This window comes from Rhinopithecus roxellana, chromosome 10, assembly GCF_007565055.1.
Source record: "Rhinopithecus roxellana isolate Shanxi Qingling chromosome 10, ASM756505v1, whole genome shotgun sequence".
Taxonomy (NCBI): Eukaryota; Metazoa; Chordata; class Mammalia; order Primates; family Cercopithecidae; genus Rhinopithecus; species Rhinopithecus roxellana.
This window is the reverse complement of record NC_044558.1, coordinates 43,454,585-43,598,763: the sequence shown is the minus strand read 5'-3', so window position 1 is coordinate 43,598,763 and position 144,179 is coordinate 43,454,585. Positions and strand designations below refer to the sequence as shown.

The window sequence follows — 144,179 nt, the reverse complement described above, 5'->3', positions numbered from 1 at the left end:
ATACACATGAGGGTGGGGGTAGTATTTGAGGAATAAATATGCTTTCTTGGACTACTGAGATTATAGCACAAAGACTGTACTTTTTCTTGTAAGGTCATCCTTTTTCATTTTTAAGCCACTTAAAACGGACTTTTCTTTATGATTTATGAGTATCTGAGTAAACTTGCCAGTGTGATAGTAGTGATGGTGATGAAAATAATAATAGTTATTCTAATTGCTTAGAGTGTCATCAGGTAAAGGACTCCGAAGTTCATTTTCTTTCAGAGAAGTATTGTACGCAAAGATTTGGAATCTACACATATAGGATGTCGTTTGAACGAACACATATTATCAGAAACCTATTAACAAGAAATGATAGGAATATCACTAGTATTTTAGTGACAATTTTCCAAATATGAAGAATGACAGAGAAGAGGCATCATAGTAACTTGTGTTAGGAAGAGTTGGGCTTCATTATGATCTTATGCAAGTTACTTATCTCTATAAAGCTCACCCTCTTCACTTGTAAAATGGGAATAATAAAGCCTACTCTACAAAGATGTAGTGGGACTAAGACCCCAGCTCAGTAAATCTTACTTTCCAATTCTTCCCATGTGGAAAAAACAACACAAAACAAAAAACCTTAAGCCTAAATGCAATACACAAAATGAAACCAACAGTGACCATAGTGAGAAAACTCTTGCATACTACATGTCAGTGAATACAAAATGTCACAGATATGATATATTGCTACTATAAAATAGCCACAGTTTTGAAACTTACCTTGAACACATGAAATACGAGAGGAGAATTCAGAGCAACCCCACAAAACTTTATAGAAACAGGATCAATTTTCCGTTTCTCCTGTGGGTGTTTCTCCTACTCAGGCAAATTTTTCCTCTGATAAAACTTTGTGGGATGTGGTGGAGGGCATCCGTAATCCTAGCTGTGCTGGGAGGCCAAGGCTCGCTTGAGCCCAGGAGTTCAGGGCCAGCCTGGGCAACATAGTGAGACCCTGTCTCAAAACAATCAAACAAAAAACCCTGCAAAAAAAATTATTTCTAAGCCTTTCTATAATAATTATACAGAATATGACTCAGATTATTTTAAATTTTATTATTTATTTATTTTTTTTTTTGAGACAGAGTCTCGTTCTGTCACCCAGGGTGGAGTGCAATGGTGCAATCTCAGCTCACTGCAACCTCCGCCTCCTGGGTTCAAGTGATTTTCCTGCCTCAGCCTCCTGAGTAGCTGGCATTACAGGTGCCTGCCACTGTGCCCAGCTAATTTTTGTATTTTGTGTAGAGACGGAGTTTCACCGTGTTGGCCAGGCTGGTCTCGAACTCCTGACTCAGGTGATCCATCCGCCTCAACTTCCCAAAGTGCTGGGATTACAGGCATGAGCCACCATGCCTGGCCAGATTATTTTAATTCTTATGTGTACACATGCTTACAGCAAAATTTACATGTTCATATGCTTCTGTTAAGTCTTCCCATGTATTTGTTATGCCAGGCTCCCAGACATTTCTATGTGAATTGTAAGAAACTTGAGGGTCAGGCCATTGCTGCCTTTTAATGTTCACTAAATACAATGTGCCCATTTTAGCTTTTATCTTGCTTGACTTCTTGGGGCTGTCTGTCACTGGTTCCCACTTCTTGCAATAGTGTCCTTGGTTTCTGGGATTCTGTACTCAGCCAGAGCTAGCTTTCCTGTCTCAAGCTGTATTTCCCAAATTGCATTTTTCTTCTGATAACCTCTTAGAAGTTGATGTTCCTTGGGGATCTACTCCATTGTTTCTTCTCTCTTCATTCTACAAATGCTCCGTATACTGCTTCATCTGCACCAGTGGCTCCAACTAACATCCATATATCCAATTACTATCCAGATCTGGAGTTCCAGTGCTTCAGAACCTCCAGGTGTGTATTTTTACCAGACATCTCCACTTACATATCCCATACCTCAAATCAGCATTTCTAAAACCCAGTACATCTTTATACCCCTCCCCAAACGGGCCCTCCCTTCTTATATTCTCCTCTCTTGAATGCATCTCCACCTGCATCATTGCCCAAGACAGACACCAGGGAGTCATACTTAATTCCGTGTCTCCCATACCCGATAGTCAAACTGAGCTCTACCTCTTAAATATCTCTAGATTCTCTCCACTTCTTTTTATCACCACTGCTACTACTTGGTCAACATTTGCCAAATTTTTGCTGAATTACTGGAACAGCTTCCTGTTCTCTCCTGGTCTCTTTACTATGACGCTTGCTTGCTCAGTACTGCCCCCATTCTCCATATTGTAGTGAAAGGCACACCTGATTTAAGTTGTCCACCTGTTTAAAACATACAAATGGCTTTCACAGCCCTCAGAATGTGTAAATTCATTTTTCTTAGCAAGGCCAACAAGCTCTTCATAGACTGCCCCTTTGCCACCCAGCTTCATCGCTTGCCACTTACTTTCTCATTACTCCTAATCTGAATGATTTGAAGTTCTCCAAATGTCATGTTTTCTCTTGCCTGTTTGGCCTCTGTGACCATCCCACACCTTTACTCTGCCTTAAGAAATTTCCCTCTTCCTGCCCTTAACTAAGTTACACAGAGTATCATTTAAGAATTATGTAGTTGCAAGCAACTTCTCCTTCCCTTCCAAAGTTTAACAGTTCACCTTGGAAAAGGTCAGCTTTAATAGAAAAGAGCCTATAAATTAGGTTTCCTTCTGATGTATTCATATTAACGCTGCTAGAATGTAACTCTATAGAAAGCTACAAACTGCATTTTTTAAGATCACTGGTTCTGGATGTGGATACCACCTATTTATATTTATGTGACAAATACTTAAGTAGTATTTACTATGCACCATGTACTTTACCATTATTCCTTTTTTTTTTTTTTTTTTTTTTTTTTAGTTTTTAGGGATGGGGTCTTACTATGGTTGCTCAGGCTGGAGTGCAGTAGCCATTCACAGGCACAGTCATAGTGCAATGCAGCCTCGAATGCCTAATCTGAAGCAATCCTTCTGCCTCAGCCTACCTAATAGCTTGGACTATGGGCGCACTGCACCATGCTCACCTCACATTAACTCTTTAGTCTTCAAAACAGCCCTAAGAAGTAGATAGGGTTGTCATTTATCATGACTATTTCACAGACAAGGAAACTGAGACATCAAGGGTCACTCTCCATAGAGTTAACTAGTAACAGAGGCAGGCTTCGACGCAAGCAAATTAGGTGCCAAAGTCTAGCTCTTTAATCTTTACACTAAATTGCCTTAGAACAATTGCCTTAGCTTTAGGAAGAAAATCTTCAGCAGGCTGAACTGAGGAGTTAGGGGATTTCTTTTACTACTGCTTCACTACTACTAGTGAACAAGCTTGTCCGTCCTTCTAAATCTACTCAAAAGATGGTACAAACCTAAATCTGGATGCTGTCAAGTCACCTCAACTAATCCTGTTTTCTTCCTAGAGGACCTGGATTTTACAAAGCAGGCAGTATGCACACGTGAAGCAAAGAGCTCTCAACAGCCGCCAGGGGACACCCCATCCTCTCTCTCCCAAGCCAAAACATTCAGGTCTAGAAATGTCATAGAACTTAGTGTCTTTTACTTGAACAGCGTAGTGGTTTTGACAAACACTTGAGCATAAATTATTTAACGCAGTACATACACAGTCAAGATTGCCCACACATACCAAAAGAAATCAGCCTTCCAGTCAATAGACTGTGACATATCTCTTTGTTAGTCCCATTTGGTTTGCATCATAATAAGCAAATGAATATTGCTTATTTTGTGTCCATGTGATCTGAAGACATGTCTGAAGGCCTAGGCAAAATACTAAAGATTAACTTCGCTTCACCAAAATCTTAGTGTTGTTTGAAGAAGGCACGCAATTGCAAGGCAATTGTTCAGCTGTAATTTTGAATTGGATCTTCATGGCCTACTCTTCTGCCACTAGATTCTCCTTTACATGTTATTCAACACTTTTTCCATGAGCATTTAGTACTACTAGTTGTTAGGAGATGGGTTGAGGCACACCTTATGAAAATTAAGTGTAGCATAGAAGGGACCAAGAACACCAGTCAGAAATATTAATTACATGAGAATTTGACCCTCAGGACTACATATGATATCTAGATATTATATAATTACTGCAGGGAGGAATCAAACCTCTTCCACCCATATCTTGGGCATCATGCATTCTAATCACACAGCCCAAGTTTGCAACACCACACCTTTAATTGACACCAAATTTTCAGTCATTAAAATCCTACACCTTGTCTTCCATGAATGGTAGTTAATTCAGTTCTCCTGTGCCTGCACTTTCACTATTGATTTTTTTAAACCTATGCTTTAACTTTCTAGTTTTTCCCAAATACATTTTTGTCTTAACAGTTTTAAGCACTTTTTCTGGCCCGCTTGTCTTCGATGGCTTCACTAAGAAGAATTGCCACTCATTGATTCAGCCCTCCTTCAGAATATTTTACTTCAGGACGTTTACATCAGGCTAAATTAGGACATTCTGAAATGATGTGATTCCAAATGCCTTTAAATGCTTTGCAATCAATTCCTAGGGATGAAGTAGGGATGGGGGAAAGAAAAGAGATGGAGGATAGGAGATAAGAATAAAGCTCCAGAAGATGAGTGAATGTTTTAAACATTGGAATCAAGAAATTCATTATACGTATGAAAAACACAGCTGTAACTGGAATAGGGAGTGATTCAGCCTTCCATCCTGGCAGCCATTTAACTCTGGCAGCATGAATTGGACCTGAAAGACTTCTACTGCTTTGAGTTCTGATTTTCATTTAGTCCTACCAGCAAGAAAAATCACCCTGGAGCAATGAGCATGCTGATTTTGTTAATTCCCTCAAACATGTCCCTTGTTTAAATCACTGCTGATTAAACATTCGTGACATCTTTCCTTTCTCAATGTGCCATGACTCATCAGGTGATCACAGTGGAATGAAAAACACAAATTGTTTTGTTTTATAATGTTTACTGAAAGTGAGCAATGGAAAAAAAATAGCTGCTAAAATGATGAATAGCTGGTGAGCTGTCTTTCACCTTTCGGTGGTCTTTAGGAAACAAAATATTATCTGTAAGAGGAGATCACCAGGACCAGAGTCAGACCATAGATTTCAACTACATAAACTTCAAGCCTGGGCTTCTGCTGCCAAACAAGCCATTTCCAAGTAGGGTTGATTATTCTGTTGCTATTCAAGGTCATTTAGACAGAGGTGATCATTTGGTTTTGATCATGGATTTTCACTTCACCTTATCACAAAGAATGTTTAAATTCACTCCAATATTTGATTCTCTATTTATTCAACAATCTGAATTTTAAGATAGTGAAATCACTTGCCACAAAGGAACCAGGCCCATGTAAAATGTTGCTAACTGAAAGTTCAATTTTACAAGCTACTTTTAGCATAGCAGAAGTTATACTTTCTGTTTCACATATGACAATAACAAGAAGAGGATGACTACCACTGTAAATTACTCACTCCCACCTATCTAATAATCTGTCAAGCTCTGGCAATTGTATTAGAGGGAGAAATGATCATATTGAGTGTGATACAACTGAACGAGCACTGCGCTGGGAGTTAGGAGAACAGATTTTCTATTCTTGGCAGTGCTCACAAATTGTATGACCTTGAATAAGTCATTTACAATCTCTAATCTTCAATTTCTCGTCTAGGTAGACATCAGACTAAAATAAGATCTTGAATTTTAGATTCCATGCTAAGGCTTCCCTCATCTGAACAAGAATTGTTTTCGTGGAATATGTTGGTAGGATTTTCAATGTGTAGCTACTAATTCAGTGCACTCTAGGACATTACTTAGTTATCGCTTAAATAATCTGAACAAAAGATCAGGTGACAAATCATATGTTTTTCTTCTGCCAAGAAAGACCCTATTTTAGAAGTTTGATTTTGCTGATTTCAGGGGTCATTTTAAAACATGAATTTAACTAGAATGACACATTCATGTTACGTGCGGAACTGCTGAGGTTGGGAATGGAGAAGGTCTAAATGCTATCAGCCTCGTTCTGGGATCTGCCACTAACTCCCTCTGGTATTCAGACCAGTCACCCAACTTTTTTGTATCTAAATATTTTTATTTCTATCTTAGAGTTAATTTAATTATTTAAGCTTGACTCAGTAAACTGTGACAGATAGAAATAAAAATCATTTGGGAGCAGGATGCCAATGGGACAATATCAGAAAAACATAACAAATTTTAAAATAATTAAAAGACTAAAAGTTACTTCCTTCAAGCTTTGTTATTGACAATATAAGGGCCTCATGATTTGGAGAACTCTAATATTAATCTGTCGGTGGTCATGGCAACAACTACTGCTATTACCAGCCTACCTGGAAGGATCCAAAAATAAGGAAATAATTCAAAAGTCTTTCACCTGGCTATGGCTTATGAAGTGGTAAATATTTTCTTTCCCTAGTCTGTGTACTCTTCCTATTTCCCCTTTCTGCTGCATCAAAGATCTTTTTTTTTACTCTGTATTTGTCTTGTTCAGAGCCACTGGTTCCGCTGGCCAATGGTAAGGGAAAATTTTCTTTTTCTTCTTTGGGAGATCTAAGATGGGTTCTAAACTCAGGGGAAATGGGGGTTGAGTCATGGAAAGTATTTTGCTTGGGGAGAATTAGAAGGAGGTTCTCTTTTCCTCCAATTAGGGCTAGGAAATGGAAGCGTATGAAATCACCTTCACGTAACACAAAGGTAACTAATAGAGTAGCTTAACTCAAATTTGGCTTCTCATTTTCAGGCAAAAGAGAAAGAAAGTGGATTGGGGTTAAATGTTTACAAGAGTTTAGTATATTGTATTTTCATGTATCTACTTAGGCTGTTGCTTTTTCTCTTTCCTGTTTCAGTAAGTGCTGATGACTTCCAGGTCAAGATAGTAAACTGAGCCAATGTTAAACTCTTATCTTCTATTCAAATACACCCATAAATCAGAGGTAAAATATGTGCTCTAAGTTGAAAAGCACATGGTCATATTCAAAAACAAGAAGGGGAATACATGGTCCAAAAACCAAGATATCATCCCAAAAATGGCAAAACAAAGCAAAACCTGACAGAAACATATCTGCAAGCAGCTGAAGCCATGGGCCTGGCATAATTTAATAGGAGCTCCAAAATGAGAAATAGGGAAAATGGGTGCAAAGCAAAAGCACGATAAGTAATACCTGGAATTTCTCAATATTAAGGAAAGGAGTTTTCAGATTGATAAATGCTACTATATGTCACATGGAATAAATATACTTAAAAAATTGATATCTAGTCATATTGCAGTAAAAATGCAGAACATTACGACAAGGAGAAAATTCTACAAAACAAAAACAGAAATCAGATTAATTGTAGATTTTTATCAGCAAAAATAATGCCTTAGGAGATGGATCAATATCTTTACATTTTAAAAGAATAAATAACTGTACTATAACTCCGTAGACAAGTTATAATTTATGAAGATGTTTGTAGGCATACACATACATCTAAAATAAAGAACAGAATTAGAAACTGGAAGAATTTTAAAAATCTATTTTTCAGTCAAATAAATAAATAGATTTATATACTTAGAAAGAAGTAGTGATGTGCAAGAATCAAAGTGAGCAAGGAATCAGGAAACCATATGGGAAAATGCAAATGGATGTTGTTTGTAAACAAAAACAAAATAATATTTTTATATTTAGTACAAGATGTATCTATAATTGTAGGCAAAAGTTATATGGGAGTTGGGGGAAAGTTTGAAAGATATTAAAGTGTGCAAAGACGATTGTCTTCTTCAGAAAGAGAGAGACTGATTAATCCAGAACTTTGTTTTTAAAATGCAAATATATGCATAAATATTAAAATATAAAGGGTCAAGAGTGAAAAAGTAATGCCCGGTGCAGTGGCGCGTGCCTGTAATCCCAGCACTTTGGGAGGCCAATGCAGGAGGACTGCTTGAGCCCAGGAGTTCAAGACCAGCCTGGGCAACATGGCAAAACCCAGTCTCTACCAAAAATGCAAAAATCAGCTGAGAGTGATGGCTTGCACCTGTGGTCCCAGCTACTCAGGAGGATGAGGTGGGAAACTAGCTTAAGCAGGCTGCAGAGAGCTGTGATCATAGCACTACACTGCAGCCTAGGCAACAGAGCGAGACCCTGTCTCCCAAAAAAAGAAGAGTAAAAAAGTAGAAATACAATACACAATTTATATTGAACAAGTAGAGCAGAGGAGGAAACAAAATCTTGACCAGTTGAAGAGAAAACAAGAAAAGAAAACAAGAAAAAATAAGCAAAGAAGAAGTATGACAGATAAAAAACACAAAATAATTTGGCAAACACAAGAACAAATATGCCAGTAATCATAAAAATCATCAAAGTTATTTCTAAAAGAGTTGCTCAGCGTTGATAAAAATAAATCCATCTATGTGCTGTTCCCAAAATTACCCAGAAATGGATAAAATGAATGAAAACGAATAATGTATGTTTTGATGAATGGAAACATAAAAAGCCTTATATAGCAATATTCAAATCATAAAAATAGAATAACTTGTTATTAAAAAGACAAAAAATAACAGATGCTGGTGAGGATGTGGAGAAAAGGGAACTGTGATACACTGTTGGTGAGAATGTAAATTAGTACATCCATTATGCAAAATAGTATGAAGGCATTTCAAAAAACTAAAAATAGAGCTACCATACTACCCAGCAATTTCACTACTGGGTATTTATCCAAAGGAAAGGAAACCAATATATCAAAAAGATACCTGCACCCCTGTGCTTATTGCAGATCTATTCACAGTACCAAAGATTATAATCGACCTCAGTGTCCATCAGCAGATGAATGCATAAAGAAATGTGATATATATACAGAATGGAATATTATTTAGCCATAAAAAGAATAAAATCTTGTCATTTGCAGCAACATAGATGGAACTAGAAGTCATTATGTTAAGTGAAATAAGACAGACATAGAAGGACAAATATCACGTTTTTGCTCATATGTGGGAGCTTAAAAAGTTGATCTCATGCAGGCAGAGAGGAGAATAATAGTTACGTGAGGCTGGGAAGAACGTGTGTGAGTGTGATGTGGGATTAAGAGAGATTGGCTAATGGATACAAACATATGGTTAGAAGGAATAAATTCTAATATTTGATAGCAGAGTAGGGTCATTATAGCTAACAGAAATGTATTGAATATTTCAAAATACCTTAAAAAGAGGACTTGAAATGTTCCCAACATGCAGAAATCACAAATATTGAGGTGATAAGATATTCTAAATACCCTAACTTAATCATTATACATTCTGTGCATGCTACAGAATATCACATGTACCCTATAAATATGTATAAATATTATTTGTCAATACATTTTTTAAAACAGAATAGTTTGGTGAACATTTAATGGGTCAAAAATGTGATACTAGTCAAAATAAAAATTCACAAAAAGATGAACAATATGTTCCAAAATGTATTCTTCCACATATACACTCTGTGATCTCAAATTTAATTATGCAATTTAATTTGTTAGATCACTGGTATTAAACTTTTAAGTAGAATTTTAGGAATGATAACACTTTTAAATGATAATAATTAATATATAAACTTGCTCCTTAACATAATGCCTATACATTTTTTTTTTTTTTTTTTTTTTGAGACGGAGTCTCGCTCTGCCGCCCAGGCTGGAGTGCAGTGGCCGGATCTCAGCTCACTGCAAGCTCCGCCTCCTGGGTTTACGCTATTCTCCTGCCTCAGCCTCCCGAGTAGCTGGGACTACAGGCGCCCGCCACATCGCCCGGCTAGTTTTTTGTATTTTTTAGTACAGACGGGGTTTCACCGTGTTAGCCAGGATGGTCTCTATCTCCTGACCTCATGATCCGCCCGTCTCGGCCTCCCAAAGTGCTGGGATTACAGGCTTGAGCCACCGCGTCCGGCCTAATGCCTATACATTTTAATAAAATTAAGCAGAAAATGTATTACCTGAGAAACACTTCAACTTGATCACATTATCTTCAGAATACACATTCATGATACTCTATTATCCCACTGAGTTATGTATATTATAAATACATAATAGGAATGTTTTTCTCACCTGCATAATTCTAACGTACAGGTAATTAAAAAATTTCAGTGAATTTGCCCAAAAGTAGCTTTATTTTAATTTGTAAACACCATCAGCTTTATTTTAATTTGCTCATTCTTTTACCCAGTGGGGAGACCTTAGAGTCACTATTAATAAGGATTTTGTTAAATATTAAATTGTCTTTATTAATGCTTATATGTAATTAACAATTATTTCTCAATTCTTATGTTTAGAAATATGAATAAAATATTCACAATAGTTTACCCAGTTATCCTCTTTTCCCCTGTAATTAGAATACAGAAAAAAAATCAAGGTGATATATAATTAGAAAGTAGAAGAAAATCAGAAGTCAGGGCAAATTAAAAAGTTTACATCATTGGAATAATTTAAAAGCACACCTGATATAAAAGGCATTATTCACTGAAATGTCTTATTAATAAACTTCTGCATTAATTGTTTTCCTTGATTGAGATTAAATAGGAATACTAACTGGGAATGGAAAGAAATATGGAAATCTCTGTTGAGGAATATACCTATAGTGGGAAGTTCGTGATTGTTTGGTGTCAGTATATGGTTTTGGATCAAGTATTGCTTTATGACTATTATGGCTCCAGGTTGGAACTGGGCCTGGAGAACAGTTTTTCTTTTGATCTTACACCCTCCTCTATTAATCAAGGCGTCTTGTCTCCTGAGATTGATGTTGAAGAGCAAAAATTTACTCTATGGCTTAACACAAAGCAGGAGAATGCTAATTTAATGTCATTCCCTTAACACCTCATGAAAAGAAAACATGCCTTTAACATCCAATATGCTTCCCCAATGCCTATTTCTTGTCAACAGACACGGTCTAATCTTTGAGAGCCAGATGCACACAACTTTTGGCTGAAAGTACAGAGAGCAATTTTATACCAAGCACATCAAGGGGGAAATTGGGAACAGTTGCAACACTCTGTATCGCTCAATTTTGGAAACGCTTTTATAGTAACGGACAAATACTGGCCTCATGCCGGCTCCCCAGATTCCTCCTATGGAGCATAATCTCTTGAGAGATTTTTCATTATTGTCTTTACTGCTTAGATCAACACCAGGAAGACTGAGTGAAAATGGCCCCGCAAATCCATTTTTAATCTTTTGAACAGGCAAATTAGTTGCGAATTATTTATCAAGAACATCCAGGTGGTGCTAATACAGTGGAATCAGCTTTCTGCTTTCTTATTACCTAGAGGTTTTGAGCCTTGAAAATACTGCTGTCATTCCATTTCTTTTCTCTTGCCAATTTTCAATTTGCTTTCTAAAAATAATTTGACATGCTCTCACAGAACTGAAAGATGTTTGTTTCTTTATCCTGTAGTGACACAGTCAAATCACTGAGAAAAACTTAGCAGTACCTGGACCAACAAATGTTTACATTGTAAAGAAAAATGCAAAAAGGGAGTTGACGTAGAAAAGTTACAGGAAGAAATAAATGTTTTTAAATGAAGATTAAGATGATAATAACACTTTTTGGGATAGGAATGCAAAGTGTGCACTATACTAATCCTACTACACTGGTCAATGGACTTTTTTTAAGGAAAGAAAGAGTCAATTAAATTGTCTTGATTTGCAACTTTGTGAAGTCAACAAGGATTCTCTCTTTCCATTGCTGAACTAAATTTTTTGGCAACCCAAATGGTGTCAGCTTGTTTTATAGTGCAGACGTGTGTAAACAATAACAAGATTTATATTTCTTTTGTTTCTAATATGTAGGCAAATTTTCTGTTTCACAGCGTGAAGATTATAAAGTCTTAGACAAAACTGTAGAATTAACTCAAGCAAAACTGAGGCATGCTTGGGGAAAAAAAACAAGGAGGTAATGCTCTATTAACAGAGTAATATTATTTGTCTACTTGGAAATATTATGATGCTATTAAGTAATAAGACAACTTTTAAAAGATGGACCTAAATTGCAAAAGCTAACTGTTACTGAGAACTTACATATGACAATTAATCCTCATAAAAATATAAATAGTTAAAAGCCAGTAATGTCTCCAGTTATTGAAAAGGAAACCAAAATAGAGCCAGACTGAACAGAACAGCTTGTCCAAATTTCCATAGTTAGCAAATGTGACATCAGAAGGACTTGAACACAGACATTCTGCCTCCACAGCCCACCACTTTAATTGCTTGACATTTGGTCTCTCTTCCATTCACTATATCTAATATTACTAAAAATATTCTTGAAAAGCATCGGAGTGATCCTTTACCAAAATAATAAAAGTGCCTTGAAAGTGCCCTGCACAAAATTTGCACACAACACTTACACTATTTGCAACTCTCATGAACATAACAAAACTGATGACTGTGCCCTTCTCACAGTGTTCCTTTCTGCTGTGTGTGCTTTCTGTTCAAATTGGTGTTAAGTAATATTATTTGGGGGAGAGGAAGAGGCCAAAAGTAGAAGACAGAATAAGGCAGTGGTGGTCAGGGATTTGCAAAAACATGGATCAGGAAACTTGTGTGTTTTTAAATTCTACCAGAGAAAAGCAACATTAAGTTTAAAATAGACAAAATAGAGAAAAAAAAATCTTAGCATCTATGATGTACAGCATACTTTTTTAAGTGAAATTCACTTTGTTTTCCTAATATCCCTGTGATAGAAATCATATTACCTTTTTAAAAGGAGAGGGTCCTAAACCAAACTAATGCAGAGATGGAAATCAAAGCCAAGTATTCATCCACGTCCATTCTATCTTCTGCTCTGTTACCCTGTGACTATGAAATACAGTGGTAGACATCAGGTGTAGGGTCAGTTCAGAATCCTTAATTTCCAAATTATGATACTTCTGCTTACTGGCTGTGTAACCTTGAGCAAATTAGTTAACCTCTCTGCAGCCTGATTTCTTTATTTGTGAAATGGGAATGATAATGACACATAAAGAGTTGTTGTGAGGATTAATGAGCTGATACATATAGAGGTGCATAAAAGAATGTCTACTGGGCACAATGTAAAGCCTCAATAAAATTTTGAAAATATAATCATTGTTGTTCTTGTTTTTATTATTATGAGCCATTGCTGTAGTAGTACCCTTGGGAACAAAGCAAGAATGTTCACTTTCACCTCTTCTATTCAACATTGTACTGGAGGTCTCAGCCAGTGCCACAAAGCAAAAAAAAGAAAAAAGAAAAAAGAAAAAAAAGAAAGAAAGAGAAACAAAGAAGAAAGAAAGAAAGAAAGAAAGAAAGAAAGAGAAAAAAACAAGCTATACAGATTGAAAAGGAAAGAACATAATTGTCTTTATTCACAGATGAAATGACTGTGAATGTTGAAAATTCTATGGAATTGACAGAAAAGCTACTAGAAGTAATAAGTGAATATAGCATAATCATAGATTCAAGGTCAGTGTGCAAGAATCAACTGTATTTTTACACTAGCAACACAAATTAAAATGAAAAAATATCAGTTATAGTATCCTCAAAAAAGCAAAATAGTTGGGAATAAATGTAACAAAGTGTGTGAGAAACGTGTACACTAAAAACTACAAAACTTTGCAAGGAAGACTTAAATAGAACAAAACAACTGGAGAGATATACTACAGGTTGAACATACCTAATCCAAAAATTCAAAATCTAAAATGCTCCGAAATCCAAAACTTTTTGAGCACTGAGATGATGCCGCAAGTGGAAAAGTCTACACCTGACCTCATGTGATAGGATTATCGTCCAAACGCAGGCACACAATGCACAGTTTATTTTAGTTTGCCTGGACAGCATGCTACCAGCAGTGAAGAGAAGCAAAAGTATGGAAGGTTTGCAAAGGAGTTTGGCATGAAGAATGCTGCATATATTGCTGCCAACACTTGGAACACAATGACTAAAGACACAGTTTGTGCATGCTAGGCACAACCCGTGGCCTGCAACTGTGTTAAACAATGATGACCAAAACAATGATGACTTTGAAAGATTCTGTATGTCAAGTGAGAAAAAGTGATGTCTGACCTTCTTCACTATGCCAAAAAAAAAAAAAAAAAAAAAAAAAAAAAAAAACCCTGCAGGGCCAAGCAGTAAGATGGGAGAAGTAGAGAGGGAAGAAGTCTTTAACGTCTGTAATGAGGCTTCAGTTGTTCATCCATTGATTGATGGTGAAACAGCCAAAATTGTTCTGAGTCAAGGTGATTGTGATGATTGTGACATTAGAGAGAAAGAAGATGACACTTTAACACTGCAGAAAAAAAGTGCCTATAGGTGGCATGGTGAAAATGTGTGATGGGTTTATTGAAAGACTAGAGCAGTGTGTATTCATAACAGAACAATAAATCATGTCAGTTTATAAAATCAAAGGGAGACTTCTAAATCAAAACCTGTTGTTAATGAGGCAGAGGAACTCTGGAGGAAACATCTTAAAAGGTCATTTAGCAAAATGCCTCCTGATACGTACAGGACCCACTTTCTGGTCCCTCAACAGCTTCTGCTATTTCTCCTCACTCCGTAAAATAAAATAAAGTGTACAGTAACCTTTTAATCAAAACACAGCATTATAGGTGGAAATGAAAAGGCTGCCGTTGTTTGCTGCTGTTGCTTACCAGCTAACACAGGTATTCAGGGGATGTTCTGTGCTGCTTAGTAATCCTAAACACATTAGTTTTTCACTGTAAGGATGGTATGGCATATTTTTTATTGTAAGTACCTATGTAGAAATAAGTGTAAGAAAATGATTGCTTATCGGTAGCATATACATTCAGAGTAAGGACTGACGGTGATGTCAAACAACCATGGATTTTTTACATGGGTGGCTGAGATAGTGAAACTTTTGCCTTCTGTCATCCAATGTAAACAAATGTTGTTTCATGCACACAATTATTTAAAATATTAAATAAAATTACCATCAGGGTACATGTATAAGGCATATATGAAATATAAACAAATTTCTTGTTTAAACTTGGTTCTCATTCCCTAAATATCTCATTATGTGTATGCAAATATTCCAAAATCTGAAAATATCTGAAATCCAGAACACTGTTGGTCACGCGCATTTTAGGTAGGGTTACTCCTCTATCTACTTGAATCAGAAGATTCGATGTTGTTGACAGTTTTTCCCTAATTGATCAATGCAGACTCAATCAAAATCCATGCAGACTTTTACATAGAAATCGACAAGATCATGTTAAAATTTATATGAAAATCCAAAGAACCTGGAAGAACCAAAACAATTTTGAAAAAAAATTAAGAAGGGCTTACATGTTCTCAAGACTTACTGTAAAACCATATTAATCAGGACAGTGTGTTATAAGCATAAGAACAAACATATATATCTATGGAAATGAATTGAGAATCCAGAAATTGGCCCACATGTATCGTCAATTGATTTTCAACTAATATGTCGGATAATTCAATGAGAAAAGGGTAGGGTTTTTCCCCAAGCAGTAGCGTTAGAATAGTTAGATATCTATACAGAAAAAATAAATTAAGTGTAGCCCGTACTTCATCACATCATAGTAAAAAGTAAACTCAAAATGAATCACAGGAGAAAATAAGAGAAAACTTGTTTGATATTATGGCAGAAAAATACTTCTTAGAAAAAGTAAACTGATAAATTGGACTTCATCAAAATTAAAACTTTCTGGTGTTGAAGAGACATCATTAAGAAAACAAAAAGGTAACTATACACTGGGACAAAATATTCACAATACATGAATCTGATAAAGAGCTTGTAAACAGAGCATATAAATAACTCACACATTATAATAATGAGAAGACAAAGGACCTAGTGAAAGCAAGGTAAACAATTTTGACATTTCACCACAGATATTAAACCACATGAAAATTTATTCAACATCATTAGTCTTAAAAGGACTGCCAATTAAAATAGCAATGAGATACTCCTACAAATTAAAATGACAATACAGTAAGTATAATTAAAAAGATTGACTATGTCAAGAGTTTGCAAGGATGAAAAGAAGCTGGAACTCTCACATCTTTGTGGTAGGAATAGAAAATGGTACAACCATTGGAAAAATACTTTGCAGTTTCTTCCAAAGTTAAAGATACAGTTAACCATATGACCCAGCAATTCCACTTTTAGATATTTTTCCAAAATAAACATACATGTTCATAAAATGTGCTCATGATTGTGCATCGATCATAGTTTCATGCTGGAAAAAACCCAGATGTTCTTTGATTGGTGAATGTATAAACATTCACCATGTATTCATACAATGTGTTATATATCAACACAATATAGAACTTTTCAACAATTACCAGGAATTCATTACTGATACTCACAATAAAATGGAAGAATCTCTTGAATTGAGGTGCATGCAAGCATACACATAATGTATTATTTCATTTACTTGGAATTCTAGAAATAGCAAATCTAATCTAAAGTGATAAAAAGCAAATCAGTAATTGCCTAGGATTAGGAGTGCAGGCTGGGGATTGACTGGAAGGAGCACAAGGGAATCTTTTAGGATGACAGAAATGTTGTATATTTTGATTGTGGTATTGGTTTCATGATGTATACATTTGTCAACTGTTTAAATCTGTACATTTAAATGAGTGCATTGTATTGCATGTAAATTATACCACAGCCAAGTTATATATATTACAAAGTTCCATTAATTCTCTCATTATACTGTTACTAGTTTGTAAAAGCAGTTACAAGTATGCATGCAAACATATTATACAACAAGCAACACAAATTAGTAGGGGAGGCAAAGATTATTCAAGAAAAATATCATGAACAATTAGCTGGCCATTTGGAAGAAAATCAAGGTTTAGCTGGATATTACTCCACTACATACCAAAGTAAATTCCAGGAATATCAGAATAAAGTGTGTATTTATAATGTAATGTTTTAAAAGAAAAGAAGATATAAATAAATATTTATTGGCTCCTTTGAATGCAGAGGACTTTTAAGCCTGAAATCATTGGAAGATATCATAAACAAGAAGACCAAAACATTTAAGTATTTTAAAATTAAAAAATGTATTTAAAAAATACCATTCTGTTGGTCTGTCTTGCGTTGCCATAAAGGAATACTAGCTATACAAAAAACTTGAAGAGGAGTACGCTAGGGAGAAAGAAAAGTAAGTGCAAAGGTCTTGAAAACTTTGATGAATGAATGTTTTACAAATGAATGAATGAATAATACACATTGTGAACAATATTTGAATGACTATTTACATTGCAATCTACACTACAACTTTTTTGATATTCCCCTTTAAGGTGCTTTTCTCCATTTACCAAGCAAGAATACAAAATTCTTTGTGCATTTTCCTCCTTTAAGAAATTGTGTTATGTATCTGTCATTTGTACACATAAATTCATAACCAGGCAAACACTCCTTGGCAGTCCTATTAAATTGTGTACATGTGAGTTATGAATGACTTTGTTTACTAGGTCTAAGAATTACACATATCTTCAGGGCTAAGAAATTCTCACAGAGTCTGCCAACTGCACAAAATTATCGTCTTATATGAATCCCCCAAGGAGGGGGAAGGGATTATTTTATCATCCCTGTACTTTATCTCTACTGTATAGTAAGCAATTGCTGCTAGAGCTGCAAATACTAGAGAAGAAGAAAATTGATAAAAATAGCATCCACACTCCATAGATTTTTTTTTTGCTCAGATGCTCAGAGAACTATGTTTAAAATGAAATGTAGAGGTGACATTGAGAAGTTGGATAAATGAAGGAATTGAAGAGCTTGTGAGTGAGAGACATGTTAGATAATCCATGTGTCTCTACCTTGACTGGTTACATGGAAGTGAATCAATTGGACATGGAGTTCTGGTCAGCCAAATCTATTCACTGCAACATTATCAGCTTCCCAAACAGATGAAAGAGAGAGAGAGAGAGAGAGAGAGAGAGAGAGAGAGAGAGAGAGAGAGAGAGAGAGAGAGAGAGATAACAGTTTTAGAGAAGAGCTTGAAGGAAAATTACAGGTAAACATTAGGATCTCCTCTAGATATTACTCCATGGTTCTAAACTGAAGATGGAGGCAAGTTGATGAGCCATATATTTGCATATTATCTATCTAAAAACAAGTCTGCTCAATTAGTTGAATCCATCTTTCCCACTTGAATGCAGGTTGGCTCCTATTCAGATAGAATTTTAGCAGGGCCCTAAAAAACCCAGATTTTTAAAAAATGTTTGAAACCACTACTGGAACTTTATTTCTTCAGATGAAAGCACTCATCCTTGTTAACATGAAAATTACCCTAGTTAATGAGTTTTGGATCCCTTCTTGAAAGCAATTTTTAATAACAAGGAGATAAAATGTGTGAAGGCACTGAGCAAATGAAATGGTGGGAAAGGGAGGATACCAAATGGCAAGACCGTAATCACCACAAGCAAATTTCCCCTACCTTAACATTTTCTCTCTGGCAAGTTTTGTTCCTAGGTTTTGATTTAGGTTTCTGACAATTTCACAAACTAGATATATGAGTACAATTATTCAGAGCATATACAGAAAACTTCCAAGACTGAACACAAATGAGGTGGCTCTAGGATTGCCTCCAACTTCCAGCCCTGAGAGAGTTTCTATGTTATAACACCAGGAGGAAAACTAAGGCACATGCTGGCAGATACTGTGAGTTGAAGAGATGAAGCTGTCTGAGTAGACCGAGACCTCTAGGGTTTGCAGACCAGAGTACTAGAGATGAGAGAGTTGCACAAAGACAGAACTCAGGACACCTGCAAAATCCCCTTCAAGCATTTGGCAGAGTACTCATCAGTGCATCGAAGTGAAGAATTATCCAAGGTTAGCATAAAAACCAAGTAAAAGCGTTAGAACAGTGCCTGGCACTCACAGAGGGCTGGCAGTAGTGCTTGTTTGCACCAGGCAGACTGGAATAAAACATAATTCACAGAGCAATGGGCAATAACTTCAGGAAAGCCTTGCCTCAGTAGTTGAGAATAATACAATTAAGCACTACTCTGGATCTGTGAAACAAATCATAAAAGAATCAAATTGCTTTCAAGTAAGTTAATTGGATCTCAGAATAAATCTCTAAAATATTCATAGCAATACAAAAATATATACCTAACAAGGGGTAAAATTCTAATATCTGACCTCCGATCAGCTAAAAAAGTGAATTTAGCAAGATTGCAGAGTATCATATAATATGTAAAAATAAATTGTATTTCTGTATATCTGTTGTGTACAACTAGAAATTGAAATTAAAATAACATTCAAAATAACGTAAAAATTTGAAATATTTAAGGTAAGTCTGTCAAAGGATGTAAAAGACTTGTATAGTGAAAACTGTAAATGACTAAATCATATGGCCTGAGTGGCAAAGAAGCTTGCATCTTAGCCTGGACCTGTTACACAGTCCTCTGTTGCTGTGAGTCTCTTCGAAAATGGAAGCCTTCTGAGTGACTAAATAGATGAGTTAAAGCAGTATTCTGTATTGCAGTACGTATTTCCTCTGAAGCCCAAAGAGGTCTCCTAAGCATACGGCTTCTTTTCTTGTGGCAGGAGGTGTCAAGTGCAACAATATATTCTTCATCTTAGAGGAGGGTAACCCAGTATTGTCTACTCCAGTGACTCCAGAAAATAACATGGCAGGCCTCTGAATCTTCATGAGGCTTATCTCCTATCATTTAGTACTAGGGAATCATCTAGGGTACTTACCACTTCTTGCTCACAAGATCCAAATAAGATGATGTTATCAATATAGTAAGCCAGTGATGTTCCACGAAATAACAAGAAAATCAATAGTATGCGGACACATTATGACAGAGAGCAAGAAATGTAACATAGCTCTGGGTCAAGACAATAACTTTGTTACTCTATAAAAGCAAATTGCTTTTGATTCTTTCTACTGATTGAGATTGAGCAAAACACATTTACCCAATTAATAGTTGGCTATGTTGATCTGTTCCAATAAAGATACCACATTTGACATGGCAGCTGCAATTGGGGCTACTACCTGTTCATATTTATGGTATTCCAACATTACCCCTCATTATCTATATGGTTTTTGCAGGAGCAAGAATTAAACCTTGATGTGATGGAGACCACAATCCCTACATACTTTAAATCTTTTACACTGGCACTAATCTCTGCAATTCTTCTCAATTGGTATTGCTTCTGATTTATTATCTTGGCCAAGAATGGGTAGCAGTTTCAGGGACTTACACTTGGTACTCCTAACATTTTGGACTTGACTTTATAAGGTCAAATGTTAAAGTTCTGTTTGTGTCAAGAATTTTTATTTCAGCTATATATTGAAGATCAGGAAAATAACCACAAGATGAATCGGTGGACCCACTGGATCCACGGTAAGATGGGTTTGGGCCAGGACTCCATTTATCAACTACTTGCATAAATTTTACTTTTTCTCTGGCCCTCCAAAAGCCTGTATATTTTCCTTTCTCCAGTTGGCAGTTATACTGGAAAAAAAATCACAGATTCCTTTGGGAAATGAATGAACAAATATATACCTACGATGACATTACAAGGTACTTCCTCAGGGGTACACAGCCTGTGCTTCAATCAGTTGGCTCTCAGACTGTAACCTGGCTTAGATCTGAAAAGCGAATGAGATATTGCAATTTTCTATTATAATGGTTGACATTAGCCCAGTACTCACTAGCTTTCATTTTTTAAAAGTATTGTTGTTGTCACTGTTATACAAATCAGGTAACACTTTACTCCATTGTCCTTCTGTTTTGAGCCTAGAAACACCATGATCTAATGGCCATCACTCTAAATCCCTATGAATCAAGGCACCTTAATTGCCATTCCATTTTTTCTGTTTATAAGTAGGATAACCAAAGATTGATTGTCAAAACCAGGACACTTTTGAGAGTGAAAGCTGGCACTAGTAATAATATGCTGGGACAATAGGCAAAAACAGTCCCGTGCAAACTATAACATATGTTGACCTTACTCGTTATGGTAATTAGATTCAGCTTGCCTCTGATGATTCAGTGCTGCCACCTGGCTTCTGCCACTTCTTAATCCCTTCGTACTCATGAATTCCCAAAATCACAACTCCATGGCAGCATCACACACCATCAGCTCCAGCCTCTACAAGACAGCCAATATGAAACTTCTTGAAGATGTTGATGACACCTTCACAGGTACATTATTTGTTGCCTTTAGAAAGGGAGTATCCTTTGGGACCAGTTGGGTGGCGGGTCCTCAGGTATTATACAGTAAATCCTTTCTAACATTTCCATATCCTTGAGCCTTCTGAACTCTTTCCCAATCTTATGCCAAAAAAATTCTGGCGTCTTCACTTCGTTTACTATAAGCTACTGCTGTATCCAAATTTCAAAAGGCCATCCCAGCAGACTATGAAGACTGGTTCCAGGTGTCTTTGCCAAAATACTGAATCCTGAGTCATAGATGAGTGTCCCTATCAGTAAGTTCTCTCCTATCTAGCCTTATATTTCACACTTCTCCCCAGTTCAGTGTTCTGCAGATGTGGTCCCTCTCATGTTCCTCTGGCTCATGACTGTGCATATGTTCCACATAATTGAATTCCCTTGACATGTAAGCTATTTCTTTTTGGAGCAGGGTATTTCCTTATTCAACTTTGGCTAAAATCTGACCATAGTTATAGGGGTCATACTCCAGGTGAGCCTGGGTTAATGAAGGGTAGAATCAGTATGTTAATAAAAGGCATCATTTTATGAGACACTTGCTACAGCTGAGATCATTACGTAGTCTCCAATCACAGGAAGGCCTCTCTCCCCAGCAAGTGGAAGGGTCTGCTTTTGCTTGCCAGAGGATTTAGAAGAATTTAGGCATTAAAGATTCTCGGGCTCATCTATCTAAATGCCCTAGTTCCAGATCTCAGGGCTCTATTTTGTTTTATATCAAGGTCCTATCTTTACATAGGAAATCTGTCAAGTTTGCACAGTCATTTTCCTTTGATGCACTGCCACCCTTAAAATCAGATCCAGGACCTGGTTTTCAGCACAGTCTGCCATGTGGCTGCAGGAGTAGAGCAACAAGCTGTATCAGCCAAGGTCTGAGTATTTTCTTTCTATTTAGCACAGTCATTATAGTAAGTGAAAGCAAAGTCTCTTTAAGTAAAAACTTGGAAGAAGATTTATAGTATATTCTTGTGGCTTAATTGCAAGGTCTTTTCTCAAGGGGCCTACCCTCCTCTTCAATCCAAGGGATTTAGTTTGTGAACTGGTTTAGATATTCAAGCTAGACAAGAGGCTTTGACTCTCCATTGTGGTGACTCAAGTCCACTTTCTGGCCATGAGACCTAGATTTCTTTTAAATCCTGTTATAAGGATCAAGTAACATTTTACTATAATGTTTATCTAGTTCATTTTCCTAGCTGATGGTCAAACATTCTGATTACCCCTTTATCCCTCATACTCTTTACTATAAATGTGTCTTCATTGTCTTTGGCAGGTAAGTGCTACCACTTGGCTCTGGTATACCAGGATCTTAGCTTCTCCATTGAAATCAGGGGACTGATTGCAGTGCCAGCATCTTGCATCAACCTTCCTGGCCTATAGAGTATAATAAGGATTCTGATGCCCTCTTATTAATGTATTTCTTAACGCCCTAGTGAAGGAAGTGTTTTCCGAGGTACCTAGGATGATGTAGTAAGAATGGGCCATGGGGTTAGTGTATAAGTCACTTATGATAAATCAATTCCAACATCCCATTCTAAACCTTTAAATTTCTTCCTCTGCCTTACACGGGGAAAGATCCATCTCCATCTCAGTGAATGTGGGCCATGATGGAACCCAAGTTCTGTCAACCAACCAAGTAAACTTGGAACCACTTGCAGATGTGCAAGATAACACATTACATCTGTAATCTCTGGAATGGATGTCCATTTCAATATATTAGACTCAATTCAGTCATATAACAGAAACAATGTATTAAAGGAATTGGCTAAACAGATATTAAAAGACTAAAAAGGCAAAAGGAATACATTAAGATAACATAGAAAGAATAGGACAGAAAGAAGCTACCATTCCAAGGGCTGGGAAACAAAGAGAAGAGGTTGAATTCGTTGAAACCTAGACTCTTGGAGAGCCTCCATGTAGCAGGAACTCAGGCTCCTATGGAGGAGCACTGGCTGGTATCTCTGAAGGGGTGATGTTGGCAGTTGCAGAACATACATCAGGAAGGAGCTGGTTGTTTCTCCTTCAGGCTTTCAGTCTCCCTCTAGTGTTTCCTTTTGGGAAAACATAACAGGGAGCCAGCTGCCAAAACAGGCTTGCAGAACATCACATAGCAAAGCGTAGAAAAATGAGTTTCGCATAGAGAAACAACAGCTGAATAACCAGCATGGTGCCTCTCAGATGATCATAGAGGCAATTGGCTCAATATGACCTTATTTGAGTTTTCCAATGCCATTAACAGTTCAGTCTCCATCATCCTATGCTTATAATTATCACCATATCCTCTGAGGCATGAGATGTGCTATAGCCACAGTACATGCCAGTGCCTCCGTTTCCCCCTGCATCTCATATCAATTAACCCATGATGAAATCCTTAGTGTTTCTGATACTATTTCCAGCAGGAGTTATCACCACCCCCACTTATCGCTAGTAACAGGGTCCTTATTAGTGTCAGGCTGGAGAGAAACGCAACTCCAAAATCTTATCCTGAGGCATCTGTTTTCAAGGGTTTTCCCTAATTCTAACTGTCTTGGCCTGAGTTCTCCAGAGTACAGAGCCTAAGGCAAACACATTTATATCTTGCTACTTTAGCTGAGAGTTCAAGCCCAGGAAAGCAGGAGTGAAGGAATGAGGGGAAAGAGGCGGGAAAATAGGGAGAGCCAACACAAGGTATATTACTGAGGTGGCTACAACCTGCTACCAAGTACAATTCATGGCTTGATTTGGCAGGATTCTAAAAGCCTATGAACAACTGCATTTCAGGACAGTCTGTGGGATGGAGGGAGAAAGAAAGGGTGAATCATTTTTCTGCCGGCTCCCATCATTCTAAGATTTGCTGTTTCTCTAAGATGCACTTTCCTGCAATTCTGGTTGAATGTGTGGGCATCAAGCATGAGAATTCTCAAGCCTCAGTAGCAACAGAGGCACCCTAAGGCAGGAAATGAATGTCACATGTCTTGGGCAAGAACAAGTACTCTCTGGTTGAAGTGAACCTTAGCCCTTACCCTGCTAGACTGGTCATCACAGCTGCAGGTGGTGGTGGTAGAATGGGGGCAGGGCAATAAAAAAGGGCCCTGGTAAGGCTGAAAAGATTTAAGTGACGTCTGTTACAAGCATCATTTATATTGACAAAAGATAAAAAGAAACCAAAGGACTACCAAAAGGACAATGATTGAATAAAATACATATAATTATATGCAATTGTAAAAAAAAGTTACAGAGCATTTTAGGTGCTGTTATGGAAAATCCATAAAATAGTGAACAAGAAAGGTACAGATGAGCATTTATGATATGCAACCTTCCGCAAGAAAAGTAGGAAAATTAAACCACATTTGAATCCATTAGTATATACATAAAAAGTTCTGGAATGATGCATATGAAAGCATAAACAGTACTCACCTATGGGTAGGAACTGAACATATGGGAAATAATATGAGAGGACAAGTTTCCACTGCAAAACGTTTTATGCTTTTGGGCTTTTGAGCCATGTGAATATATTAGCTAAGTATCCAATATAGAACTATGGGGGAGTGGAGAAGTGTTAGAGAACACCCAGAAAAATAAAAATTAGGAAAATACTACTCATGCCACATGCAGAAAACTATGAAATAAACAAAAAATGACAATGACAATAAAATTAGTGAAGATTTTTTAAACCCCAGAACTTGTTCTTCAAAAACTTTAATGAAAGATAGTCATGTAAGACTTAGCAAACAAAAAAGAAAATGAAAATAAATAAAATGCAGAATGAGAAAAGGAATAGTAATGCAGGCATAATATTAAAAACAAGTATATACTGACTAATTTGAAAACTTAGATGAGATGAAAAATTTCAAGGAGAAATAAGATGCTGAAATTAAAATTTGAGAATTTGAAGAAAACACTAAGAATTTAAAAAATTGAAATGGTAGCAAAAAACCTCCCTTTTGCCCCCAACCCTCAACCCTTGTCAAACTCTCTCAGACCTGAATAGCTCTACAGTGAATTCCACTAACACATCAGGGAAGATCAGCACCTATATGATACAAATGGTCCCAAGGGTGGAACAAAAGCTGCCTAGATCATTTTATGCATCCAATGAAATCTTGATTCCAAAAACATAAGGACAGTACAGGGAAAGAAAACTACAGATCATTTATTTTATATATAAATGCTACCTTCAAAAAATACAAGCAGGATCTGACTACTTCTCACCTCCTCCTTAAATTCCAAGCCACCATTGTCTTTTGTCTAAACCTTTTGCAACAGATCTCCCTGTTTCTGCTCTTGGCCCAGTGCTGTCTCTTCTTCATAGAGGCAAGAGTGTTTCTGTTTGTTTGTTTGTTTTGTTTTTTTAAAGTAAGATATCATTCTCTCACTCCTTTCACATACCTGCCTAAAGATCTCTGGCAAAAGAAGTCTTCATTTTCTTCCATACCCCATCACCCTTTATCCTCTACTATACATTATTTTGTTTTACTTATTATCATCTTATATATTCTGTTTATGCTTTGTTGTCTGTCTTCTCACTCAGGAGCTAAATTTCATGAGAGTAGAGGTTTTGTTTTGTCACTGCTGTTTTCTCTGCACTTAAAAGAGTGCTTGGCACATAGTATTATAGATTAATAGAAACTTAAATATTTGCTGAGGAATGTCATTTATATAAGTACAACAACACGGAAAACAATCTTGTATTTTCTTTAGAAACATACGGATATTCCTAATGTTGTGCCTAGGCATGATAACTACCAAATGCAGGAGAATGGTGACCTCTGGGGAGAGGAAGGGGATGGAGGAGAATGTGATCTGTACGTAGTCATGTTTTGTTTCTTATTTTGAGTGGTAGGTTTATAGGTATCTGTTATAGTATTTTCTTACCTTTTTAAATGATGTAAACAGTCAGTATGACAATGGTCAAGTATACAGACTCAAGAACCTGACCAATGAGGTTTGAATTCTGTCTCTGCCACTCAGAAGCTGCATGACCTGAGAAATTGTACTTAACCTCTCTGGGTTTCAATGTCTTTCTCTGTAACATGATCCTAACAATGTGCATCCTATGAAGATGAGCATAGTGAATATATGCAAAGTGGTTGGCACGTAGTCATGTGATGTAAGACTCTTCCTTATTTCATACTATTGAAATCAAGTTCAAAAGAGGATTCTACTCTGAACAACAAAATAACAGTCCCCCTTAGCGTGACCCATTCTGTAATGAGTTCGGCATAGAGGAAAGAGACATATCTATGTTTAGATTTTGGTCATGATACTTACTAGTACTCAACACTATGGAATCAAGATACCAAATGCATGGATCCGACGCTTAAGAAACTTGTCCTAGTAGTGGAGACAGTAAGATACCTAGCTAAATTATAATGCAATGTGAAAAATTCAGCACTAGAAATAGCATAGAGAAAGGTGTGTTTAAAATATGACAGAGCCTAGGGACAGTAGTGCAAAACCTGTATTGTGCCAAACTTAGAGTAAACAATAAATCTTAGCTGCCTCTACTCTCTGTTCAGTGGTCTGTGGACATTAAATGTGAAAAAGAGACAATGGGAAGCAATTAGTGATTGTGATGTATTTAAGAATGAATTTTTAATTAGAAAGAATATTAATGTAAGCTACCATAAGGAGGGATTGATATTTATTTTTCAACATTTAAAACACAGAAGGGAAAATTCTGATACCAAATGAAAGCTATTACTGTGTACATATACTATTAAGTGTCATAAATTGAAATTAGTCCTAGGAACTAACAATGTACAAAAAGCATGTCCTGCCAACTCTGTGGTTATATTTAGCTCCTCAGTATAAACCAAGGAATTATTTTTCCACTGTTTTCAATTCAATGTTTCTTACAAATAACTCTCTAAAAATACACATTTCAAAGTATCCTGACTTCTAAATATGCCACTGGACTCAAATGACCTTTCATTGAAATTTTAAGTCTCCTACTGATACTAATTTAGTCTAAAAAAACAAAGCTGTACTGTTGAGAAATAGAGAAGGCATTGAAACTTTCTGAGAGTTTATCAGCTAAGACATTCATGGTATTTGTAAAATTTCTATCTTTCTAAGCCTAAAATAGGACACACCCAAGCAAAATTGCAAATCAAGTGAAGTCTGTCTTCACAGCTCCTCTTTCTAGTAATTAAAGTCTCGTATGCTGAAGAATTCTGCTTGTTGTACCAGCAAACTGAGCAGCGTTGGAGAATGGGATGGGATACTCTAGGGCTGAGGTTGTGTCTAAAAGAAGTGACAGAGTTCTGTACTTAAAGATACTTTGCATCTATACCTTTTTGAGAAGCTGACCATAGACTCAAGTAACTCTTGGGGAATAAGATCTGTACCGATAATGGATTTCTGGAGAAGAAGCCAAACACAGTGGTTAGGAGTGTGGGCTCTAGAGAGAGATTGCCTCACTTAGAATCTTAGTGTTACAACTTGTTTGCTGTGGACCTTGGGGGAACTCATTTAAACTCTCTGAGCCTTGTTTCTTCATTTGTAAACTTTAATGATAATAATACTTGTCTTTTAGGGTTGTTATCAGAATTCAGTGAGTTAGTATTTGCAAAGAGTAAGAGTGCCTGAAACAAAGTATGTTATGCAGGTCATTTAAAAATAAATAAGTAAGTAAATCAACCATCTAACTAGCCTAATTCTACTTCTGGTAATGACAGATGAAGTTATTACTGAACATAGCTAAAGTAAGCCAGAGGACATTTTTGAAAAATTCTTCTTGGAAGCACTGAATGAAGATTTAATCAGATAATGATGAACTAGTAAGCTGACATCTAGGTAGTGGAAGAAATTCAGAACTATGAGCCTGGGATTTGATGCCAATTTTTCAGAGTCCAGAGCTCAGTAGATGTGGAGACTGTTACCACCCCTTCCTTATTTTGGGATTCTTCTTTGTGTAAGAACATAACCAAAATAAACAGGCCCTCGCATGGAAGAATGCCTGGTTTTAGGTCATCTAGGTGTTCTCCCAAATCCTGAGGCTTAAAAAAGATAAAGGGCTGCAATAAACATACGTGTGCATGTGTCTTTGTAGTAGAATAATTTATAATCCTTTGGGTATATACCCAGTAGTGGGATGGCTGGGTCATATGGTACATCTAGTTCTAGATCCTTGAGGAATTGCCATACTGTTTTCCATAATGGTTGAACTAGTTTACAATCCCACCAACAGTGTAAAAGTGTTCCTATTTCTCCACATCCTCTCCAACAACTGTTGTTTCCTGATAACTCATAGGTGGGAACTGAACAATGAGATCACTTGGACTCGGGAAGGGGAACATCACACACCAGGGCCTATCATGGGGAGGGGGGAGGGGGGAGGGATTGCATTGGGGAGTTATACATGATATAAATGATGAATTGATGGGTGCTGACGAGTTGATGGGTGCAGCACACCAACATGGCACAAATATACATATGTAACAAACCTGCACGTTATGCACATGTACCCTAGAACCTAAAGTACAATTAAAAAAATAAAATAAAATAAAATAAAATAAAGAAAAAAAAAAGATAAAGGGTATTATTGATAGTGAGTGACTTCAGACACCTGACAGAAAGAATAAAAACTGTCTGAAGGAAGATAGAATCATGCAAGTCTTCAAAATTTTATTTTAAACACATTTTCAAATAGAATGACTAGTACATCATTAAAGACAATAAGCCACGTAATGTTACAAGTCATATAAGTGAAAGAGACAGCAGAAAGAAAACCAAGAGGACTCCAAATGCTAGAATTGTCAGATAAAGACTGAAAAACCATGATCTCTACAGTGCTTGTTTTGTGTTTATTTCAAATATAAAAGACCACGTTTGAAGATTTCAGCGGAAAACTAGAAACTAGGGAACATCACACACTGGGGTCTATCATGGGGAGGGGGGAGGGGGGAGGAGGGAGGGATTGCATTGGGGAGTTATACATGATATAAATGATGAATTGATGGGTGCTGACGAGTTGATGGGTGCAGCACACCAACATGGCATAAGTATACATATGTAACAAACCTGCACGTTATGCACATGTACCCTAGAACTTAAAGTATAATAAAAAAAAAAAAAAAAAAAGAAGTTATATCAAAGATTTAAGAAAGAATTAAATAAAAAATTATAGAATTTAAACATGCAATAATAAAAATTAAGAACTTGAAAGAATTAGAAAGCAGATTAGATATAACAAAAAATAAAATTAGTGAACTAGAAAATAGAGCAGAAAAATATAAAAATGAAGCACAGGGGAACAAAATCATGGAAAATAGAGGAAGTAATGACAACACACATAAAGGAGAGAGATTGTCTAACATATAATCATGAACTGCATAACAACATTTGGTCAAGGATGGACCTCCTATACAATGGTGGTCTCATAAGATTATAATGTGTATTTTCACTATACCCTTTCTATGATTAGATATGCTTATATACACAAATATCATTGTGTTAAAATTGCCTACAGTATTCAGTAAAGTAACATGCTTTGCAGTTTTATAGCTTAGAAGCAATAAGCTATACCATATAGCCTAGGTGGGTAGTAGGTTTACATAAACTAGGTTTGTGTAAGTACACTCTATAATATTTGTAGAGTGATGAAATAGCCTAATGGGGAATTTCTCAGAATGTGTTCTAGTTGTTAAGCCATATATGATACTTAGTTAAATTCCCAGAAGAAAAGAAAAAAAAAAAACATAATTGGATAGAAGCAACTTTGAAGAGATAATGGCACAGAATTTTCAAAATTGGTGGTGAAAAATAGAGATTTATAGATTTAGCAAGTCTAAAGCACCATGAGCAGCATAATTTTTTTAGACCCACATGTAGAGATACAATAATGAAGGTACATATAGTGGCAAAGACAAAGAAAAATCTTACAGCAGTCAGAGAAGAAATACTGCTTTCAATGAAAACAATTATATGGGTTGTTTCTAATACTTTTCACAACTATAAGAAAAACCAGAAGACAATAAAATAATATTCTTTCAATGAATAGAAAGAACAAAACTTCTGAGTAAGAATTCTATACCCAGCAATAACAACTCAAGAATGAAAGCAAAGTATATGGTCAGAACTAGGGTGAGGCAAGCAAGACACTCAGCATGCAAAGCTGAAGAAGGAAATCACTGTCAGAAGCCAGTCCTGCAAGTGCACAAGCCTGAGAGTGCGTGCCTGTTTATATTTTACACACTAGGCAACTTGCTTGCCTTACCCTAGTGCTTTCACTGGCAAACTAAAGACATTTTTCTTTTTTTTTTGTCTTAACTTTTTAGGTTAGGGGGTACATGTGCAGATTTGTTATATGGGTAAACTCATGTCATAGGGGTTTGTTGTGCAGATTATTTTGTCACCCAGGTACTAAGCCTAGTACCCAACAGTTATTTTTTCTGCTCCGCTCCCTCCTTTCACCCTTTACCGTTAAGTAGACCCCAGTGTCTGTTGTTTCCTTCTTTGTGTTCATAAGTTCTCATCATTTAACTCTCACTTACACATGAGAATATACAGTATTTGGTTTTCTGTTCCTGGAGTAGTTGCTAAGGATAATGGCCTCCAGCTCCAACTGTGTTCCCACAAAAGACATGATCTTGCTCTTTTTTATGGCTGCATAGTATTCCATGGTGTGTAAGTACCACAGTTTCTTTATCCTATGAAACTTCAGGTTCAACCTCACAGGGATAGTTTATAGAAATAAGGTTCAAGTTAAAATTATCCAAATTTTTGAAATTGGACTAAGGTGATACCATATTCCTAGTGTCTTTAGCTGCCTACAGAAGCAAATCTCCATTCTGGGGGAAGATATTATTTTTCTAGATGCCACATTTTTTTTTTACAGTTTTTTTGTATACAATGTTCTGCACACAAGCAAAAATAGCCAAACACACAAAGAGACAAGAAAATAGAAATAAAAACAAGACAAACAATATAAAATAGAAACATAACCACAGGGGAAGAAGGTAATAGCATTATCCAACATAAGCTTCAAAATAACTATCCTTAACATATTCAAGAAGATAAAAGACAAGACTGAGAATTTTGTTAGAGAAGTGAAAAATTATAACAGAAAGTAAAAAAAAAAAAATAACTAAAATTAAGGACTCATTAGATGGGTTTAACTACAGACAAGATGAATCTGAAGAAAAAAGTAGTAAACTGGATGATCAGTCAGGAGCAAATATTTAGAATGAAACACAAATAAGTGCATGGATGGAAATTACAAAAGAGAAGGTAAGAAAAACAGGGAACATAGTAAGAATATCTAATATACATGTAATTGGAGTCCTAGAAAAAATAAAGACAGAAAATAGAACAAGAGCAATATCTGGAGAGAAATTAGCTGTGAATATTTCCAAATCTTACAAAAGACATCAAGCCAAATATTTACAAAGTTTAATGACTCTGAAGTCAAATAAATTAAAATAAATTCATATTTTGCCACATTGAGGTGAAACCCCATAGAACCAAAGAAGAAAAATGTTAAAATGGTCATAGGGCAAAAAAATATAGTCAACTCAAAAGCCTTACAGCTGGCTACTCAAGAGAAACAATGAAAACCAAAGGACTATGAAATAGTATCATCAAAGAGATTAAAAAAAAAAAAAAAAGACTAACAATCTAAAATTCTCTACCAGAAGAAAATACTTTTCAGCAATGTAGATAAAATCAAATCACATTAAGACAAATGAAGGATGAGTCATCTGTCACCAACAGATCCACACTCATAGAAATGCAAAGAATGTTCTTCAGGCCAGAGTAAAATAACCACAGATGCTCTAAAGTGTAGGAAGAAATAAGAACAATGTAAAGGAAAATGTCTAGGTATATCTAAATGAACATTGAGAGTATAAAATAGTAATAATGACTTTTTTTTTTTTTTTTGAGATGAAGTCTCACTCTGTCTCCCAGACTGGAGTACAGTGGCATGATCTTGGCTCACTGCAACCTCTGCCTCCTGAGTTCAAGTGATTCTCCTGCCTTAGCCTCCCAAGTAGCTGGGATTACAGGCAAGTGCCACCACACCTGGCTAATTTTTGTGTTTTTTGTAGAGATAGGATTTCACCATATTGGCCAGGCTGGTCTCAAACTCCTGACCTCAGGTGATCCACCCACCTCGGCCTCCCAAAGTGCTGGGATTGTAGAAGTGAGCCACTGTGCCTGGCCATAATAATGAAATCCTATGATGATTAAAAATTATATAGAATTAAAATACATAATAATCAATATGAAAGTTTGGAGAAAAATAAATGGAATTAAATTTTTCTAAAGACCTTATATTTTCCAGGAAAAGGAAAAAAGTATCAAGTTTTATAAGTCAAGGAAGCATGTTATAATAATTAGGGTCACCATTAAGAGGAACAAAAATATGTATAACTACCAAACTAATAAAGTTGCTGAAATGGCGTCCAAAAAATTTGATGTAACAAGATAGGCAAATAGAAAACAAATAGAAGATTAAATCCTGTATTCAATTAGGAGAAAGGAACCACGCCGTATTTCGAACAGGGTAGGTTTACTATAAAGAATATTTAACTACTGAATAGGGAATACCTACTGACGGGTAAAGGGAACCGTAAAGAAAGTTGGAAGAGTAGATGAAGGGAATATCCTTTACCTCTAGGACTAGAGGCTGGTCATTCAAAATACAAAAATATCTGGACACTCTCCCTTTTCCCTAGTGCTTAAATCCAGTCTCATTGGAAAGGTTGTGGGCATGGCCCACAGGATGGCAGACCAGTTTGGTAAGGTGCCCCAGTGACAGGTCTTACTGGGAAGCCTCCCCTTAAGTCCTAGAGAAAGCTATTCATGGAGAGCTGTTACATGTTTTTGACCTCTTCATCCTCCTGTGTCTTTCCAGTGGCCTTTACTGATAAAGCTTAGCACTCTGTCTGCCAGTTGTCAGAGAAAAAATGTTCTAATGTCACAAGCATGGCAGTGAAGGGTGGCTTTAGGGCAGAGAGGCTGCTATGCTTTGGATACTTGTCCCCGCAAATCTCACGTTAAAATTTGATCACCAGTGTAGTAGTGTTGAGACACAGGGCCTATGGGTGGTGTTTGGGCCATGGGAGCAGATCCCTCATAAATAGATTAGTGACTTCCCTGGGAGTGGGGGATGAGTTCTCACTCCATTAGTTGCTGTAAGAGCTGCTTGTTAAGAAGAGCCTGGCACCTCCCATACTCCTCTTGCTTTCTCTCCCGCTGTGTGATCTCTGCACATACAGGCTCCCTTTTGCCTTCCACCATGAGTAGAAATAGCCTGAGGCCCTCACCAGATGCCCAATATTGAACCTTCCAGCCAGCAGAATCATATGCAAAATAAACCTCTTTTCTTTATAAGCTACCTAGCCTTAGGTATTCCTCTATAGCAACACTAAATGCACTAAAACTGAGGTGACATAACTGGTGTAAACTAATGAATCAGTAATTGCATTAAGTATAAACAAAGTGATGCCCTTAAAAGACGAAGATTTTCATGAAATCACAACTAGATGCTACTTACAAAAAAGTACATCTAAGAAATAAAGACATAGAAGATATAAAAACAAACGTATATAAAATGATAAACTGAAAAAGAATCTCATAAATGATGGCCTCACCTCACTAATATCAAACTAAGTAGATACTCAGACATAGTATCACTAGAAATAAAAATAGGCATTTCATTTTGATAAGTTAAATTCCCAAAGAATATATAACAATTAAAAAAAGTGTGTGTAGTAACTTAGCTTCAAAATATATGGAGGCAAAAATTGATAAAGTTACAAAGTGAAATGGACAAATCCATAATTACATGGTAACATACATTTTCCAGTAACTTATTAAATTAGCAGATAAAAATCAGTAAGGATATAGAAGATTTGTGGGTTTGTTGCAACGATAGACACATAGGTCTCTGGAACCATAAAGAGAACTCACACACCTACATGTATATGAACACTTGATTTATCACAGACACAGCATTGGAGTTTAATGAGGGAAAAGATGTTTTGTTCAGTAAATGTGGGAACAAAGAAAAACACTAATGTAAAGAAAATGAATAATACAGTGGACTAATAATAAAATTGTGAACTTCTGTACGTCAAAATACATTAATAAGAGACTAAAAGACAAGATACAGAGGGTAGAAGTTATTTGAATAACATTTATATTACATATACTGACACAGAGATTAGATCCAGAGCATTATATTTTTTTTTAGTAGAGACGGGGTTTCACCGCGTTAGCCAGAATGGTCTGGATCTCCTGACCTCGTGATCCGCCCGTCTCGGCCTCCCAAAGTGCTGGGATTACAGGCTTAAGCCACCGCGCCCGGCCGATCCAGAGTATTATAAAAGACAGACAACTAAATAATAAGAGGTCCAAAATCTTAAACACATAAGAAGAAAATCTTTCTTCACATAGGAGGAAAAGCAAATGGCTGATAAAAGTGCTCAACCTTATTAGTAATTGGGGAATATGTGATTTAAACTAACGTGAGTTACTAAATACCCACTTGAGTAGCTAAAATTAATAGTCCGACAATAACTGAAAGTGGTGCAAAAGCAACTGTTATTCATTGCTAATTAGAGTGTAAACTGGCACAACCACTTTGGAAAATAGGCATGATCTAGAAGCAATGAAGATACACAAGTCGTATGACCCAGTTGAATACCCAGTCATTTTCTTTCCCTAAGTATCTACTCTATAGAAATGCAGACTTAGTTGTATCAAAAGATATACATAAGAATTTCCAAAGCAGCATTCTGTGTAGTAGCCAAATGTCTATCAATAAAAGGGTGGATTTAAAAGAGAAAATCTGACATATTTATTTAACTGAATATTACACAGCAATGGAAAGTAATTAACTACAACTCATATTTACAACGTGGATAGTTGAAAAAAATAGAATGATGAGTAGAAGAAACAAGCTAGAATAGATTAATATAAGGTTCAAAACCAGGCCAAATGAAACAAGAATGCTTCAGATGCATACTTTTGTGATATATATATATATATATATATATATATATATATATATATATATATAAACAGCAACAAAGTGAAAACTGTACAGGTCCAGAATGTGGAAATGCCATAAGGAGGAAGAGGTTGTGATTCAGTGGAGAATCTGGGGATTTCTGGGGTGATGGCAATATTCCATTTCGATATCTGGGTAAGAGTTACATGAATGCTTTTTAATAATTCACTTAGCTGAACATATACGTTTTTGCACTTTTCAAAAGTTATGTAATATTTCATAACAGCTTCAAATCCAAAAATTAAACAATTCTAACATAGTGAAGTAATTCTAACGAAGGTGACACGTTGTACTGGATATTTCCTGTTTGTTCTCTCTTTTAATGTTGATAAAAATACTGCAGTTCTCATAATCATATATTACAGCATTATCATCTCCATTTTAGGGGTATGAACTATTTTTTAGTCATTGTTATCTTCCAAAACCTGGCACCATGCCTGGTATTCAATAGGAACTATGTATGTTTGATAGTAAACAGGGGATCAGAGATGTTAAATGCTTTTCTTCACAAGGCAACATGTTATACAAGGAGTGGAACCAGCAAACCTAGGTTTTCTTAGTCCAAGCTCCATCGGGCATGCTACATCTGCCTTTCCACGTTTCTGCTGTGGCAAACAGGAACTTCCTCTGATTCTGATAGTCAACTGCACACACAGCTAAATAGAAAACCTATTTCCAACCATGGACTGCAAATAGCTTGCAAGACTAAAAGGCAATTTGAAGGCTAAAAAACACAAAAGCCTTGACTACAGAGCCTGCCCATGATAGGACAAACTGGGAATCGCACACCTTTTACTGCTGTGTTAAGCTGACATCAGATAGGGAACTAGCATCCCTTCCTTCAGGCAGCGAGCACTGTCCTTTTGCCTTCACTACAGTATTCGCAGGTGTTATTCTGGAAGCAACAGAAATAATATTAAAATTTTATTTTTCAAGTATTTGAAGTTCCCCCCTTTTTTCCCATTGCTTACAATATGTTTAGCTAGTTCATCAGAAGATAGTCAAGAAATATTGATGTAATTATTTCAATACAATTAAACAGTCTTTAGGCCTAGTTCCCTGAACATGTTTACCATTGTGATAGTAATAAAAATGTGTTTCTTACTGGTTCCTAACATACAGAAATTATACAAAAGTCTAGCAGAACAGAAAGGTTTTACCCTGTGCACTGACCGTGACAAACTCAGCAGATTCTCAGGTAGGGGTGCAAGCTCTAGGGACTCTCATGAGAAGGGGTTTTGTTTTTCAAACTACAGGTCATAATCTGTTAGTAGGTCCCAACCATTTAGAAAAAAATAAAACAGATCAGAAAACACCAGAGTGCATTGCCCCTAGTAAGAGCGAATACTGTTTCATGAAATATTTGTTTCACATTACATATTTATGTGTGCATACATGCATATGTATGTGTGTGTGTTATATATGTGTGTGTGTGTGTGTGTATGTATATATATATATATATATATATATATATATATATATATATATATATATAAATTTGCATGTACCAAGTTTTGTTATAAAATGTTTTTCTTCATGTGGGACCTGGTAAAAATGAGTCTATAAATACCTGATTTGGTGCTGTTTTCTTCCATATGCTATAAGATTTATGTGAAAGGCCTACACAAGTGTTCACTTTTGTGATAATTAAGATTGAACAAAGGGAAATTTGGGGGTAGTTAACTGGTTTATCATCACATGTGACCTAATTAATCTGAATCTTGATAGTGACCCAGAAACAAATGGCAGCCAGCTGACCAGCAGGTGCTAGCAAATTCTGTTACATCATTAAGCTAAAGCAAGAAACAACTGTTAATATTCTGCACTGTTTTTTAAATCTGGTCCAAAGGCAACAAAGTGAGGCACGACCGAGTCCCTGATCAGTGCCAATGCACACTGAAGACTAATCCTCTAACTCATCCTAGCTGCCACCAAAGACTTAGAACCAATCAGGTTATGGACCTTCAGTCACAAATGTCAACTGAGTTGCCTCATGACAAAGCATGAGGTTGTCAACTGAGTTGCCTCATGACAAAGCATGCTTCATGTTTGAGTATTTCTCCTTGTTTACTGCAACTCCTTCTGTTTCAGTGTTTTCTGTTTACCTTTGTTTCTAATAGGACAGGAGTTAGTTTCATTTCATACATGAAAGAGATTATAAAGCTACCTCGATTCAGAATATTTCTCTTTTTGGCATAATGGCCTTATTTAGATACTGAATTATTTGGGGTACATGAAAAAAACTTTTATCATTAGAACAAACAGGCTCTGGAGTATTCAGAGGTAAGTCTACCCTGACAGATTATATGCAAATAAAAGTTTGGTTAATCGATTATTTTACTACAAGTGCAAAAGCATTGATGCACATTTTGAATGAAGATGTGTGAAATGACTTGGTAGAGATAGAAGTAAAGACATTTTCTTTGTGAAGACAAATAGTCTAGGTCTCTTTCTAATTGCACAGTGAGTCATGCAAGAGCATGCAATAGCCTGGTTGAATCCTGGACACGGCAAGCATAGATTGGAAAGTAGTAAGAGCTGAATTTTGTGACTGATTCTAAAATAATCGAATACACTTGGTCGTTATGTCTTATTTTCCTCAGAGGTTCCATGGGATCATTGGTGATAATAAAACATTTTAAACCCTGAGAATGGTTTGCTCCCTTTCTGAACTATGGGGGTGAACACAACTACTAAGAAGACAGTGAACATTTGAAAGAGAGATTAAGTACTTTTTTCAAAATACAAACACTACTGCTAATTCCTCACCATCTTTCTCTTACTCTCGGGAAGAGAGTACAATCCTGTTTTAACACTGTTGACAGTTTAGCACAGCCTCACTGCTAGTTACCCTTTCCATTAGAGGACTTACTGATGTGCCACGTGCTGGGCAAAGTTTTCCATACATGTTTCCCTTTTATCTTTACAACAAACCTGTGTACTAGAGACTGTTATCCTTAAATAAAACAAGGCTCATGAAACTCCAAAGCCTGTTTTCTAACTTAGGACTTTCTATCCCACTCCAAATCCTTAATGCTGCCATACACTGCAGTTTGACAGCATTCTGCTTCTAACTACTAAGATGCTCTGTGCTACCAAACAACAAGAAACTTCAAGTAACTTAAAGGCAAGATATTTACATCCCCAAATAATGAAATTGTCACATATAATTATGTTTTTGTTGGAAGTCCATCTTATACAGAGAGCTATTATTTATGGGCTATACAAAATACATGCAATGTATATATTTTAATTTAAAACAAGGGTTTTAAGGTAGAAATGGAGTCTCACTGATGTTGCCCAGGCTGATCTTGAACTTCTGGCTTCAAGTGATCCTTCTGTCTCCATCTCCCAACAAGCTGGGATTACAGGCGTGAGCCATTATGCCTGGTTAATATTTTATATTATTGTTCAAAATTGTTGTTAAATACCTCTATTCTTATACTGCTATTCTCATGTTGTCATACTAGTGCCACTCTCCTAAGAAAATACTATTAGGTGATTTATCCAGGCTGAGGTTTGGTTTACTCTTCAAGAAAATTTTAGGAAAGACTAGTGTCAGCCAACTCTCAAACAGTGCCATAACCAATATTGAAATTACAACCTTAAAGTTTACCTTTTAAAGAACAAATGCTTCTTTCTAAAAAGACAGGAGGCAAGTGTCATGGGCCACCACTACTAAGGAACAACTGTAAACCATTACTGTGTGTCTCACTCGATGAAGAGTAGATGATAAACACTTTCATCTTTGAGATTATGTGTACTCAAGCAGTGGGCTTATTATGTAAAACAAAGTTGACAGCATGTGTTGGTAGAAATTTGAAATCAAGAAGAAAATTAGTTGCTTTTATCCCTAGAATTTCCAAACACTTGTGACTGTAGGCATGTTCCCTATTTTTTATATCAGAGAATTCCTATCTTTTCTGGTTAAAAGAATATGAATCAGGAAACAACAGGTGCTGGAGAGGATGTGGAGAAATAGGAACATTTTTTACACTGTTCATGGGACTGTAAACTAGTTCAACCACTGTGAAAAACAGTGTGGCGATTCCTCAAGGATCTAGAACTAGAAATACTATTTGACCCAGCCATCCCATCACTAGGGATATACCCAAAGGATTATAAGTCATGCTACTATAAAGACACATGCACACGTATGTTTATTGTGGCACTATTCACAATAGCAAAGACTTGGAATCAACCCAAATGTCCATCAGTGACAGACTGGATTAAGAAAATGTGGCACATACACACCATGGAATACTATGCAGCCATAAAAAAGGATGAGTTTGTGTCCTTTGTAGGGACATGGATGCAGCTGGAAACCATCATTCTCAGCAAACTATTGCAAGAACAGAAAACCAAATACTGCATGTTCTCACTCATAGGTAGAAATTGAACAATGAGATCACTTGGACACAGGAAGGGGATCATCACACAACCGGGTCCTATTGTGGGGATGGGTGGGGGAGAGATAGCATTAGGAGACATACCTAATGTAAATGATGAGTTAATGGGTGCAGCACACCAACATGGCACATGTATACATATGTAACAAACCTGCACATTGTGCACATGTACCATATGAAGAAATTGCCTCAGAATCTTTAGTGCTAAATTTCTAAAGAAAAAGTCAGAGAACAGAAGCAGAAAGAGTATTACCTGTTTTATTGGGCTAAATGACTTATTCTCCTGAGATGTATTTTTGAGGCACTGGCCACCCAAAGGAGTGCTTAAAGTAAAATCAAAATTAATAGACGACCCAACCCCCAATTGACCAGAGTCTTCAGTTTAACCAAAACGGCCTAACAGTGCCCTATTTTCAGAGAAAGTGGTAGATAGCAGGCACATGATGCCAACCTAAGTATTTTGTGAAAATAATTCCTAAATGTCAAGTGTTTACTTGAGGTCAGTGTTTACTTGAGGTCAGTACACACTGTTTAATCTTCTATTGCACACTTCTAGAAATTGAAAGTTGGTATGAAGAATGATAGCTCTGGGTCCATACAAATCCTTTATTTGGAAAAAAAAGTGGGATTTAATTATCTTTACTGTAATGAAGTGCACGATAGCATCCAAAGTCATTTTTAATATAAAAGTTTGACAAAAAGCGTTTTTTAAATTAAACAAAATTTACTCAGAAAAATAATCAACCAAAGCGTACTTCCTTTAACTGAGAGGTTCTCTCATTGAGCCCTTTTTTCAGAGGGGCCAAGGGGGTTCTGGAGCTTCACATGAAGAAAGTTAATAGTTTCTACATTTGAGAATAAGTTCTTTATCTTCTGGAGTCATAACAGGCACTCTATGCCATTATTCACTATGTTTTCTGTGAGATCCAAAATAATTCAATAGATGACATTTAATTTCATTATGAAGTCACTATTAATTATTTGCTACTGTCAAACTCAAACTGATAAATCAAAATAGTACTGGAGCCAAGGGATATGGAACACTTTTGCTCTTTAAAAAAAAAAATCTTCAATTGTGAAGCAAGTATAAAATCCAAATCTGACTTATAATTGCATCTATTCTGTGATGGAAGATACACTAAATGACATTGTGGATTTGGATTATTCCTGCTTTATAACTAACCCTGATACAGTTCCCAGAGTGCCAAAATCAAAGGGTACTGAATCTCCTTGTGCAATATTGTAGGGTTGTAGCCACCTTTTGACAAGGGTACTAGGTGGTACTCACAGGCCCAGAATAATAAAATTCAGGTTCTTTTGGAACTGATACTGGCACTCTGGGATGTGTGAAAAAGTGGGACTGATGTTTTCCAATATCTTTTGAAAATATTTAACTGTGGTGAGGATAGACTTCAATAGACTTGATAAAGAAATGGAATTAGAGAGGGACCTTTAAAGATGGATAGAATTGCAGAAAAAGGAGCTCTGGCAGGACCAGATGAAAAAGGGTATTTCTTGATTTTGTTTTCAGACCAATGTTTTCAAATATTTTAATTGCTTGCATACCCTTAACAGTTAAAAATAATTGAGTGCATTCCCCAAGATATGATGTTTATTTGTAAATTGTATACATATATTATCATTCTAACAAAGTATGTACATATACAAAATAGAATTTTAAAATAAATATAAACAAAAGTTCTTACATTTTCTTGCTAAACCTCAGTGGATAGTCTCGAGAAACCCCTGGAGTACACCTTCCATGTCCCCCTTCTCTCTCTCTCTCTCTCTCTCACCCCCCCCCACACACGCATGCACTTGCACACACACATATGCACGTGCATGTGCACGCACACACAAACATACACACACACATATGGAATGCACCACTGGTCTAGACTCGACTGGTACAAGTTGGCCTGGCCTTACTTTTAAAAACATGAGTCCCCTGACTGGCAACAATCTTAATGCATTTAACTTCTAGAAACAAGTTAAAGGAATATTTGAAAAAATTACTATGTTTATTCAGGAATAACATTTCTAGAGAGATTGTGTGCAATGGTGAACAAGAATTTTCCCAAGGTATCTAAACTATTTGTTGCATTGTGAAGTATTATGCTTAAAACAGAATTAAACCCAGTTTGAGAGGAGTCAACAAAACAGACTTAAGGATTTGCAAGAATTTAATACAAGTTTCGTATAAAGTTTAAACTTTTATTGGATAAAGTGGGTCTTATGTGTAAAATTCCTTGATTATTTACTTTAAAAATCATTTTATTAGCTCCATAGAACGACTGAGTTTAAAATGTATGTATTTTGGTATATATTAGATTGTGTAACATTGTCACAACCTATTCACTTGAGTATTTTATAAAATATAAACAAAAAAGGCACATTTACATGTACCAATAAAAATAACATTTATATTAATTAAATGTTTAAGTCAAATAATCGGGCATAGATGCTTTTAAATCAGGGGTGTACCAGCCTGGGCAACATGGGCAAGAGATGTTGCTCAACTCTACAAAAAAATATTAGCTGGGCATGGTGGCACATGCCTATGGACCCAGCTACTCAGGAGGCTGAGGTGGGAGGATCACTTGAGCCCAGGAGGTCCAGGCTGCAGTGAGCAGTGTTTGTGCCACTGCGCTCCAGCTTGGGCAACAGAGTGAGACTCTGTCTCAAAAAAGAAAAAATTGGGGGTGTTTGATTTTAAAATCAAGAAATCTCTTTTGTCTGGCCCTGCCAGGGCTTCTCCTTCTGCTCTCCTACTCACCTTTAAAAGTCCCTCTCTAATTCCATTTATTTATCAAGTATTTTAAGTCTATCCTCACCACAGTCAGACCTTGTCATTTATCCGTAGTTTACATATTGCACATTGTGGCACTTTCTGCCATCAGTCTGATAATAATAACAGCTACTTTGTCCAAGATCATAGTTTGTAAATGGTAGCTAAGAAGAGCTCCACTCTATCTGACATCAAAGTCAATATCCCTCTTCCATATTGCATTTTGTAAGTTATAACAACTAGACAGGGATCTGCAAAGGGTTGGGATAGTATCAATAGTATCACGACATCTAGCATAGCACCGTGTACAAAATGGGTAATCACAAATATTAGTTAATTTGAAATGATAAATGCAAAACAGTTACTTTGTGGGTTTCTTTCTACATCACACACCATCAAGCAGAAACAGTTACTTTGAATATACATATACAAATTATGTATATTAATATAAATTTAATAGGTCATTTTATTGTCCCTTAAAATTCATATGTTCTTTAAACATATCTTTGTGTTTTTTTAAGGAAAGGAATATGGGAAGCAAACCAGTGGACTATAATAATGTTATTCTGAAGTAAAATATTATAAAGCAAGATAATATAATACTATTTAAGTTGGAAAATTCCACTGAAAAGAAAATAATTTTTTTACAGTTTCGCTCTGTTGCCCAGTCTGGAGTGCAGTGGCGTGATCTCGGCTCACTGCAACCTCTGCCTCCCGGGTTCCATAGATTCTCCTTCCTCAGCCTCTCAAGTAGCTGAGACTACAGGTGCACAGCACCATGCCAGGTTAATTTTTGTATTTTTTAGTAGAGATGAGGTTTTACCATGTTGGCCAGTCTGGTCCTTAACTCCTGGCCTCATGCGATCAGCCCACCTTGGCCTCCCAAAGTGCTGGGATACAGGCATGAGCCACCATATCGGGCTGAAAATAAATTCATTACCTGAGAGAAAATGCTCATTTTGCAATCTATATTATATTTTAAATTTTTGTTATCCTTTGACGTTTCCATATTCACAGTGGATGGTTAATGATACACATTAAAATATAGAATAATTCTACAGAGGAAATTCACTGGTGCACAGTAGTATTTACATACCCTTCTCAAGAATTCTAGGATGTCAAATAGGCCCCCAGAAATCCTATTTGACTGAGGCATCCCAAAAGAAATTATGAAGATCCATCTGTCCAGATTTTGGGGATTGCTGGTGGAAGAGATTGTAAGATACTGGAAGATGCCTCGGAAGACAGGAAATTCCTCCTGAGACAGGAGAAAGTCACATTGTGGAAGATGAGTTTGGAATTCAGAGGCCAGCTTGGGTAGAAAATGACCCTTTTATAAGAATAGAACCAGAGGGAGTTTCCGGAATGCGCTCCAGGGTAGCTATTGAGAACTTGTTCTAAATTTCCTATGGAGAGACTTCTAAAGCTAAGGCTACTCTTTGGAGGCTGAAAAAGTTGTATCCATCATTTAAAGTCAATTCAAGGTTTTCTAAGAAAGAGAAAAAAACAATTTTTCCTTATTAAGTGTAGTGTGTGTTGTACACTTTGACCTCTCTACAGTAAGGTTAGTGAACTATAGCCCACATGGGAAATCCATCCAGCTGTTTTTATAAGGCCCATCAGCTAAGAGCAGTTTTCATATTTTAAATGGTTTTCTCAAATTAAAAAATAACATTTACAATATGTGAAATGTATATGAAACTCAAAAATAAGTGTCCATAAATATAGTTTTGTTGAAACACAGCTACACTCATTTGTTTATGTATTTTCTGTGGTTGCTTTTCTGCGACAATGGCAGAGTTGAATAATTACAACAGAGACTGTATAGCCCACAAAGCCTAAAATATTTACTGTCTGTATCAATTTACAGAAAAAGTTTGACAACCTCTGATCTACAATCATGAGGGAGGAAAGGAGAGATACATAACGTGATGAATATGAATGCATGGAGAATTCTCCAGTGAGTTAATATCTTAAGAGTCTTGAGAAAGTTTGAAAGGAAATATAAGAGAAAGGCTCATAAATAATAATTTTAATGAGAAATAATTTGGAGAAACAGCAAGGAATTCATAAAAATGATTTCAGTGAAGCTAAAAGCTCAGAAGATTCTCAGGCTTGTGAAAATTATTTATAGCAAGAAAAAAAGTTTTATTTGTGAGTTAAGGAAACAAGAATGGCATAAAAGCTACGGAATGGGGTAAATGGCATAATGCTACCAAAAAGAAGAAATTAAGTTGAATTACTTAACTCTCTTTAACTCAGCTGACTTAAGCATGTTCTATCTTTTCTGCGGAGATATCATTATGTAGAAAGAGCAAAAGAAATATTAGTATGAAGAAATGAGAGACCCAGAATAAAATAGTAAAGAAATACCCATCTGTTCTAGTTTATCTCAAGGCCTGAATGATCAATATCTCAAGATGACAAAAAGATTGGCATCTCAGTCTATCAAAAGGGCCATTGACTGTTACTAAGTGGCTATTGATAATCTTTGAGAATTTGGAGAGAACCAAAGAGGGGCTTAAAATTTAGAGTTAGAAAATTTAAACCTCCAATTTTTGTTTTAAAAAAAAGAATGCTGCAAGCTATGGGATTGATAACTTGATATGACTCCCAGTAAGACTCTAGGGTGAATTATTGAGTCTTTAAGCACTAAGAATGGAGACTTGTGATGAGGAGGAAACTGGGTAGGTTTATTTTTTTAATCAAGCCAGAAAAAGCTCATATTTTTAGATATAATTATAATACATATCTTGATGTTAGGAAGTCCTTTGACAGGTTCTCTTCCTTTGTAAAAGATATAGAAGGAATAATGTTGCAGATTAAGAAGTATCATCAAGTGCAATTATGTTGATTTGTAATTAGAGTACTTTATTAATGATATTCCCCAAAGTGCTGATTAATGAATTAATGCCACGTTATGGAAAATTCTCCAGATGTAAGTTACTCTCTCTCTCGCTCTCTCTCTTATTTTCACCAAATGATTTGGTTCAGGATATTGCTGGCATGATGCCCAAATTTGCAGAAACTCGGTAGCAGCAAGGAGTAGCTAACATCTCATGGTAAAATCAAGATCCAAAATGATCATCAGAAATTGAAACAAAACTATACAATTAGATCTTAAACAAAACAAAGCAAAACAAGAACAACAAAACAAAAGCCAAACAAAGCACAACTGTGGTTCTCATGCCAGTTGCATATTAAAATGATCTAGGGAGACTTTTATTTAATTGACCTGGGGTGCCACCTGAGCATCAGTATTTTAAAAACACATTCCAAAGGATTTTAAGTTCAGTGAGTGTGGAGAATTACCTATAATACACTGACTATGGAAGTAGAGGAAAGGGTGGTAAGTGGAATAACTATAGCCCAACGCATGTATAGAAATGTTTAAAGGATTCTGTGGGACTGTAAGATCAATGAACCAATGATCCTGTGAGATGTGGCAACTGAAAAAGCTAAAATTATCCTCAGTTGTAGATACCAAATAGAAAATTAGGAAATAGTAGGTCGGGCGTGGTGGTTCACGCCTGTAATATCCCAGCACTTTGGGAGGCCGAGGCGGGTGGATCGCTAGAGCTCAGGAATTTGAGACAAGTCTGGGCAACATAGCAAAACCCGTCTCTACAAAAAGTACAAAAATTAGTCGGGCGTGGTGGTGTGCGCCTATAGTCTCAGCTACTCAGGAGGCTGAGGCAGGAGGATTGCTTGAGTCCAGGAGGCAGAGGTTGCAATGAGTGCCACTGCACTCCACCCTGGGCAACAAAGTGAGACTCTGTCTCAAAAAAAAAAAAGGCAAATTAGGAAATAGTAAAAGCTTACTTTCATTTGTAAGTAATTACTCTTATAAGGCAATTAGTCTTGTATCATGCACAGTAAAAAGGATTTTTAGTGCATCATATTGTTTAATCTTCACATTAACTCTGTGAGATAGATATTATAATCCCCAATTTGTGGTGGAGAAAACTGAGACTTAGAGAGGTTAAGTAACTTCCCTAAGACTTCCAGCTAGTATCTAGTTTGGCTAAGTTTACTGAATTACTATATGAGTAATGAAGTGAAAATGGCCTGAAGAGACCAATTGTACTTTGAATTTATTAGAAAGAAAAAATATATAAGTGATATTTTAATGAAGAGTTGGTGTTTAAGTGAATATAGATAATGAAGAAAATACAATGTTCAAATATTTTCTCAAGCCTAGGATATTGAAATATTTGTAGACCTATGGAAAAAAATGTGTCAATAAAAAGGAGGGCTTATTTTCTAGAGAAAAATAATTTTGGTTTTTAATAATACAGGAAATATTATAAAGTACTTACCTTCTGCCAAGTATTTTATATTGATCTGATTTAAGCCTCATACAACCCTATGAAATAGGGACTATCCATATTATTTCCGAGAAGTTGCCTAAGAGATTACAGCATAAGTGGTGTAATCAGGATTTGAGCCCAGGTCTATGTGAGTGAGAGCTGGCATTCTGAATTGCTCCACAGCCACTCATGTTGAGTTTAAGGTGACTGTGTAATATCCAAGCAGAAATATGCCAGAGCAGTTTGAAATAGGTCTAGAGCACAGGCAAAATGATTAATTATAAGCTTAAGTACTTAATAGTTGATAAATACATCTATTAAGTAATTTTAAATGGAACATTAGCACAAACAGTTTTGTGTGTCATAAATATCTTATCACTAGTTGCTAAAAATTCTTGTATGGGACAGATATGCTCTATTTTATACTATCCCTGGTTCCTTCTTTGTAATAAATATCTCTTGCTCATCAGTGATCACAATACTGAGTTACTCTTTTTATATCTTAGACCAAATACTCATTTTAGGAGGAAACTAAAAAAAAAAAAAAAAAAAAAAAAAACTAAAGTTACTTTGACTCTTGTGTTCTAAATAAGTTCATTTGTATTTAAACCATTTAAAAATGGTTTCTATTTTTATTATTTTGAAAGCTTTATTGAGGTATAATTGACATCCAATAAGCAGCACACATTTAAAGGTCACATATTGATGAGTTTTGACATATATACGCGCAAGTGAAATCATCACCACAATTAAAGAGCAAATATTTCCATCACTGTAATCTATTTGGGAGCCTCTTTCTCCATTCTCATCCCCAGGTAACCACCGATGTGCTTTGTGTCTCTACAGATTAGTTCGCAGTTCCTAGAATTATTTATAAATAGACTCATAGATTTTACTGTTTATTCTTTTTTTGCCTGACTTCTTTCACTCAGAATGACTTTGAAATTCATCCATGTTTGGGTGGGCATGATGGCTCATGCCTGTAATCCCAGCACTTTGGGAGACTGAGGCGAGCAGATCCCTTGAGCCCGGGAGTTCCAGACCAGCCTGGGCAACATGGTGAAACTCCATCTCTACTAAAAAACACAAAACTTAGCCAGGCATGGTGGTGCATGCCTTTCGTCTCAGCTACTTGGGAGGCTAAGGCAGGCGACTCGCTTGAACACAGGAGGCAGAATTTGCAGTGAGTCGAGATTGTGCCACTGCACTCCAGATTGTGCCACTGCACTCCAGGGTGACCCTGTTAACAAAAAAGAAAAGAAAAAAAGAAATGCATCCATGTATACATGCTTCAGTCTTCTGTTTTGTTTGGAAGTAATCACAATTTGTTTATCCATTCATCTGTTGGTAGACATGCAGTTTGTTACAGTTTGGGATTATGGCAAATAGATGTTATGAATATTCATGTTCTTTGTATGGACATATGCTTTCATTTCTCTTAGGTAAATACCTAGGAATGGAATGGCTGCAGACATATGTTTAACTTTTTAAGAAACTACCAAACTGTTTCTAGCAGCCATGTATAGGAGTTCCAGTTGCCCCATATCTTTATCAACACTTAGTATGATTGGCCTTAAATTTTAATGATTCTAAGAAACATTTAGTGGTATCTCATTGTAGCTTTGTCTTTCTCTGATAATAATGATTTTGAGCACCTTTTCATGTGTTTATTTGTCATCCTGTAGCTTCTTTGGTGATATGCCTGGTCAAATATTTTGCATGTTTTGAAATCAGGATTTCTGTCATCTTATTGAGTTGTGTGAACTGATTACACATTCTGAATACAAGTCTTTTGTCAAATATATGTTTTGCAAATATTTTCTCTTGTTTTAAAACATGGTTTAACTATTAAAAGTAGTCATTTACACAATCAATAAACATTTTCCTCTAAACCAATTCTAGATTGTGACATATCTTAAATGTTAATAACCACATCCATTATAGCAAAAGCCCTGACACTTGTTAGGAATTGATGCAAAGTTTTTATTGCTTTCTTTATTAAATACAAAGAGACTTTACTTCAGTTTCTCTTCTTAGGTCACATAGAAAAGTTTACATTTTCCAAAAAGATGTTAGTGTAGCAAAACACAATTTATTTAATCAACATTTTTTTCTAGAATGGAATATGTTTACTACTTCATTTACTAGTATAAGTAGTAATGATGGACTAATATCATTGCATAAAATATCCATTGCTAAAAAATCTCAGTACTATTTCATTACATTTATTTTCATTAAAATTCCTATTTATTCAGCTTCATTTTATCATAATTTTTTCCAGTCCCTGATCCTTTGGGTTCATAATTTCTCTCTACTCTTTAACATCTTTTTTTTTTTTAAATCAAAACTCTTGGCAGTAAGCAGAATACCTTTTAAAGCAATAGGTAAGTTATCATCAGTACAGCATTTATATTTAAAGCAAACTGCAGCATTTGCTGAATTCTAGCACTTTTTCTGCATCCTTCTGTCAAAACTGATAACCAGCTTCACATTATAAAGTTGTATTTTTAGTTGTCTGAAAATCCTGGACAGTGCACTTATCAATTTGTATCAGAAAATGTTATTATCTTTAAATGCCAGATGATGGATAATATAATACTATCACAAAAGTCAAAGGTGAGAATAAAACTAGTAGATATTCCAAAGGAAGTACCTCTGTGACATAAATAATCTGTCTTATTTTCTCTAATATGCTGCAAATGTATTTCTAACTCTAAAAAAAAAAAAAAAAATTCCTTTCACAGAATCACAATTACATTTGATTTAGAGTGCCACTAAAAATTAACCAAGAGCTTCTAGCAGTTGTTTAGAAGAGAGGAGATCACAGGAACAACTCTAGCTGTTGGTGGTTTCCCATCAATTGGAAATAAATCTCCTCGAGATTAGTCTTATGTAGCATTTACTTCCTTTTGTATCTAAATTGAGTTCAGTGTTGATAAATGATACATAACAGGAAGCATTTTGTGTCTGTTCCAGTGTGAAGCTGTCTACACTGAAACATAAATCAGAACTGCCCTTTTCTCTTCATTAACATATCAGCCTTTTTTTTTAACTGAGAAAATAATTTATTTAATTGTAAAGCAGGGATTTTACTTTTAAAAACCATTTAAGAATAACCATTAACTCTGGACACAGTAGCTCAGGCCTGCTAGCACTTGGGGAGGATGAGGCGGGTGGGTTGCCTGAGCTCAGGAGTTCTAGAACAGCCTGGGCAACACAGTGAAACTGTCTCTACTAAAAATACAAAAAAATTAGCTGGGCGTGGGTGCGTGCGCCGGTAATCCCAGCTACTTGGGAGAATCACTTGAACCCAGGAGGCGGAGGTTGCAGTGAACTGTGATTGCGCCACTGCCCTCCAGCCTGGGCGACAGAGCAAGACTCCATCTCAAAAAACAAAACCAAACCAAAAAAACAAACAAAAAGAATAACCATAATAGCCACTAAGAAGATCTTGAATTTGTCCATTGGAGATTTAAATTTTAGTGAATTTTTTAAAAATCAAAAAATTGACTCAGAAGCAAAGCTTTTCTCTAAACTTTCAGGCTAGATCACTTCTTTGGTTCAGGACTTAAACCATTAAATTATCCCTACTCCAGACTGGATACAAGACAACTTGAGTAATAAAGCAGCAAGATTCTCAACTGATGTGTAGTCTACTTCTTCTCTTTCAAAGCTCACTAATTCAGGATTTTTGTGTGTTTTATTGTTTTATTTTATTGGATGTGAGGTTTTTTGGGCAAGGATTGAAGTAGGAGACACAGTGAAATGGTAGAGAAAAATGTAAATTTCATTTTATCAAAGAAGCCCACTGCACTATACATCAAACTAGTGCAATGGCTCTTCAAATAAATGGCTTGGCAATGGAAACAAATAGGCCAGATGCGGTGGCTCACACCTGTAATCCCAATACTTTGGAAAGCTCAGGCGGGTCGATCACTTGAGTTTAGGAGTTTGAGACCAGCCTGGGCAACATGGTGAAACCCCTGTCTCTACAAACCAAAGAGCTTAGCTTCAAACCAGATTTTAAAACCTTTTTTCCTTTCCTCTTTTCTCCCCAGTCTCCAGATACAGTTCTAAAATAAACTACACATATGTTTTATACCCTCAAAATATTTTCTTTCCTCCCTTCTCCCCAATCTCAAGATATAACTTTGAGACAAAATACGTATGTGCTTCCTTTCACCTTAAAATACAGCCTCAAAATGTACTATAAACTTCCACTCCCTTTCTCTTCCTATACTATACTCCCATGCCTTCTGCATATTTATTTACTTAAATGCTTCTCAAGTGCATGACACGCTCACATATCTGGTCATGGATTTCCTTAAAAGCTTCAGGGGCCAGATCCTGATATGGACCAGACACCTTTGGAAATCTCTCTTCAGTAAAGGCGGAAACTCACTCCCAGCTAGAGATTGACCAAAAGATTGAGTAATTTATAACCTATTTGGGCCCAAAATGGCATTGGCCCCTTCAACAAATAAAACAATAATTAAAAATAAGCCACTGGAGCAGACTGCATCACCTGGCAACTGCTGGCCCCCTTCTTCTCCCGCATTCCAAACCCCTCGCTCTAAAAAAAAAAAAAAAAAGAAAGAAAGAAAGAAAGAAAAATCCTGTGCTCCCTCCACCAAGGGAAAGTGGACATTTTTGGAAAGAATCCCACCTGCTCTTATCCTTGCTAACATGGATAATAAAGTCTTGCTGTCTTTGTATCACACCTCATCATTATTTTGACTTCTTTTTACAAACAACAAACCGTGGACCCCTTTTGCTGGATACAATTTTTGGTGGCCAAGACGGACAGCACTGTGCGTTCCCAGGAGGCCCTGGGCCTGCCAGACTGATCCCCTGTCAGACAAGGCATGGAGCCTCTTATGAGTGCCAGCTGCTCGTGGCTAGTTGACCCTGTGGCCAGAACATTAGGGGAGCTCCCAGCAGCTGCCGAGGCATCTTTGTTTCAGGGAACCTCCCTTTCTTTTCCTGCCATGGCATCTGCTGCTTTCAACGCTTCGTTGATAAAAAGAAAGTGACATTTTGAAGAAGTTGACAAACTTTGGAACTGAGTGAGTTGGTGTGCACCCAACCTTCCTCTGCCTCTTTTGGGGTATTGCTAGAGTTCTGCTCTGTTTAGACTTAGCTGCTAGCATCACCATTTGGGCATTTTTATGCATTTGTATTTGTGACACACTCAGGGGTTTGCTCACATCGACTCAATCATCTAGAAGGACCAGTTAAAATTAAGACATGAAATTTGGAACTCTACCTAGCCCCAAACAAATTATGGGGATTTGTTTGGAAGCAAGCCATTTGTATACATTTGTGTTTGTTTGTATTTGTGGCATCCTCAGTGCTTTGCTCACATCCAACTCTGTCACCTGAAGGCCATTTTGTGATATTTGTGTGTGTATGGGCCCTGATCTCTCTCTCTTTCCCCTTCTTCCAACTTCATCCTCCTGATTATCTTGGAAACTACCCACAGCCTTACTCCTCTGGGCCCAAAGCACCCTTAACTCCCTCTGTCTGGAAATGGCACACCTTGACTGGTGACTTGTGGAGGTGGGAGAGATTTGTCCCACACCAAGTAGGTCTGGGGTGCTAAGGCTCTCCCTGATGGGAGATAAATGAGGTTTGGGGGGTCATGACCCCACACCTACAGTAGCTGAAAGGCTCACAAGTCCTCCTGTAAAACTTGACCTCTTTCCTCTCCATTCCTTTCTTTTCTCTTTCCCTTGTTCTGTTCAATCTAGGGGTCGAGCCTTGAAAGGGAAAAACAGTTTCCAACATCCTGGCCTCTAATTTTGTCGTTCTCTTTGAAACTCCAAGTGGTTACATATTATGGCTCATTTCTCTGCACATTTTAAACTGGTAGACAAATTACAACCAAAAAAAAAATTTCAAAGCTCAGATAGTTAACCTACACTATACAGTTAAAAGAGTCTTCTAAAACTCTTGATCTTCCTTTCTTTTTCCTGCCTGCTTTAAATCTACTGTTGCTAAACTACTAGTACTGAGAGAAGACTCACTATTTATGGCCTAACTATAATAGAAACTTTAAAACTCATTTAAAGTATATATTTTAAAAAGGTTTTGTTAAACCAAACTGCCATAAAGACTACTTTACCCCAAATTTTGGTTCACAAACTTGCTTAGATTACCTAGCAGGGCAAAGCAAGTTTAGCCATGTGAACAGGTTCCAATTTTTTCAAAAAAGTAACTTAAGAGTCAGCTATCTTTTATACGTCAGTTGAGTTGGTGGTGCTGTCTCATGACTACAGCTCCAAGTTAAAAGCTATTGAATCTTTGTGTATGTATGTATACATGTTTAGATATGGATACACAATAGACATATAATAGTTACGTTCTATCTTGTGTCTAACATACTACCAAATTGACATGTAGGTAAACGAATACTCATAAATTAATCCCAGCTGGGTGAAGTGGCTCATGCTAGTAATCTCAGCACTTTGGGAGGCTGAGGCAGGTAGATTGCTTGAACCCAGGAGTTTGAGACCAGTCTGGGCAACGGGGTGAAACCCTGTCTCTTAAAAAAATATAAAAACTAGCTGAGTATAGTGATGATGCCTGTAGCCCCAGCTACTCTGGAGGCTGACGTGAGAGGATCACCTGAGCTTGGGGAGGCTGAGGCTGCAGTGAGCCATGATCACACCATTGTACTGCAGCCTGGGTGACAGAGTGAGATCCTGTCTCAAAAAAATAAAATTAAGCCCAAACGCTTTTTCAAGTTCACATGCATCTTTGATAAATAAGTCTGTCTTAAAAATTATTAATAACATTTTAAATGTTTAAAAAACTATTAATGCACATTTTTGTTTGAGTTTATTGATTAAATGGTTTCATATTCATCTCTGCCAAATATTATTGGGCATCAAAATTTGGCATAAAAATTATAAAAGTATAAACCCACCCAAAACCAAAATATTTTTGCTTATATAATTTTTAATACATAAAACACTTAATATTATTTAATAAAAACAACTAAATCTTCTAAATTATCAACAAAACGTCCATGTGTTTAACTTCTAAATTCTTAAACACCTTATATTCATAAACTTTAAAACAGTTAAGAAAAAAATAAGTTTAAATCATGACCATCTCTATATAATGTTTTCAAAAGTAATCTAAACAAACAATTAAAACAAAAAATTCAGTATATATGAGATAAATGCTTATAAATAAACTTTGTATATAATTAAAAATCTTAAAATCACTATAGATGCTTATTAAATGTCTGTGCCATTTCCAATTAAAAAAAATTATTACATGAAAAACATATTCCAAAATTGTAGAATGGTTATAAAACACTAAAACTTGGCTGGGCGCAGTGGCTCACACCTATAATGCCAGTACTTTGGGAGGCCGAGGTGGGCAGATCGCGAGGTCTGGAGTTCGAGACCAGCCTGATCAACATGGTGAAACTCTGTCTCTACTAAAAATACAAAAATTAGCCAGGTGTGGTGGCACATGCCTGTAATCCCAGCTACTCAGGAGGCTGACGCAGGAGAATCACTTGAACCCAGGAGGCGAAGGTTGCAGTGAACCGAGATGGTGCCACTGCACTCCAGCCTGGGCGACAGAGTGAGACTGTGTCTCAAAAAAAAAGCTAAAACTACTAAAAAACAGTTTTACATACAAAATATACAAAAAATATATTTAAAAAAATAAAATCTGCTTTTAGTAAAAAGTTATAAATGGTATAAAAATACGATTTTGGGGCCAGGCGTGGTGGTTCACGGTTGTAATCCCAGTACTTCGGGAGGCTGAAGTGAGTGAATCACCTGAGGTAGGGAGTTCAAGACCAGCCTGCAACATGGAGAAACCCTGTTTCTATTAAAAATACAAAATTAGCCGGGCATGGTGGCGGACGCCTGTAATCCCAGCTACTCAGGAGGCTGAGGCAGGAGAATCACTTGAACCTGGGAGCCGGAGATTGCAGTGAGCCAAGATCATGCCATTGCATTCCAGCCTGGGCAGCAAGAGCAAAATTCCGTTTCCAAAAAAAAAAAAATACGAGTTTTGTTAAAAAATATAATTTTGTCTAATTCAAAGAGTTTTAAAAATTACCTTAACAAATCAAAATTAAAAATTTAAACAAATATAAAAAATTTGTAAAGAGTTCATCTTATTTTGAAAGTTCTATAAGCATAAACAAGTTGACTAAAATTTAAAGGGAATTATTTAGTTTCTCCGTAGGTTAAACATTAAAATAAAAATATAATAATCCAGGGCCAGAATATGGGACCATGTGTCTAAATAACCGGGTTTTCTCAAAAAATTAATCTACTTTTTAACAAAAAATTATAAAAAGTTCATTTAAAATTTATCTTATAGTCACTATAATAAATAGAAAGTTTTATTAAAAATTGGGTTTAACATTAATAATATACTAACACAAAAGTAAAATGTACCTTTCTCTTTTAAACAACACTCTTTCATATAATATTAAAAGCAATAAAAGATTTTTATTTGCCCTTTAAATAAGCAACAAAAAAAGAAGAAAAAAAAGAGACGTGCTGGCCTCATACTGTTTTTATTGGATCCTATTTAAAAAACAGCCTGCCTCTATCAATGAGTAGAGAGTTTTGCCTTAAATTTTTTTTATCACTTGAACTAAATAACTTACAATAACCTAAAATTTTATTTATTTTATAATATCAAGTATTTAAGCCTTGAATACTTGGCCAACTTTTCAAAGTCAAATTCTAAATTAAGCCTTTTTTCTTTTTTCTTTTTTTTTTTTTTTTTTTTGAGACGGAGTCTTGCTCTGTGGCCCCGGCTGGAGTGCTGGAGTGCAGTGGCACAATCTCGGCTCACTGCAGGCTCCGCCTCCTGGGTTCACGCCATTCTCCTGCCTCAGCCTCCCGAGTAGCTGGGACTACAGGCGCCCGCAACTACGCCGGCTAATTTTTAATATTTTTTAGTAGAGACGGGGTTTCATAGTGTTAGCCAGGATGGTCTCAATCTCCTGACCTCATGATCCACCCGCCTCGGCCTCCCAGAGTGCTGGGATTATAGGCGTGAGCCACCACGCCTGGCCTTTTTTTCTTTTTTTTTTTTTTGAGACAGTGTCTCACTCTGTCGCCTAGGCTGGAGTCCAATGACACAATTATAGCTCACTGCAACCTCCATCTACCAGGCTTAAGCAATCCTCCCACCTCGGCCTCCCAGGTAGCTGGGACTACAGATGTGCACAACTACACTTGGCTAATTTTTAAATTTTTTATAGAGACCAGGTTTCCCCATGTTGCCCAGGCTGGTCTTAAATTCCTGAGCTCAAGCAATCTTCCCATCTCACCTCCCAAAGTGCTGAGATTACAGGGCCAAGCCATCAGGCCTGGCCTTACGCCTTCTTGTAATCTAATTAACTCTTTAAATATTAAGTCCTTTAAAGTCCAAGAAAATAAATTTGACATTTAATATATTAAAATTATCCAAAAAAAATTGTCAAGGATAAAATAGTGTTTGACTTTCTTCTTTAAGCTATAGTTATATAAATATATTGTCAATATATATATTCCAAAACTATATAAAATTCCTATAATTCTATGTTTCAATATATATTGATAATAATTATATGAACTTATTATATGCCACAAAAATAACCAAACTTTAACCATGATTATTTTAAAACTTTTGTCATCCATAATTCTTTTACTTTAATTATTTTCAAAACAATTTTATAATCAACTATAAAACTCTAATAAATATTCTTAAATACAAATATCTAATAACTTTAAAAATTATGCCAGTAAAAAAAAAATATTTCAAGACTCCCATAAAACCTGCTGTATTCATACATATCAAACAAAACAGAAATTACATAAACTATACTAATAAAAAAATCTTTTTGTAACTTTTCATTTAAAACACTGTTAATTCTTTTGTTTTACAAAGTCCAAAAAACTTTTTCTTTTTAGCTATTGACAACTTTCAATAGTCAGATAAAATACACTTCTATAAAGAAAATTGAAGACATATTTTTCTCTGTCTAATCTCTCCAAAATTTACAAACTATTTATAAATATACTTAATTTATAACAATATTGTTATTTACATAAATTCAATAAAAATCTATTTTCTTTTATAATACAATTAAGAACACTATTTTACCAAAATTTTAATTTAAAAAACATACTTACAAACTACTTTAAAATACCAAAATTAACCTATAAAGCCAATAAAAGACCCTTAAAAAACTAACCTCATACCTTGTCTATACAGTCTCTATACAAAATTCTTAACCTATAACAAATAAAAAGTGCCACTTTCTAACTGGCACTATAGCCTCAAGTTTTCTTGAGACCTCAAAATAAAAAATTTGCCCAATTAATACAAATATTTAAAGACACAAATAAACCCATGACTGGACTCAAAACTTCAAAAAATCTAATCTAAAATTCCCTATAACAAAGTTCCAACAAAGCCAATTTTTTAAAAAGCCTATGTGACAAATAATTATTCTTACTGACCTTATACAAATAATCAAGGCAAATATAATAAAACTAAAACTTTTTTGCCTATAAATTTGTCCCATCATAATTTGTCTTTAATAAAAACAAAAATTTTAAAAAATGTTTCAAAAAAACCTAACTATAATACACCTGTAATTAAATTCTAGTCTTATCCACTGTTTCTGAGTTTTTATTATTTTCTACAATTTTAACTAAATCCTAAATCTTTCTAGATTACAAATTTCCAAACTAATACTTTCAATTTCTTTTTTATTTTTCTAACTTAAACTCAATAAAATTACTACTACCTCTTTGCTGAGGCCTTACAAACTAAAGCTCATTCCTTAAAACACAGACAAAGAAAAAGTCAAATTGCTACTGCCTTCCTCCTCTATAACTAAAAGTACTTTTTTTTTTTTTTTTTTTTTTTTTTTGAGACGGAGTCTCGCTCTGCCGCCCAGGCTGGAGTGCAGTGGCCGGATCTCAGCTCACTGCAAGCTCCGCCTCCCGGGTTCACGCCATTCTCCTGCCTCAGCCTCCCGAGTAGCTGGGACTACAGGCGCCCGCCACCACGCCCGGCTAGTTTTTTGTATTTTTTAGTAGAGACGGGGTTTCACCGTGTTAGCCAGGATGGTCTCGATCTCCTGACCTCGTGATCCGCCCGCCTCGGCCTCCCAAAGTGCTGGGATTACAGGCTTCAGCCACCGCGCCCGGCCACTAAAAGTACTTTAACATCTAAACAGTTTCCAACATTAATCTTTGCTTTTCTATTTCCATAAAAATGCCTCTTATTAAACTTTTTTCTGCCTTCATCACATAAAAAGGCCTAGCCCATGTTCAATAGTACCTTCTAAATAAAACAACTAACTGAGCTAATCCACCATCAAAAACTAAACAAGACTTAAAGCCACCTTCATAAATATTCATATCCCTATTTATAGTCTATTAAATATGTATATTAGCTAATCTGTCATCACGTCCAATTACAATTAACAATAAAAACCCTACATAATTAAAAATTTAAAAATGCCTCAAATAGCCCTACAAAATATACACCAAAAAATTAAATCTATGTGCGACCCTACATTGTCACTAAATCAATAGGGGACATTCTAATTCAGGTCAGGACCATCTTAGTGACAAAAACTACTTATAACATTGGCCTGGCCAACAGGGGTAGACATATTCCTGTGTTATAAAACTTACTACTATTATACCCTCTATGTAAAACTATAAGACAGACTTTCCCCAAAACTTTCTAAACCTCAAACTGTAACACTCCAATCAATATTGTCTATAGGCCCAAATACTCATAAATATTTCCAAATCCAAATAAATCAATTCCATTTTAATACCCTCAAATTATGCCCCTTCTCAACAACAACAAAAAATAGCCAAAACAATTATAGCACCCATTGGCCATACAAATAAAATAAAATTTGACAATAAAAATTACAACCAAACAGCTTAACTTCAAACTGCATTTTAAAACTTTTTTTCCTTTCCAACTTTCTCCCCAGTCTCAAAATATAACTTGAAAATAAACCACAAATGTGTTTTACAACCTCAAAGTGTTCTTTCCTCCCTTCTCCCAATCTCAAAATATGACTTTAGACAAACTATATATCTGCTTCCTTTTGTCTTAAAGTACAGCCTCAAAATGTACTGTAAAGCGCCACTCCCCTTCTTTCCCATACTATACTCCCATGCCTTATGCATATTTATTTACTTACATCCTTGTTAAGTACATGCCATACTCACATATCTAGTCATATATTTCCATTAAAATGTCAAAGGCCAAATCCTAACACAAACCAGACCCTCCAAAATTCTCTCCCCAGTCAAGGTCAAAACTCACTCCCAGCTAAAAACTGACTACAGGCCAGATGCAAAGGCTCACACCTGTAATCCCAGCACTTTGTGAGGCCGTGGTGGGAGGATTGCCTGAGCCAGGAATTTGAGACCAGTCTGGGCAACATGGTGAAACCCTGTCTCTACCAAAAAGAATACAAAAAGTTAGCTGTGCTGGTGGTGCATGCCTGTGGTCCCAGCTACTAGGGAGGCTGAGGTAGGAGAGGATCACCTGAGCCTGGGAGGTCGAGGCTGCATTGAGCCAAGATCACACCACTGCACTCCAGCCTGGGAGACAGAGTGAGACCCCATCTCCAAGAAAAAAGAATTGACCACAAAATTGACTGCAATTAATATGTAACCCAATTAAGCCCAAAATGACACCAGGGCCTTCACCAAATAAAACAACAATTCACAATAAAGCCATTAAAACAAACCTTGCCACCTCACACCCTCTTCCTCTCCTACATTCCAAACCCCTCTCTTCCTAAAAACCTCTATATTCCCTCCACAAAGGGAAGAGTGGAAATTTTAAAAAAATTCACCCATTCTTCCCCTTGCTAACACGAGTAGTAAAGTCTTGCTCTCTTTCTGTCACCTCTCATTATTATTTTGACTCCTTTCTATAAACAAATGGCCGAACCCTTTTGCCAGTTACATGTCCAGTTGTTACACTTCCATAGTGCAGATGGAAAATGAGAGGTTACTCTTTGATGTCAGCCCTCCAAGTTGGGGTATGAGGGGCACAGGAACCCTGAGGTCCAGACTAGCTAAGTGGTGGGACTAGCTGATGATCCATTGTCCTCTGATGAAGCCCACATTCTGGAAATGGAAATCCTTGAAAACCTCTTCAATCCACTGCAGGCACTTGCCTTCTCTGACAGCATCCATATCTCCTCACCAAGGATCTGAAGACACAAGTTGCACAGTCTGGTGGACTGAATACAACTTGGGCAAAAAGAGAAGCATCTTCCATTCAAGTCCCTGCTGTTTGTCAGTCATGGGGTCTACCAGGCTGGAAATCACCCACACTGCCTCCCATTTAGTGCCTGGATCCATGATGTATTTAAGCACCAACCTCATGGCATGTGTTCCTGCAAGGTGGCACTGACCCCACAGTGATCAGCCCCTCTCTTGCACTCTCTCTTTGCTATTTCATGGCAGTCATGTTGAGGCTTTGTTTTCACTTCACACTGAGCACCTTGGTTCATTCAGTTTCCCTGGGACTCTGACCATGCACCATCATAATATCTACTGGGAATCTCCACCAAACTTTCACACAGAAACCAAATGACATCCTGATGAGAAAAGAATGGACTACAGATGGCCTGAAACAATCTGTTCTTGAAGTCTTTTGAGGATTGCCAAGGCAAACGGTGTCCTTACTGAAAGTTCTCCTGCTGCAAATCAACTCCATATTTTTTAGATTCATCAGAAACAGGAAAACATTGAAATCAAGGGTATAACCCCCTACAACCATATCTCACTGCCAACACTTCTCTTACCACCCTATTTTCTCCAGGACGTTATCTGACACATGTAGAGTGTTTCTGGGTTTTTTGTTTTTTGTTTAGATGGAATTTCGCTTTTGTTGCCCAGGCTGGAGTGCAATGGTGCAATCTGGCTCACTGCAACCTCTGCCTCCCAGGTTTAAGTGATTCTCCTGCCTCAGCTTCCTGAGTAGCTGGGATTACAGGTGGGCGCCACCATGCCCGGCTAATTTTTTGTATTTTTAAGTAGAGATGGGGTTTCACCATGTTGGCCAAGCTGATCTCGAACTCCTGACCTCAGGTGATCCACCCGCCTTGGCCTCCCAAAGTACTGGGATTACAGGCATGAGCCACCGCGCCTGGCCTGTTTCTGGCTTTGTCTTTGCCTATGACAAGTTCTTTCTGGTTCAGCTGATAGTATTTTCCCCAAATTCAGAATACATAAGAAACCACTGGGAATTTACATCTGATTACCATACATTCATTCTCTCATATTACAAGGCTCAAAGTTACAAGGAGAAATAGTATGTGATTGTGATGTTGGTGTTTCATTAATATTTTCTTAAAGTTGTTTTCTGAGGAAGTAGTCAGAATAATAATTCTCTCAAATTCAAAAAACTGTTGGCACAATTTGAAGTCAGTCATCATTTCTAAACAATGTATACTCTTTTTGCTGCCAAGATAGCTTGACAATATCTGCATGATGGCCTATATGATAATCCCAGCAGCATTCTGGGGATAAGATCTTAGAGGGTATGTTGAGGAAAAAATACTTGTTTAGGTGGCTTTCATCATGCCACTCTGCTTCAATGTCATTTGTCCTGGAGGATTCCCTTAAAGCACTCCAGGGTGATGCTGAGAACTTCAATGGGCGTTCCACCAAAAATGGCTGCATGGTAATAAAAATCCCCCTGGCCGAATGGAATGCATGCCACCGACTCCTTCCGTCTCTCATAAGTATTCTCCTCAGGATGTTTCCTCTATCACCAGGCCTGTAGCTGAGCCACCGACTGGCCCAGGGACTCCACCCCAAAATTGTCTTCGAACACCTGGTCCACATCCATGCAGAAGAGGAAGTCAACTTCCTGTTGGATGTGGGCCAACATGTGCTCCCTGATGGTCTTCATGCCCATCATGTTGATGACTTGCTACCTCTTCTCAGGCTTGGTCTCAAACACTCTGAAGAAACAGAGGACCCAGCTCTATCAACGGCATCCTGGAGATATTATCAGCCATGATGTAAAATATGACTTTGTGGCTGACCATAAAGTACCCATCAGCAGATGTTATGAACTCCTTCAAGTAATACTCTACATATCTTCCGACAGCAAAAACCGTCAAACCCACAGTAATTTTCTGTTTGGCATAAGAATTCTCTAGGATGGTTCTGTTCTAAGTGCCTTCCCACACAACCGGCGCATTCCAACTGGTCACGGTCAGCACCTCTGAGCGATTGTATGGATTAAAGCAGTCCCATAGCTGAAGCTCTTTTTTTGTCATCTTCTTTTCTTTGTTCTTTCTCTTTTTCTTCGTCTGTGTCTTCTTCTTCCTCTGCTTGAGGATTGTGGGTCCCATTGTTGGAGCAGCTTGGAAACCACCGGCCCTTCAGACCGCCGCTGTCAACAACTTCTGGGTGTTTTAAGTGATACATCCACAAGAGAGAGCCTTCTTGGGTGTTGATACATTTCCAAACCACAACAATCACAGTTGAGACAACCAGCATGGGAGGAATTACATTTCCTTTGACATTCACTATTTTCTCCTTATCATCTGCTTCTTTCAGCCCAGAGTAAAAGGCAAAACAACAAAGTTCTACTGAGCTCCCTTCTGCAGAAGGAAGAATTCAAGGAAGGGAAGATGCTGCGTTCCAACTCTTGACTGGCAGAACCCGGGCGCCGCCAAAGGCCGGCGCGTCGCGAGGGACCATAAGCAAGACTGTGCCTCCCTCCCGGCCCAGGTGGCCCCCTGGGCGCTCGGATCAGCCGCCTAGCCGCCTCCGCCCCAGCCCAGCAAGGCATGCCGCGGAAACGCATCGACTTTGACATTCAACTCAGAATTTTATTTCAGAAATTACCAACTAGTTGAATAAATATAGCTCTATTATTCCCTTTAACTCATTTACAACAAATGTAGAAATTGAGCACAGGCCACATGTACTTGGCAGAAGGCTGTTTTAAAAATGAACATGAAACTTATTTTCTGGCAAGACTCTCCTCCCCATCATCCATCCATTCAGCATTAGGTTCAGAAAAAACTACCTACAGAACAGTGGTTTTCAAATTATGTTTCATGGTGATGGTATTCTCATTTCTTGAGATTATACAGGTACAACTTTAAATTCTATGCTCAAATGTGTCAAGCAGCTGCACACTACATATTCCTCGTATATGCTGCTATATTAAATGTTCTGTGGGTCAGGCGCTGTGGCTGTAATCCCAGCACTTTGGGAGGCCGAGGTGGGTCGATCACTTGAGGTCATGAGTTTGAGATCGGCCTGGCCAACATGGTGAAACCCCTTTTCTACTAAAAATACAAAAATTAGCCAGGTGAAGGGGCACACCTGTAATCCCAACTACACAGGAGGCTGAGACAGGGAAATCACTTGAACCCGGGAGGTGAAGGTTGTAGTGAGCTGAGATTGCACCACTGCACACTCCAGCCTGGGTGACAGAGTAAGACTATGTCTCAAAAAAAAAAAAAAAAAAAAAAAAAAAAAAAAATTCAGAGACGTGGTACTATTAAGAAAACTGTTTCCTGCACTTTTTCTCTTAACCACAACCCTCCTCAGCAACAACACCCCCCTTCCCCTTCCCCAGCCAACACATAACCCAAGACCCAAAGAGTATTTGCTTCTACTATTTTATGGAACTAGTGTTCTAGGGTTCACAACTTGGGAAATCCTACAGCTGAGCTTCCTTGTAATAGTAGGGCGGAAGAATGGAAAGCCATATACAGCCCTGGAGGGTCTTTTTTTCCCCTAAGAATTTTGATGTTTTCTTTATTTCACGCCATATCAGAATTGCTTTAGTTAAAATTTAGAGGCTTTTAATTCCATTTGCTTTTATTTCGCATTCCTAGTCTCTAGTAGGAGTGACCTTTATCCAGTTACTTACCCTTTTTGTGCCTCTCATACTTAAAATGTGAAAAACACCAATCTCATAGGGCTGTTCTGAGGATTGAGTTAATACAATGCCTGACTCATAAATAAGTGCTCGGCAGGGGATGGTGGCTCACTCCTGTAATCCCAGCACTTTGGGAGGCCGAGGTGGGCAGATCACCTGAAGTCAGGAGTTCAAGACCAGCCTGGCCAACATGGTGAAACCCTGCCATCTCTATTAGAAATAAAAATATTAGCCAGGCGTGGTGGCAGGCACCTGCAATCCCAGCTACTTGGGAGGCTGAGGCATGAGAATTGCTTGAAGATGGGAGGCAGAGGTTGCAGTGAGTGGAGACTGTGCCACTGAACTCCAGCCTGTGCAACAGAGGGAGGCTCCCTCTCAAGGAAGAAAAAAAAAATGCTCATAAAGGCCGGCGCAGTGGCTCACGCCTGTAATCCCAGAACTTTGGGAGGCTGAGGTGGGTGGATCACTGAGGTCAGGAGTTCATGACCAGCCTGGACAACATAGCGAAACCTTGTCTCTACCAAAAATACAAAAACTTAGCCGGGCATGCTGGTGCATGCCTGAAAATCCAGCTACTCTCGAGGCTGTGGCAGGGAGAATTGCTTGAACCCGGGAAGCAGAGATTGTAGTGAGCCGAGATTGTGCCATTGCACTTCAGCCTGGGCTACAGAGCAAGACTCTGTCTCAAAAAACTAAATAAATTTTAAAAATGCTCATAATTATAACAATTATTATTATATACAAGACCTTCTGTCTTTGAAGGACTCAAAACTTTAGTAGAAGCAATTTCTACATTAGAACAGTGACAGAAAGGTCAGAAAGAAAGGCTTAGGGACAAATGAAGGCCACCAACTACCAAAACATTTGGACTTTATTCTGTAATAGTCAGTCACTGAATGTTTTCAGTGAGTAAGTAGTACTATAAAAACAATGTTTTGGACAACTCTGAAGTGGTTGTGTAGAATGACTTGGGAATAGGGACAAATAAAAGATTAAAATAATATGACAATAGCTAATGTTTATGCTTTTCTGGACCTTCGTTAAGTATGTAAGAAATATTAGTTATAAATATTATTATTATGGTCTAAGAAATGTGCTAGGCACCTTATATAGGATATTTTATTTAACTCTTTTTTTTTTTTTTTTTGAGATGGGAGTTTCGCTCTTGCTGCCCAGGCTGGAGTGCAATGGCACAATCTTGGCTTACTGCAACCTCGGCCTCCCGGGTTCAAGAGACGTTCCTTGCCTTAGCCTCCCAAGTAGCTGGGATTATAGGCGCCTGCCACCACGCCCAACTAATTTTTGTATTTTTAGTAGAGACAGAGTTTCACCATATTTGGCTGGGCCGGGCGTGGTAGCTCATGCCTGTAATCCCAGTACTTTGGGAAGCCGAGGCGGGTAGATCACCTGAGGTTAGGAGTTATTTAACTCTTAAAACAACCCTGAGGTAATATCCTGATCATCATTTACCCATGAAGAAACTGAAGCTGAGAAAGATGAAAATGAATTGCCTATGACACCAAGTAAGTGGCTGTAAACATGATTTATATTTAAGGAATCTGACTTCAAATATTATAGTTCAGCTGGAAATTCAAGTGAAAGAATTTACACACAGAAAGACAAAACATGATTTGCTTTCTGAGTGGACACAGGCTAAAAGAAAGTATTATTGATAATACCAAATGACTGAGGCCTTGAGGTCCACACATACAAAAAAAAGACCTGCTTCTTTGTGCGTGTATGCGTGTGTGTTTTACATTAAGTATGGTGGAAAGGCTATTCAGAGCAAAAGGCAATTAATTGTGGCTGAAGCACTAAGGACAGTGCTTCATCACTTGTTGAAAGATATATTAATCATGGCAGATGGGTAAAATAAAGAATATGGCATTACTGGGGAGAAAAAATTTATTACATATATATTTATTATTATTATTACTATTTTAAAGACGTTGTCTCACTCTGTTGCCCAGGCTGGAGTGCAGTGGCACGACCTCGGCTCACTGCAACCTCCACCTCCTGGGTTCAAGCAATTTTTCTGCCTCAGCCTCCCGAGTAGCTGGGACTACAGGCGCGCCACCATGCCCAGCTAATTTTTGTATTTTTAGTACAGATGGGGTTTCACCATATTGGCCAGGTTGGTCTCGAACTCCTGACCTCCTGATCTGCCCGCCTCGGCCTCCCAAAGTGGTGGGTTTACAGGCATAAGCCACCACACCCGGCCTTCATATTACATACATTTAAGTAAAAGGATACATGAGAGCAGATCAGAGGTATGTGTGAAATTTAGACACATAGTATGAGGCTAAATCAAGTTTCATCTGTTTCATTAACTGCTATTGCCTGACTCTGAAGTACTCAGTAATAGTTGATGAATATAGAAAACAATGGTAAAGGTCAGGTAGATTTGATCAGATTTGAGGTATGTGTTAGTAGAGAACTATTTCAAGGTTTGTTGTTGTTCTTAACAGGGGTATCAAGTGAGATTGATTTTTCATCTCTTCACCAGGCTCTCTGTTCTTTTAGAAAGGCCTGTTAGCTGGCTCCACCCCTAACACTTTCAGGGATGTTGACCCCTACCTGGTAAAACTTGTGTTTAAAATCACAAATATTAAGCAGATGAAAAACTTGGATAGTAAATACTTCGATAACTCAACTCCACGGATTTGTATGTCTGACGGAACAATACACAGCTGCAGGTCCATCAAGGCTACAAAAGCTAACTACAGAGATAGTCTTTTAGCTATTTTGAAAACAGTAGGGCCTGACTATAGTCATCTGTCGCATACCCATTAGTCTTACTAAGGTCCTGCTGGCGTCAGAGGTGGCTCTAGGATGCACGGAAGGAGTGTTGTCTGGCCAGAGAAATGGGGAGGCTCAGCTGCCGTGGGTGGTGCAAGGAGTAGCGCTAGGAAGTCGCTGCTAGGCCTCTGGCAAGAACACCAACTGACCCGCAATGCGCCTGGCCAAACTGCAGCAGCTTGCTCTGCAAATACCGCATAACACAAAAACCCTGTATTGGAGAAAATAAGAATCCGCGGCAGAAACGGCGTGCGCGGCGATTCAAAGGTTTTTATCCAGCACGGCTCCCCCGCCTCAGACTACATATCCCACCATTCAGTCCTTCCACGGGAGCCAATGAGTAAGCTACAAGTTCCCGCAGCCAATCACATTCTGCGCCAGTGTATCACCCGACTGAATTCTGGGATTTGTGGTTTTCACGTGGCAACATTACCCCATGGTGGTTAGGGCAATGCAGGCCACGCGTCTGATCCCAAACGAAAGCTCCCTGTTATAATTCTTATGTTGGTTCCGCAAGCTAACTTCTTAATTGTCGTTACTCCTAGGCTTTCTCTTTCTCAAAGCTCGTAATCTTTTTCTCTTAATATCATTAAATAATCAAATTATTTTCAGATTAACGCACACTTGCTCCACTCATCTGTCCTTTAACCGTCGCTTTAAAGTCTCGCGAGAACAGGCCCCCTTTTTTTTTTTTTGGTCGTTGTCATGCCTCTAAAAGGCGGGTCACGCGAATACTGACATAGGCTTCAGCCAACCGAATTGTCTTTTAACTCTCGTCTTCATAGCGTGCGCGGGGAGGCCTCCGTGAACTCTGACCTTAGTTTTCCGTAGCGTCTAGCGTCTGCCGCCCCCGCCCCCGGAGCGAAGGCGGGCTTTGGCCTTTTGCCCTAGGGAGCGAGTGCGGAGCGAGTGGGAGCGAGACGGCCCTGAGTGGAAGTGTCTGGCTTCCCGTAGAGGCCCAGCTGTACGCCCCGCCGCCCATGAGCTCGTTCTCCAGCGAACAGCGCCGTCGTTAGGCTGGCCCTGTAGCCTCGGCTTACCCCGGGACAGGCCCACGCCTCGCCGGGGAGGGGGCAGCCCGTCGAGGCGCCTCCCTAGTCAGCGTCGGCGTCGCGCTGCGACCCTGGAAGCGGGAGCCGCCGCGAGCGAGAGGAGGAGCTCCAGTGGCGGCGGCGGCGGCAGCGGGCAGCAGCTCCAGCAGCGCCAGCGGGCGGGATCGAGGCCGTCAACATGGCGAGCGCCTCGTACCACATTTCCAATTTGCTGGAAAAAATGACATCCAGCGACAAGGACTTTAGGTGAGGCCGAGATCCGACCCTCACCCCACCTCGGGGTTCTCGCTGCCGCGGCCCTGGCCGTCACGCAGGCCTTGCCCCACCCCTTCGGCCGTAGCCGGTAGCTTCGCTGCCCCGAGGTCTCCAGCCCACCGGTCCGCTGGCCTCCCGATCCCTCCCGAGCCCCTTTCCTCTCCCCTCTTGCAACCCCATCCCCCCATTCTTTCTTCTAGGCAGTTGTCCGCCGCAGTCTCTAGGCCCCGTTTGCGTCTCTAAGTGCCCCCACATCCTTCCCTGCCCCACTGGGAGGCGACTCTCGCGTCTCAGGTAGCGCGAAGTGGCGAAACCACCCACCATTGTGGAGAAGGGAGTTGCTCTAGGCCGGGAGACCGGGTGCCGGGCCTACTCTCTTGCCATCCTGCGTCGCTAGGCCGCCCTGCTCGCTGGGGCCCAAGCTGCTGCCCACTCGGGGACCTGGCAGCCTCCTCTCTGCCCGCAGGTGCGCGTGGGCCTTGCTGCATTCAGGTGGAATGATGAACTTTTGCGCTCTTGGCTGATACATACTTCTTTTTTTGGATTATTTCTTTTCGTGAAGGTTGGAAGAAGGGGGAGGGGAGCCAGGATGGAGGAAACTTCGCTCGTAGGGTTTTCCCGCCAGCATCACTGTCAGTTCCCCTTGTCAGGTAAAACCCGCTTAGGTACTCGGGGTTTCAGTCTCATGTCCTCATATCGAAAATCACTGCCAAAGGGGATGGATTGCTGGATCTTGATCATAGCAGACGGATCTTCTTCAAAAGGAAGAGATGTTTAATACGGAGCTGGTGAATATGAAGCTTTATTACAGCAGTTCTGTTCAGGAGATCTGTACTGTTGGTTCCAAATTGTTGTAATATGCGTAGTCAAGATTTGTATTTTTACAGGTTATCTTTTTTTTTTTTTTTTCCTTGCACGCTACGGTGATTGTTGCATTCTTTCCAGCCTCCCATCTCTTCACAAATAAGTTCTCAATCTTAAAAAAAAAAACAACAAAAAAAAACCTTGCTTATTTCCTTATACCTGTTTTGTTCTCTAATGCTTTAGTGGTTGTAATTTGAGTGCATTTTAAAGGAAAGAACAAATAGTCTTCAACTAAAATTGTGACTAAAGAGCTTGTTTCGTATGAACAATATGTGTTAACACCTGAAAATGTGTCCAAACCGTGTGGACTGGGAAGAACGTTTAGGGTTTGTGAAAGGAGAGAGCCGTGAAAAAGTAGTAATTGTGTTCCTGGTTAAATTGATGTACTGGCTTATTAAAATAGTCAATGACCACAAAACCATATATTACTTAAAAAAAATTTCTACTTAGGCAGCTTTTAAGTTTTGTATTTAAAGCTTAAAAATCAGTTTGCTAATGGTAAAAATTTTAGTATTGTAACTTTTTTGAGGTGACATAAGTTTGTTTTGTGTATTTTAGATTTGTGTAGTTCTAGCGCCAAAATTAAGAATCTTGCGGGAAATAAGTTTTGTGTTGTTTAACGGATTGGAATGCCTTTTGATTTTTGGGGCTTTGCTTGCTTCCAATTCAAGTAATGGATAAGGTGTGTCGTGTGATTTCCTCCCCATTGCTGTCAGTTTGGCTCACCCTGTAAAGGTAATACATTTTATTCTGATTGTGGTCAATTTCAGTCTGAAGATAGCACTTTGTAATAATACAACTTTGTTCAGCTAGTCAGACTTCTGTATGGGTATAAGTTTAGAAAGGCTAAATAAATTATGTGGTGATACCGTACATGTGATTATTTTTGAGACGGAGTCTGGCTCTGTTGCCCAGGCTGGAGTGCAGTGGCATGATCTCCCCTCACTGCAAGCTCCGCCTCCCGGGTTCACGCCATTCTTCTGCCTCAGCCTCCCGAGTAGCTGGGACTACAGGTGTCCACCACCACACCGGGCTAATGTTTTGTATTTTTAGCAGAGATGGGGTTAGCCAGAATGGTCTTGATCTCCTGACCTTGTGATCCACCCGCCTCGGCCTCCCAAAGTGCTAGGATTACAGGCGTGAGCCACCATGCCCAGCCCAAAGCTTGCTTTCTTTAATTTCCTGTGAAAGAAAGATAACATATACATATCTAGGTTTTTTTTTTAATGAAGTTAAATGAAAGAATAATGCTCTGATACTAAATGACAGTCACTGCTGAATTTGATAAAGATTATGAATTTTGGTTGTACTGAATCAAAACATTGCCTGGAGGATTAGTGTAATATTGGTATATCCCTAATAGTTGGTGAATGCTAGGCAGGATATGTTTAGGACCAGTATGTGATTTCCAGTAATTTGACATCGTTAAGATATTTTTATTAACTGTCTTCTAAAAAACATTTTTATAATGTGCTGTAGCCATCTGGTTAATAGATCTTTGGAACTAAAGCACTTTATATATTAAGTTTAAACAGACATTTAATAATTAGAGTTTGGAGTCAAGAATTTTGAAATTTTTCCTGTATATTTTTAGTATAGGCATTTATTTTAATTTGTTCTTTTTTAAAAAATGATGCTTTGTTCTCATTAGAAGTTTATTTTGGCGTAAATACCAAGAATTGTGGCTACATATTTTAAAATACCTAGCACTAGAAGGATCTTGAGGGCAAGGTTAATTAACATTATGAAATGACCAATATTTGCAAAGCACTCTGCCTGTACTAAGGACAAGAGAAGAAAACAATGCTCCAACATGAAGAGCAAATTTTATTCTCCTCATGGTAGAATCCAAAGAGAATTTGACCTAGTCACAAGATCTGGGTTCTAATCATGTGTGATTCTTTGTTATGGACTGTAAGATCTTATGCAAGCTACTTAATTTGAGATTACATTTTCACTTCTGAGAGGCGTGGACATGACTAATTACAAAAGGTTGCTTATAGGTATAAAATTTCAGGTCTATGTAGATAATTACATAGTTCATTAATACAGAGAAGGTACAGGAATGAATGCAGGCTTAAAACTTTGGAAATGTCAGCATTTTAAAATAATCTTTTTGTAGGACTTAATAGGCTCAATTTATTGAAAAATTGTATAATATTTGTTTTGTGTTTTAGTATTGTGCATTATTTAAAAATGGGATATTAAGACTTAGGAGAAATGGGGAAGCATTAGGATGAGAAATGCCGATATTAGGAACTCTGATGCCATATGCAGGGTTTTTTTGTGGCTGTTGTTTTTGTTTTTTTTTTGAGACGGAGTCTTTATCGCTAGGCTGGAGTGCAGTGGCGCCATCTCAGCTCACTCCAACCTTCGCCTCCCAGGTTCAAGCGACTCCCCTGCCTCAGCCTCCCAAGTAGCTGGGATTTACAGGCACGCACCACCACGCCTGGCTAATTTTTTGTATTTTAGTCGAGATGGGGTTTCACCGTGTTGGCCAAGATGGTCTTGATCTTCTGACCTCGTGATCCGCCTGCCTCGGCCTCCCAAAGTGCTGGGATTACAGGCAAGAGCCACCGTGCCCGCCCATGCAGGTTTTTTTTTTTTTTTTTAACCCTTAAAAAAAAAATAGACTAGGCGCTCTTTTATAAAAAAAGGAGGAGGCATTTGTGTGTCTTAATTACTAGGATATTGCCTGTTACGTACTAGCCTCGGTTTAGTGAAAAGTGCTGATTCAAATAAAACCTTCAGAAGAAAAATGAAGAAACATTTCTTGGGACAGTACCTTAGAACAATGCTTCTCATCACTTCCTCCCTAAAAAAAAAAAACATTTCTGGAGTGTACTGAGACTTTTATAACAGTGTATGTAGTTATTTTAAGGACCTCTAGGGATGCATGTTCCATAAAGGAATAAAGAGTAAACCTTACAATTTAACAATAGATAGGGGATTCGGTAGATACCAGAGCGAAAGCTTTAATGTGGATGAACCATGTGACACTCCATTTGTGAATATTAATATTAAATATTCGGTGGGTTGAGGTAACTAAGTTTTCTTTTCTTTTTCTTTTTTTTTTTTAGAGATAGGGTCTTGCTCTGTCGCCCACGCTGGAGTTCAGTGAGTGGCACCATCTCAGCTCACTGCAGCCTCTACCTCCTGGGCTCAAGCAATCTTCCCACCTCAGCCCCCAGAGTAGCTGGGACTACAGGTGTGCACCACCACACTTGGCTAATTTTTTTTTTATAGAGACAGGCGTCACCATGTTTCCCAGGCTGGTCTCAGTTCCGGCAGTCTGCCCACCTTGGCCTCCCAAAGTGCTGGGATTACAGGCTTGAGCCACTGTGCCCAGCCAATTCTTTTATTTTCATATGCTTCAACCACCAGTTGATTTAAAATATTCCAAGGACTCAGAACTCAAGAAAATATCATTGTCTTTCTATGTATAATAGTTAATATAAATGCTTACTGTGAGCTTGATTTTTATTTATCCTTACAACTTTAGTAAAAGAGGGTAACAACAATCTCATTTACAGTTGAAGAAACTGAGATTTGGAGAGATGAAGTACTTGTTTAAGGTCAGTTAGATAGTAGGTCTGGGATTTATAGGATCTCTTTACCCCCAAAGCATGAACTCTTAACTACCCAGCTATGTCACTTCTCCAGGGTTTAGACTAGGAGATATTAAGATTCAAGCCTTAAATTTCATTTACCTCTAAAATTAGGGTTATAGAATATTTCATGCTAGAAGATACTTTTAATAATTCCTGAGAAGAACTACAAAAAGTTTAAGATCTAGTGCTTACTTTCCCTAAATCTACATGCTTGTTGAATAGTTAAGACACTATTGTGAAAAGATGAATAACCCAGGGCAGTATGTAATTGTCAGGCATTAAGTGTCAGAGAATACTAAAGAAAGAAGATTCCTGTCCATGGAGTGATCTAAGCCAGGTGTTGAAAATGGAACTCTAGGTAGAAAGAGAAAATGTAAAGCACACGATATAAAATTTCACTGAGGAAGAGGAAATAGATAACTTGACTGTAGCTGGATGGATATTGTCCACAGAGCTCCTTAGGAATAGGGACCTTGTCTCACTAAACGGAATCCTTCGCTTTGTCTGGCTCTGGGCCATGTGGGTTCTCAGTAGGTGCTTGTTTAAGTAGAATTGGATTTTAGTTCGATTATATAGGATTTTAGGAACCTTCAGGAAACCATTGTAAAGTCAATAAAACTGTTTGTTTAAATACCACTTGATAGAATCTTCTTGAAATAATTCACTATACTATAGAATGCAAGTTTTTCCCAATTTGGTAAAGGTTTATATTACCAGATTTATTTATTTAAGTGTTTTGGATACTGGACAGTATTTTCTTTTGGAAACTGTTAAAAGTGCTTATTAAAAAAATCTCAAGCCTTTTAAGGAATCATAGGTTTTCAGAGTTGGAAGGAACCTTAGATCCTATCATATAGCTGAAAGTACAGTGTGGGCATTTACAATAACATAACAGCAAACAGCGAAATTATCTTAAGTACTTGTGCTTGAAGAAAAGCAGGCTTAATTAGAAGAAATAGATATGCAGAGATTAAGAAGGTGATTTCTGGGCACTTTTAAAAATATTTAGCAGATTGATGGCAGTAACTTTCTTGATTTTACTTAGATGTTTTTTTCTTGATATGTACTGTACTAACTGGTTATCAGCAGTGATTAGGGCTCACCAGTGAGAAAGAGGAGGAAGGGACCTCACAGATAAAACTGGGAAGAAAGATTAGTAAAAATTAGATTTCTTTACATGAACAATATTAAGACTATTCCAATTTAGGCCTTGTGCGGTGGCTCATGCCTGTAATTCTAGCACTTTGGGAGGCCAAGGCAGCCAGATCATCTGAGGTCAGAAGTTCATGACCAGCCTGGACAACATGGTGAAACCCCGTCTCTACTAAAAATACAAAAATTTGCCGAGCATGGTGGTGCACACCTGTTGCTCACGAGGCTGAGGGAGAATCGCTTGAACCCGGGAGGCGGAGGTTACAGTGAACCGAGATTGCAGCACTGCACTCCGGCCTGGGCGACAGGGAGACTCTGTCTCAAAACAAAACAAAACAAAAAAACTGTTCCAATTAAATTCATAGCACTCTAAGGAATAACTGAGGAAAAATAATATACCAGTGGTGTATGTGCAGGATCTCTGAAAGGTAATTGGTGTACTGAGTGATAAAATTGACCATATCAACTAGATTTCTGGTTGGAAACAAGAGTAAAATTGTGTTTATGTATGATGGGAGAGGCTGTAGTGAGAGTTTTTGTGAGTGCAAGGTATCTATCCATCTAGTGCATATCTAGATCTAGTGTAAGTTCCAGACTTACGTGTTACTCATCACTGTGTTTGCAGAGTAGAGTTCCTTAGGTTGGTGCCCTCAAAATGCTTGTTGAATAAAGGAATGAGATGGCACGGCCTGCAGGTCGTATCAGCCTGGGAATTCCATTGAAGTCTGAAATGTAATCATTTATCTTTTTCTTTTCCCATCTTAACGCCTTCTTTATCCTTATTTTGGCCTGTTAAATTACCATCCACTGAAAGTCACAAGCAGAAAACTTTTGATACCACTCTTCTGCTGTCTTCTTTGGTCTCCTGATGAATATTTCTCAAATTAATCTTGCTGTCTCAGGCCTCTTCCTAAACCAGTGTGTTCCCTCTGGCCATTAGAATTTTCTTTCTATATGCTGCAGCTGATCATTGCCTCCCTCGCTGATTTCCTTTGACTACAAGATAAACTCCAGATTTCTTAGCTGTTGCCCATCTGAATTCGTAGAGACTGCTCTCCTAAAATCCCTAACAGTCTCTCTAGTCTCCTAATGTAACTCATTTAGCGGATATTTTCTTTGCTCATCTATTTGGTATATATATATTTTTTAACCACTTTTTCCTTCTTGGAATTCAGTTTCATGGGCATCCTGACACAAGTTGGGTTTTTTGTCCGTAATAGTCAGGGAGAACACACACTTCAGGGTATCAAAGGATTTTAGAAGGAACCTATTCATTTGGGTAATTTGGGAAAGAGTCTAAGGAAGTGAAGCTTTGCTTTAGATTGAATGTTGTCAGAAAGTGAGGTCAGTTCTATGATTTGGCCTTTTAATAAATTTTATAGGGAGGGCTGACCTAAGCAGGGGGAAAGCTGTAATTGGTAAAGAAGTACCAGTCACTCATTTAACTGGAGAGGGGAATGTTTGGTATTTTGTGTTGCTCAGTGACCTTGTCCAAAATGGATGTTCTGTGAGATTGTTTATGTCCAAGGAAACAATATGCCTTAGCTGTTAGGCATCAGATCAGTTGGTAGTAACACTGAGGTTTAGGTATGAGTCTCAGATAAGTTTCTGGAATGTGGAGGCTGCTGTTTTTTTCTTTATCAGTGCCCACTTTTGGCCAAGGGTAGACAGAGTTGGGCTGCAGGACATTAATTTTTGATTTTCACATCTTCACTGTGGCAGAGATTTTGTTTAAGATCAGAGGAATATCCATTCTGTGTAGTTTGCAGTTTAACCAAAGTTAATCCTTTCTTCTGTTATAAGATGAGCAGTTTATTCATCTGATGTGATGGTGGCTGCAGGGTAACATTAAGAGTCTGGACAGGGATACATCAGCTGACTGCAATACCCAGTCTTGTGGTTTTCGTTTTACTCTTTCCTCCTAGCTCATCCTTACCATCCCTATGTCTAATCCGTTTTGAAGAACTATTAATTTTTAGTTTGTAAAATTCAAACCAACTAGTTCTCAGTATTTGTAGTATGTTTTGTAACATTATCACAAACACTGAGTTAGCAAGTACTGAACCATTGCTTCTGAGGGAATTATGGAATTAGTTTCTATGAGTCCTAAGTCACATTATTTTAATCAGTTGATGAGTTTGTAACCTTGTTTTATGAGTGTTTCTTTTAAAGATGTGTTAATATATATTGCTGATTCGTTAACATTGAATTCACAGCCAGTAGTTTATCTAACTCATATGTTTTTTTCAGAAGGCACATTATAGCCTTCTTGCACTTAGGAATGGTTGACAGCATTTCAGCACTGTGCTTGGAGGCCATATTAAACAACAAGAGCACCAACAAAAAGCACAAACATGTGAAAAACATGGGCTGAAATAGGCCAAGAAGAAGATGCTTGTTTACAGCATGAGAGCTAGAGCTAGAAGGCAGAGTGTTGCTTTATTCCACCACAGCTGGGAATGTATGTGTTGCCTTACTCAAATTTTTCACCATTCGACACTCATCTGCAAATGACTATGAAATAGGAAGCATTAATTTTGGCTTTACAAATAAATGTTAATGCGTAGGTGAATTTGCAAATATGGAACCTGGGAATAATGAGAATCAACTGTATGTCATTTTTTTTCCATCTTCATTGATTGCCATAACCCTAACTCAGGCTATCATAATTTCTCACTTAGTCATTTTCCTAACTAGTCTCCACTGGTATGGCCAAATGAAGATTGGTTCTCTCCAAAGTATGGTCCACAGTATAGCTGGAGTACTGTTTCTGAAATGTAAATCTGATCATTGCATTTATTCCCCATCTGTAACCCAGCTGTTTTTCAGTAGCTTCCCATTGCTCTTAGAATAAAGACTAAAATCCTGATATGGTCTACAAATTCTTTAAATTTCTGGCCCTTGCTTACCTGGCACAAATTTCCCCTTGCTTCACCATAATTCTGCCCACTCTTTATTTGTTTTTAAGATAGAGTGTCACTCTATTGCTCAGGCTGGGGTGCAGTGGCGTGATCTTGACTCACTGCAACCTCCATCTCCTGGGTTCAAGCGACTGCCTCCCAGGTTCAAGCATTTCCCCTGCCTCAGCCTCCCAAATAGCTGGGATTACAGGCATGTACCACCACGCCTGGCACATTTTGTATTTTTGGTAGAGATGGGATTTCACCATGTTGCCCAGGCTGGTCTCGAACTCCTGACCTCAAGTGATCACCCGCCTAGGTCTCCCAAAGTGCCGGGATTACAGATGTGAGCCACTATGCCCAGCCCCACTCTTTAGATCAGTCTTTCCTTACACAACCCCCAATTCAGTCTAGGTCATGTTACTTTGTTTATACGATAGGGTTTTCTTGTTTTGAGATGAGTCTCACTCTGTCACCCAGGCTGGAGTGCAGTGGTATAATCTCAGCTCACTGCAACCTCTGTCTCTCAGGTTTAAGTGATTCTCCTGCATTAGCTTCCCAAGTAGCTGGGATTACAGGCGTGCACCACCACACCCAGCTAATTTTTGTAATTTTAGTAGAGATGGGGTTTCACCATGTTGGCCAGGCTGGTCTCGAACTCCTGACCTCAGGAGATCTGCCTGCCTCGGCATCCCAAAGTGCTGGCATTACGGGCGTGAGTCACTGGCACCCGGCCCCGTAGTGTTTTCTTGATAACACTTTCCTTCATAGCATTTATCTTAGTTCTTAGTTCTACAGGTGCTTACTCATATATGCAATTTAAAAAGTTAACATGCCTCTTACTAGACTGTGATATAAACTCCAAGACAGCAAGAATTGTGTGTGCTTTGGTTAGCCCTTCTGTCAGCAACAACTAGAACAGTACCAGATAATGTAGTAGCTTCTTATTACATAGTGTATGAGTATATAACGCCCTTCCCATCTTGACCTCAGCCTATATTCCCATCATCTTCCTATTAGGTTTCTGTGCTCCACATACTGAACTGTTTCCTTAGGCCTTCACTCTGAGGTGCTCTGTCCTTCCCCACCACCAAAAAAAATAGTGGTTTAAATCCCAAACCAATTTTTCCCATGCAAACCCTTATTCATCCTTTGAGATCCAGCCTAACAGTCAACTCTTCGGTGTGATAATTTCCATATGCTCTTGAGTAGTGTTTTATAAAATGTATTGAGTTTTGTGCCCTTAGCACCATACCTAAAAGAGTAAATGCTGAAGAGACATGGACATGCCATGGACAGCTTTTAAACTGGTCAAACAACTTCCTTAATAAGATTAATAGTGTAAATTTTTAATATCACATTTACAGAAGGAATAAATTATTCCCAGAACTTTGTGATTTCAGGGTCACCGTTTAAAAGTAACTTTTGGTGGCTGGGCACCGTGACTCACGCTTGTAATCCCAGCACTTTGGGAGGCCGAGGCGGTGGATCACGAGGTCAAGAGATCAAGACCATCCTGGCTAACATGGTGAAACGCCATCTCTACTAAAAATATAAAGAATTAGCTGGGCATGGTGGCGGACACCTGTAGTCCCAGCTACTTGGGAGGCTGAATCACTTGAGCTCGGGAGGCGGAGGTTGCAGTGAGCCGAGATCATGCCACTGCGCTCTAGCCTGGCGACAGAGTGAGACTCCATCTCAAAAAAAATAAATAAATAACTCTTGGTATTATAATAATTACTTTTTCTGCTTTTTAAAAATATCTATTGCTAATTTTGACAATGCTCATTTTAACTTTTTAAAATATTTAACCATTTATCATAGATTTTTGAAAATCAATAGGCTGCTTTATTACAATATAAGCTTCTTGATGTTAGGGGGGCCAAAGTGTATTCACCTTTTATTTGTCCTTATTTTTTAGTCCAGGGTTTCTTACATAATAGACAGTGAATAAATAAACAGTAAGTAAAGAATGAATTGTGCCAGTAGAACCATACCGGACCAAAGAACAACTTTTTATTTGGGATTATGTTTTTCTGCTTAAATTGATAATCATTGTTTTCTCTGGAATCGGAAAACTGGCCTTGCAGTGGTTCTTAGAGGTAATAACTATTATGGTTATTTAATGGATTTTATTTAAGTAAAATGGTTAAGGTGTTTTCAGTGCTTTGTGTGCAGGAGTGCCTGCATTAATGTGTTACGCAGTGTTTTCACTTTCCAGAATATTAATGAAAATCATGTCGTTTTAATTTTGTTTTGTCACATTATAAAATGGGTGAGGGGCTTCCAATTAGGAGAGCTCTGTCCATTTTTTAAAAGTACATGCTTAATTGATCTTATATTGCCCCAGTGTAAATATAAGCTTTTTTAAAAATAAGCAGTTTTACAGAACGTGGTAAGAATTAAACTATTAGGTTGGTGCAAAAGTAATTGTGGTTTTTGTCATAATACATACTTGCATGTAGTGTAAAACTTTGTCAGATCAGCATTAAACGAACATACTAGTTATTGGAGTTATCCTTAAAATTACCTTAATGTAATGCATTTCTAAATTATTAAGTTGTTTTGCCAGCTTTTACCACATAGTGTATTACCCCTGTTGCGGACTGTCTCCATAGCTGTTTATCAGTTCGGCTCCAATAGTTGTTTTTTTATTTAAACATGGATTTTGACATTTCTCTGTAGTGTACAAAATAATATATTTTTACTAAAACTGAATCTGGTTCAAATAAAAGAAAAGAGCGCTAACTAGTTATCTTAGTTGGATTGCTTCCATAAGTAGAGGGGAGCCAAGAATTATGGGACAAGTTCATTTGGCTTTTAAGGAGGTCTTCGGGCTTTATTTGAATGTGATTATCTCATATTCTGAGAAATCACTTTTAAAACAATGAATTGTTTGGTAAAGCATGTGGAGAAGAAAATCTGAGACTCTATTTTTACCTTATTTTACCTGACACTCTATTAATCTTGTCCACTATTCACTCCTTTCATTTAAAGCGAGATTAGATGATTAATCACTCTGGGTTTTTGCCAGGCTGTTCCTTCCTTTGGCAATGGTTCTTAAGGGGAGGGGAGGTGGGAGATGTCAGGGGGAGCTACTTTCTAGAATCACCGCTTCACTATTTTGAAAATAAGCCTGGTGGCTGGGCACGGTGGCTCATGCTTGTAATCCCAGCACTGTGGGAGGCCGAGGCAGGTGGATTACCTGTAGTCAGAAGTTCGAGACCAGCCTGGGCAACATGGTGAAACCCTGTCTCTACTAAAAATACAAAAATTAGCCGGGTGTGGTGACAGGCACCTGTAATCTCAGCTACTTGAGAGGCTGAAGCAGGAAAATAGCTTGAACCTGGGAGGCACAGGTTGCAGTCAGCCGAGATCCTGCCATTGCACCCCAGCCTGGGTGACAGAGCAAGACTCCCTCTACAAAAAAAAAAAAAAAAGAAAAAAGAAAAAGAAAATAGGCCTATACCTAGTGATGGGTATTTTGGAAAATTTCCAGTAATATGTGACCACCCCCCACAATGCAACATACTTGTTTTGGAAGTGTTTTTAATATTTGGAAGGTATTCTTAATGTTTATGGTTAAGGGCTTCCTAGATAGAATTCAAATCCCATGTAAAGGAAAAGTAAAGAGGAACTTTTCTTACCTAAAAGCAGTGATGCAGTTAATTTGAATGAAAGAGTGCTCACTGTAGGTCCTGTTAGTCAGTTTGAGATCAAGACTAACCCAGGGAAAATAATTTTGGATAATGGTACCTCATATAAAAGCCTATCAGTACTTAAAAAATCTCTCACCCTCTCTCTGGATACAATAAATTTTAAGTACATTATTGCTCTTCCTTGGTAGCTTTTAGATTAAATTTATGATCACTTTTTTTAAAAAGTGAGTGAGTTTTATAATAAAAGATGTTCCTGTTGAGTGAATGGTATAGCACTGGATTTGAAAAATTATTATCTTTTTAAATTAATGCTCTAAAATTTTGAAATTAACAAATTTTTTTTTTGATAGGTTTATGGCTACAAATGATTTGATGACAGAACTGCAGAAAGATTCCATCAAGTTGGATGATGATAGTGAAAGGAAAGTAGTGAAAATGATTTTGAAGTTACTGGAAGATAAAAATGGAGAGGTACAGAATTTAGCTGTCAAATGGTAAGTTGTTTTTTACTGGTTGAGTCTTTCTTCCTGCTCCCCCAACCCTGTTTTTAAAAACTCCTTGTACTATCTCTTTCTAGTGTTTGTGTTTAGAATTTTTAGGTGACTAATGTTTAGTGTTTGTATATGGTATATATAGTATATTTCCTTACAGCATGTAAGTTACTAAATGGTATTTTCTTTTAATTGTTACGAAGTACATGTAGGGTATTCCAAAAACAATGATTCTCTCATTTGTTTGACTATAGCCTACATTTTTAGCTGAGTTAAAGCCCTACTTGCTTCTGTATATCTCTGTATTCCAGTGGGGATGAAATGAAAATGAAATGATTAAGGAAAATTAAAAACTAATAATAATAACATTCTTTTTTTTTTAAGGCAGGGTCTCACCCTGTCTCCCAGGTGAGAGTGCAGTGGTGTGATGACAGCTCACTGCAGCCTTGACCTCCTGGGCTAAAATCCTTCTGCCTCATTTTAAAAATTTTTCTTGTAGAGACAAGGTCTCACTGTGTGGCCCAGGCTGGTCTTGAACTCCTGGACTCAAGCGATCCTCCCACCTTGGCCTCCCAAAGTGCTGGGATTATAGGCATGAGCCACCATGCCCAGCCAAAAAACTAATAATAATAAAATTCTTAATAAAGAATAGCAGCAGTTAAACCATAAAGCAACACTGATGATACAATATGTATATTGTATCATCATCAGTTGATGCAATACATATATGATACAATAGTTACAGAGAGTCTTTTCTAAGAATTATGGAGATTCTGATTTTGTGTACAATGCAGTGGGGGCTTCTTGCTATGCATGATGTTGGCAGTTTGGTTTCTTATTTTTAGTAGGGTAAATAAAGAATTTGATTTCTGAATAAATTCCGTTAACATACTGATTTAGTTTATGAATGTCAACTTTTAGAAATCCTTAATTTACATATTTATTAGTATAACTTTTAGCCTCATAAAAATTATGGAATTATGCCTTTTTTTACATCATTATTTTTGGTATCGATTTAAATAAAGCATTATTCCACTGTTACTTCTTTTTAAAGGTTTTTAAATTTGTTTTAGCCTAAACTTTTACATATCCCTTGTAAGAGTAAATAAAAATATGAGAACTAATTAGCATAAAATTTCCAGACATGCAATACAAATTTCTTTAACTTGGGACATTTGCAAGCTTAAAGTAAAATGGGTCTTTCAAAAAATGGTGTTGTACGGGAGTGGTGGCACACACCTGTAATTCCAGCACTTTGGGAGGCCGAGGCAGGTGGATCACATGAGGTCGGGAGTTGGAGACCAGCCTGGGCAACATGTAGAAACCCTGTCTCTACTAAAATACAAAAATTAGCCAGGCATGGTGGCGCACACCTGTAATCCCTGCTCTTGGGAGGCTGAGGCAGAATCGCTTGAACCTGGAAGGTGGAGGTTGCAGGGAGCCGAGATTGTGCCACTGCATGCCAGCATGGGTGACAGAGCAAGACTGTCATCTCAAAAAAAAAGGTGTTGTAGAATAATACAGATGAGTCAGTAATTTCACTTTAATTCTTTATCTTTTAATATTTTTTTGCCATGTGCCTAATAAACAAAATTAAGCTTTGTTCAAAATATATCCTGAATGTTTCTCAACCTTTTAAAAAAATAAGTGTTTAAAAAAGTAGTCTTTGTCCCAAATTGAGAGTTGGGAGGTACGTCACTTTAGTATGTATCTTAGTTCTTAGTCACTTGAGTATGAATCTTTACTCATTAGGAACCTGAGTTTCTTGAACTTTTGTTGATGTTTTACATTTATAATTAGAGGAGTTGGGGAGAAATAACATATATTCAAGAAAATAAAGGAATTAGGATATAAATAGAGTAGGAGATAAAATGATAATTAGTAAATAGTCTAAGAGCTGGGTCTTGGAGGATGGAAAATCCCAATAGATAGATTATTAAGCAGCCATATCAAAAAATTGGAAAAATTGAACAAAAACTTTCAATTTTTGGAAAAATTGAACAAAGAATTCATCACCCAAAAGAAAGATCCAGAAATATTTCACAGCGTCTTTAAAACCTCAAAAAAAAACAGGTAATTCCAGTACAGAGAGTTGTAGTACTGTTTCAGAACATAGGGTAAGTATGAAAACCTTCCAAACTTTTATTTAAATTATATACTGATAACAGATCCTGACTAATGATAATACTTTAAAAAAAAAAGAAAGAAAATTATAGACTAGCTTCGTTTAAATGTTCAAAATAAAATATAGCAGTGTATTATTGGTAACATACTGTGACTAAGATTTTAAGGGGGTAGTTCAGTATTATATGCTTTATTAATAGTTATTTCATAATGTTAATAGGTCAAAGGGAGAAAAAACTGGCTAGTTGTCAAGACACTGGTGAGAGTCAACATTGACTCTTGATTAAAACAAAACAAAACAAAAAGCACTTAGTTTACTTTGTATAATTAGAGAGGTGAAGAACTTCCAAAAACTAGCATCATACTTGATTTGTCATTAGAGTGAAGAACAGGTTGAAGATGTATTATTCCACTTGACAGAATTCATCATCTGTTTCAGGTAGAACATGTAACAACATAGGAATTGATGGGTCCTTCTTTAACATTAAAAGTGTACACATGCATGTACACACACACACACAGACTTTCTTCAGCCCACACACATTCAGTGCCCCCCCGACACACACACACATACACACAGTTATTTCAGCCCAAAAGTTATAAAATACCAGATAGATTCACCCTAAAGTCAGGGACAAGGCAAATATGTGTATCTCTCTGCTGTTTCTTTTGAGGGTATTAACCACTTTTAAGACAGAGAGTTGGGAAGAAAATTAGAGGCATAAGAAATGAAAAGTGTATGTGGGAAAAACAAGTCAGTTAAGAAAAATTGAATTTATAAAAAGAATTCAGTGAGGTAGGAAGTAAAATTTATAAAATTAGTAGCTTTTATATAAGCTTTTGATAACTAGCTTTTCATGTGGGCAATTAGAAGATAATAGAAATGAACACCCACCCATTTATTATAGCAACAGAAAGACAAATAGGAATAAATGTAACAAGAAATGTTACAATGGTGACTTGAATTGCAGTGTTGTGTGGTATAAGGTAAGATTACAGTTTTCTGTTGTTCCAAATTTATGAGAGAAGCATTTAAAAATACTTTAAGATACAAAAATGTACTTGAACAAGCAGAGAGACATCTCATGTCCTTGGATGGGATAACTCCACATCATAAAGTTTTTGGTTCTCTTCAGGTTACTTTTATGCTAAACTAATTATAAAAATCATTACTTTTTTTTCCAGAAACTAGACAAACTGACTAAAGTATATTAGAGTTGAGAGTGAGCATGTACTGAAGATAGTCAAGAAAACTCTGAACAGGTAGAACAGTTGCTGAAGGTAGAGAGGTATTGGTTAGCCCTATAAATATTATGTCTCTATAATCAAAGCAGTGAGGTAGTGGGGCATTACTCGACCAGTGATGTAAAATAGAATGTAAAGTATGTTATGAAGGTGGCGTCACTGGGAAAAAGATGGACCTTTTTCAAATGACTGGATAATCATTTGATAAAATTGTATAATTTTATCATACAACATATCCAATCATGGTCACCATTATTCAGATTTTATTTACCATAAATTAGTTTTGCCTGTTACAAAACTTCATATAAATGGAATTATATAGTATGTGCTCTTGTGTCTGGCTCTTTTTGCTCTCATAATACCAGAAGTTCATCCATGTTGTGTATATTAGTAGTTCATGCCTTTTTATTAATGATTAGTAGTCCATTGATTGTTTATTCATTTGATTTCTTTCACGGATTTGACTACTGTGAATAAATATACAGTGAACGTTTGTGTGCACGTCCCGTTCAGGACGTGTGTCTTTATCTTTTACTGATACCCAAGAGTGAAACTGCTCTTATTCACTTAGCTCTTTATGAAAATGCCAAATTTTTTCCCAAAGTCTATCTACCACTTTATGTGAAAGTACCAGTTGCTCTACATTCTCACCAGCCATTTGGTTGTGTCAGTTTTTAATTTTAGCCACCTAAGTAGGTGTGTAAGTGTGGTTTTAATTTCTATTTCCGTGGTAACTAATGATGTCAAGCACTGTTTCATGTGTTTTTTGGCCATTTGGTTTTTTTTGTGCATGGACTTTTTATTATCAAGTTGTAGTTCTTCTCTGAATTTGATGAGCTTAAGTTTTTAATTTTGGTTTTGAATTTACTTCAGTTTGATTTAATTTGTAAGTTAATTTAAAATTTTCTTTTATGGTTATTGTTTTCTGTGTCCTAAGAAATCTTTGTTTACCTTAGGTTGTAAAGGTTTTCTCCAAATAAGATTTCTAATTTTAGCTTTACTTTTAGTTCTATGATCTATCTTGAATTTATTTTTGCAAAGGATATGAAGTAGGAATAACGTTTTCTTTTTTTCTCCAAATGGATATCCAGTTGATGCAGCACCATTTATTGAAAAGACCTTCCTTCCCTACTGAATTACTTTGGCATCACTGTCAAAAAATCAATTGACTATAAAAGTGTGGGTCTATTTATAGATGCTGTTTTGTTCCATTGGTTTATTTGTCTGTACTTATACCAGTACAACACTTGGATTCATTTTAGCTCGGGGTTTATCAACTTTGGCATTACTGACTCTTTGGGCCAGGTAATTCTTTTTTGTTGTTGGGAACTATGTATGCTGTGTACTGTAGAGTGTTTAGCAGCATCCCTGGCCTTTACTAAGTATTTGCTGATAGCATTCCCACCTCTCCCAGTTGTGACAATCACAAATGTCTCCAGGCATTGCCACATGTCTCTTGGAGAGCAAAAATTGTCCTGTTGAGAAACATGGGTGTAGATAGTAAATGTAAAGTAGAAGGTAGTTTAAGTTCTCTGGCTTCATTCTTCCTTTTTCAAGAGTAGTTTCGTTTTTTTAGGTCCTTTATATTTCCATGTAAATTTTAGAGTTGTCGACTTGTATTCTTAAAAGTAAGCTTGCTTAAATTTTGATTAAAATTGTGTTGAAGCTTTCGGAGTATTTGACAAGAATTCATGTATTAACAATACTTAGTCTTTCAACCATGAACCATAGTATCTCATACTTGTTAAAGTCGTTTTTGCTGAGTCCTCAGGATTTTCTACCTAAACCATCATGTCATCAGTGAATATCCCTTTCTTTCAATCCTGATTTTGATAATTTGTGTTCCTTTTTTTTTTTAATCCTCAATTAATTGAATCAGGAACTTACCAGGTTTACTAATCTTAATTAAAGACCTGACTTGTAGGTTTATTAATTTTGTCTGTTTGTTGTCTGTTTCATTGATTTCTTCTGTGATTATTGCTTTCCTAATGGCTTTCTTTCTAATTTAAATATATAAAGGTATATATTTTCCTCTAAGTATGTCTTTAGCCAAATCCTACAAATTTTGGTATATTCATTATCATTCAGTTTGAAATACTTTTAATTTTTGATGTGACTTTTTTTAATCCATTGATTATTTAGAAGCAGTTTCCAAATAATTTGGAGGTTATTTTTTTACAGGTTTATAATTTAATTCTACTGTGGTCAGGGTACTTTCTTTTAACATTTATTGAGATTTGTTTTGTGGTATACCACATGGTAGGTCATGGCAAATGTTCTATATATGCTTGAAAGTATATTCTGCAGTTGTTGGGTAAAGTGTTTTATAAGTATCAGGTCAAGGTATTTGATAGTGTTCAGATTATTATTATTTTTATTATTATTATTATTTTTTTTTTAGACTCCAGTCTGTCACCCAGGCTGGAGTGCAGTGGTATGATCTTTGCTCACTGCAACCTCCACCTCCCAGGTTCAAGCGATTCTCAGACTGCCTCAGCCTCCCAAGTAACTGGGGTTACAGACGCACACCATCACACTCACCTAATTTTTGTATTTTTAGTAGAGATAGGGTTTCACCATGTTGGCCTGGCTGGTCTCGAACTCCTGACCTCAAGTAATCTGCCCACCTCAGCCTCCCAAAGAGCTGGTACTTTAGGCATAAACCACCACGCCCAGCTGTCCTTCCTGATTTTTTGTTTAGTTGATCTGTTGACTGTTGAGAAGGATGATTTTAAAGCTGTATAATATTAAAGACAAAATTGTTCTGATATTTGTTTAAACAGTAAGAAATACTTTAATCAGGACTATTGTGATAGGTGTAAAGACTATTGCAATAGGAGAGAGAGATTGGTCTCAACTTCAAATACTACGAAAGTGGAAATTTATAGCCAAAAAGTGGAAATAGTCAGAGATGGAACATTACATAAGAACAAACATCAAGGGTGGTGATATTCTCGCTACAATTGAGGTAGGCCTGGCAAGGACGGGGGCCCAGAGTCAAGAACTGCTTGTTGAGAAGAGTGCTCAGATGTGGCTTAGTAAAGTTTGGTCAGAGTCTTTGTCAATGACTAGGTACATACACATTTATAATAATGATGTGTTCTTGATGTATGACCCTTTTATGAGTATAAGACATTTCTCTTTATCTCTGGTAATACACCTTACCTTGAAATATATTTTCACTGATCTTAGTTATATAGCCACTCCCATTTGTTTCAAGATTGGTTTTTGTGCATATGTATCTTTTTTATTTCTTGTTTTATCTGTTTTTTTACAATTTTTTTTGTAGATAGCAGGTAGTTAAGTCTTGTTTTTTCTTTTATTCAGTTTTATAATTACTGCCCTTTATTTTTTTTTATATTTATTTATTTTTTATTATACTTTAACTTCGAGGGTACATGTGCATAACATGCAGGTTTGTTACATATGTATAGTTGTGCCATGTTGGTGTGCTGCACCCATCAACTCATCAGCACCCATCAACTCGTCATTTACATCAGGTATAACTCCCAATACAATCCCTCCCCCTTCCCCCTCCCCGTGATAGGCCCCAGTGTGTGATGTTCCCCTTCCCGAGTCCAAGTGATCTCATTGTTCAGTTCCCACCTATGAGTGAGAACATGCGGTGTTTGGTTTTCTGTTCTTGAGATAGTTTGCTGAGAATGATGGTTTCCAGCTGCATCCGTGTCCCTACAAAGGACACAAACTCATCCTTTTTTATGGCTGCATAGTATTCCATGGTGTATATGTGCCACATTTTCTTAATCCAGTCTGTCACAGATGGACATTTGGGTTGATTCCAAGTCTTTGCTATTGTGAATAGTGCTGCAATAAGCATACATGTGCATATGTCTTTATAGCAGCATGATTTATAATCCTTTGGGTATATACCCAGTAATGGGATGCCTGGGTCATATGGGACTTCTAGTTCTAGATCCTTGAGGAATCACCATACTGTTTTCCATAATGGTTGAACTAGTTTACAATCCCACCAGCAGTGTAAAAGTGTTCCTATTTCTCCACCTCCTCTCCAGCACCTGTTGTTTCCTGTCTTTTTAATGATTGCCATTCTAACTGGTGTGAGATGGTATCTCATTGTGGTTTTGATTTGCATTTCTCTGATGGCCAGTGATGATGAGCATTTTTTCATGTGTCTGTTGGCTGTATGAATGTCTTCTTTTGAGAAATGTCTGTTCATATCCTTTGCCCACTTTTTGATGGGGTTGTTTGTTTTTTTCTTGTAAATTTGTTTGAGTTCTTTGTAAGTTCTGGATATTAGCCCTTTGTCAGATGAGTAGATTGCAAAAATTTTCTCCCATTCTGTAGGTTGCCTGTTCACTCTGATGGTAGTTTCTTTTGCTGTGCAGAAGCTCTTTAGTTTAATTAGATCCCATTTGTCAATTTTGGCTTTTGTTGCCGTTGCTTTTGGTGTTTTAGACATGAAGTCCTTGCCCATGCCTGTGTCCTGAATGGTATTACCTAGGTTTTCCTCTAGGGTTTTTATGGTATTAGGTCTAACATTTAAGTCTCTAATCCATCTTGAATTAATTTTCGTATAAGGAGTAAGGAAAGGATCCAGTTTCAGTTTTCTACTTATGGCTAGCCAATTTTCCCAGCACCATTTATTAAATAGGGAATCCTTTCCCCATTTCTTGTTTTTCTCAGGTTTATCAAAGATCAGATGGCTGTAGATGTGTGGTATTATTTCTGAGGACTCTGTTCTGTTCCATTGGTCTACATCTCTGTTTTGGTACCAGTACCATGCTGTTTTGGTTACTGTAGCCTTGTAGTATAGTTTGAAGTCAGGTAGCGTGATGCCTCCAGCTTTGTTCTTTTGACTTAGGATTGTCTTGGCAATGCGGGCTCTTTTCTGGTTCCAGATGAACTTTAAAGCAGTTTTTTCCAATTCTGTGAAGAAACTCATTGGTAGCTCGATGGGGATGGCATTGAATCTATAAATGACCTTGGGCAGTATGGCCATTTTCACGATATTGATTCTTCCTATCCATGAGCATGGTATGTTCTTCCATTTGTTTGTGTCCTCTTTTATTTCACTGAGCAGTGGTTTGTAGTTCTCCTTGAAGAGGTCCTTTACATCCCTTGTAAGTTGGATTCCTAGGTATTTTATTCTCTTTGAAGCAATTGTGAATGGAAGTTCATTCATGATTTGGCTCTGTTTGTCTGTTACTGGTGTATAAGAACGCTTGTGATTTTTGCACATTAATTTTGTATCCTGAGACTTTGCTGAATTTTCTTATCAGCTTAAGGAGATTTTGGGCTGAGACAATGGGGTTTTCTAAATATACAATCATGTCATCTGCAAACAGGGACAATTTGACTTCTTCTTTTCCTAACTGGATACCCTTTATTTCTTTCTCTTGCCTGATTGCCCTAGCCATAACTTCCAACACTATATTGAATAGGAGTGGTGAGAGAGGGCATCCCTGTCTTGTGCCAGTTTTCAAAGGGAATTTTTCCAATTTTTGCCCATTCAGTATGATATTGGCTGTGGGTTTGTCATAAATAGCTCTTATTATTTTGAGATACGTTCCATCAATACCGAATTTATTGATCGTTTTTAGCATGAAGACTGCCCTTTATTTTTTATTGTTAATTTTTAAATACAGCATTTCAATTTTTTATGATTCTTATTTTATTTGTTTGAGATGGAGTTTTGCTCTTGTTGCCTACGCTGGAGTGCAATGGCGCCATCTCAGCTCACCACAGCCTCCGCCTCCTGGTTTCAAGTGATTCTCCTGCCTCAGCCTCCCGAGTAGCTGGGTTTACAGGCATGCACCACCATGTCCAGCTAATTAATAATAACATTGTCTTTTTTTAAGGTAGGGTCTCACCCTGTCACCCAGGTGAGAGTGCAGTGCTGTGATCACAGCTCACTGCAGCCTTGACTTACTAGGTTCCAGTGATCCTCACCTCAGCCTCCCTAGTAGTTGGGACCACAGGTGCATGCCACCACAACCAGCTAATTTTAGTATTTTTGGTAGAGACGGGGTTTTGCCGTGTTGCCCAGGCCGGGCAAGCTCAAGGAGCCTGCTTGCCTCAGTCTCCCAAAGTACTGGGATTACAGTCGTGACTCGCCACTATTCTGCTGAAAACTAGAACTCTTTTAAGTTCATTTTTTGAGTTCCTTTTAACTCCGCTTCCAATTTTTATTGTTTTATATTCGGTCTATTCATGTATCTGCCATGTTTCCATTAACACTGCCTTCATTTTGGATTAGGCTGTATTTGACCTTTCAGTTTTTTTATTTTTATCGTTTAAATCACCAAATTGCCCTGCCTTCTACTTCTCTGGTCAAGCAGTCAGCAGTCATCAATTGAGCATCTATTTGAGACACTGATCTGAGCATTTATCAAATTAAATTTTCATGATGTCACTTATGCTTCAAAAAATGCATTGGCTTCCAGTTTTATCACATTTAAAGTCATTGACCAGACTTTAAGAGTTCTCTATAATATCATAGGCGATTACTTTTCCTATGGTGTTTTGCATCTGCCTTTTGTATCAAGCAGTTCTTTTTACTCCTAATTTTTTTCAATATACATTCTACTTGTTTTAGTTTCTGGTCTTTATAAGAGCTTGTTTCCTCATTTGAAATGCTCTTCTTTTCTAACTATCTCATGAAAGCTCAGTACCAGCCTGGCACGGTCACTTATGCCTGTAATCCCAGCACTTTGGGAGGCCAAGGCAGGTGGCTCACTTGAGGTCAGGAGTTCAAGACCAGCCTAGTCAACATGGTGAAACCCCGTCTCTACTAAAAATACAGAAATTAATGGGACATGTTGGTATACACCTATTAATGGGGCATGTTGGTATACACCTGTAGTCCCAGCTACTTGGAAGGCTGAGGCATGAGAATCGCTTGAACCTCGCAGGCTGAGGTTACAGTGTGCCAACATCACACCACTGCATTCCAGCCTGGCGACAGAGCAAGACTGTCTCTCAAAAAAAAAAAAAAAAAAATTAATACCTAAAAATCTGACTGTTAATGTTCAGTCTTTTACCCTGTAAATGCTGACATTGCATTTAAAAGATTTTTTTTTTAATTTGTTTTTAATCATGGCAGGGTAGTGAATGCCTTCTTTATTTCATAAATAGTTATGTGAGTTCCATAGTTCATCAACCAGATGGTTAAGTTTTTGAAGATAGGGGGCCATACTGTCTTTGTTATTCAATAATTTTGAATCCAGTGACTTCTTAATATAGGGGTCCTTAAACCCTGCGGCGTGGAACCGTACAGATCCTTGGCCTGTTGGGAACTGGGCTGCACAGCAGGAGGAGAGCAGAGGGTGAGCCAGCCTTACTGCCTGAGCTTTGCCTCCTGTCAGATCAGCGGTGGAATTCAATTTTTATAGGAGCACGAACCCTATTGTAAACTGTGCGTGCAAGGGATCTAGGTGGCGGGCTCCTTATGAGAATCTAATGCCTGACGATCTGAGGTGGAACAGTTCATCCTGAAACCGCCTCCTCTGCAAATCCGTGGAAATTGTCTTCCACAAAATTGTCCCTGCTGCCAAAATGGTTGGGAGCTGCTGTCTTAATGATACTCATGTACTAAACTTACCTACTAAAATCTATGAGAAGAACACAAAAGAAGGACTTTCCTCCATCCTCAAGAAGTGGTTCAATTGGTGAACATAATGCAAACTTGTAACAACATCCATAATAGTAATGAGAAAAGTGTATGCAAGATGCTTTGGGAACACAGGGTAGTGTAGTATTCACTTGTTTTCATCTTTACAACCAGTTACTTTTTGCTTTTAACATTTAGACAGGAATATAAAAGGCACATTGTTTTATAAATTAAGATTCAAGGGCAGTGGAAATTCTTTTGGTTCATGAGGTGGTGTTTGGTGATAGGAAGAAAGGGTCAAAGTTGGCAAAGTGATGCAGATTTAGTGTCCTTTATCTGAAATGCTTGTGACCAGAGTGTGTTTCATATTTTGTATTTTTCCAGATTTTGGAATATTTGCATGTACAAAATGAGATAACTTGGGGATGGAACCCAAGTCTAAACATGAAATTCATTTATGTTTCATATATATCTCTTATACACATAGCCCGAAGGTAATTTTATATGATATTTTTAGTAATTCTGTACATTGAGGATAGGAAGGGAAGAAAATAATTCTGTGCGTGAAACAAAGCTTTGACCAGCACATGAGGTCAGGTGTGGAATTTTCCACCATGGCACTCAAAGAGTTTTGAATTTTTAGATGAGGGATGCTAAATCTTTATGTTAGATGGAACTTCCATTGTAGGAAAAACTTCTTGTCAGGAGCAGACTCCTAATTCACCTATTGATTGATTGATTGAGACAGAGTCTCCTCTGGCCCAGGCTAGAGTGCAGTGGTGCAATCTCGGCTCACTATAACCTCCACCTCCTGGGTTTAAGCAATTCTTGTGCCTCAGCTTCCCAAGTAGCTGGGACTACGGGCACATACCAGCACACTCAGCTAATTTTTTTTTTTTTTTTTTTTTTTTTTTTGTATTTTTAGTAGGCATGGGGTTTCACTATGTTGGTCAGGCTGGTCTTGAACTCCTGGCCTCAAGTGATCTACCCACCTTGGCCTCCAAAAGTGCTGGGATTACAGGTGTGAGCCACTGCATCCGGTCTCACCTTTTTATTATTAAAAGGTTTTGTGCCAGCCATGGTGGTGTGTCCTTGTAGTCCTAGTTACTCAGGAGGCTGAAGTGGGAGGATTGCTTGAACCCAGGAGTTCAAGGCCAGTGTGAACAACAGTGAGAACTTGTCTCTTAAAAAAAATAAGAAATAAGTTTTCTCTGTATTTGTCAACTAATTAGCTTTAGGGGTATGACATGGGGTATGATACGGAAAGCAGCTTCAGTTTCATGATACTAGAATGGAAATCAATGAGAAAAACTTGGAAACCAACTGCAAAAATCTTAACCAATCACAATTTTCTTATGTCATTATTTGTATACTATTTATGATACAGACATGGTATATACTTTATCTTGAAAGTTCTAGGCAGAGAGGTTAACATTTCTACTTACGTATTTTCCTGTTTTTGTGCTTACCTAGATTTTTTAAAACAATTTCTTCTTTGTATTACAGTCTTGGCCCTTTAGTGAGTAAAGTGAAAGAATACCAAGTAGAGACAATTGTAGATACCCTCTGCACTAACATGCTTTCTGATAAAGAACAACTTCGAGACATTTCAAGTATTGGTCTTAAAACAGTAATTGGAGAACTTCCTCCAGCTTCCAGTGGTAAGCAAGAGCACATTTTTCTTCCTATTTGTTTTTATGTGGAGGTATTTCTCCCCACTTTTTTTCCCCTTCTGGCCAAGGAGGGAGGGAGGTGGCTGTCCTTACAGATCGTCGTAGGAATCCCTTTGGACAATTAAGAAAATTAAAGCTTGAAGCCTTATTTTTCTTAGAAGTAAATTAACTGTTAAAGGAATATTTCAATTGAACTTGTTTGTAGTATGTATTTCGGTGAAGGATTTTTATATGTTGGAGCAAGATTATACTGTGTGTACCATGACTGCAGACTAGAATTATGCCAACCTATGCAGTGAGGGAAGAGATAACCAAAATCTGTTTCCAGTATTAATTTCACTTTGCGTCATATTTGCTATGTAAAATTTAACACCATTCAGACGTAGCTGTGAAATAGTTCAGTTTACTAGTAGCTTTAATGAAAGCTGAGCCTTTTACAGCTACTTGGTAATTAAACAAATTTAAAACTATGATTAATGTATTTGTCAACTAATTTAACTTTTGACCTTTGACAGAAATGTGTAGGTAATATAAATTTTAGAATTGGTCTTGACTACTAAACTATTGCTAAAATTAGCAGGCTAAAAGTTATTGTCTCATCTACAAAAGGTGAGATTATCACCTATTTCATGGGAAGATTTAGATTGGTGATAATGTAGTCTGGGGGGCCGGGCGAGGTGGCTCACGCCTGTAATCCCAGCACTTTGGGAGGCCAAGGTAGGCGGATCACCTGAGGTTGGGAGTTAGAGACCAGCCTGACCAACATGGAGAAACCCCATCTCTCCTAAAAATACAAAATTAGCCGGGTGTGGTGGTGCATGCCTGTAATCCCAGCTACTTGGGAGGCTGAGGCAGGAGAATCACTTTAACTCAGGAGGCGGAGGTCGCAGTGAGCCGAGATGGTGCCATTGCACTCCAGCCTGGGGAACAAGAGCGAAACTCCATCTCAAAAAATAAAAAATAAAAAAACCAAAAGAATAAATAATGTAGTCTGGGTATGTTATTTTCACTCATTTACTTAAATCATTCATTGTGCTAGTTTTCATGCTAAAGGCTGCATATGTAAACTAGTCTAAACATCAGTCATATGGGAGGTCTTACTCTTCCTTCTAGTTTGTAGATGGGGGAACTGAAATTCAGAGAGATTAGGTTAATTCACCCAAAGTTGGGTGAGTAATTGGGTAAAGATTCAAAACCATTATCTTTTAATACAAAAAGGGTGCTTTCTTCAATGTATCATACCAGTGTTATTTTACCCTTGTTAAATAGTTACTTATTTCAGTAAAACATTTCAACAACTCGGAGGTATGTTATTTATAATTGTATTAGCTATGTATATATTTTTAAATTGTTTTTCTCTCATTGAAATATGTTTGCATCGAGCCAATTTCCGGTTTTTATAAGAATTTTTTTAACCATTCAGATTCTTTCTTTCAGAGTGACTTGTTCTTTTTTTCTCTCATCAGTAACAACATGACCTACTTTAAGTAGTAACAGTTCTGATTTATGAGTCCTGGAACGAAGTTTCTACTTTATAATGAAGTTATACGGAATCTTTGGGTTGGAAAGGACCTTATTAAAAGTTATGGCTAATTTTTCTTTTTAAGAAGCTGCTAAGCATTGGAGCTCAGAATATATGCTTTTTAATTCACTGAAGTTTAAAAGGCTAGTCTACTAGAGGAGACTCAAAAAGAGAAAACTCTCCTTGCTGCTTTAGGGGTGCAAGCACTGCAGCTACTACTGGCTCCATAGCTAGCATTCGTATCAATGCATACAGATTATCCAGTAGATAGAATAGTTATCTGTCTACTATTACTAGTTATCTATAATATCTATTATTATCCAGTAGAAAGAATCTGCTGACATCTGTATTTTCCCTGTGTCCTTTACCCCTTATGAAGTTGTCATCTCTAATTGTCATTTATGTCTAATAAGTTATTATAGAAAAACAGCCTGTTCTGAAAGATGTGTTTTTTTGCCACAGATCTCCTGTGTCTCATGATCAAGTGTGGAGTTGTTAAATATTTGGTCTAATTCTTGTTTATTTCTAATAAGTTATTTTATTGAAAAGCAGCCTGTTTTGAGAGATGTGTTTTTCTTCCCTGGATCTCTTGTGTCTCATGATCAAGTGTGGAGTTGTTAAATATTTGGTACCTACCATGAATATAAGAGGGAATTCAACATGCTTGCTTTGAAATTATTATTGCCTTCTTATTCATGCAGGCTCTGCATTAGCTGCTAATGTATGTAAAAAGATTACTGGACGTCTTACCAGTGCAATAGCAAAACAGGAAGATGTCTCTGTTCAGCTAGAAGCCTTGGATATTATGGCTGATATGTTGAGCAGGTAAGTGTGCCTGTTTATTTCCGTTACTTGTAATACAGATACTACATTGATTTACTAAAAACCCTTTCTAGTAAATACAATAAAACTTGGTGAAAAATTATTCATATTTAAATGGTGACTGTTTTATCAATTTGTGTGATTGGGGGTGAGGGGGAAATAAGCTAATTACACTAATGTATAAGTATATAATATTGTATAGTAAACATTTTATAGTTCTTTAATAAAACTTGTGATTTTAAATTTTTTAGCACAGTTCATGTTTTGTTTTACTTATATATTCTTGCATTCAGTGATGTATTTAGATAAGGAGATGTGCTGGTAGTTATGGATTTTCCAGTTAATGCTGGTAATCTTTAGTAACCATATTAATAGTGCATATTTTAGGGGAGGGAGGACCTTGGCTTTTATATATTTGTTGCTTTTTCACTTTCCTTTGGAAGTCAGATGTTAGAACATAGACCTAAGCAACTCCTAGGAGAAAATACCTTAAAGGACCTGTCAGTTTCTGATTCTCATAATCATTATAGGCCACCATTATTTGTGTGTATGTTTTTTGTGGCAAATTCATTTCAACTTAAAAACAATCAAGTGCCTTCATGTGGGTGTGTGGATGTGTGTGTATAAAGTGAGGAGCTATCATCCTGGCACTGAAAGAGCTTGTACTTTACGATAGGATATAAGAACACAAATGGCTGCAGGACAGAATGGGACTAAAGACTAACTGGGAGCATAGTGTGTTTGGGGTTTTAAAATGGAAGGATTCAAGAAAATTGTTTTTATGGAAAGTGGCATTTGAATTGGGTTTTGAAGAGTGGATAGCACTTCAATAGTTAGATGTGCCCAGGTGTAGAATACATAAGTAGTATATGAATGGGGAAGCGTATTCTAGTTTTCTAGAATATAGAATGAATAGAAAAGCAGTAGGAAATCATTCTGATAAATTGGGGTCATGTCGTGGTGGTTGAGGAATTTATGTTTAATTTGATAAACTGAAAATTCAGACTTTTTGTCCGATGTGTGATTTAATCACGAACAGTGATTGTCCTGGCACAGGTTTGGGTAGTAGTGACTCATTGAACTGTACATTTGCGATGCTTTGGAAGAGGGGTGTTGGAACAACAGGAACAATTAAACTATATATAGAGGAAAGCCAATAAGTGAGAGGGAGAACTCAAGAGAAGCTCAATTTTTTAGTGTTATGAATCCCCCCCTAAAAAAGCAATACAGAAAGTCAGAATACAGAAAATCATTTAGAGACTTTTTTTGTTTGTTTGTTTGTTTTGAGATGGAGTCTCACTCTGTCACCCAGGCTAGAGTGCAGTTCCTTGATCTCAGCTTACTGCAACCTCCGCCTCCTGAGTTCAAGTGATTCTCCTGCCTCAGCTTCCTGAGTAGCTGGGCTTACAGATACCCACCACCTCGCCTGGCTAATTTTTGTAATTTTAGTAGAGACAGGGTTTTACCATGTTGGCCAGGGTGGTCTCGAACGCCTAACCTCAAGGTATCCACCCACCTTGGCCTCCCAAAGTGCTGGGATTATAGGCGTGAGCCACTGTGCCTGGCACAGAAAATCATTTAGAGATTTTGGAAGGACAAAGTGACAAGATTATTGTGTGGTTTTGGTGGTTATTGTTTGTGTTTGGTTTTGAGACAGGTTTTGGCCCAGGCTAGAGTGCATTGGCATGATCATGACTCATTGCAGCCTCAATTTACCGGGCTTAGGTGATCCTCCCACTTCAGCCTCCTGAGCAGCTGAGACTACAGGGATGCACCACCATACGCAGCTAATTTTTGTGTTTTTTGTAGAGATGAGGTTTTGCCATGTTGCTCAGGCTGGTCTCAAATTTCTGGGCTCAAGCGATCTGCCTTTCTCAGCCTCCCAAAGTGCTGGGATTACAGGTGTGAGCCATCATGCCCAGCCTTGTTTTGTTTTTTTTAAAAAATACTTTCCCAAGCCAATTGATTAGATAACCTATAATGGGGGATTTAGGTCTAGATTCCCGGAGTCAGTTTGGCAATGTAAATTTCAATGCTGCATTCACTTAGCTCAGGTTTCAGTTGCATTTTAGATAAAGTAAGAATTTAATTTTCCTTTCACTCTGAATTTGAATTAGTCTCAACTAAATTTGTGTTCTGAATATTTACATTGAGGTCAGAGGCCAGACATTTAGTAGTGGCCAGGCATCTTGAATTCATTTGTTGTTTTCTTTCTTTTTTTATTTTATTTTAAGGCAAGGAGGACTTCTTGTTAATTTCCATCCTTCAATTCTGACCTGTCTGCTTCCCCAGTTGACCAGCCCTAGACTTGCAGTGAGGAAAAGAACCATTATCGCTCTTGGCCATCTGGTTATGAGCTGTGGAAATATAGTTTTTGTAGATCTTATTGAACATCTGTTGTCAGAGTTGTCCAAAAATGATTCTATGTCAACAACAAGAACCTACATACAATGTATTGCTGCTATTAGTAGGCAAGCTGGTCATAGAATAGGTAAGAAATCTTTAAAAGTTTTAAAGTTTTCTTTAATTAAAAACATTAATGCATGTTTTTAAAGAACCATTATGCTTTTCTTAGGTGAATACCTTGAGAAGATAATTCCTTTGGTGGTAAAATTTTGCAATGTAGATGATGATGAATTGAGAGAGTACTGTATTCAAGCCTTTGAATCATTTGTAAGAAGGTAAGTTTTTAAGATCTCTGTTTTTTCCAAAAAGCTTTTCCTTAAGAAGAGAATCATAAGATCTACATTAGGTGTGTGAGGAGAAGCAGCCTATTGGATTTCAGATATAACAGACAATACAGTATTTGAAATTAATGTCATCTTGCTATTATAAAATGTCATCACATTTATTTTGAAAATTTTTCTTGTCATTGTTAGGACTTTAAAGAATTTGGGAAAGGTATTTATAATTATTTCGGGTTTACTTTAGAAGGGAAGAAATGCCAGTGTAATAATGTAGTCTGTACTGAAAGCCCAGCAGGATAAATTATTTGTCAGAAGTAAATAGTGAATTGTCTTTTCAACAATTTCTTAGGTCACATCCATTTAGCTAGGTCAATGATTCTCAATTTGGAAACTGATTCTAATATATTTTTTAAAAGCTTAGTAAAAATTGTATATTTGTGTACTGGAAGGCAATACAAGATAAGTAACAAAATTTTTGCTCTTGACTAATGCAGTAGCATGGTGTCTTGAGGCCTTACACCAGTAAATGTTTTCTGCATTTATCCCTTGACACTTCCGGTTTTGAGAAGTGGCTTTTAATCATATCATATTATGAAAATCAGAAATTGTTGGATTCATTTTTGTTCCTTTAGTTGACAAACACAAAGTATTCTTTTATTTGCTGGCCCTATGGGCATTTATATGTTCTGTCCTCTCATTACATCGCTAGAAGACCAAGCCTAGGTGAATATGCACTGACATTTCCACAAATAATCCTGGTTACTGAAGAGCACATTCATCTGGGTTTGGTTTTCTAATAACATGTTGAGTGTATACCGATTTCTATCTATACTGCCACACATTAACCATAACATAGTTAAAATGGGGATTAAGGGAGTTCATCTTAAAATTGATTAAATAAGTAAAATTTGAAAGGTAAACCTTTTAAAATTGTAAGTCCATGGGAGAGAAAGAGCAAGAATCATTGGTGCTAGATAGTATGAGAATTACTATGTTATTGCTGGTGATAAAGCAAACTGTGGCAGGTAATGAATCAAGGAGAAAAATACAGCTCTTCAAGGCAGCTTTTGTTTTTGCCTTTAGATGTCCTAAGGAAGTATATCCTCATGTTTCTACCATTATAAATATTTGTCTTAAATATCTTACCTATGATCCAAATTATAATTATGATGATGAAGATGAAGATGAAAATGCAATGGATGCCGATGGTGGTGATGACGATGATCAAGGTATTTCAAATTAAATAAAATCTTTTAAATTTTTGTGAAAGACAGTGTTATAAATGGAGATGATTCTTAGTGCAAATTGTACTGTTTGTTTTATTTAGTTATAATAGTGAAAAGGGAAATGATCTCAGTATTTGACAATAGATTAAGTTAGAGGGCATCTATGTATTGAACTGTTATGCAACACATTAAAAAATCATGTCTAAAAATCATTCATTAATGCTCTTAATAAGGTGAGTGAAAAGTATGTAGCAAAAATTGCTTGCCATGTCCCAATTTTATTACTTTAAGTATACAGAAAAAAATCTATATATTTACAACTAGTACCATTACCACTTGTTTTCTCTTGGCTAGCAACTATATGTGATTTCTGGTTTTAAGTACTATTCAAATTTTCTACAAAGCATTTTTGTAAGGAGATAAACCGAGGTTTTAGAAAGAATTGAATATGTAGATATACATATTTAGGGCAGCTTGGTTTGAAAGAATATTAGTTTGTTTGTTCACAGGTCAGGAAAAATTCTTAATACTGTTTGAGGCCCCATTTAACGTTCATTAATAGCTTACAACGTTTCTGAGGCTCCTAAGATTGATGCCATCACGATGATTTATGATATTTACTCTGGAAAGGAGTAGCAGCACTTCAAGGACATAGGGGTTGCTCATGTTCAGTTGTTTCTGTTTGTATTGGAAGAATCATAGTAACAAATATTTAAGTTGGTAAGTTACTAGGTGGACAGGTTGGTGGATTTTTTGTTGTTTTTGAGAATACTTTTTAGTTTGATTCTTTGAATGAATTTATGTAACAACTTTCCTAAGTAAGTAATTTCACCCATCTTTAAAAAACAACTACCAAAAAAATTTCTTAACACCATATACACCTCAAGCAGCTGCTGCCTAGTTTCTCTCCTCCACAACAGAACTCCTCAAAAGAATGCAGTTCAGTTTCTTTCTTTCCATTCTCTCTTGAATCCACTCCTCCAGTGATGCACAAGATTGCAAATGTTTGACTCCGCCTATCGTATTACTCAGTCTCAGCAACATTTCTTTATTTAGCTTCTGGGATACCATTCTAGCCTGGATGTAGTCCTATCATTTTGATTACTCCAATCTTCCATGCTGGTTCTTCTTCTTCACCCTGACCACTGTACTTAAGAGTATGCCAAGGCTCAGTCCTTGAACTTACCTGTTACACTCTTGATTTATTTGTTGATCTCATCTAATCTCCTGACTTTAATATCAGTATGCTGGCAACCCAGATCCTATCTTTAATCCAGATCTCGCTTATGTATACAGATTCATATGCAACTGCTTAATTAATATTGCTGCTAGGATATCTAAAATATCTTTTCCCTGCCCCTTCTCCAGCTCCCACCTAACCTGTTCTTCTTTAGCCTTTTCCATCTCAGAATGGTACCTCCATTCTTCTTAGTTGATCAGACCAAAAATCTTGCAGTCATACCTGATTCCTTTTTCACACATCCCTCATGTAGTCTTCCACCTGAGAACTCTTTCATTTTGTTGTTTTTGTTTTGTTTATCACACTTAGTAACTTTCTGACATACTGTAATTGATGGTCTCCTACCTATTAGAATGTAGGTTTCATGAAGGTTCGACATTTTAATCTCTTGATTGACTGCTTTATTCCAGTGCCTAGGACAGTGCCTGACACACAGGCAATCAATAAATGGGTTGTATTAATGAAGGGAAAACTTAGCTTATATTTTAATATGAATATCTTCTGAAGAAATCCGTAGCAATGTGTATTCCAGGCTTTGAATGTTGGTCTTTTGTGCGCTGTATAACAAACCAGGTGCTTCACCTGCTTTGTCAGTTAATATGAATTATACCCATTAAATGACTTTCTACCATGGTGTTTTTGTGATTTATAAAATCAACATAATTTTAGTGAATTGGGACATTTGTTAATTTTTTATAATCTTGTTTTTAGTAAAGCTTATATTTCTGGGATGCAATTACCATAGTGTATGGACATGGAAAAAACTTTTATGTGCTCTTAACTTGATAGTATATTTTGGCAGTATCTTTTAACTTTATTTAAATATATATTGGTAAATAAGCAAATGCCTCGCATTTAGCGGTATTTGGTTGTTTTTTTCCTATAATGTGCTAAGGTGAATTTTAAGCTTTTGAGTTGGAAAATTTTATTATTTTATTATATATTGTAGAATCTTCTAAGGCCTAGCTGGCTACCTTTGACTGTCACTAAGCTAATTGGAATAAAAGCCAGTAAAAATATATCACTCCTCTCAATTATTTCAAGGCTATGTATAGTTTTGTCTGAGAATCACGAAATTATTGTGAGATAATTTTAGACTATCATGATAACTGCTAGTATTTCTGCCACCTTTCTGACTTCATATTACCCAACTGATTAAACCTGATGGTGTTAGAAAGAAAGACTTGCTGGAGATTTCACACACATGTTATCTATCAAGTATAGATAAGTGAGATACAATTCTTAGTGCTTCTGCTTTGAATGTTTAAGATTTAGCATTAGGGGAAAAATGGTTCTCTGTTAAGTTTGCAGCATTTTCTTGTTACAATTAAGCAAAAATAGTTATGTTTTAAAGTATGTTAAGACAAAATTGTGAAAGGTTTAGAATATACATGTTTGTTCTTCATAGCTTATCAACAAGTTGAGTGAAAAGCCTTGTAGTCACAAAGCTGCTATCAACCTTCTTTTTGTTCCCAGAAAATTAGTTCTACAGTGTTTTGGGATTGGTAACCATTCATTTTATCACCTACTCTATTACCTTAAATCCATTTCTTGGTTTTTCTTATAAAGTCCCTGATTGTTTGCTTGATTCTATGCTGTTGAGTAAGTTCTTTGAATTTTGTTTCAAAAGCTGGGAAATTTATGACTATAAGTATTTATATTCTAAAGAAGTTGAATGTGTTAATTGATGATTTTAAAGGGTTATAACTAAGCAGCAGTTCATTACAAAATAAATGAGAAAATGTTTAATTAAAAATACAATTATGTTTGTTTTTTTAAGTTTAATTTATGTGCAGACTTATAGAATTAACAAGCTCTTTCTTCAAGTTCCAGTTCTATTGAAACCTGCCTGTTGCTGTATATGTTACCGGAAAGTTAGATTAACTGATTTGGTTAAGAATATCAATTCATTTTCTGTTTAAAATAATATACTTCTTTTGTCATTAATAGCCTGTTTACATTAAAACTTACCCTTTAGGGAGTGATGATGAATACAGTGATGATGATGACATGAGTTGGAAAGTGAGACGTGCAGCTGCGAAGTGCTTGGATGCTGTAGTTAGCACAAGGCATGAAATGCTTCCAGAATTCTACAAGACCGTCTCTCCTGCACTAATATCCAGATTTAAAGAGCGTGAAGAGAATGTAAAGGCAGATGTTTTTCACGCATACCTCTCTCTTTTGAAGCAAACTCGTCCTGTACAAAGTTGGCTATGTGACCCTGATGCAATGGAACAGGGAGAAACACCTTTAACAATGCTTCAGAGTCAGGTGGATTTTAAAGTACAGTTTACAAAATCATAATAGTAAATGCAATGCTTTTAAAATTGTCTTTGTATGGAAATGTGAGTTCCAGAATATTTATAGAGAAGCAGAAAGTTCTGGGATATGTTTATATAGTTAACGCATGTTCATATTATGTTACTTGTTAGCTATTCTGATTGAAGTATTCTTGGTTTTACTTGATAAACAATATTTAAATAATTTTAAGATTCGGTGAAGTAATCTTTGTCTTTGATGTTAATAGAGATGTCTTATAGCTGTGGAGTCATACTACTTGTGATCACATAACTGACTTCACTTCTAATTTAGGTGTGTGATCTTGGGCAAGTTATTTAGTCACTTTATTAAACCTCACTTTTATTTGTAATAAGAGTGTATTTAGAAATATCTACCTGTGGTTGTGAGAGCTGGATGATCTGTATAGAGCATTCAGTGTAGTGCCTACTACGTATATACTTACTAATAAATTACACATTTTTTTTCACTTGAGGGCATTTTTTTCTAAGTTCCTAAACATTAGAGCTATTATATTGCTCCCATTTATTGAATATAACATACCAGGCATTCTCCTATTTTATATGTAATCTCTACAGCAGCCCTATGGGATGCAGAAATACTAGGTCAATTTTTATAGATTACAAAACAGATATTGACAGTGATTAAACCAGTGGAGAGGATGGGACACACATATGGTATCTATCTTGTTTTCAAGTAGTACAAATAAATACATTTTTGTGGTGAACTTACTCCTAAAGGTGAATGTTGAAGATTAATTGTAGAAGGAAATAAGATAAAGTGTATGGAGGATATATGTAAGTGAGTGAGTATGTAGAAGTCAGGTATTGCTCAGTAGAGTTGCCAGGAATTTCGACAATGCTATGGAAAGTTAGACAATTTTTTTGTTTTGTCTAGTTCTTAGTTCATTGTGTGATTATGGTGTGTGTCCTTGTAGTTTGGTTGTTGGGATTTTTCTTGGCTTTGTTTTTATTTTTAATCTCTACTTGCTTTGCTGTTGAGGTATTCTAGAAGCTCCATTTATAGCTTTGCATCCATAAGATTTGTTAGTAGAGACCCTATTTGTTTTACTGACTAACCAAACATTAGAAAGTTTAGAGCAGATATCTTTTAATCATACCCCTGCTGCTTGTAGCTACATTTCAAATGAGGTTGATTCCTTGTAACAGCAAATGGAAAGTAAGAAAAGGACCTGTTCAATGGTTGCTTTTCCGTAATTTGTCTTGTTTCCTTTGACTTTTATCTGTGCTTTTGTCATTCAAAATACCATTATTATTTGATTAATTTATTTCTTTTTTTTTTTTTTTTTTTTTTTTTTTTTTGAGATGGAGTCTCGCTCTGTTGCCAGCCTGGAGTGCGGTGGCGCTATCTCAGCTCACTGCAACCTCCACCTCCTGGGTTCAAGCGATTCCCCTGCCTCAGCCTCCCAAGTAGGTGGGACTATAGGTGCGCACCACCACACCCAGCTAATTTTTGTATTTTTAATAGAGGCAGAGTTTCACCATATTGGCCAGGATGGTCTTGATCTCTTGACCTTGTCATCTGCCTGCCTCAGCCTCCCAAAGTGCTGGGATTACAGGCGTGAGCCACTGCGCCCTTAAAAATTAAGTAGGGAAGACTGTTTTGTTGCTCCCTGGAAAGCTAAATGATAGCTTTTCGTAATTTATCAGTATCAAGCAAATGTAGTTATAAGAGAACATATATAATACATGCAACAAACTTGATCTTGTTAGTGTTAGCAATACCAGTAGATAGTTGAATTAGAAATTTAACAAAAAAAGATAAACTCTTCCCTTTATCCTTATTCTCCGTAATTCATGTTAAGTGTACTGAGGAAATACCAACAGCTGAACCATCTAATGAGTATATGATAATTGCAGGTTCCCAACATTGTTAAAGCTCTGCACAAACAGATGAAAGAAAAAAGTGTGAAGACCCGACAGTGTTGTTTTAACATGTTAACTGAGCTAGTAAATGTATTACCTGGAGCCCTAACACAACACATTCCTGTACTTGTACCAGGTATGAAAGAAACATAAATCTCTTTGGGGACTTATCATAGGGTGTAGCCTTTTTGTTAGGACTTAGATAAGCTTAAATAATGATTTCCTTTTAAAAGAATATTTGTGACAACTTAATATGCACGTAGAGCTAACATTTTTTTTTTTTTTTTTTTTTTTTTTTTTTGAGGCGGAGTCTCGCTCTGTCGCCGGGGCTGGAGTGCAGTGGCCGGATCTCAGCTCACTGCAAGCTCCGCCTCCCGGGTTTACGCCATTCTCCTGCCTCAGCCTCCCGAGTAGCTGGGACTACAGGCGCCCGCCACCTCGCCCGGCTAGTTTTTGTATTTTTAGTAGAGACGGGGTTTCACCGTGTTAGCCAGGATGGTCTTGAACTCCTGACCTCGTGATCCGCCCGTCTCGGCCTCCCAAAGTGCTGGGATTACAGGCTTGAGCCACCGCGCCCGGCCTAGAGCTAACATTTTAATCTAACCATCTTGAATACCTGAAGTTAGAAATTGGTAAGTAAAAAGTTAAGTCTTACCCTAAAATATTTGGCTGTAGTATTTATTATAGATGGCGAAAATTTCTACTTATAGAAATAATATAATGAAGTGGGAACATTAGCAGTACAGTAGGGGTTGATATTTCATTTTTCTTTCTTAAAAATCTGCACAACAATGATTGGATTTTTTGTTGGCTTTTTAGGAATCATTTTCTCACTGAATGATAAATCAAGCTCATCGAATTTGAAGATTGATGCTTTGTCATGTCTATACGTAATCCTCTGTAACCATTCTCCTCAAGTCTTCCATCCTCACGTTCAGGCTTTGGTTCCTCCAGTGGTGGCTTGTGTTGGAGACCCATTTTACAAAATTACATCTGAAGCACTTCTTGTTACTCAACAGCTTGTCAAAGTAATTCGTCCTTTAGATCAGCCTTCCTCGTTTGATGCAACTCCTTATATCAAAGATCTATTTACCTGTACCATTAAGAGATTAAAAGCAGCTGACATTGATCAGGAAGTCAAGGAAAGGGCTATTTCCTGTATGGGACAAATTATTTGCAACCTTGGAGACAATTTGGGTTCTGACTTGCCTAATACACTTCAAATTTTCTTGGAGAGACTAAAGAATGAAATTACCAGGTTAACTACAGTAAAGGCATTGACACTGATTGCTGGGTCACCTTTGAAGATAGATTTGAGGCCTGTTCTGGGAGAAGGGGTTCCTATCCTTGCTTCATTTCTTAGAAAAAACCAGAGAGCTTTGAAACTGGGTACTCTTTCTGCCCTTGATATTCTAATAAAAAACTATAGTGACAGCTTGACAGCTGCCATGATTGATGCAGTTCTAGATGAGCTCCCACCTCTTATCAGCGAAAGTGATATGCATGTTTCACAAATGGCTATCAGCTTTCTTACCACTTTGGCAAAAGTGTATCCCTCCTCCCTTTCAAAGATAAGTGGATCCATTCTCAATGAACTTATTGGACTTGTGAGATCACCCTTATTGCAGGGGGGAGCTCTTAGTGCCATGCTAGACTTTTTCCAAGCTCTGGTTGTCACTGGAACAAATAACTTAGGATACATGGATTTGTTGCGCATGCTGACTGGTCCAGTTTACTCTCAGAGCACAGCTCTTACTCATAAGCAGTCTTATTATTCCATTGCCAAATGTGTAGCCGCCCTTACTCGAGCATGCCCTAAAGAGGGACCAGCTGTAGTAGGTCAGTTTATTCAAGATGTCAAGAACTCAAGGTCAACAGATTCCATTCGTCTCTTAGCTCTACTTTCTCTTGGAGAAGTTGGGCATCATATTGACTTAAGTGGACAGTTGGAACTAAAATCTGTAATACTAGAAGCTTTCTCATCTCCTAGTGAAGAAGTCAAATCAGCTGCATCCTATGCATTAGGCAGCATTAGTGTGGGCAACCTTCCTGAATATCTGCCATTTGTCCTACAAGAAATAACCAGTCAGCCCAAAAGGCAGTATCTTTTACTTCATTCCTTGAAGGAAATTATTAGCTCTGCATCAGTGGTGGGCCTTAAACCATATGTTGAAAACATCTGGGCCTTATTACTAAAGCACTGTGAGTGTGCAGAGGAAGGAACCAGAAATGTTGTTGCTGAATGTCTAGGAAAACTCACTCTAATTGATCCAGAAACTCTCCTTCCACGGCTTAAGGGGTACTTGATATCAGGTAGGTATCTAGATTTTCTTTCTTAAAAAAAATTTTTATTGATAGTTGGTTGCCTTAAAAGACGCCTAATAAAGAAGTTAAGCCATGTCTGTATTTTCTTAAACCTAAAAGCTAAGTATGTGATGAAAAAAAAACTGTCTTTTGTAGTATAGAGTGATATTCAAATGACATTTTGTTGTTTTAAAGGATAGAGTGGTAATTAGATAATGGTTAAATGTGTTCTCATTCCTCATGATGACTACATTTTAATGTTGCTATGTTATGTTAAAATGTGGAAAAGATATATCTCATGAATTAACATAGTCTAAAGAGCTTGCTGATACTAGTTTACGATAAATAAAATTGGTGAAAGTACTTTTTTCAAATGAAAGATTCTGGAAGAGTTTTCAGATTTACCAGTGTCATCCCAATTAGAACAAGTAGAAGGTAATAACATTAATAGCAGTAATAGCCATTCATTCTTAGGCATTACTTTCTTTTTTAGTAAAAAATTTGAAGATTTTTGAGCGGTTTTGGATTTAGCTAGTTCTCTTTTGTGAGGGTGAGATCCTCCACTGCTGCTTCAGGTCCCTCCTTCCCAGAAGGAATTGTTTCTTTTGAAATCTAACGGGATTTTATTTTATGCTCATAAGTGAGTAAACTTGGCTCTTTTGTATTCATGTGTGCAATAAGAAATACCCTTCTTGGCCAAGGAAAATTCTAAGGAATTGAAGACACTGGTGTTATTTGAAGTGGTTTAAAAATGATGTCCGTGAGTTTTAGTGGACTACATACCAGTAGACTTGCAATTTATTTTTAACTAGGCTCATCATATGCCCGAAGCTCAGTGGTTACAGCTGTGAAATTTACAATTTCTGACCATCCACAACCTATTGATCCACTGTTAAAGAACTGCATAGGTAAGTGGAAACAAAGATAAACATACTGATTTTTGGATTTTAGAATTCTCAAACTCTTGAATTTAGTAACTAGAAATATCGAGGAATTAAAGTAATTGTTTAAAATAAAATTGATATGATCTTATAACTTTAACAAATTGCATTTGCCTTTATTGTTTGTAATTATTCCTAGATGATTTTGCACACATAAATGAAGTTGTAATATACCAGCATGTCTTTAGAGTCAACTACATATTTGATAACCATGTTTTTGGGGTGACTTAAGATAAGATAGCTTTAGTGGATAGAGCAGAAAGTTACTAGATTTATGTGGCCAGTCTGAAGTTTCTCCCTAGATGTAAACGAGTCTCGTTTGAGCTATTAAGGCCTCAGATTTCAATTATTACGTCTAACACCCAAGGAGATTTATGGGGATTTCCATATTTAAGGTCAAAATAACCTAAGAATAAAAAATAAAGTAGGGGAGAGCTAATTCGCAGAAGAACTAAGAGGAGATAACTCAAGAAAAACTAGGGCTTTCTCTATTTCTGTGAAGACAAGAATTAGCTTTTGGGATTATTTCTGATTTTTATAACCTCCATGCATTTTGTTTTTATCATTGGTTTTCCTAGAGTTTGATAGTAGCCAAAAACCCCTCAGAATTTAGTTTGTTGCTTTCTTGAGGACAGGATAATGGAGATAACCATCCGGGAGGACTGAGGGATTTGGCAAAGAAGCTTTGTAGCTTTGTGCCATTCTGCAGTGTGCCAGAAAGAAAAAAAAAAAACAATATAAAATTTGAGCTGTATAGAAAGGGATTGCCAATTCAGAATAAGGAAGGCAGAGGCACAAATAGGTTCTGTTGCTGGGGCCTAGAATTTATTTAAAGTCTATATGAGAAACTTCTTACTGGCATTTCCCCCACCCATTTTCTGCTTTGATATATTTATTGAGCACTTTGGTATTATGCAAAACAGGACAGAGGAAGAGGCCCATGCCATATCTCTAGAAATATCTTCCCATGTTGACAGCAGTCAACCAGTATGCATTGTTGATATAGTTACTCAACCAGGTAGTTAGCATTCTAATTGAATTATGATCTAGGTCGATATTCATGACTGTTTGAACATCAGAACCACCTAAGAAACTTTTTAAAAATTGAAATTGCTGGTTCATGGCACCATTTTGTCCATAATAGCAATATTTTAGATGCTTTCCTGAAAGCGGATATATGCGCTGTTGTAATTATTCTTCTAATCTACCAGTTTAGTATGCAAATAAAGGGGAGGGGAGATTAGTTTGGTACATTATATTGTTTTTGAAACCATGCTGTCCCTCAGACTTTTTTTTTTTTAAGTCAGTGCTGGAACTTTCTTGGATATCAACATTGAATTTGCCAATCTGCAGTATCTGAAGTCTCTCTTTCCTCTCGTATTTTCAAATTGCTGGTTTTTCAAGTTGGCTTTCAAGTCTTTTGTTCTCTCTCCTGCATTTCCCTGTGTATTCTAAAAGATTGCTGATGATAGAGTTGAGATCATATAATGAGGAATAATAGCTACATGTGAATACTTAGTGTGTACTAGACATTGTCTTCAACAATATATGTGCCGTTTATTCTGCTCTGTATAGCTGTAAAAGGTTTATAATCCTCATTTTATTGAGTGAGAAACTGAGGTGAGAAACAGGTTCTTGCCTAAAGTAACTTGCACAAAATCATACATTTAACAAGTAAAATGGTTTGAACCATCATCCATGTGACTCCAAAGCATTATACTTTCTTTCCCACATTTGCAAGAATAAGCAGACTTCTAAAGTACCTAGATGCCTTCTCTGGCTTTTGTCCTATGTTAGCTTTCAATTTTCTCCTTTTATATTATTTTCCTGTGAATTCATGTATTTCTTATTGAAGACAGAAATAAAGTAGGGCTTTTGGAGGCACGTTTCTCTTTCCTTTGATGAATTGTATATCCGCTAATAGTACTCCATCTTTATTAAGCAGTGGGTCTGTCTTCACCTCATTTTTTTATTCTTATTTTGAACTTAGTTTAAAAATATTTTTGTTGCTGCTTTTAGTGAACTCCAAGGAGAATCATGCATGTTATTAGTCTTTTTAGCTGCTATCTCTGTCATATCTTGTATCTATGAAAGTGATATTGAGAAACTTTATGGACTCTTCTTCCATACCCTCTGCATTATAGGTGCTGAGAGTGGATTATCAGTTGAAAATATATTCACCTTCAGAAATGATAGTTGCCTTGCTGCTGAAAGAAACTTTATGGTTCACTTAGTATTTCATCAGGTTCTTCCCTGACCTTCACTGAAGAAATAACAATGACACCAGCAAAAATAAATTATATCAACTTAGAGAAAATATAATGTATATTATATTTTAAGTTTACCATGTCTGTCTGTTGCTTGTCTTGTAATATTTCAGGTGATTTCTTAAAAACTTTGGAAGACCCGGATTTGAATGTGAGAAGAGTGGCCTTGGTCACATTTAATTCAGCAGCACATAACAAGCCATCATTAATAAGGGACCTGTTGGATACTGTTCTTCCACATCTTTACAATGAAACAAAAGTTAGAAAGGAGCTTATAAGAGAGGTAAGTTAGATCACACTGTTTATCTGAGCTTGTCTTTGACTTCAGTATTATATATCCACACGTTCTTTTTTGCTTTAACAGGTAGAAATGGGTCCCTTTAAACATACAGTTGATGATGGTCTGGATATTAGAAAGGCAGCTTTTGAGTGTATGTACACACTTCTAGACAGTTGTCTTGATAGACTTGATATCTTTGAATTTCTAAATCATGTTGAAGATGGTTTGAAGGACCATTATGATATTAAGGTAAGATGTTTGTGCCTATTTATACAATGTTTTAGAAGAAGACTTTGCTAGAGCAACTTTCACCCTTGTAATTTACTCATGTGTCTGAGAAAAATCAGGTTGTCTGTCAAGATTTCGATAAGCATGTTGTAAACTATAAAGTGCAAAAGTAATAGGCAGTGTAACACCAGTTGACATATAAGAAAGATCCAGAACCCTTTTTATTGGAGGAGGAAGTGGCAGTGGATGCAAAATGCACTGTGCCCACTTGCTTAGTGAATAGTCCCTAGATCCTTTCCCTCAAAAGAATCCCGACAGATTTTGCTGTTTAAAGTATAAATCTGTAAGTTTTTGGCCTGACTTAACATTGGACCATAGTTGCTACCCATGGAGGGTTTTCTTAGCATTGTCTTGATTAATTCTCCTGAGCTACCTTTGGGGCTAGTCTGAATTGTAACTATATTATTTACCTAAAGGAGGAATTTTTGTTTTGCAATATAATATACTGTGTTTAATACCAAGAATTTTGTTAGAGGACATGGAACTTTTCAGATATACAAAGCAATATGTAGAAGCAACTTGAGAGAAATCATACTGCGTCTTATGTTTGGATAATGAATTTTGCATATAAGTGTTCTTTGTTTTCCTGTGTGTTCATCTCCATTTAAAATGTGAACAGTAAAAGAGTGATTTGAAAAATAAAAAATACATGCATTGTGTCTTTTTCATCTACTCTTCCATTTAGGGCTTTTGGCCAAGCATGGCAAAAGTGGTAACTCAGCAGTAATTCAGCCATACTACCCAAACTCCTACTCTTATGTTTCCATGTGTGGTAGTGACCTAAGCCTCTCAAAGTTCAATAAAGAGAGCCCCCCAACCAAGAATTAAAAGGACGTGCTTGTTTAATTCTATGAGTTTATAGTCCAAGAGAAAAAGGTTTATGGGTTATCAGGTTTTGCATGGATTAATCTGAATAACTGGTCAACTCTGTTATGATAGTGGGAACTTATTTCGAAACTTGTGTTCCAGCTCAGTAATATTCTAGTTCAATGATTCTCAATTCTGGTGCACATGAGCTTTTCAAAAAACAAACAAACAAACTGAGTCTGTGGCCGTATTCTGACAGGTTCAGTAAAACTCTGGGGATGGGGCTTGAAGAATGCGTATGTTTCTGAAGCTCTCTGGATGATTCTAATGTGCAACCAAGATTGAAAACCACTTTTCTGGTTTTCGTATCTGTTTGAGACAGATGTTTCAAACCTTATCTGAGTTAAGTGCTAAAGAGTCCTCACCTATAATATGCTGCTCAAGAGACCTCACCTAAAATACAATCTGGTGAGGTCTCTTTAGCACTTAACTCAGATAAGGTCTGAGACAAATCTCTCTGATTCTGATTGGCAGATAACATTAAAAGGAAGCTTTACTCTTCAAAGTATTTTCCTTTAAAGGATCTGTCAGAATTTAGAATTTTGTTTTTAGAAAATGATGTCAAATCTAAATTCTTTTTTATTTCTAATAGATGCTGACATTTTTAATGTTGGTGAGACTGTCTACCCTTTGTCCAAGTGCAGTACTGCAGAGGTTGGACCGACTTGTTGAGCCATTACGTGCAACATGTACAACTAAGGTAAGAAATGATAAGTATCAACCTAGGTCAGACTTGGTGTATTGGGGATTCCTAGCCAATTCTTTTCTCTAGCTTTCCAAATATAACTATTCCAGTGCTCTATGTAGCAGTTGGTTTAAAAAGTTGACCTATTGAATACTGATGTTTTATAAAACTTAGCACTGTTAACTGCTATTCTTAAAAGTTTTTGTTTATTGCTATATCAATATAACATTTTGAAGTACTGATATATATATTTGAAGTACTGATATGGGATAAAATGTACAGGCAACAAAAGAGGAAGTTTTTAAATTCTGATTGGAAGGGGAGTCATAGAAGGCTTCATATTAGGGTGACAACATTTGCAGTGAAGCTTGAAAAATCCAGATTTTTTTTTTTTAGACCAAGAAAATGAAACAGGCTTTGAATAAAGACCTGGAGATGTCATCATATGGTGTGTTTGAAAAAGTGTCTAATAGAGTATAGCAAAGAATAGGGTAGCTAGAGTAGTACTTTCTTGATGGGGGCCAAAGTGTGGGACTTGCTAAGCAGATAGTTGAAAAAAGAGTGTCCTGCTCTCTTTGTTACAATCATGTGGGTCTAGATTTTCTGTTGTTATAATGGTGCTTTGTGTAAAATATTCCCTTAAAAGAAAAGGAGACAACTACTTTAAAAATAAGTTTAAAAACAGTTGTGCTTAGAATATAATATGCCTTATGGACCTACGAGAGTAACTTTTACCAGGAAGATCTTACGTGCTTAAATTTGTTCATGTAAGAGCTGTCTTTTATAGCATGTAATCTAAGTTTACTCCATGTTACAGGTAAAGGCAAACTCAGTAAAGCAGGAGTTTGAAAAACAAGATGAATTAAAGCGATCTGCCATGAGAGCAGTAGCAGCACTGCTAACCATTCCAGAAGCAGAGAAGAGTCCACTGATGAGTGAATTCCAGTCACAGATCAGTTCTAACCCTGAGCTGGCGGCTATCTTTGAAAGTATCCAGAAAGATTCATCATCTACTAACTTGGAATCAATGGACACTAGTTAGATGTTTGTTCACCATGGGGACCATTACAGATGACCATACAATGCACTGAATTGACAGGTTAATCATAAGACATGGAAAGAGAAGTGTCTAAAAGCTTCAGAATGTTCCACTTTTTTTTCCTTCGTGGAGACTGTTTGTTTGGCTTTCTTCCATTGTTGTTTTTGTAGCATTTATTTCAGAAATGTGTATTTCCATAATCCAGAGGTTGTAAAACCACTAGTGTTTTAGTGGTTACAGCAACATTTGAAATGGAAACTAAAAGTTAGGATTTTATGGAGTATGGAGATAAGGTCCAGTATCTATTTACCCTGTAATGTTTAGGATTAAAATGTTGAAATTTTGTGACCATGAATTTCTTTCTTTTATAAATTTTCTCGTTTAAAAATCAAAAATCTTGCAAAACAAAAACCATGTTTCTTTTTCTTGTACAACTTTTTGTTTTCCGCAACATAAATTGATTTTTAGCTGGCAGACAAGAATATCCATATAAGATTTGTTACCATTTCAGAGGGTTTGGCAATTTTTAAAAGATAATAAGGTATCATTTTAAAGTATGAAAATTAACAATATCCCTGTTGCGCACACTAATTTTGCATGAGCAAGTTTACAAATATGTATTGTCTGTAAAGCAGCATGTGCAGATTATTCATAATATAGAAGTTAAAATAAGTATTATTAGTGCAATTTTCAGATATTTATTTTTGCACAGAAAACACATTATCTGGAGAGAAAGAAAGGAGAATTTTCGAGACTTTGGTTTTCTTAATGCCAGTGTGAATTTGCAGATGTTTTCAGCAAATCAAGTCACAATAACAATTTGCCACTTTTTGCTATTATAAATCTTCTTAAATTTTGAATATTTTAAGTGCTCAATTTTTCTCAGTTACCCATTTGTGTGCGTGTGTTTCCACTTAGAAATTCTTAAAACCAGATTTTTCTTTCATTCCCTTTGGATGTCTACATTCCTTATCAAAGGATATAAATACTGTGTATGCTTTTGAATTTTATTTTTAGGAAAATTCTGAAGCCAGCTATCACAGCTTTGTTAGCTAATAATAGTATTTTCTTTTAGTTGAGTTAGGTTTTTCCCCATCTCCTGTAGAGCTAATTTACATATTGTATTTGCTAAGTGTTAACTACTTTTCCTGATTAAGGGATCTGTGCTGGGGAACAAAGCTTTTGCAGTACCTTATATTGTAGTTAAAATTTTATTTAACATATCCTTCAGTGAGTTCATTTCACACTGTAGCCTCTTCCTTCAAATTTGTGGTGCTCCTGTAACAGTAAGAACTAATTCTGAAATAAAAGACATCTCCTAATGCTGTGCAAACATAGTTTACATGTATTGAAGGAGGCAGTTGTTAAATTGAGTGACCAATTTTAAGCAATCAGATATTTGAAAACTGCACCCTTTATTTTTGAAACTGTGAATTAGAAACACTTCCTGCTGTATTACTACCTGCTTTAACATCCAAATATACAGTGATTTTAAATGATAACATACTGTGGTTATTAGATTAACAGCTTGATTTTGAATGTTCAGATGATAATGCAGAAGACATCACTACTAGTAAGGATTTTGACTAGTGCATTGATGTTGAAGTTAGTACCATTTCAAAATGTGGCAGGTGATAATCTTAGACCATAATTTGCATAAAACTGTAATAGAAGTTTATTTTGAGATGTTAGTATATTATGTACTATGCATTTCTGTGGTATAGATGTTGTGGATATATTTAAGTATTTGGTTACATGGTTTCACAATAAATTACAATACTGCAGGCTCTAGGACTGAATAGGAGACTGACATGCATATGTTGTGTGAATGAATGTCTTAGCTGGGTAAAGTTAAATCCAAATACTTCAACCGGCTTTTTCTTCAGTTTGTTTGTTTTTAACTTTCAAGATGCATGTTTTGTTTTGTTTTCCTTTGTTTTTGTTTTGCAAGCCAGCTCATTTTTCTAACAGTTGAAATTCTTTTAGTACTAAAGAAACAGATACTACTCTCTTATGGCTTTAGTGTTTATATACCTGTTTATATGCATACATTAACAAAATTAGTAATAGCAGTGCTTAGAATTTCAATGCTGAGTCATACTGATGATTAACTCCATACTCCTAGTGGTGATGTGGTCCAGATATTGGAATGGAAGTGGCAGGGTGTGGAGTCCAGACATAGTCTACCACTCATGCTACTTACTAGTAATATTAAGGTGTTGTACTTAGCAATTCTTCACATGTGGGTTCCTGAGGAGACCTAAAAGTTAATACAAAACCAAGGTGTTTATTGATTTTCATGAGAAAACTTAAGTTAGTTTAGGTCTACCTGATTTATTTTAAAGGAAGGCAGAAAGGAAATTTGGTATGGCAAGGTTTACTCTAAAAGGTTATTTATAAAATCAATAGCACTGAATGATAATTTTTTTAGTGATGGTCATATATTTTATTAATGATATCTGAAAGTTGCATAACCATTAGGAATTAGAATTATTTAAGGGTTGGAGGATGATGATTTCATCAAATGTTTGAATATTTAAATAATTTTTATGTAACCATAATTAAACCAAATTAGTCTTTTTTTCTTCATACTTTTCTTTGGTAGATAGTGAAGAAATAACATAGGGGCATATCTAATTAACCAGTTCCAGCGGGTGTTGCGATATCTTTATATCTAGTTCAGTCTCAAATGTATGAATATGATTATATAGTCATGATTGAAGTTCAAAATGAGGAAACATACAAAATCCTCAGCCGTTGAAAAATTCAGTTAACTTGTTTATACTCCTGTAAGCTGTAATTAGTCACAAGACAAAGTATATAGTAATACTTTGTAATGAAGTAACATTTTCTGCCCACATTAATTTTACTAAAGACCTAAATTGTTAAAATTAGTCGCCAGCCTCTAGATTATGCTTAGTAAGTGTTTTGAAATTAAAGACCTTAAACATTTCAGCAAGTAAATATTGGATTCTAGCTCTGTTTTAAATTGAATCCTTATTTTCAAACCACTGCTACCCCAGATTCATACCTGTTTTTGAAATCTTGTTTATGGAATGGAAAATTGACAGTATGGTAATAGTTTATTTACTGATTGGACAAAGGATATTCTGGTTTTAACTGACTTTTCCATTTAAATAAAATTCATTTGATAATTTTGGTTGCAAAAAATGGAACACAGTGGAAGTATTTGGCTACAGGCTACCACAGTCTCATCAGATAAGACTGTTTTCTAAAAGGAAGTGCAAAATGAAATCATACATTTTCCTTTTCCAATACAGTAAGTTGCTTGTTTTCCTATTAATACTAGAAAATATTTTGTAAACACCTTTGCTGTAGTTTCAGGCAAGATCTTTCAGCAACATGTTTTTTGCTCTTTGTAACTTGGAAAGTTAGCTCTGAATCAGAAAACTACTGAAGGGAGTAATGCACATAATTTTACTTTGTTGGACCCTATAATGCCAGTGTGTCACGTTTCAGAAGGATTTTTAGTAGACAGAAATGCCTATTTTTGTTTTTGGAGTCTTAAGACCCTGTCCTCTTCATACCTTATTAGTGGTGATTTTAGCAAGTTTAATTATTTTGCTAAGGTCTTAGAAGAGAGAAAGCTTATGCTATATGAAATGACATTGTTTCCAGATTAGGAAGTATTGGATTAATTTGCTATTGCCAGTAAGTAATGGTAGATGGATATTGAGTGATTTTAGTCTAGAATGCTCTCACAAAAATAGTAAAGAGTTGTACTTCAGGGCCAGATGGTGGCTCACACCTGTAATCTCAGCACTTTGGGAGGCCAAGGTGGGGATCACTTGAAGACGGGAGTTGGAGACCAGCCCTAGGCAACATAGTGAGATCCTGTCTCTACCAAAAAAAAAAAAGAAATCAACAAAATGCAACCAAAAGAATGGATGAGATGGCCCTAAAAGAATGAGGATTACATTTAATGAGAAGACATGTGGGATGAAATACCTAGTGAACAATATTTAAGGGAAACTGAAGTGCAAATAGCCTCACAGGTTTGTTTTTGTGTTTGAGACAAGGTCTCACTGTTGCCTAGGCTGGAGTACATTAGCACGAACATGGTTCACTGCAGCCTCAGCGTCCTGGGCACAAGTGATTCTCCCACCTCAGCCTCCCGAGTAACTGGGAGTATAGGTGTGTGCCACCACATCCAGCTGATTTTTTTATTTCTTTGTAGAGATGGGGTTTCATGACTTTGTCCAGGGTGATCTTGAGCTCCTGGGCTCAAACAATCCTCCTGTGTTGGCCTCCTAAACTGCTGAGATAATTGCAAGTGCCTCCTTGCCCAGCCGTGTGTTGTTGATTTCTTTTTTTTTTTTTTTTTTCTTTTTCTGAGATGGAGGCTTGCTTTGTCTCCCAGGCTGGAGTGCAGTGGCGCGATACCGCCTCACTGCAACCTCTGCCTCCTGGGTTCTAGCGATTCTCCTGCCTCAGCCTCCCAAGTAGCTGGGATTACAGACTAGTGCCACCATGCCCAGCTAATTTTTATATTTTTAGTAGAGATGGGGTTTTACCATGTTGGCCAGGCTGGTCTCAAACTCCTGATCTTAGGTGTTTCACCCACCTCGGCCTCCCAAAAGTGCTGGGATTACAGGTGTGAGCCACGTCGCCCAGCCAGCTTCTTAATCTATACATCTAGCCCAGTCCATGCCCATTTCAGACTCTTACATCCAACCGCCTGCTGTATATCTCATAAAGGTATCTCAAACACAGCATGTCTAAAGCTGAAGTCATCATCTTTCCCTGGTTTTTCCTGTGTCTTTGCTGATGGCATCCTATTTACCTAACCATTCAAACTGGAAATCTAAAAGGCTCACTTAGCATGAGTTCGGAGGCAGAATATGATGAAGAACAAGGACTCTGGGAGGCCAAGGTGGGTGGATCACTTGAGATCAAGAGTTCGAGACCAACCTGGCCACATGGCAAAACCCCGTCTCTGCTAGAAAAAAAAAAACACAAATTAGCCGGATGTGGTGGCACATGCCTGTAGTCGCAGTTATGCGGGAGGCTGAGACAGGAGAATTGCTTGAACCTGGGAGGTGGAGGTTGCAGTGACCCAAGATTGCATGCACCACTGCACTCCAGCCTGGGTGACGGAGTGAGACCCTGTCTCAAGAAAAAAAGAACAAGGACTCTACAGACAGACATCATGTATTAGTTTGAATCCTGGCTGACTGTTAGCTGTTAGACTTGGGTAAATTATTTAACCTCAACTTTCCCTGTCTATAAAATGGGAATTAAAAATAGTAGAACTTTATAGGGTTTTTGTGAGAATTAAATAGGAACATTTGTATAAAGCACTTAAAACAGTACCTAGCACATACTAAGTGTAATATAATTGTTAACTCTTATTAGCATTCTGTCCCTTTTATTTCCTAAATATCTCTCATGCCCATCTCTGTTATTCTTTTGGCTTAAGACCTCATTTCCTGCTTATCTATTGACTGGACTGTGGCAAATGCCTGCTAATTGTTATTTTTGTGTTCATTCATTTAGCAAGCCAATTTATTACGCGCTTAGGGTGCTGCCAGGGCTACAAAAGCTATTGAGACTATACTTGATATCAAGAAGCTTCCTGATTATCATGGGAAGACTGACATAAGGAAGCACCATAAAATTCTGTATGAGAGGTATACACAAGGGTTACTGGGGGTTGACAATTGAGGGTATGGTCCATTCAACATGAGTGGGATAGAAACAATTCATAAAGGAGATGAAATGTCTTGAGGAATGAGCTCTTCCTTAGAAGAATGGTTTTCAAATGAGTGTGCATCACAATCACCTGTAGGACTTGTTAAAACAGATTGCTGGGCCCTGCACCCAGAGGCTGTGGTTCAGTAGGTTGTAGTAAACCAATAATTTGTATTGCTGTTTCCCAAGGCCACACCTTGGAAACGACTGCGTTAAAGAAGGCATTATTTCCCAGTCCTTCCTCTACACAGCTGTCAAAACAAGGGTCCTGACCATTTCATCTTTGCACTACATCTTTCACTGTCTCTTGCCCGTAGGATAAGTACAAACTAGATCTGGTTACTGCCTGCCCCACCAGCCTCAGCATCTGTCACACCTAGGTCTGACCTTTTCTTCTGACAACTATAAAATACTTCCCTCAGCCACCATGCTATTCCTTGCCTTCTCAAGTTTGCTGTAGGTCAAGTTAAGCTTTTTGCCTGGAATGACTTGCCTTCTCTTTTGTTTTAGTTAGCTGGCTGCTTTTCATCTTGTAGGTTAGGTCAAGGACTCCAGGAAGTTTTCCCTGGACAAGTAATGAAGAGGGGATAATCTAGGGACCAACTCCCATGTTTGGAACCTGACTCCATTTTCAGGCACGTAATGTCAAATTCCTTTTAAAAGCACCTCTGTGAATGGTGCAGATAATGCTATTCCCCTCCTCTACTCCATACCATTGCTGATAGTTACTGAGTGGGCTAAGGTATGGGAAGGGCCAACTAGTCCAACTGTTCACAAACAGCCCTTTATATCAAACTGAATACTGTCAACCTAGTTCCACTTTCTGTATCTAAAGACTCAGCTTGGAGTCCTTTCTGGGACTTGGCTGGACTAAAAGTAACCCCGCCTTGTCCGGTTTGTGACTTTCTCTACTCTGATGCCCCTGGCTTTCTGCCTTCTAGAAATTTGTCAGAATTTCTGAAATTCTTGGGCCTTCCCTCTTGCTCTATATATGGTTTTGGATTCATTCCTTTTAAAAAATATTTACTGTCATTTCCGTAGAATTTTGACACAATAAATATAAGCACATCAGATTTTTCACCATCTTGAAGCTTCTGTCATTTCTTGGTCTTTGGTAGTGCTTTACTGAGAAACATTATAATACAGTTGTAAAAGCTCAGGCTCTAAACCTGGGTTTAAATCTGGTTCTACCACTTCTTGGGAGTGGGACTTTGGGCAAAGTATTAATGTATCTAGAGTGTTATCAGTGGAGGGGCTTGACTACAAGTTGTCCAGGTCCTGGGCATTTTGAACAAAGAACTGAACAAAATGCACACAGTAGCAGAGGAATGAAATGTAGGAATGAAGCAGCAAAAGCAGGCATTTATGAAAGCGAGAACGCACTCTGCTGGGTGGGAGTGGGCCTGAGCAAGTGGCTCAAGGGCCCAAAGTTTTATGGGTTTTAAGTATCCCATTTGAGGTTCTTATCATCTTCCCCTTATCTGGTTGAAGGATTTAGTCTGTGGCTAGTTAAAGGCTGAGGTGAATTGGCACCCTATGCACATGAAGGGATGGTTCTGTGTGGCCCTCAGCCAATCCAGGGCACTCTTCCTTTCCATCTGAGATGTGTTGGGATGGGAGGGTTGTAGGGAGAGTAGCCCTTGATCCTTCATTACTTGGGTTGGGGAGATGGGGTTTTTCCCTTTTGGTTTAGCTTTAGGAAGTTTGTGTTAATTGGCCTTAGGATTCCTGCACCCAGACCCAGGTATTTTCCTTTAGATCCAGCTTTGAGAAGTCAGCGTGATTTGGCCTTAGATTTCCTGCCCCCAAATCCTGGTGTTTTCTCTTTTAAAAAAGTTAGCCCAAATTGCCCTTAAGTTCCCTGTCTCCAGACCCTATTCTTCTGCCTCACTAGCTCTATTTCCTCATTAGTCAAATTGAGTTATATGTACTAGTCTGAAAGAAGAGTTTCCCCCAACATACTAAGGTTAACACACACACCATATAGTACAACACACATGAGACAGGGCAGGGACTCCTCTTAGGGGCCTGCTGGATCCTCCCAAGCATTGAAATTAAGGAAAATTCCTGAGTCCCTTCAAGGAAAATTCCAAGCACCTAGCTAGCCTTGAGTAGTAAATGAGCAACTTGATAAGCAAGAAGGTAATAATAGCTTAAATAGCCAAGTAAGTTCGAGTCACAAGATGTTTGGTTCCCATAGAAACTAAAAATAACATCTTGACACTTGTCCTTGAGCTGTTCTTCAGAATCCTGAACCCCCACCTGATGGAAAATGCTGACCTGTCGTGTAAACGTCAGATAAGGAGGAACTGAGGGCTGAACTTCTTTGTTCTAAATTTCTATCTGAGGGGCCTGCAGAGTCATACCCTCAGGCCAACCCTTAACACTCCTTTCTGCTGACCCCAAGTTTTTATACAAAGCCTCGCTTTCTTAACCAGTGGTTAATTGAAGAATCTCTGTATCCTATCATCTGTAAACCTCTGCTTCAAAATATCTCACCTTTTAGGGCCAAACCAGTGTATAACCTCCACGTATTGATTTATGACTGCCTGTAAACTTTGCCTCACCACCTTTAAAAACCTTTGCATGTAGGGCACTGGGGAATTTGAGTCTAATGCTTATTAGCTGCCCAATTCTCCTTGCTTGGTGCCCGGCAATGAATGCCTACTTTCTCTCACTGCAGATCTTGGTGTTGGTGTTGACTTTGCTGTGCCAGGTGGATGGACCTAAGTTTGGTTCAGTAACACATCGTATTTTAAATATATTTTAAAAATATATTTTAAAAAATATATTTATTCATAAATGACTGACTATAGAAGCTTAATAGTCCACTCATGGATTCTTCGTATGTTACTCCCATTTTCTAAGGGAGGGAAAGGGATATTATGAAATGTATTTTGAGGGGAGTATTTTACTCTATATTTTGAGAATCCTATGATGGCTCAATATTAGAAAATATATCAATGTAAAACTATTAGTGAAGTAGTAAAACTCTAAGGACTAGTTATCAGAAACCAATAATAAATAGTTTCCTAAACAGTGAAACATTAAAACAACTTTATTTAAAGTCAGAAGATAAACTACTAGTATTATTATATAGCATTATTGTATAACATGGTCTTGGAGGTTTCCAAAAAATGAAATAAAGCAAGAAAACATAATAATGTGAGTTAGAAAATAAATAAAGCTATCGTTTTCATGTATGACATAACCACACACCTAGGAAACCAAGAGAATCTAGCAAGAAAAAAGCTTAAAATTGATAAAATGTGCTGAAATGGATTCTTTCAAAGGAAGAACCCTGGCATAAATTGAAGATGGCGGAAGAGAAACAGGTAGTGTGCATGGCTCTCATGGAGAGGAATGAGAAGGGTGACTAAATACAGCACCTTCAACTGAAATATCCATGTACTTGCAATGTATCTAATCAAGGAAACAGCTTGACCCACAGAGAACAAAGAAAAGCAAAACACGACAACAGCCCACTTGGGAGTGACAGGAACCAGGGGAACCTTCCCCACCCAGGCAAGTGGTGAGTGAATGTGTGACCCTGGGAACCCTCGCTTCTCCCACGGATCATTGCAACGCAGGGGTCAGGAGATCTCATGAACCCACTCCACCAGGGCCTTCAGTCTGACAGAGCTACATGGAGTCTTAGAGCAGCCGCTCAGGTATGGGTGGAGACCCAGGAGCTTCAGAAAATCAAGCTTCCCAGCAAAGTAACCGCAACTTCTGCAAAGCTGGAGATTGGATCCCTGTATATACCTGTAGGAAAGAGGCTGAATCCTCCAGGCTGCGCAGTGACAGTCTGCAGGCCCCATTTCCACAGCATCTCATAGGAGAAGACCCACAGGCTTGGAAATCCAACCAGCCACTGGTAGCAGCCTTGCGCCTCCCTGAAACGGAGCTCCCTGGGGGAGGGGTGAGCTGCCACTCCAGCCTTCAGGCTTCGGAGAGTCCAAGCCAACTGGGAGTGGGAGGGATTTGACAGTACAGCACAGCTGCTCTACAAAAATGTGGCCAGACTGCTTCTTTAAGCAGGTACCCCAATCCCATTCCTTCTCACTCATTGGGACTTCCCATCCGCGGTCTCCAGCCACCCCTGCCAGTGTTCTCCAGCTGACAGAGACTTGAATTCTCCCTGGGATGGAGCTCCCAGAGGGAGGGACAGGCTGCCATCATTGCTGTTTGGGCGAATTAGCTGTTCCACCCTTTGGGTTTTGGAGAGACTGAGTCAACCGGGAGTGAAAAGGGTACCCCAGCACAGCACAGCTGATCCACCAAAATGTGGCCAGTCTGCTTCTTCAAGTAGGTCCCTGATCCTATTCCTCCTCACTGGGTAGGACCTCCCAACCAGGGTCTCCAGCCACCTTCTACACGTGTGTTTGGGCCAGCAACAGGTCCATGCCTCCCTGGAACAAAGCTCCCAGAGGGAAGGGCAGGCCACCATCTTTGATGGCAGCAAATGGAGGTAGTGCCTGGGGCTATTCACTCTAGAACTCATACTTTCTGGTTTCCCTAAACTCACTAGCTGGGATATAAACAAGGGTCTGACATTGACTTCTCACTCAACACCTGTATCTGAAGAGAACAGCCGATCTTTCCAGAGGAACATAACCTGCAGACCAAAATATCTTGAAAACTGAAAAGTGATAAGAGTTCTTGCCTTCTTCATCTTCCAAAGTTAGCCAAATGTCTGTGTTCTGCATCTGAGATTTCTTACCTCAAGTATTCATAAGATTTGTGTTTCATGGCTGAAAACAGGCACTATCGTGGGCCTTAAAGACAAACAAATGAAATCCAGTTTTTGTTTGGAAGGAGAATGTTTGGCAAAAGAGATGAAGAGAGGTGGAATATAGGAGTATGTCAAGGGAAACCCAAGGTGGTAGGGAGTTGAGGAAAGAATGAGATTCTCTGTGACTGGGAAAAATGGGAGTGGGGCACATATGTACAATTGTCAGGGAAAGATCTGTGTCCCCACACAGTGCTGAAGATTTTGAATGGGACTGCTGTCTGCTTTATGGATCCCATAGCTTACAGACCCTTGGAAAAAGAGTTCCTCAGGAGAATGGCACACATGGGCTTGGAAACCAAGCATCTCAGTGTGAAGAACAGAAGGCCCTCATCCCAATCCTTGGTCCCTGGAGCTATTGCCTGTCCCACTTCTATTCAAAGAATTGTATGCCACTTTGAATAGTGAGATTCTAAAATAGATTTAATTTGGTTTAAAACAAATTTCAAAATACTTCAGTTCACTGAGCAGATGCCATGTGTTTGGTAGAAGATTTAGCATTGAAGAGAAGAAACCTGCAGCCTTGAGAAAATTTGCTGAAGGGGTTAATTTCTTTATGATTCCATAAAGAAATAGCAAGAAAGTAAGGGACTAGGAAGCGGGGAGGGGTAAAAAATTATTGAAGTGTAACATATACAGAGCAAAGAACACAATTCATAAATGTATGGCTCAATGAGTTATCAAAATGTTAATATACCCATGTAACTATGTAACTATCACCCTGGTCAAGAAAAAGAACATCATCAGCATCCTTCTTGGTCATCTTTATTGTTGCTCCTCTTCTTGACTTGCTAACATTGGGGTTACCCCAAGACTAAGATGTTAGATCTCTTCTCTTTATCTACATTCACTCCCTAGGGGGCTCATCATCTCCTGTGGAGTTATATACCATCCCCACTGACACCTCTCAAATTAATATCTCCAATCAGAACTTCTCCCCTGAACTCAAGCCCTGTATATATAACTATAGTTTCTTGACATCTCTGCTTGGATGTCTAAGTAGCTTCCCAAACTTGACAGATCCAGAACTGAACTCCCAACTCTCCACCTCACAAATTCTCTGCCTGTAGTGCCCTTAATTGTAGTAATAGCCTCATCCTTCCAGCTACTCAAGCCAAAAGACTGCAAGTCATTCTTGATTCCTTCTTTTCTGTCACACACCATATACAACCTATTAGGAAATCCTGTTTGTTCTGCTTTCAAAATGTGTCTGTGGCTCTGATCACCACTCAGCATTTTTATAGTACCAGCCTAGTGTAGTTTATCGTAATCTCTGGCTTGCCTGGGTTGCTGTAATTGTCTCCCAACTATCCTTGATGCTTCCTCACTTGCCTTCCTCACTTGCTAGTCTCAAAAGAGCAATCATAGTGGTCCTATACGAAAGTAAATCTCACTCCACCATTCCATAGCTCAAAAGCCTCCACTGGCCTTCCACTTAATTCAAAAAAAATGTCAAACACCTTATTACACACAGCCTACAAGGCCCTCCATGATATTATAACCCTCGTTGCTTCTCTCACTGCATCTCTAGCTGCTTTATCCCTTGTTCACTCCGCTAAAACTACCCTAGCCTCCTTGCTGTTGACTGATCATGCCAGGTGCATGACATTTACATTGGCTCTTCTTTCTGCCCGGAACATTGTCCCCAGAGTGCTGTGTTAATGCCAGATATCCACGTGGCTCACTCCTTCCGTTTTTGCAAGTGTTTACCTAAATGTCACCAATCCTGCCTTTCTCAATCTCGATTACCCTTTTTTTTCCCCATACAATAGCATTTATCACCTTTAAATGTACAATATAACCTATGGATCGTATGTTCCTTAACTGTCTCTCTGCATAGAACATAAGCTCCATGTAGGCAGGGATTTTGTCTATTGATTTATTATGTCACTAATGTATAATAAGCACATGGTATATGCATAAATGATGGAATAAATAACTTCCATATTTCAAGATATTCCAGGTGGTGGTGCCAAGCATATAATGTTTGGAAATAATGATTTTACTGTCAGGAACATTGTGATAGCTCCACTTGAGGCTGCTGTTTTTACATGGGGAAATTTTTAAGTATTAATTACTCTTTTGAATCAGTATTATAAGCATGGTAGAAAATTCAATATATTTTTAAAGGTATATATTAAAAAGCAAATACCGGCTGGGCACAGTGGCTCACGGCTGTAGTCCCAGCACTTTGGGAGACTGAGGCAGCCGGATCACTTGAGGTCAGGAATTTGAGACCAGCCTGGCCAACACGGTGAAATCCCATCTCTCTACTAAAAATACAAAAATTAGGCAGGCATGGTGGCACACGCCTGTAGTCCCAGCTGCTTGGGAGGCTGAGGCAGTAGAATCACTTGAGCCCAGGAGGCAGAGGTTGCAGTGAACCGAGATCACGCCACTGCACTCCAGCCTAGGTGACAGAGCAAAACTCTGTTTAAAAAGGAAAAAAAAGCTCCTAGAATCTCTTCTTTGAGGCATTGCTCTTAAGTTTCTTGCATAGTATTCCACAAACTGTTTAAGCATATATGAACATATTTGTAGACATTCTTTTTTTACCCAAATAGTAGCATACTGCCCCTGGCCCTTTTCTCTTCATTTAACAATATAACTTGGAGAACCTTCCATGTTAGTAGAAATACAAATGTTTCATTCTTTTAAAGTGCTCCATAATATTCTATTGTACAAATTTCTCATAATTTATGTAGCAATTCCTATATTGAAGTTGTTTCCAACATATTACTATTTCAAACAATGCTACAATGAACATTCTTGTACTATTGACACGAAAACATTTTGATGTGATCAAAACAAACCAAAAAGAATGAAAAGGAAACATTTTTATTTATTTACTTATTTTTATTTTAGATTCGGGGGTACATGTGCAGGTGTGTTACATGGATATATTGCATGATGCTCTGAGCTTCAATTGAATCTGTTACCCAGGCAGTGAACATAGTATCCAATAGGTAATTTTTCTCCTTTTGTCCCCCTCCCCACTCTCTCCTTTTGGAGTCACTGGTGTCTATTGTTCCCATCTTTATGTCCATGTATAGCCAATGTTTGGCTTCCACTTATAAGTGAGAATATTTGGTTTGCTTAATTTGTTAATTTCCTTAGGATGATGGCCTCCAGCGGCATCTGTGTTGCTGCAAAGGACATTATTTTGCTCTTTTTTATGGCTGTGTAGTATTCCATGGTGTATATGTACCACAGTGTCTTAATCCAACTCACTATTAATGGACACCTGAGTTTATTCTGTGTCTTTGCTATTGTGAATAGTGCTGTCATAAACATTCAAGTGCAGGTGTTTTTTTGGTGAAATGATTTATTCGCCTTTGGGAATATACCTACTAGTGTGATTGCTAGGTCACATAGTAATTCATGGTAATTCTTTTTGGTTCTTTGAGAAATCTCCAAACTGCTAAGAAAACATATTTTAACTTCTAGGTTAAATTTTTTTTTAAATTATTAACTAATTTGTATATGAGATGCTCTTTTCTTTCCTTTTTGGTTGGTTTTGGCCATATTAAAATGTCATTATAAGTACAAAATATTGGACCTTACCACATCATAAACTACCAGCCCTGGAGTGTGACAGGATCAATCTGAGTTAAATAGTCTCTAAACATATTTTCTATCACTAAACACATGTTATACTGTGCTCCACTCTGCTTCCCAGTGCTCAAACTTTGTTCTGCCCCATCAAGGATGGGAGGGAGTTAAGAATCATCTTGCAGACAAGCCATGCAATGAGGAGTTTACTGCACTGCCATCCGTCGTTCTAGGCAAAGTGTCTGTGCCTGCCTGCTTGCTTGCTTTTTCCTCCTTCCTTCCTTCCTTCCTTCCTTCCTTCCTTCCTTCCTTCCTTCCTTCCTTCCTTCCTTACTTAGTAAGGAAGGAAGGAAGGCGGGAGGGGGGAGGAGGGAGGGAGGGAGGGATTTCTGTGCGGGAGGGAGGGCGGGAGGGGGGTGGGAGGATAGAGAGAGTCTAGGGATCTTCTTTTTCTTGGTAGTGATCTTTTCATCGGGCTGTCTCTAAGCCTCCACACGCAACGACACTACCTACTCCTCCGCACCTCCCTCCCATCCTTCCTTCCTCTTCCTTCCTTCCTTCCTTCTTCCTTCTTCCTTCCTTCCTTCCTTCCTTCCTCCTCCTTCCTTCCTTCCTTCTTCCCTTTCTCTTTCTCTCTCTCTCTCTTTTTTCTTTTTTTTGGAGATGGAGTCTCACTTGGTCACCCAGGCTGGAATGCAGTGGCACAGTCTCAGCTCACTGCAACCTCCACCTCCTGAGTTCAAGCTATTCTCATGCCTCAGCCTCCCAAGTAGCTGTGATTACAAGCACGTGCCACATACCCAGCTAACTTTTTGTATTTTTTGTAGAGACGGGGTTTCACTGTGTTGGCCAGGCTGGTCTCAAACTCCTGGCCTCGAGTGATCTGCCCACCTTGGCATCCCAAAGTGCTGGGATTACAGGCATGAGCTACAGCACTGTCTGTGCATTTTCTGATAATCTTTTGCATCTTGAATGGTTTGAGTTTTTGGTTTTTAAAAAATATTAATTTATTTCTCTTTTAAAGTTATTAGTAATGTACCTTTTACTAATAAGTCCCTGCTTAATACTGAAACTTTTTTTTCTTTTTGACACAGGGTCTCGCTCTGTTGCCCAGGCTGGTCTCGAACTCCTGAGCTCAAGTGATCTGTCTGCCTCGGCCTCCTAAAGTGCTGGGATTATAGGCATGGGCCACCATGCCTGGCCAAATGAAACATTCTATTTTCAATCTGAAGATCATGAACATGGACTATAGCTCTTAGGAGTTATGATGATGCTATTGTTTACCTTCCTATATCTTGAGGATGAGAAGATGGAGCTGGTTGTGGTAGTAGATATCTGGGCCACAATGTGATCCCTTAATCTCAAGCCTGGATGGCATATGTAATCCTCAATTAAATTTCTAACAGATACTTTGTTTCTTTAACCTATGAACGTATTTTACACTTAAGATTCAAAAACTCTTTCAAGATGTTTTAGGAGATAAGATTCGGACATCATTAGAGGCTTAGACAAATTTGACAGACTTAAAAAAATTTATATGTACATACTTAAAATAATGGTAATATATAGCGTGAAAAAATCCAAATAATATAGAACTTAAAGAAAATGTAAGTCTCATGTAGTCTGGGTTGCGTTAATGGATGCAGTAGAGATCAGTAAGTTGTACACATAATTATTTGGTAATAAAAAATAAAAACCCAGAGACTTATATATTTTTATAGGGCTACTTCAATTCAGGAGTGTTAAAATTGCTGCATCAAACTGACCTAATATATGGTATCATTTTGACTCTTTTGCCCTGAGACTACCTCTGTCTTTGTTTTCCTTTCCCTTTCACTTTTCTTTCCTTCCTGGCCAAACCGTAATCCTACCCACCCCACCTTACCTTTGCCCTCCACCACAAGCTTTCAGTGTCTTCTTCCTCTGGCCCTTTACCTAATTCTTCTATTCCCAACAGTCAAAACATGATAAAAGTATAGTAAGCTATACTTTTTTAGATTAAATTTCTTAATTTTTCTACTTCCTTGGGTGTTATTACATATCTTTAGTGATTAAGAGTTGTGGTGAAAATAAATGTTTTTTTTACTCTTTTTTTTTTTTTTTTTTTTTTTGAGCAGGGTCTCGCTTTATTGCCCAGGCTGGCATTCAGTGGCACAATCTCGGCTCACTGCAACCTCTGCCCCCTAGGTTCAAGTGATTCTCCCACCTCAGCCTCCCTACTAGCTGAGACTACAGGTGCACACCACCACACCTGGCTGATTTTTTTTTTTTTTTTTTTGTATTTTTGGTAGAGACGGGGTTTCACCATGTTGCCCAGGCTGGTCTTGAACTCCTGGGTTCAAGTGATCTGCCCGCCTGATCCTCCCAAAGTGCTTGGATTACTGGTGTGAACCACACTGAACCTGGTCATTTTTTTCTTCCATTTTTCACTCTGTTTTTTCTTTTGATACCTTTGCCCTGGTGGATTTGATGCCCTTGAGAGCAAATAATTATGACTATTTGATTGTCACTGAGCTATATTAGCTATAAAATTTCTGAACCTCTTGGTAGACATAAATAAATTATAAAAATTAACTTGTTAGCATTTTATTTTGGTGACTGTAATAATAGCCTTAGGTGTGGGACTATAAAAAGAAATAACTAAACAATTCTAATTAATTATGGAAGAACTGAAGTGATTAATGGGCATAGCAAGGAGTTTTCTCCAGAAATAAACATCTGAGATAAATTTCTGCCATCCAATGTGATACTGAATTTTTGGAATTTGCTTTTCCTTGTAATGACAATGGAAAAAATGTTCTTTAAATTCATATAACTGATATTTAAAAATCAAGAGTAATTTTTAGACATAGAAATTCTGTAATATGATAATTATATGATATTGGTATATTTTGTTTTCTTTTTTTGAGACAGAGTCTCGCTCTGTTGCCCAGGCTGGAGTGCAGTGGCACGATCTCCACTCACTGCAACCTCTGCCTCTCAAGTTAAAGCGATTCTCATACCTCAGCCTCCCAAGTAGCTGGGATTACAGGTGTGCACCACCATGCCCAGCTATTTTTTTTCTATTTTTAGTAGAGATGGGGTTTCACTGTGTTGACCCGGCTGGTCTCAAATTCCTTGCCCTCAAGTGATCTGCCAGCCTCAGCCTCCCAAAGTGCTGGGATTACAGGCCTGAGCTACCATGCCCAGCCTAATATCAGTATAATGTTTTAAAAGCTAGAAAACTGAGGGACATTTTTCAATGTTTATAGTCTTCTCCTGCCCTGCCCCTTTGCCCCCTGCTATTATATTTTTTTAATTGATATCTAATTGTACAAATGTATGGGGTACATGTGATTTTTGACACATACAATGTAATGATCAAATTAGGACATTTCAGATATTCATCACCATGATCATTTAATATTTGTGCTGGGAATATTTCAAATATTCTCTTCTATTTTGAAATATCCAATACATTGTAATTAACTATAGTCATCCTATTGTGCTATCAAACACTAGAAATTATTCCTTTATCTAACTGTATATTTGTACTCATTAACCAACTTCTCTTCATCCTCTTCACCCCCAGACACCCACCCTTCCCAGCCTCTGGTAACTATCGTTCTACTGTCTACCTCCATGATATCCCCTTTTTAAGCTCCCACATATGAGTGAGAACATCTGATATTTGTTTTTCTGTGCCTGGCTTAATATATTTCACTTAACATAAAAACCTTCAGTTCCATCCATGTTGCTGTAAATGACAGGATTTTATTCCTTTTTTATGGCTGAATAGTATTTTATTGTGTATATATACCACACATTTTCTTTATCCACCCATCCATTAGTAGATGCTTAGGTGGATTCTATATCTTAACTACTGTGAATAGTGCTGCAATAAACATAAGGGGTACAGGTATCCCTTTGATATATGTCCTTTCTTTTGGGTAAATACCTAGTAATGGGATTGCTGGATAATATGGTAGTTCTATTTTCAGTTTTTTGGATAAATGTCCATACTATTTTCCATAGTGGCTGTACACACTGACAGTGTATAAGAGTTCTCTTTTGTCAACATCCTCACTAGCATTTGTTAATTTTTGCCTTTTTGGTAATAGATATTATAACCGGGGTGAGAATATGTCTCATCGTGGTTTTGATTTGCATTTCCCTGATGATTAATGATGTTGAGCACTTTTTTATTTCCTGTTGGTCATTTGTATCTCTTGAGAAATGTCTATTCAGATCCTTTGCCCACTTTTTAATGGGATTATTTGTGGGTTTTGTTTTTGTTTTTGTTTTTTTGCTGTTGAGTTTCTTACATATTTTGGATCATAGTCTCTTGCTGGCTGAATAGTTTGCAAATACTTTCTCTGATTCAACAGGTTGTCTCTTCACTCTGTTGATTGTTTCTATTGCTGTGTGAATTTTTTTAGTTTATAGTCCCATTTGTCTGGTTTATTTTTGTTGGCTGTGCTTTTGAAGTCTTAGCCATGAAAGTTGCCCGGACCAATGTCCTGAAGCATTTCTCTTGTTTTATTCTAGTAGTTTTATAGTTTCAGGTGTATGTTTAAGTCTTTAATCCATTTGCAGTTGTTTTTGGATATAGTGAGATATAGGGGTCTAGTTTCATTCTTCTGCATATGGATATCCAGTTTTCCCAGCACCGTTTATTGAAGACGGTGTCCTTTCCCAATGTATTTTTTTTTATTTTTACATGTTTTTAACATTTTTAAATTTTTATTAAAACTATATTTGGGGATATATTCTTCTTTAATTTTTTACATGACTTTTCCCAATGTATATATTCTTTTTTATGTTTTATGTGTTTTTAAATTTTTAATTTTTTATTAAATTTTTTGGGGGTACATAGTAGGTGTATGTATTTATGGGATGCATGAGATAATTTGATATAGGTATGCAATAAGTAATAATCACATCATGGAAAATGGGGTATTCATCCCCTCAAGCATTTATCCTTTGTGTTACAAACAACCCAATTATACTCTTTTAGTTATTTTAAAATGTACAATTAAATTATTATTGACTGCAATCACTCTGTTATCAATACTAGGTCTTATTCTTTCTATCTATTTTTTGTCCCCATTAACCATCCCCTTCCTCCCACCACCATCCCACTACCCTTCCTGGTTTCTGGTAACTGTCCTTCTACTCTCTATCTGCATGAGTTCAATTCCAATGTATATTTTTGATGCCTTTCTCAAAAAATTGGCTGTAAATGCATGGTTTTATTTGTGGTTTCTCTATTCTGTTCCGTTGGTCTGTGTGTCTGTTTTTATACCAATACCATGCTGTTTTGATTATATAGCTGTATAGAATGTTTTGAAGTCAGGTAATGTGGGGGCTTCAGTTTTGTTGTTTTGCTCAGGACTGCTTTGGCTCTTTGCGGTCTTTTGTGGTTCCATGTGAATTTTAGGAGGTTTTATTTTGTAAGGAATGTTATTGGTGTTTTGATAGGAATTATATTGAATATGAAGATTGTTTGGGTGTTATGGTCATTTTAACAATATTAATTCTTTCAATTCATGACCATGGGATGTCTTTTCATTTGTTCATATCTTCAATGACTTTCATCTATGTTTTGTAGTTTTCCTTGTAGAAGTCTTTCACCTCCTTGGTTAAATTTATCCCTAGGTATTTTATGTTTTTAATTTATTGGAGCTATTGTAAATGGGATTGCCTTCTCGATTTCTTTCTCAGCTGGTTTATCATTAACATATAGAAATGCTACTGACTTTTGTATGTTGGTTTGTTGAGCAGTTCCAATAGTTTTCTGGTGGAGTCTTTAGAGATTTTTTAATGTATAAGACCATGTTGTCTACAAAGGGAAATGATTTGACTTCCCCTTTTTCCAATTTGGGTGGTATTTATTTATTTATTTATTTATTTATTTATTGAGACAGGGTCTTGCTCTGTTGCCCAGACTGGAGTGCAGTGGTGTGATCTTGGCTCACCACAACCTCAGCCTCCAGGTTCAAGCAATTCTCCTGTCTCAACCTCCCAAGCAGCTGGGACTATAGGCACATGCCACCACATTCAGCTAATTTTTTGTATTTTTATTAGAGATGGAGTTTGACCATGTTGGCCAGGCTTGTCTTGGACTCCTGGCCCCAAGTGATTTGCCCACCTTGGCTTCTCAAAGTGTTGGGATTACAGGTGTGAGTCACTATGCCTGCCTGGATGCCTTTTATTTCTTTCTCTTACCTGATTGCCCTGGCTAGGACTTTCAGTACTGTGTCGAATAGAAGTGCTAAATGTAGGCATCCTTGTGTTTTAATTTTTAGAGGAAAGGCTTTCAGCTTTCCTCCATTCAGTATGTTGGCTATGGGTTTGTCATATATGATCTTTATTTATTTATTTTCTTTTTTGAGATGGCAACTCACTCCGTCGCCCAGGCTGGAGTGCAGTGGCACAATCTTGGCTCACTGCAACCTCTGCCTCCCCGGTTCAAGCAATTCTCCTGCCTTAGCCTCTTGAATAGCTGCTACTACAGGTACGCACCACCACACCCAGCTAATTTTTGTATTTTTAGTAGAGACAGGGTTTCATCATATTCGCCAAGCTGGTCTCGAACTCCTGACCTCATTATCCGCCCACCTCAGTCTCTCAAAGTGCTGGGATTACAGGTGTGAGCCACCATGCCTGACCCATATATGGTCTTTATTATGTTTATGTATGTTCCTTCTATGTCTAATTTGCTGAAAGTTTTTTTTTTTTTTTTTTTTTTTTTTGAGACAGAGTCTCACTCTGTCTCCCGGGCTGGAGTGCAGTGGCCGGATCTCAGCTCACTGCAAGCTCCGCCTCCCGGGTTTACGCCATTCTCCTCCCTCAGCCTCCCCAGTAGCTGGGACTATAGGCGCCCGCCACCTCGCCCAGCTAGTTTTTTGTATTTTTTAGTAGAGACGGGGTTTCATGAAGGGATATTGGATTCTTTCAAATGCTTTTACTGCATCTATTGAGATGATCATATGACTTTTGTTTTTTATTCTGTTGATGTGATGTATTACCTTTATTGATTTATGAATGTGGAATCAACCTTGCACCACTGGGAAAGTTTCACTTGATCATGGTGTATTTTATTTTTGATGTGTTGTTGGATGTGGTATGCTAGTATTTTGTTGAGGATTTTTGCATCTATCTTCATCAGGGATATTGGTCTGTGGTTTTCTTTTTGTGTTGTGTCCTTGTTTAGTTTTGGTATCTACTGGCCTTGTAGATTAGTTAGAAAGAATTTCCTCCTCTTCTGTGTTTTGAAATAGTTTGAGAAGAATTGGTGTTAGTTTTTACTTATAAGTTAGGTAGAACTTAGCAGCAAAGCCATATCTGGTCCTGGGCTTTTCTTTGTTGGGAGACTTTTTATTACTGATTCAATCTCATTACTCGTTATAAGTCTGTTTGGGTGTTTTATTTCTTTCTGGTTCAATCTGGGTAGTTTGTACAAGTCCAAGAATTTATCCATTTTCTTTAGGTTTTTCAATTTGTTAGCATATTTGTTCATAATAGTCTCTAATGATCTTTTATGTTCCTGTAACATCAGTTGTAATGTCTCTTTTTTTTGTTTCTGATTTTATTTCTTAGAATATTTTCTCTTTTTTCCTTGGTTCGTGTGGCTAATGTTTCATTGATTTTGTTTATCTTTTCAAAAAAAACCAACTGTTTGTTCCGTTGGTCCTTTGTATTTTTTAGTCTATACTTTAGTTCTCTGATTTTTATTATTTATTTTTTCTACTAATTTTGGTGTTTGTTCTTGCTTTTCTATCTCCTTGAGGGGTATCACTAGGTTGTGATTTGAAATCTTTTTATTTATCTATCTATTTATTTATTTATTTTTTGAGACGGAGTCTCGCTCTGTCGCCCAGGCTGGAGTGTTTTTTAATGTAGATGTTTATTACTATAAACCTTCCCTCTTAGCACTGCTTTTGCTATAGCCCGTAGGTTTTGATATGCTGTATCTCCATTTGCATTTGTTTCAATAAATATTTTATTTCCTTCTTAATTTCTTCATTGACTAAGTGGTCATTCAGGAGTATGTTCTTTAAATTTCTACATATCTGTATAGTTTCTAAGGTTTCTCCTGTTATAGATTTCTAGTTTATTTCATTGTGGTTTAGGAAGATTCTTGATATAATTTCAATTTCCAAAACTTTGCTGAGATTTGTTTTGTGGCCTATATTGTCTATCCTGGAGAATGTTTCATATGCCCATTAAAAGAATATGTATTGTGCAACTGTTGGATGAAGTGTTCTGTAAATATCTGTTAGGTCCATTTGATTTAAAGTGCAGTTTAAATCCAATGTTTCTTTGTACCTGAGACTGGGCAATTTATAAAAGAAAGAGATTTAATTGGACTTACAGTTCCATGTGCCTAGGGAGCCTCACAATCATGGTGGAAGGAAAGGAAGAGCAAGTCACTTCTTACATGGATGGCAGCAAAGAAAGAGAGCTTGTGCAGGGAAACTCCATGTTATAAAGCCATCAGATCTTGTGAGACTTGCTCACTATCATGAAAACAGCATGGGAAAGACCTGCCCCCATGATTCAATTACCCCCAACTGTGTCCCTCCCGCAACACATGGGAATTCAAGATGAGATTTGAGTGAGAACACAGCCAAACCATATAATCATTATATAATGACTTTGTCTCTTTTTGCAGTTTTTGACTTAAAGTCTCTTTTATCTGATGTAAGTATAGCTACTCCTGCTTGCTTTTGGTTTCCATCTGCATAAAAGACCTTTTTTCATCCCTTCACTTTCACTCTAAATGTGTCTTTACAGGTGAAGTGAGTTTCTTGTAGGCAACATATAGTGGGGTTATGTTTGTTTTTAAATGTATTCAGCCAGTGTATGGATTTGAAATGTGTATCTTTTAAGGGGGAATTTAATCCATTTACATTCAAGGCTATTATTGATACATTAGGACTTATTCCTGTTATTTTGTTAGTTGTTAATCTGGTTCCTTTGTATATCTTTTGTTTCGTTCTTCCTCTCTTATTGTTTATCAGTGTAGCTTAGTGATTTTCTGTAGAGGTAATATTTTAGTCCCTTCTCTTTCTCATTTGTGTATCTACTCCACTAGTAGAGTTTTAAACTTTCATATGTTTTCATAATGGTACATATTGTCCTTTCACTTCTAGATCTAGGACTCATTTAAGCACTTCTTGTAGTGCTAGTCTAGTGGTAATGAATTCCCTCAGTTTTTGCTTGTCTGGGAAAGACTTTATTTCTCCTTTATTTTTGAAGGATAGACTTTCTGGGTATAGTATTCTTGACTAGCAGGGTTTTTCCCCTTCTTTTAGCACTTTGAATATACCAACTCATTCTCTTCTGGCCTATAAGATTTCTGCTGAGAAATCTGCTGTTAGTCTGATAAGGATTCTATTATATATGACTTGACACTTTGCTCTTGCTGTTCATATAATTTTCTCATTATCTTTGACTTTTGACAGTTTTACTATAATGTGCTTTGGAGGAGACCTATTTGGGTTGAATCTGTTTGGGGATCTTTGTGCTTTCAATATCTGGATGTCTGTTTCTTGCAGGACTTGGGACGTTTTCAGCTACTATTTAAATAGGTTTTCTATGCCTTTGCCCATTATTTCTTCTTCTAAAGCTTTCAAAATTAGAATAGTTGATTGCTTTATGGTTTCCTATATGTCATATAGGCTTCCTTCATTCTTTTTCATTCTTTTTTTTTTTGTCCCACTGGGTTATTTTAAAAGACCTGTCTTCTAGTTGAGAAATTTTTTTTTCTGCTTGATCTAGTCTATTGTTGAAGCCCTCAGTTGTATTTTTAAAATTCTATTCACCGAATTCTTCAGTTCTAGGATTTCTGCTTGAGTCTTCTTATGATATCTGTCTGTTGAGTTTCTTATTCAGATCATAAGTTGTTTTCCTGATTAAATATTGTTTATCTGTGTTCTCTTGTATCTTACTGTGTTTCTTTAATATCAGTATTTTGAAAAAATTTTTAGGCATTTCAGATGTTTCTTTTTCATCAGAATCTGTTGCTGGAGAATTGTGTTTCCTTGGAGGTGTCATGTTTCTTTTTTTTCTTCATGTTTCTTTTGTCATTACATTGATGTCTGTACATCTATTGTTACAATTGCTTCTTCCAGTTTTGTGGGTTGGCTTTTGTAGGAAGAGATTTTCCCTATAAATGTATCTATAGTATTGGTTGGGTAAGGCACTTTGGCTTTGAAAGCTGGATGGATGCAGTAGTGTAGTCTCCATAGGACTTCTTTGTCTATAATCAGCATCAGTGGTGTCTGTGAGTTCTTCAGTGGCTTAGGCTGTGATTGACAGTGAAGACTGTGGTGAGGTTTTGCTGGGCATAGGGACACCAGGCGGATCAGTCCTTAGTCCCCATGTGGCATATGTGAGCATCAGTGGTTGTGAGTCCAGGTAGGCTGATCCTTAGGCCTCCAGGTGGCTTGTTCAGGTGCCAGCAGTCACAGTAGTGGACCCAGTGAGTGCCAATTTGTCTACTGAATCAGGGTTTTAGTTCTCAGAGTAGGCAAACCCTTCTCCTGGCTTTTTAGTTTCCAGCTTCCCTTGACTGTGACTCCCAAAAGTATAGAGAGACTTTGCTATCCTCGCTGCAGTGCCAAAATTGTAGAGACCAAGGGGAAAACTCCCCCTTGCCTTCAGAAGATTTACTGAAAAATCAACTTTCTTTATAAGGAAAGGGAGAAAGGAGAGTCGGGGAATGTAGACAATTCTTTTGAGGGACAGTGAATAATTATTAGGTAGAATGAATTCCTCTCCTCCCTACCATTTATTAAGGTATAATTGATGATTAAAAATCGTATGTGTTTACACTGTGTGTGATGTTTTGATATATATATATACATTATGAAATTAATAAAGCATGCTAGTTAACATATTTGTGCCACATATACTTATCATTTTTTGTCATGAGAACATTAAGGTCTTATCTCAGCAATTTTCAAGTATACGGTACATCATTATTAACTATAGTCACCATGCCATACAATAGATCTGCAGAACTTATTCATCCTGTCTACCTGAGATGTTTTACTTTTTGATCAGCATATCCCCATTCCCCCCATCCCAACCTCCCCCAGTTCTTTTTACCCATCATTCTCTCTGATTCTATGAGTTCAGTGTTTTTTAGTTTCCACATACAAGTGATATCATGGAGTATTTGTCTTTTTGTATCTGACTTATTTCACTTAGAATAATGTCCTCCAGGGTCATTCATGTTTTTCAAAATGACAAGATTTCCTTTTTTAAAATCTGAATATATTCCACTGTGTAGATGTACATTACTTTTTAATGCATTCATTTTTCACTGGACTCTTGGGTTGTTTCCATATCTTGGGTATTGTGAATAATGCTACAATGAACATGGGAGTGTAGATATCGCTTTGACATACTGATTTCATGTCCTTTGGATATGTACCTAGTAGTGAAATCACTGGATCATATGGTAGTTCTATTTTCAACTTTTTTAGAAGGCTTTATATTATTTTTTCAGTGACTGTACCAATATACATTCTCACCAAGACTGCACAAGAGTTCCATTTTCTCCACACCTTCTCCAATACTTCTTATCTTTTGTCTTTTTGGCAATAGCCATTTTAACAGATGTAAGGTAATATCTCATGGTAATTTTAATTTGTATTTCCCTGATGATTAGTGAGTGATGTTGACCATTTTATTATGCACCTGTTGCCACTTTGTATGTCTTCTCTTGACAAATGTTTATTCAGGTCATTTGCCCACTTTAAAGATTGTCGGATTTTTTTGTTATTATTTGAATTCTTTATATATTTTGGATATTAACTCCTTCTCAGCCATATAGTTGGAAAATATTTTCTGTCAACATGTAGGTTTCATAATGTTGATTGTTTCCTTTGCTGTTGAGTTCAGTTTACTAGTGTTTTGTTGAGAATTTTTCCATCTATGTTCATCAGGTATATTAGCCTATAATTTTCATCTCTTGTAGTGTTTTTGGCAGGCTTTGGTGTCAAGGTAATGCTGGCCTTGTAAAATGAGTTTGGAAGTGTTCCCTTCTCTTAATTGTTTTGGAAGAGTTTGAGAAGGTCTCTTTAAATAAGTGTACAGTTGACCAGTGAAGCCATTAGGTCCTGGGTTTTTCTTTGTTGGGAGGATTTTAATTACTAATTTATCTCTCTACTCATTATTGGTCTGTTTATATTTTCTCTTTCTTCATGATTCACTCTCGGTAGGTTGTATGTTTGTAGGAATTTATCCATTTCTCCTATTTGTCCAATTTGTCGGTGTATAATTGTTCACAGTATTATTTTATTATCCTTTTTATTTCTGTGGTATCAGTCAGTTGTAATGTCTCCTTTTTTATTTATAATTTTAGTTATTTGAGCCTTCTCTCTTATTTTCTTAATCTAACTAAAGGTTTGCTAACTTATTTATCTCTTTAAAAAACCAACTTCTAGGTGACCCAGGAATTCTATTATTCACCCAGACTTGCATTACTTCTTTATTCTTAACCACCCTCCCTTCCCCATGTGTTTTTTGAGATCACAGGACACTCTAATCCCTGGGCCTTTCTGGGTTCTGATGTTGGTTGGTATTTACCTCTACCAGCATTTGGGTTCAGTTTTCTTTTCTTCTACAAGGTCATTCATGTCTCTATTCATTTCGTATCCTCCAAATGCTTATCAACATCTCTTGTCCATACTCTCCTATTCTCCTTGTCTAAAAAATGTTGAAATGTTTTATTATTTTACTGTCATTTGAGTGCATTTGGGAAAGATAAAAGACATATATACATGTATTCAACCCATTATGTTTATTCAAGTCCATCATTATTATTTTTTAGTTTCTCTCTTTATTTAAAAATATAATTTTGACACCGTTACAGAATAAGTAAGTCTGTTATGTTTTATTGCTTTAGTATTTGATTTCAGATTGTGGTAGGCAGAACACTAAGATGGCCCACAAGATTCCTATCCCCTGGTATACAGAACCTGTGTAATCCCCTCCCTCTGAGTCTAGGCAACATGATGGATGCCACGCCCATGGTTAGGTTAGGTTATATAGCAAAGGTGAAAGGTAATTGAGGTCCCTGTAAGTTCACTTGGAGTTAATAAAAAAAGGAGATTATTCTGAGTAGTCTTTGCCTAATCAGATGAACCCTTGAAAGGGGATCGAGAAGTGAGAGAGATTTCAAGCAACAGAAATGCTGTCTTGATGACTTTGAAGGAACAAACAACCATGTGAACTACCTATGGAGGAGGCAATACAGCAGGAACCTAAGGGTGACCTCTAGTAACTGGGAATAATTCCCAGCTGATAATCAGCAAGAAAAATAGGGTCTTCTGTCATACAATTACACAGAACTAATTCTACCAAGAACCAATAAGCTTGGAGGAGGACCCAAGCTTCAGATGAAATTGTACCTGTGACTAATATTTCAGCTTAGTAAGACACTGAGGAGAGTTGCCAGCTAACCTGTACCTGGACATCTAACACATGCAAACTGTAAGATAATAATTTTGTATTGTTTTAAGCCACTACATTTTGGTCATTCATTATTTAGCAACAGAAAATGAATGCACAGGCCTGTCATGCTTCATATTCTATTATACTGAAGTCTATTGATATATGTATGTTTTTCTCTCTGAGACTTGGATATGGCCTTGGGGTTGAGGGACGGTGTGTGTGTTTATGATTGGGTGGTTGTTTTATTTAGCATATATTCTATTTCCTCCTGTAAAACAATAAGATTGCTTTACTTTTACATGCATTTCTAAATTATGATCATAAAGAATATTATTAATTAAGTCTTTATCATTACCAGTTTTGGTGAGACAAATTCATTTGGTAATGAAATAATATTAATAATAGCAACAACAATATCAATAACTCCTAATATTCACTAAATGCATGCTATGTGGCAAGCATTGTGCAAAGTATTTTTTATTTAATCCTACCAAGTATTATTATTATTATTATTATTCCCCTTTTACAGTTCAGGAAACAAAATCTTAAGGAAACTTCCAAAGGCCACATACTCTAGGAATGGTGGATCCAGAATTCTATACCAGATTGCCAAACTCCTGAGCTTGTGCATTTAACAGTTATGGAAAACTGCCTACAGGAATCTACAGAATGTTTATTATTATTATTATTATTATTATTATTATTATTATTATTGAGCCAGGATCTCACTCTGTTGCCCAGGCTGGAATGCAGTGGTATGATCACAGCTCACTGTAGCCTAGAACTCCTGGGCTCAAGTGATTCTTCCACCTCAACCTCCCAAGTAGTTGGGACTTACATGCAAATACCACCATGCCTGGATGCTCTTTTATTTTTTGTAGAGATGGGATCTTACTATGTTGTCCAGGCTGGTTTCAAACTCCTGGACTCAAGCAATTCTTCCACCCCAGCCTCCCAAAGTGCTGGGATTACAGGCGTGAGCCACTGTGCCCAGCAAATGTCAGCGTTATTGAAAATGAAACAGTTGACCTTTAACATTCTTGCTCTTTATGTGTATGGTTCTGACTAGTCACATGCAGCTCTGCAAGCTTATGTGATTTTGCTGTAATGTAAGTTCACGTCGCTCAAATTTGGGAGAGTGGAATAACTGGTGAGGGATCCCAGCAGATGACAAGGAGGATCTCAGCTAATGGTTGTGTGTGCTCTGATGCTCATTAAGAAACCCAATGGATCATTTCAGAGTTTGGATGTTTTCCTTTACATTGTGGGTGGAAATTATATGGTACTGTGAAGTAAATGGGCAGATTTTTAATACTATTTGGCAAGACGGACCCAGGAATGTCTGAGGGAGCTAGACATAAGGACCAAAAGTAGATGGAAAACAAAGGGCCATTTTATTATTGGATAGACCAGGCCAGTACCCCAATTATATAATTGAAGGGAGCTTTTGGCTTAGGTTTGAGGCCTAATTTGGACATCCTAGTTCCCCTCAAGCCTATATCCAAAGTTGGGATCTTTTACCACCTCTGCTTGGCTTCCTGGTAGAGGAGCTTTCATTAGTGACCAGCAGGTTTGGGCATGTGTTCAGAAAGAGTAAGACTTCTGGGCCCTGAGGCAGCCTTGACTCAGTGAATAGTCCTACTGTAGAGAAGGAACAGGAGCTAAAGATCCTACAAGGGAAATGGCTATGTAATGTGCTCTCAATAACAATGTCTGATGCATTATCTTGGATTCTAACCAATCAGATTGGCTCTTTCTCCTCCCTTGGTGGTATCTGGAAGAGCATGAGCATTCTTCCTCTTACAATGGCAATTATAGATTTGGTGACTTAAGGAGTCTAAAAGGCCCTCCTAAGATGAATCTATTCTTATTATTTATCAGACTGATATATATCTGACTTTCATAAGAAGCTGAAGACATGTTGTTTAAATAATGGACAATCCATTCTTTCCTTTGCATATGTTCGATTTTTTAAGTTCTAAGTCTGCAGGCATGGTGATATACAGATAGGATGATGATTATATGGTTAAAACAAAACCTAAAACAATATCCCCTATATCCTCACCCGTATTCAGATGTGGAGCATGATCTTACTTCCAAGTTGAAGAAAAAAAATCACAAAAGAGGCCGGGCGCGGTGGCTCAAGCCTGTAATCCCAGCACTTTGGGAGGCCGAGACGGGCGGATCACGAGGTCAGGAGATCGAGACCATCCTGGCTAACACTGTGAAACCCCGTCTCTACTAAAAAAAAATACAAAAAAACTAGCCGGGCGAGATGGCGGGCGCCTGTAGTCCCAGCTACTCGGGAGGCTGAGGCAGGAGAATGGCGTGAACCTAGGGAGGCGGAGCTTGCAGTGAGCTGAGATCCGGCCACTGCACTCCAGCCCGGGCGACAGAGCGAGACTCCGTCTCAAAAAAAAAAAAAAAAAAAAAAAATCACAAAAGAGTATGGGATTGAGAAAGAGTTTTGTTTCTGGCTGCTCTCTCCAGCGTGTTTATCTATATTATGACGTCTATTATGAGGCTGCCAATGTAGTCACCAAGAGTCACATTCTATTAGTTAAATTATAAGGTGCAGAATGAGAAAGCTTTTGAAAACTATGACTAATGTTGAATTCCTTATAAACAACTAACCTGTGGCCTCCACTTTATTGCTTCTAAGTGAGAGTGCATTAAAAATCTGTTAATATCTAGCTGCAAACTCAGGAGTAATTGCCCAGCCAGCCTTTTGAGATTAATTATAAGTCCAGAGCTGTCATTATATTCTGACTGGTTTCTCCATTCAGGAGTGGTCTGCCTCTGAACTAGTGCTTCATGTGCTCTTGACTGTGGTTTGAAAGGTTTTGAAGTTCAGTTGAAAATCTGAGCTGCTACCTCCCTGGTGAGTTTATCTCCTTCCAATTTATTTTGATGAGGTTCACATGGGGTAAGCCTATTGGATTTATGGCCCCAGAGCCTATTAATTTCATTGTTTATATGCTCAAAGACAAAAATATTAAAAATAGTTTAAGTGGAAAGAACTTTAGAAGCAGAATATAGCAGCAACTTTGAATAATTTATTCCATCAACAAAGATATATTAAGTTGTTCCAATGTGTCTAGCACTGTTTCTTACAGGCAGTGTGGACACAGGAGTGGACCAAATAACAGCCTATTTGATACGGTTTTTATCTGTGTCCTCACTCAAACCTCAGGCTGAATTGTAATCCCCCCGTTAGAGGAAGTGATTGGATCATGGGGGTGGATTTCTCCCTTGCTGTTCTTGTGATAGTGAGTGAGTTCTCATGAGATTTTGTTGTTTGAAAGTGTGTAGTACCTCC

At 37.4% G+C, this 144,179-nt stretch overlaps 1 protein-coding gene and 1 pseudogene across 1 annotated transcript; one reads left to right on the top strand and one right to left on the bottom strand.

Annotated features, from left to right (window-relative positions):
• Window positions 1-61,102: 61,102 nt before the first annotated feature.
• Window positions 61,103-62,498, bottom strand: LOC104675493 (annotated as a pseudogene).
• Window positions 62,499-67,190: 4,692 nt separating this feature from the next.
• Window positions 67,191-115,154, top strand: CAND1 (cullin associated and neddylation dissociated 1). Its single transcript, XM_010379921.2, has 15 exons — window positions 67,191-67,684; window positions 80,230-80,373; window positions 92,837-92,991; window positions 95,227-95,350; window positions 97,582-97,838; window positions 97,923-98,028; window positions 99,118-99,263; window positions 102,479-102,771; window positions 104,679-104,820; window positions 105,504-106,997; window positions 107,801-107,896; window positions 110,310-110,479; window positions 110,561-110,725; window positions 112,224-112,331; window positions 113,134-115,154. The coding sequence occupies exons 1-15, from the start codon at window positions 67,617-67,619 to the stop codon at window positions 113,356-113,358; spliced, it is 3,693 nt and encodes a 1,230-aa protein (XP_010378223.1). The 5' UTR covers window positions 67,191-67,616; the 3' UTR covers window positions 113,359-115,154.
• The last annotated feature ends 29,025 nt before the right edge of the window (window positions 115,155-144,179 follow it).

Excerpts from the sequence above, each read along its gene's own strand:
- CAND1 (XM_010379921.2), top strand. The coding sequence starts at position 67,617 with ATGGCGAGCGCCTCGTACCACATTTCCAATTTGCTGGAAAAAATGACA. Across the intron at positions 92,992-95,226 it reads ACTTCCTCCAGCTTCCAGTG|GCTCTGCATTAGCTGCTAAT; the intron begins GTAAGCAAGAGC and ends TTATTCATGCAG. Across the intron at positions 99,264-102,478 it reads TGGTGATGACGATGATCAAG|GGAGTGATGATGAATACAGT; the intron begins GTATTTCAAATT and ends CTTACCCTTTAG.